Below are 144,179 nucleotides of genomic sequence, written 5' to 3'. Positions count from 1 at the left end.
CCAGATTCAGTTCCAGTTGTTTCTGTCTCATTATCAGTTGACATGGCATTTTAACTGTTGTAATTCATTTGCATTACATTGTGTCGTAACAGCACCATCTATTGATGAGTTTAGGTATTTCACCCAGCCTGTTTTTCTCTATGCATTATGGGAGTCCCAGTGCATTGTGGGTAGTTCCTGGTTCTTGCTAGTCTTGTGCTGGTACAGCAAGCAGCCATCATCTTATGTCTCAGCAACCATGCTCTCTCACTGGTTTTCCTGTCCCATCATCTGTTATTCAGCCTGTTTTTGAGCATAGTCGGTAAGAGCACTATCTATGTGTCATTTACTGCATTTTATTATGTTTTTTGTATTGATAGCTCATTACTATCATTGTATTATATCATATACTGAATGTATAACAGGTTAATCTGTGTTTTATGCCATATACCATGGTATTTATGTTCTAAAATACTACTGTTTTATTCTGTAGTTTCACCTTTTCTGTCAGTCTACGAGCAATAAAGAGAACCTTAAAGCGGAACAGTCTCTTTTCTCTCAGAGGACAAAAAGGTTTAGCTACATGTCAGATTACACACCGTGCTAACGTGTATGAGGACAGTATAAAAGCTATTCCTTTTTTCTCTGTAATATAATTGCAGTTGCCTGCCAGTGTGTGTCAGGCCCACAGAGTTTACACTGCCCACCACTCATATCTGGTTACACAGTACCTTGCAGATAAAAAAGCAATACAATTTTGTCTCTGTAATGTGATTGCAGTTGCCTGCCACTATGTGTCAGGCCCAAAGAGTGTATTGTGCCCACTGCCAGTGCTCACCACTCATATCTGGTGGCACAGTTCCTTGCAGATAAAAAAGCAATTCCTTTTTTCTCTGTAATATAATTGCAGTTGCCTGCCAGTGTGTGTCAGGCCCACAGAGTGTTTGCACGCATACTACCACTAATCTAAAAAAAAATGACAGGCAGGGGCTGTCGTGGTTGTGGTGCTGTGATTCCTTTGGCCCTAGAATAATGCCCAGTGTTTAGAGGCCACGTACCATGAACTTGAAAAGTTCTGAAGACATAGTTGACTGGCTAACACAGGACACGCAATCTTCTACAGCTTCCTCTCGGAACCTTGACGCACCATCCTCCTCCAGCTCAGCTTCGTGCACCTCTCAAGTTACCACTCGTCTGCCCGCCACCATCACCAACACTTGCACCACAGTCGCTTCACTTGATCTGTCAGAGGAGTTATTTGCACATCAGTTGGAAGAAATAAGTGATGCGCAACTATTATTGCCAGAGGATGTAGATAACAGGGATATGTCTCAGTAAGGCAGCATTACATACATGGACGTACGGTGTGATGATGATGATGTTGTACCCTCTGCTGCTTCCTTTGCTGAGTTGTCAGATCCAAGTGAAGCGGTTGATGATTACGATGTGTCCATGGATGTCACGTGGGTGCCCGCTCGAAGAGAAGAAGAAACGGGGGTGAAAGTTCAGATGGGGAGACAGAGAGGAGGAGGAGATGAGTTGGAAGCAGGGGGAGGTCGTCGCAAGGAGCTAGGGGCACAGTCAGACAGCATGTATAGGCACCCAAGTACAAGCAGCACACAAACTCAAAGCCAGTATCCTCCTCCTGGTCCAGCATCTTTAGCCACGTCAACCACCGCTGTCATCCTTGCCCCCCCTCAACCACCCAGCGCTCTGCCTCTAACCTTCAGCAGTTCTTGCTCATCTGCCCACAGTCAGGTGTCTGTCAAGGAAATGTTTGCGCGTAAGAAGCCAAATTCACAGAGTCATCCCCTTGCCCGGCGTCTGACAGCTGGCTTGTCGGAACTCTTAGCCTGCCAGCTTTTACCATACAAGCTGGTGGAGTCTGAGGCCTTCAAAAAATTTGTAGCTATTGGGCCACCGCAGTGGAAGGTACCCAGCCAAATTTATTTTTCACAAAAGGCAATCCCCAACCTGTACTCTATTGTGGAAAAGGAAGTCATGGCATGTCTGGCACACAGTGTTGGGGCAAGGGTCCATCTGACCACTGATACCTAGTCTGCAAAGCACGGTCAGGGCAGGTATATCACGTACACTGCGCATTGGGTAAACCTGCTGATGGCTGGCAAGCATGGAATGCGTGGCTCTGCAGAGGAGTTGGTGACATCGCCGCGACTTACAGGCAGGCCTGCTGCCACCTCCTCTACTCCTCCTACTCTATCCTTTTCGCTAACCTCCTTGGCTGAGTCCTCTTCTGCTGCCGCGTCTTGCTTCACATCAACTGCACCCCCCCAGCTCCCCACGGGCTATTCCACATCCCGACAGTGTCACGCCGTCTTGGGGTTGACTTGCTTGAAAGCAGAGAGTCACACTGGACCAGCACTCCTGTCCGCCCTCAACGCACAGGTGGATCAGTGGCTGACTCCGCACCAACTGGAGATTGGCAAAGTGGTGTGTGACAACGGAAGCAATTTGTTGGCGGCATTGAATTTGGGCAAGTTGACACATGTGCCGTGCATGGCACATGTGTTGAATCTGATCGTACAACGCTTTGTGCATAAGTATCCAGGCTTACAGGACGTCCTCAAGCAGGCCAGGAAGGTGTGTAGCCATTTCAGGCGTTCCTACATGGCCATGGCGCACTCAGATATTCAGCGGCGAAACAACATGCCAGTGAGGCGCTTGATTTGCGACAGCCCGACACGTTGGAATTCAACACTCCTAATGTTCGGCCGCCTGCTCCAACAAGAAAAAGTCGTCAACGAGTATTGACCGGGGTGCTAGGACAGCCTCTGCAGAGCTGGGTATTTTTTTGCCACGTTATTGGACGCTAATGCGCAATGCCTGTAGGCTCATGCATCCTTTTGAGGAGGTGACAAACCTAGTCAGTCGCACCAAAGGCACCATCAGCGACATCATCCCATTTGTTTTCTTCCTGGAGTGTGCCCTGCAAAGAGTGCTAGATCAGGCTGTAGATGAACGTGAAGAGGAAGAGTTGTGGTCACCATCACCACCAGAAACAGCCTTATCAGCATCGCTTGCTGGACCTTCGGCAATGCTGGAAGAGGAGTCTGAGGAAGAGGAGTCAGAGGAGGAATGTGGCTTTGAGGAGGAGGAAGACCAACTACAGCACGCATCCCAGGGTGCTCGTTGTCACCTATCTGGTACCCGTGGTGTTGTACGTGGCTGGGGGAAGAACAGACCTTCAATGAGATCAGTGAGGACAAGGAACGGGACATGAGTAGCTCGGCATCCAACCTTGTGCAAATGGGGTCTTTCATGCTGTCATGCCTGTTGAGGGACCCTCGTATAAAAAGGCTGAAGGAGAACGACACGCTACTTGACCCCCGGTATAAGCAGAAAGTGGCTGAAATGTTACCGAATTACCAGAAGTCGGAAAGGATGCAGCAGTTCCAAAACAAGTAAAAAGCATGCTTTACACAGTGTATAAGGGTGATGTCACAGCACAACGGGAATCTAACAGGGGAAGAGGTGAAAAGGACAAGACGCTATACAGACGTTTTGTTGATGGAGGACATGCGGAGCTTTTTAAGTCCTACGCATCACCACAGCTCTTCGTGGTCCACCCTCAGAGAACGACTCGACCGACAGGTAGCAGACTACCTCGCCTTAACTGCAGATATCAACACTCTGAGGAGCGATGAACCCCTTGACTAGTGGGTGTGCAGGCTTGACCTGTGGCCTGAGCTATCTGAATTTGCGATAGAACTTTTGGCCTGCCCCGCTTCAAGTGTCCTGTCAGATAGGACCTTCAGCGCAGCAGGAGGTATTGTCACTGAGAAGAGAAGTCGCCTATGTCAAAAATGTCTAGATTACCTCACCTTTAATAAGATGAATGAGGCATGGATCCCCAAGGGACTGACAGTGGGCGATACATTTGACTAAAAAAGGCCTGATGAAATGCCTTGGGCACAACATGCTGCTGTATTTAATCTCTGCATGCCAGATGACTTGCGTGACTTCTCTGCCACCAACTAGGGTTCAAGCTGCAATATTTTAGTGCACTTTCTGCATGGAAAACATTGATTTTTCCGGCCTCTGCTATAGCAGCGGCTGCAACAATACCTAATTTTTCAGGCATGTGTACATACCTAATTTTTCTGGCCTCTGGTGCTGCACTGTGGCTGCAAAAACAAAACAAAAAAAAAGCACATACATGTGTCAATTCCCCATCATGATCGTTAAACTTGTTGTGGTGAAGGGGCTTGCGTATCACAATGAAGCGATCACCTTTATGAGTGTGTTGGCAATCGCAATGTTGGCACACCCCAGATGATAAGGTCGTTGCTTCATTGTGAACAGACCAAAAGCGATCGGCTGCATAATTTTGCATAGATAAAACATTAATTTTCTTTGTGATCATCTAAGGTGATCATTAAAGCCTACTAGGCCAACAATGGTGCCACACTGCAGAATGTTTTCTGGGTCACTGAACTACCTCAGCACGACCATAGGCTTTGAAAAACCGCCATCGCCTGCAATCTCCCAAACGTGCGCACGAGCACAGTCATCACTACACCAAGATTGACGCATAGAGGAATAAAATTTATGTCATGAGTGTGTCAACTATTGACAACTCTTTGCGATTGTCTACAATCTATTCGATACACGTCCCCTGATATGGGACGTAACAGGGATTAAACTGATAGGAATAGTGCTACTTAACATACCACTCATAAAGGGTAGCACAGTACATTGCTCGGCACACGCGCAGTGCCCCAAATTGGAAGTAGCAGGACCAACCAAGCATCTTTTTCCATCTCCCGGTTCCTAAAATCTATTCCATACACGTTCCCTGACAGGGGACGTAACAGGGATTAAACTGATAGGAATAGTACTTCTTAACATACCACTCATATTGGGATTGCACAGCGCACGTGCAGTGCCCCAGATTGGAAGTAGGAGGACCAACCAAGCATCTTTTTCTATCTCCCGGTCAGCAGGTTTACCCTCTCTAATGGCCCCCTAAGACACCTCTGACAAGGGCGATGCACTTCCTATTTTATAGTTGGATTGCCTTGGCTACCGATAGTGTTCCCCACATCCAGATGTATGCATTGCGCTTCCTGCAGACGCACATAAGCGTCTCTGCTTCTATGGTTACCAGCCATGTGATCGCAAGTTTTGTGATCACATGACTTTCCTGCCTCTCAAGCGATGTAGGGAAACAGAGCGCATGCGCTAGCGCTCTGATGTCAGGGAAACTCTCTGCCGGCCCCCCTCCATCACGTGATCGCAGAGAGGCGGTCATGTGACCCTCACTTCCCGGCTTGAGACTAATTTCATTAGTTTTACATATTTCTTAACATCGTTTTAACTGGCATATTAGTAGATTTACTTTGTAACATAGAAGTACTTATTTTAGTGCTGGAAAATAGCTGTTTTAATACATACATACTATTTCCCTGGGGCTATCCCCTCCCACTTGTGGGCAGCCCCCACGTATTTCGTTTTTTGGCAGTTTTTTATACATATGTAAACATCTGGCTAATGCTAGTTTATACTATTACCTAATAACCTGATGAAGGGGACATTCTGAGCCCCGAAATGTTGTTGTTGTTGTTCTATGTATATATGGTATTTATGAAATAAAGAACATTCATCTACAAAGACCTGCTTTACCAGTGATTTTGCACCTGACCAGAACTTCCTTTCCTACAAGCTTCCTTTGGGGGATTGGGCATCCGATCCCAAAGAAATTCCTTCTCCGGCTGCATTACTGGATCTAAAGGGTCTACATCTTTATAAGTCTACAATAGCACAACCCTAAAAGATGAGCACTAGAGTTGAGCGAACACATGGATGTTCAGGTTCGAGAAGTTCGGCCGAACTTCCCGGAAATGTAGGACCCAATGGGGACCCAAACTTTTTGGCACTAAAAAGGCTGTAAAACAGCCAAGGAAAGGGCTAGAGGGCTGCAAAAGGCAGAAAAATACGTCATGTCACCCAACACTGGAACAGTCCATTGTCATATATTTAGGCCCCGGCACCCAGACAGAGGAAAGAGGTCACATAATAGAGATTCAGGCTTCATGTCAGCAGAGAATCAGGCTTCACGTCACCCAACACTGGAACAGTCCATTGTCATATATTCAGGCCCCGGCACCCAGACAGAGGAGAGAGGTCCCATAACAGAGATTTAGGCTTCATGTCAGCAGAGAATCAGTCTTCATGTCATAACAGAGAATCAGGCTTCATGTCACCCAACACTGGAACAGGCCAGTGTCATATATTTAGGCCCCGACACCCGGACTGAGGAGAGAGGTCCCATAACAGAGATTCAGGCTTCATGTCATAGCAGAGAATCATGCTTCACGTCACCCAAAACTGGAACAGTCCATTGTCATATATTTAGGACCCGGCACCCAGACAGAGGAGAGAGGTCCCATAACAGAGATTCAGGCTTCATGTCATAGCAGAGAATCATGCTTCACGTCACCCAAAACTGGAACAGTCCATTGTCATATATTTAGGACCCGGCACCCAGACAGAGGAGAGAGGTCCCATAACAGAGATTCAGGCTTCATGTCAGCAGAGAATCAGTCTTCATATCTTAGCAGGGAATCAGGCTTCCCGTCACACAACACTGGAACAGTCCATTGTCATATATTTAGGCCCCGGCACCCAGACAGAGGAGAGAGGTCCCTTAACAGAGATTCAGGCTTCATGTCAGCAGAGAATGAGTCTTCATGTCATAGCAGAGAATCAGGCTTCATGTCACCCAACACTGGAACAGTCCATTGTCATATATTTAGGCCCCACCACACAGACAGAGGAGAGAGGTCCCGTAACAGAGAATCTGGCTTCATGTCAGCAGAGAATCAGTCTTCATGTCATGGCAGAGAATCAGGCTTCACGTCACCCAAAACTAGAACAGTCCATTGTCATATAAATATATGACAATGGACTCTTCTAGTTTTGGGTGACGTGAAGCCTGATTCTCTGCCATGACATGAAGACTGATTCTCTGCTGACATGAAGCCAGATTCTCTGCCCCGGCACCCAGACAGAGGAGAGGTTCATTCAACTTTGCCTTGCAATATAATGGTAAAATGAAAATAAAAATAGGATTGAATGAGGAAGTGCCCTGGAGTGCAATAATATATGGTTAAGGGGAGGTAGTTAATGTCTAATCTGGACAAGGGACGGACAGGTCCTGTGGGATCCATGCCTGGTTAATTTTTATGAAACGTCAGCTTGTCCACATTGGCTGTAGACAGGCGTCTGCGTTTGAATGTAATGACGCCCCCTGCCGTGCTGAATACACGTTCAGACAAAACGCTGGCCGCCGGGCAGGCCAGCACCTCCAAGGCATAAAAGGCTAGCTCTGGCCACGTGGAAAATTTGGAGACCCAGAAGTTGAATGGGGCCGAACCATCAGTCAGTACGTGGAGGGGTGTGCACACGTACTGTTCCACCATGTTAGTGAAATGTTGCCTCCTGCTACCACGTTGCGTATCAGGTGGTGGTGCAGTTAGCTGTGGCGTGTTGACAAAACTTTTCCAAATCTCTGCCATGCTAACCCTGCACTCAGAGGAGCTGGCCGTGACACAGCTGCGTTGGCGACCTCTTGGTCCTTCTCTGCCCTCGCCTTGGGCTTCCACTTGTTCCCCTGTGACATTTGGGAATGCTCGTAGCACATATACCAATGTGCGCTTGTACTCGCGCATCTTCCTATCACGCTCCAGTGTAGGAAGTAAGGTGGGCACATTGTCTTTATACCGTGGATCCAGTGGGGGCAACTCTGCTGTCGTTGCGCAGGCACTGCAGCATGTAGTCGCTCATGTGTGCCAGGCTGTCCAGAGGTAAGGACAAGCTGTCCTCTGGGGGAGGCGTATCGTCATCGCCCTGCGTTTCCCCCCAGCCACGCACCAGTGATGGGCCCGAGCTGCGTTGGATGCCACCCCGCTGTGAACATGCTTCATCCTCATCCTCCTCCACCTCCTTCTCATCCTCGTCCTCCTCATCCTCCAGTAGTGGGCCCTGGCTGGCCACATTTGTACCTGGCCTCTGCTGTTGCAAAAAACCTCCCTCTGAGTCACTTCGAAGAGACTGGCCTGAAAGTGCTTAAAATGACCCCTCTTCCTCCTCCTCCTCCTTCTCCTGGGCCACCTCCTCTTCCATCATCGCCCTAAGTGTTTTCTCAAGGAGACATAGAAGTGGTATTGTAACGCTGATAACGGCGTCATCGCCACTGGCCATGTTGGTGGAGTACTCAAAACAGCGCAACAGGGCACACAGGTCTCGCATGGAGGCCTAGTCATTGGTGGTGAAGTGGTGCTGTTCCGCAGTGCGACTGACCCGTGCGTGCTGCAGCTGAAACTCCACTATGGCCTGCTGCTGCTCGCACAGTCTGTCCACCATGTGCAAGGTGGAGTTCCACCTGGTGGGCACGTCGCATATGAGGCGGTGAGCGGGAAGGCCGAAGTTACGCTGTAGTGCAGACAGACGAGCAGCGGCAGGATGTGAACGCCGGGAGCACGAACAGACGGCCCGCACTTTATGCAGCAGCTCTGACATGTCGGGGTAGTTGTGAATGAACTTCTGCACCACCAAATTCAGCACATGCGCCAGGCAAGGGATGTGCGTCAAACCGGCTAGTCCCAGAGCTGCAACGAGATTTCGCCCATTATCGCACACCACCAGGCCGGGCTTGAGGCTCACCGGCAGCAACCACTCGTCGGTTTGTTGTTCTATACCCTGTCACAACTCCTGTGCAGTGTGGAGCCTGTCCCCCAAACATATGAGTTTCAGAATGGCCTGCTGACGTTTACTCCGGGCTGTGCTGAAGTTGGTGGTAAAGGTGTGTGGCTGACTGGATGAGCAGGTGGAAGAAGAGGAGGAGGAAGCTGAGTAGGAGGAGGAGGCAACAGGAGGCAAAGAATGTTGCCCTGCGATCCGTGACGGCGGAAGGACGTGCGCCAAACAGCTCTCCGCCTGGGGCCCAGCCGCCACTACATTTACCCAGTGTGCAGTTAGGGAGATATAGCGTCCCTGGCCGTGCTTACTGGTCCACGTATCTGTGGTTAGGTGAACCTTGCCACAGATGGCGTTGCGCAGTGCACACTTGATTTTATCGGATACTTGGTTGTGCAGGGAAGGCACGGCTCTCTTGGAGAAGTAGTGGCGGCTGGGAACAACATACTGTGGGACAGCAAGCGACATGAGCTGTTTGAAGCTGTCTGTGTCCACCAGCCTGAATGACAGCATTTCATAGGCCAGTAGTTTAGAAATGCTGGCATTCAGAGCCAGGGATCGAGGGTGGCTAGGTGGGAATTTACGCTTTCTCTCAAATGTTTGTGAGATGGAGAGCTGAACGCTGCCGTGTGACATGGTTGAGATGCTTGGTGACGGAGGTGGTGGTGTTGGTGGTACATCCCCTGTTTGCTGGGCGGCAGATGCCAACGTTCCTCCAGAGGCGGAGGAAGAGGCCGAGGTGGCAGCAGCAGAAGAGGCCGAGGCGGCGGCAGCAGCAGAAGAGGTAGCAGGGGGAGTCTGAGTGAGTTCCTTGTTTTTAAGGTGTTTACTCCACTGCAGTTCATGCTTTGCATGCAGGTGCCTGGTCATGCAGGTTGTGCTAAGGTTCAGAACGTTAATGCCTCGCTTCAGGCTCGCTTTGAAAAAGTGCCATGCCATGGAACTCCTTGAAGCTGCCTTTGGGGTGCTCGGTCCCAGATGGCGGCGGTCAGTAGCAGGCGGAGTCTCTTGGCGGCGGGTGTTCTGCTTTTGCCCACTGCTCCCTCTTTTGCTACGCTGTTGTCTCGGTCTCACCACCGCCTCTTCTTCCGAACTGTGAAAGTCAGTGGCACGACCTTCATTCCATGTGGGGTCTAGGACCTCATCGTCCCCTGCATCGTCTTCATCCCTGACCTCCTGTTCAGTCTGCACACTGCAGAAAGTCGCAGCAGTTGGCACCTGTGTTTCGTCATCATCAGAGACGTGCTGAGGTGGTATTCCCATGTCCTCATCATCAGGAAACATAAGTGGTTGTGCGTCAGTGCAATCTATGTCTTCCACCGCTGGGGAAGGGCTAGGTGGATGCCCTTGGGAAACCCTGCCAGCAGAGTCTTCATACAGCATAAGAGACTGCTGCATAACTTGAGGCTTAGACAGTTTCCCTGATAGGCATGGGGGTGATGTGACAGACTGATGGGCTTGGTTTTCAGGCGCCATCTGTGCGCTTTCTGCAGAAGACTGGGTGGGAGATAATGTGAACGTGCTGGATCCACTGTCGGCCACCCAATTGACTAATGCCTGTACCTGCTCAGGCCTTACCATCCTTAGAACGGCATTGGGCCCCACCAAATATCGCTGTAAATTCTGCTGCTGGGACCTGAGGTAGTTGGTACACTAGGACGTGTGGCTGTGGCAGAACGGCCACGTCCTCTCCCAGCACCAGAGGGTCCACTAACACCATCACGACCATGTCCGCGTCCGTGTCCCTTACTAAATGTTTTCCTCATTGTTACCGTTCACCACACACAATAAGAAAAAAATTATTTGGCCCAATGTATTGAATTCAAATTCAGGCCTTTTTTTACAGACACCTAACACTATCTGGCTATCTATTTAGGTACCGTATTACACTAATACAGGCACAGCAGTAATGACAGATTTAGCTGAATATAAATTGTAGGCCTAGTATTTAGGCGCTGGATGACAGGTATACGTTTACGGACAGAATTAGACTTGGAAATGCACGGTAGCGTGTGAAGTTATTGAGAATGACCCTATCTGCACCTTCAATCTAATATACCCTTTTAAGGATAGATTTAAAGTAGGCCTGATACAGCAGAAACCACTGATTTAGGGAATTGCTAAGTTGGGAATTGTATTTCAACCCAGAACAAAAACTGTGCTTTGACGGACACTAAATTACTTGACCAGCTACAGCAATAACCACAGATTTACTTGAATATAAATTTGAGGCCTATTATTTAGGCGCTGGGTGACAGGTATAGGTTTACGGACAGAATTAGACTTGGAAATGCACGGTAGCGTGTGAAGTTATTGAGGATGACCCTATCCGCACCTTCAATCTAATATACCCTTTTATGGATAGATTTAAAGTAGGCCTGATACAGCAGAAACCACTGATTTAGGGAATTGCTAAGTTGGGAATTGTATTTCAACCCAGAACAAAAACTGTGCTTTGGCGGACACTAAATGAATTGACCAGCCTCAGCAATAACCACAGATTTAGCTGAATATAAATTTGAGGCCTATTATTTAGGCGCTGTGTGACAGGTATACGTTTAGGAACAGAATTAAACTTGGAAATGCACGATAGCGTGTGAGGTTATTGAGGATGACACTCTCCGCACCTTCAATCTAATATACAATTTTATGGATAGATTTAAAGTAGGCCTGATACAGCAGAAACCACTGATTTAGGGAATTGCTAAGTTGGAAATTTTATTTCAACCTAGAACAAAAATATATCCTTTGCCAGACAGCAGACAGTATTACAATTGGCTGGCCACAGATGAAACACCAGATTTAGGGTACTGCTATTTCTGGCAATTGTATTTCACCCCTCAATAAAATAGCAAGCACAGCCAAGCCCCTGATGTAGGATATAGCAAAAAAATAACCACACTATTGATGGTTAAATGGACTTGGTGGCAGCTTGTGCTGGCACACCACAAGACACAAAATGGCCGCCGATCAGCCCAGAAAAAAGTGACTGAAAAACGCTCTGGGCAGCCTAAAAACAGTGAGCAATTAAATAGCAGCAGTTCAATGATCCACAGCTGTAGATCGATCACTGAATTAAGTGTTTTTGACGAGTTAATCACTGCCTAATCTCGCCCTAACAGTCGCAGCTGCAACCTCTCCCTACACTGATCAGAGCAGAGTGACGTGCGGCGCTACGTGACTCCAGCTTAAATAGAGGCTGGGTCACATGCTGCACTGGCCAATCACAGCCATGCCAATAGTAGGCATGGCTGTGACGGCCTCTTGGGGCAAGTAGTATGAAGCTTGTTGATTGGCTGCTTTGCAGCCTTTCAAAAAGCGACAAGAAAGCGGCGAACACCGAACCTGAACCCGGACTTTTACAAAAATGTTTGGGTTCGGGTTCGTGTCACGGACACCCCAAAATTCGGTATGAACCCGAACTATACAGTTCGGGTTCTCTCATCCCTAGTGGCACCTTTATTCTTCAATCAATTTATTTTATGTTGAACGTACTATCCTATTGTGTGCCCCCCCATCCCTCTTGTTTTCTTTATTCCCCTCGTTACCGAGTGGAATTTAGATTCGCCCGTGGTTTTTAAGAATATAAAAATACCACATGATCTAACCTGTCAGATGAATTTTGTAAATAACAAAAAATAAAAACTGTGCCAAAACAGCTATTTCTTGTTACCTTGCCTCACAAAAAGTGTAATATAGAGCAACCAAAAATCACATGTACCCTAAACTAGTACCAACAAACCTGCCACTCTATTCAGTTTCTACTCTAGGGGTGCATGAGGAGGCCTTCAAATGGGACATGGTGTCAAAAAAACAGTCCAGCAAAATCTGCCTGCCAAAAACCATATGGCATTCCTTTCCTTCTGTGCCCTGCCGTGTACCCGTACAGCAGTTTACAACCACATATGGGGTGTTTCTGTAAACTATAGAATCAGGGCCATAAATATTGAGTTTTGCTTGGCTGTTAACCTTGCTTTGTAACTGGATTTTTTTTTAAATTAAAATGGAAAATCTGCCAAAAAAGTAAAATTTTGAAATTGTATCTCTATTTTCCATTCATTCTTGACGAACACCTAAAGGGTTAACAAAGTTTGTAAAATCAGTTTTGAAATACCTTGAGGGGCTTAGTTTCTAAAATGGAGTAACTTTTTTGGAGTTTCTACTCTAGGGGTGCATCAGGGGGGTTTCAAATGGGACATGGTATCAAACAACCAGTCCAGCAAAATCTGCCTTCCAAAAACCGTATGGCATACCTTTCCTTCTGCGCCCTGCCGTGTGCCTGTACAGCGGTTTACAACCAAATATGTGGTGTTTCTGTAAACTACAGAATCAGAGCCATAAATATTGAGTTTTGTTTGGCTGTTAACCCTTGCTTTGTAAAAATTTAAAGATTTGCTTCTAAACTTCTAAGCCTTATAACATACCCAAAAAATAAAATTTAATTCCCAAAAAGATCCAAACATGAAGTAGACATATGGGGAATGTATAACTATTTTTGTAGGTATCATTATGTAGAGAAATTGAATCTTGGAAATCTGCACATTTTTTTTAATTTTTGGACAAATTTGGATTTTTTTTTTTTATAAATAAAAATTTATTTTTTTTACTCCATTTTACCAGTGTCATAAAGTACAATACGTGATGAAAAAACTGTCTCAGAATGGCCTGGATAAGTCAAAGCGTTTTAACGTTATCACCACATAAAGTGACACTGGTCAGATTTGCAAACAATGGCCTGGTCCTTAAGGTGAAAATAAGCCCAGTATTAAGGTATTAAGTCATTTCCCTATCCAGATTTGTTTGCAGGGCACTTTCCATGCTCTTAACAACATTTTAATGCCATTTGCAGCCCTCTAGCTCTTTCCATGACTTTTTTAGAGCCATTTTATTGCTCCAAAGTTTGGGTCCCCATTGACTTCAACATCCAGGTGTCCGCTCAACTCTATCCACTGTGCTATGAGGCTTATAGCTTCAGTTTCAGCTGTGGATACCTGGTGTGTGGATCTCGGCTGAGTTCCTGGTGCTGCCATAGCCACTTGAAGTTAAGTGTTTTCTTTCCCTTTTGTATTTAGTTTGGGTTATTTTTTGTGTTGCATTTCCCTGTCATTTGTATTAACCCCCTTAGGGACGCATGACGTACTGGTACAGCATGTTTCCCGAGTCCTTAAGGACCCATGACGTACCGGTACGTCATGGGTTTAAAACGCGATTGCGGCACAGCGGGGGTTAATCGGTACAGGATGGGGTCATGTGACCCCCTCGTATCGGTGATCGCAGCAAACCTGCGGTTTGCTGCGTTTCCGGTCCATTTGGGTCTCCGATGAACCGGAAAAGGACTGTGATCGGTGGTGTGATTACACACCACCAATCACAGTCCAAGCATTTGGGAGAGGCGGTGCTGGCCGTGGTGCTGAATGCCGCTGTCCAGAGTTCTGATTGGTGCAGGGACAGAGGCGTGAGATTCAAACTTCCAACGCTCCTCTCTCCCCTCCTCTTCCTGTTCAGCACCTGCACTGTCCAGCACCATCCTCACCAGGCTCCTGCGATCCCCCCCATCGGCACCCATCACCCTCCTGCACCGCTATTGCAAAGTGTAATAGCAAGCGATCAAAATGTCATATGCACCCCAAATTAGTGCCAATAAAACCGCCCTATCATCCTGCAAAAAATTAGCCCCTACATTAGATAGTCGCCCACCCAAAAAAAATATGTAGCTCCCAGGCTAGAGAGATACTAAAATTATTTTTAGGGTTCCTAAAATGCTAATATAGTGTAAAATTGAAATAAATTTGAAAATGTAGACATATTAGGTATTGCCGCATCCGTAAGAATCTTCTATATAAAAATAACATTTGACCAAACCCCTCGGATGAACAGCATTAAAAGTATAAAATAAAAACTGTGCCAAAATACCAATTTTTGGGCAAAATTTCCATTTGAATCCTTTTTTCCGGTAATAAAGCAAGGGTTAACAGCCAAACAAAACAATTTTTATTGCCCTGATTCTGTAGTTTTCAGAAACACCCCATATGTGGTCATAAATGGCTATATAGCCACACCGCAGGGCATAGAACGAAGGGAACGCCATATGGTTTCTGGACGGCAGATTTTGATGGACTGGTTTATTTACACCATGTCCCATTAGAAGCCCCCTCCTGATGTAGCCTAGACTAGAAACTCCAAAAAAGTGACCCCATCTAAGAAACTACACCCCTCAAGGTATTCAAAAGTTACTTTACAAACTTTTTTAACCCTTTAGGTGTTCCACAAAACTAAATAGCGAATGTAGAAACAATTTAAATTTTTTGTTACCTTGCCTCAAAAAAGTGTAATATAGATCAACAAAAATCATATTTACCCTAAAATAGTCCCAAAACAACAATCACCTTATCCCGTAGTTTCCTAGATGGGGGGTCACTTTTATGGAGTTTCTACTCTAGGGGTGCATCAGGGGGCTTGAAATGGGACGTGGTATAAACAAAACCAGTTCTGCAAAATCTGCCTTCCAAAACCCATATGGTGTTCCCCTCTTTCTATGGCCTCCCGTTTGGCCAAACAGTAGTTTAGGACCACATATGGGGTGTTTTTGCAAACTACAGAATCAGGGCAACCCATATTGAGTTTTGTTTGGCAGTTAACCCTTACTTTATTACTGGATAATATGGGTTAGAATGGAAAATTTTCCCAAAAATTGAAATTCCAAAATTGTTTCTCCATCTGCCATTAACTCTTGTGGAACACCTAAAGGGTTAACAAAGTTTGTAAACCCAGTTTTTAATTACCTTGAGGGGTGTACTTTCTTAGATGGAGTCACTTTTTTGGAATTTCTATTCTAGGGGTGCAACGGGGGGCTTAAAATGGGACATGGTATAAACAAAACCAGTCCTGCAAAATCTGCCTTCCAAAACCCATATGGCGTTCCCCTCTTTCTATGTCCTCCCATTTGGCCAAACAGTAGTTTAGGACCACATATGGGGTGTTTTTGCAAACTACAGAATCAGGGCAACCCATATTGAGTTTAGTTTGGCAGTTAACCCTTACTTTATTACTGGAAAAAAATGGGTTAAAATAGAAAGTTTTCAAAAAAATTGAAATTCCAAAATTGTTTCTCTATCTGCCATTAAATCTTGTGGAACACCTAAAGGGTTAACAAAGTTTGTAAACACAGTTTTGAATACCTTGAGGGGTATACTTTCTTAGATCGAGTCACTTTTTTTGAATATATATTCTAGGGGTGCAACGGGGGGCTTGAAATGGGACATGGTATAAACAAAACCAGTCCTGCAAAATCTGCCTTGCAAAAACCATATGGCGTTCCCCTCCTTCTATGTCCTCCCGTTTGGCCAAACAGTCGTTTATGACCACATATGGGGTGTTTCTGCAAACTACAGAATCGGGGCAACCCATATGTTTGGTAGTTAACCCTTGCTTTGTTCCTGGACAAAATAGATAATATTGGAAAATTTTCCCAAAAATTGAAATTCTTATATTTTATGTCCATTTGTCATGAAGTCTTGTGGAAGACCTAAAGGGTTAACAAAGTTTGTAAAATCAGTTTTGAATACCTTGAGGGGTGTAGTTTCTAAAATGGGGTCATTTTTGGATGGTTTCTATTACATAAGCCTCACAAAGTGACTTCAGACCCATAAAAAGTGGGATTTGGAAAATTTCAGAAAAATTTCAAATTTGCTTCAAAATTTCTAAGCTATGTAACATCCCCCAAAAATTAGATATATTTCCCAAAATGATACAAACATGAAGTAGACATATGGGGAATGTAAAGTCATCACAATTTTTGGGGGTATTACTATGTATTACAGAAGTAGAGAAACTGAAACTTTGAAATTTGCTAATTTTTCCAAAGTTTTGTAAATTTGGTATTTATGACGTATCATGAAGTACAATATGTGACGAAAAAACTATCTCAGAACAGCCTGGGTAAGTAAAAGCGTTTTAAAGTATCAGCACTTAAAGTGACACTGGTCAGATTTGCAAAAAATGGCCAAGTCCTTAAGGTGAAATAGGACTGAGTCCTTAAGGGGTTAAGGCCTGAAGGAGACTCCTGTTCGTCCTTCCTTATGGAGGCACAGGTTGTCTCAGTCCTGACATTAGTATCAGGGTCCTATAGGGTGAGTTAGGACACTAGGTATTCCGGTGTATAAACTCACCTACCTCTGGGAACTTTTTATACTGGTAGTTAGTCAGGACTTTGATTAGGGTTTTACTAGGAGGTGTCCATCTCCTTTCCCTAGTTTGCAGGCCTAATTCTCTCACCCCTTTCCCTCATATGTTTGATATGGTGTTTCCCTCCCACACCCGAGACATTATAAACCGCCAAAAACGGAATTTTTTTTGCTCGTTCTGCACGACCGTCTTGCAGATCCAGAGACCACAGGCTGCTGGTCCTAGTGGTGGTTATCAGGCTTGTCTCGAAACTTAAGTTGCCCTCTCGGACAGATTCTCTGGGGGAAGTAATAATTTAATTTTGTTTAGGGAGGCATGCAAATTGTATTTTGGGCTACGTCCATACTCATCTGGGGATGAGATTCAGAGAGTTGGTGTGGTTATTTCGTTGCTTAAAGGGGACACTCAGTCATGTGATATTTCTATGCTGACCGGATTACAGTCTCTCCGTTCGGTGGATTAATTTTTCAAAGCTCTGGGTCTCATGTATGATGACCTGGATTAGACCTCCCTGGCTGAGACCAATCTACATGGCCTTCGTCAGGGAGAGCGTTCTGCTGAGATCTATTGCTCTGAGTTTAGGAGCTGGGCTACGGATAATGAGTGAAACGATCCGGCTTTCTGTAGTCAGTCAGGGATTATCAGAGAGGCTGAAAGACGCTTTGGCCTTTCATAAGAATCCTGATTCTCTGGAAGCCGCTATGTCTCTTGCAGTACGCATTTATAGACGCCTGAGAAAGAGATCTAGGGGCCCCCACTCTCAGGACATACTATCACATAACGTATAGTCTTCTTCTGACACTTTGGGTGAAGATACTCCTGGGTTTATGTCTGTGTGCAATTAGGGGGAGCTACTCCTGGATGTGCTTTTAAGTGTATTAGTCATAGGGAGGGAGTGTGTATTTTCTGCAGAAAAAAGGGACATTTTATCGATGTATGTCCGTGCATTCAGCGTCAAAAAGAAAACAAAAGGGGACGTCTAATTCCCATCTGACTCCTGGAGGGGTGAGAGGGGAGTCAGAGAAGGTGCATTTGTCTTTGACTGGTAGTACCCGATTTCTCCTCACTGCCAAGGTGGCGCTAGAGTCCAAGACTATGGGAATTGAGGTGTTTATCAACAGTGGGGCAGTGGTGAACCTGATTGATGCTCAGTTCATCAGTATGCACGGGTTGTCTCCAAGTGCATTACAGAAAAACATTTTCATTTTTGCTATTGATTCTGAACTTCTAACTCAGAAGTGTTTGTCTCAGTTGGTGCATGAAAGTCACCCACTCTTAACCCCTTGGGGACATAGCCTTATTTCACCTTAAGGACCAGGCCATTTTTTGCAAATCTGACCAGTGTCACTTTAAGTGCTGATAACTTTAAAACGCTTTGACTTATTTAGGCCATTCTGAGATTGTTTTTTCGTCACATATTGTACTTCATGACACTGGTAAAATGCATTAAAAAATACCTAATTTATCAAAAAATTTCAAAAATTAGCAAATCTCCAAGTTTCAATTTCTCTACTTCTGTAATACACAGTAATACCCCAAAAAATTGTGATGACTTTACATTCCCCATATGTCTACTTCATGTTGAAATTATTTTGGGAATGATATTTAATTTTTTGGGGATGTTACAAGGCCCAATTTTTAGGGACCACTACAGGTCTGAAGTCACTTTGCGAGGCTTACATAATAGAAACCACCCAAAAATGACCCTATCTAAGAAACTAAACCCCTCAAGGTATTCAAAACTGATTTTACATACGTCGTTAACTCTTTAGGTGTTGCACAAGAGTTATTGGCAAATGGGGATGAAATTTGAGAATTTCATTTTTTTGCCTAATTTACCATTTTAACCCATTTTTTCCACTAACAAAGCAAGGGTTAACAGCCAAACAAGACTGTATCTTTATTGCCCTGACTCTGCCGTTTACAGAAACATCCAATATGTGGCCGTAAACTACTGTACGGCCACACAGCGAGGCGTAGAGTGAAAGGTAAGCCGTTTGGTTTTTGGAGGGCTGATTTTTATGGACCGGTCCCTAAAAGTGACCCCATCTAAGAAACGACACCCCTCAAGGTATTCAAAACTGATTTTACATACGTCGTTAACCCTTTAGGTGTTGCACAAGAGTTATTGGCAAATGGGGATGAAATTAGGACCCCCCTAATGCACCACTGGAGTAGAAACTCCCTAAAAGTGACCCCATTTTGGAAACAACGGGATAAGGTGGCATTTTTTGGGGGACTATTTTTAGGGAACATATGATTTTTGGTTGCTCTATATCATATTTTTGTGATGCAAGGTTACCAAAAATTGAAATTCAGAAATTTCATCTCTATTTGCCATTAACTGTTGAGGAACACCTAAAGGGTTAATAAAGTTTGTATAATACATTTTGAATACCTTGAGGGGTGTAGCTTCTTAGATGGAGTCACTTTTAGGGAGTTTTTACTCTAGGGGGGCATCAGGGGGCTTCAAAAGGGACATGGTGTCAATAAAAAAGTCCATCAAAATCGGCCTTCCAGAAACCATGTCGGTCCTTTCCTTTTGCGGCCTCCCTTTTACTGATACAGCAGTTTACGACCACAAATGTGGCATTTCTGTAAACTGCAGTATCAGGGTAATACATATTAACTTTTGTTTGGTTGTTAACCCTTGTTTTGTTACCGTAAAATACGGATTGAAATGTAAAAGTGCCAAAAATAGCGGTTTTGGCGCAATTTTTTTTTTGTGACCGTGTTAATCTGGGGGGTTAGGTCATGGGATATTTTTATAGAGGAGATTCTTACGGACGCGGCAATACCTAATAAGTATTTTTTTTTTTTACAATTATTTCGGTTTTTGACTATATTATCCTTTTTGATCCCCAAATAATGTTTTGTCTAAGAGTTATTTATTTTTATCCGATTATCTTATGTGGGGGCTCAATTTTTGCGGGATGAGAGGACGGTTTTATTGGCCCTATTTTGGCAGCTATATGATTTTTTAATCGCTTGCAATTAAACTTTTTATTATGTAAGGTGACAAAAAAAAATCTTTTTTTGCACCTTTTTTTTTTCCTGGACCGTGTTAATCTGTGGGGTTAGGTCATGGGGTATTTTTATAGAGGAGATTATTACCGACGCGGCGATACCTAATATGTCTACTTTTAATAAATTATTTTAAAGTCTGAGAACCAGTTTTTTTCTCCGATGTCAGTGCTAAATTGGGATATGAATTTAGTACTCCATGGAAGTGTGATACTCCCTGAAGCAACCGTCAATACAGAGGCCCGGATGATTGGGGCATGTGTCGCACTGAGTAGTGGTGTCCTTCTGTATCCCCCTCTGCACTTTTTTGGGATTTGTCCCTTCTTTCCAGTATGGGGGACCACACCTGGAAAGTGTTGGCCAGGGACGATCCGGGCGCCTACAGTTCCCGAGGTACTCCGGCCTGCTCTTTCCCAGTCCAAAAAGATCAGGGCCTTGAAGACTGCCTCATAGAACTGGAGGAATGTCCCTGTGTTGCCAGCGCTCCGGGACAGCACAAAAGAGTTGTACATGGCAACCTGTACCAAGTAGACCGCAACTTTTTTGTACCATGGGTACCACGGGTTTTGCGCATAGCGTTATATGGCTTGAGGATTTGATCAGAGAGATCAACTCCTTCCATATACCGATTGTAGTCGACAATACAATTGGGCTTGAGGACCGTTGCCGCGGTACCTTGCACAGGGTGCTGCCGTTACCATGAATTGTGAACAGCATAAGGACATACCACTGGAAACCTGACCAGCAACAGGTTTCCAGTGGTAAGGGCACGGGTCTCACCCCTGGGGATAGGTACCTGGAGGGGGTGGGCAGGGAGGCCGCGTTGATTTTTCCACACGGTCCCACAAGCAGACGTGGATCTGGCGGCAAGAGACTGGAGCAAGGGGATACTGGTATAAAAGTTATTCACGTACAGCTGGTAACCCCTATCCAGCAGTGGGTGCATAAGGTCCCACACAAGTTTCCCAGTAACACCCAGAGTGGGGGGACATTCTGGGGGTTGAATCCGGGAATCTTGCCCCTCATATACACAAAATTTGTAAGTGTACCCTGAGGTACTCTCACAAATTATGTATAGCTTCACGCCATACCTCGCCCACTTGGAGGGCACATACTGGCGGAAAATGAGTCTCCCCTTGAACGCAATGAGAGACTCATCACCCGTGACCTCCCTTCCAGGTACATAGGCCTCCATGAATTTGGCTCCAAAGTGATCGATGACCGGCCGTATCTTATACAGACAGTCATGGGCAGGATCACCTTGAAAGGGGGGGGGACGACGACGACGACATGCTACATTATCGGAATAATGCAGACATTTCCGGATGGCCTCAAACCGGGAGCGTGTTATGGCCGTACTGTAAAGTGGGGTCTGGTATAGGACGTCTCCGCTCCAGTACAGCCTGACACTGGGTTTCTTGACCAGGCCCATATGCAGAACGAGGCCCCAAAATGTCCTCATTTCGGCTGCACTGACCGGCGTCCAGCCATCGGGACTGGCCAAAAAGGAGCCAGGGTGTTGAGCAACGAACTGTTGGGCGTACAGGTTCGTCATCTCCATCGGATTTACCAGTGGGTCACTGAAAAAATGACAACAAAAGTGACAAAAATGACAAAAAAAGCCCACTGTGGAAATCTGGATTCCTGATTGGCCTACAAAATCAGGAATCACGGGCTTGTATCGCTCTGGGCTAATCCAGACTAGTTCACCGGCAGGGTGCTCCGGTGGATTTAATTGGTGGGCCGGGAAACCAGTACAAGCCCCAGAGCTGCTCGTACTTGGCTGGGCCACCGGGTCCCTAACATGGCAGTCCCCTTGCTCCGCCTGGCGGTGTCTCCGCCGCCTTGGGGGCTCATCATCATCGCTAGATGATGAGGAGGACGCGGATGACAACAGGAATGTGGGGTCATCCTCGTCCTTACTGGGACTCTTGGAGTAAGAGGCAAGCTGGGCGTATGCCTCCTCGGCTGAGAACGTCCGGCGGGCCATAGGGGAGTGTGTGTCTGCGTGTGTCTGTGCATGTGTGTAAATCTTTTTTGGTGTGCGTGTGTGTGGAGGCACGGGTGTTCACGAACTCACTCTAAAACTAACTGAAAAAAAACACAGATCAACCGTCCGAAGTTGATCAGCGGTGGGGCGTGCGATGCGTTAACAGTGCTGGCCACAGTCAGCGTACACAAAAAAAATAAAAAATCCTGCACCCCAAAAAAGTGGGGGGGAGGCAAGCGGCAGCACCCCTGGTGGATCTAGGGTCACACAGCTGTGCTGTAGACCCCAGACACCCTAACTTAGGGTGATGCAATCAAAGTATACTAAACTAACTTTCACTTTATTTTCCCTGCCTAACCCAAACTTTCCCTATGCTTTCCCTATGTACCTGATGGGGGTGCTGGGGCACAGATCGGGTCCTGGGGGCACAGATGGGGTGATGCTGGCAGCTATGGACGAGACGTGCAGGCAGCTCCTCTCTCCTCCGGCTCCGGAACACAAAAGGAGGAGGAGAGGAGCGCTTGCATCATTTGAATTTCAGGCAGTCCCGCCCACAGACCAATCAGAGGCGATCCTGAGAGGTGATGTCACCATCACCTCTCAGGATCGCTGGATGGTGATTGGTGGGATGAAATCACACCACCATCACCATCCTGTTCCAGGTTATCGGGTCTTCAGAGTCCCGAATAACCCGGAAACGCAGAAAACCGCAGGTCTGAATTGACCTGCGGTTTTCTGCGATCGCATACATGGGGGGGTCACAGGACCCCCCGGCGCATTTGCCCCAGGTGCCTGCTCAATGATTTGAGCAGGCACGGGGCTCCGATCGCCGCCCGCCGCGCGGCGGTGATCGAAAATACACAGGGCGTACAGGTACACCCTGTGTCCTTAAGTACCAGGACATAAGGGTGTACCTGTATGCCCTATGTCCGGAAGAGGTTAATTGGATGTCATCAGGAATTCATCTTGTGTTTTGTGTTGGAGGGTCTCCCTGCTCTGTTGATTCTGGGTTTACCATGGTTAAGCAAGCACAATCCAACCATCAATTGGCAAGCTAGACAGATGCTGTATTGGGGTGATTATTGCATTGAAAATTGTCTGACTATATCTTTTTCTGCTTTAACCACTAAAACATTACCCTCTTTTATATCAGATTTTGCCAATGTATTTTCTGAAAGTGGATGCCAAGATTTACCTCCGCATCTGGAATATAATTGTCCTATCAACCTTATTCCCGGAGCTAAGTTGCCCAAACCTAGGTGTATAACCTTTCTGGACCTGAAAAAATGGCCATGAGAGAGTATATTTGGCTAAAGGACACATAAGACCTTCCGAATCTCCAGTGGCAGCAGGGTTTTTCTTTGTTAAAAAAAAAGTACGGAACTCTTAGGCCATGTCTGAATTTCCGTGAGCTCAATCGGATTAGTCCATGATCCTTACCCCCTTCCTTTGAATCCTGATTTGTTTAACCAGATTGTTGATGCCATGGCGTTCACCAAGTTGGACTTAAGGGGGGCATATAATCTGGTCAGGATCAAGGAAGGGGATGAATGGAAGGTGGCTTTTAATTCCCCAGAGGGTCACTTTGAGAGCCTGGTCATGCCTTTTGGGTTGACCAATGCTTCTGTGGTTTTCCTGCATTTTGTGAATGATAATTTTTATCACTTGGTGGGGAGGTTTGTTGTTGTGTATTTGGATTACATACTAATTTATTCTCCAGACATGGAGACTTATCAGGATCATGTTAGATAGGTGTTACAGATCCAAAGAGATAAATTGTGAGTAAAATTAGAGAAGTGTTTTTTTTGCTGTGCATGAGGTGCAATTCTTGGGCTACCTGCTGTCATCTTTAGGTTTTCGAATGGATCCTCAGAAAGTCCGTGCTGTATTAGACTGGGATCGACCCGAAAATCTGAAGACTCTTATGTGGTTTTTGGGGTTCACCAACTATTACTGAAAATCTATGCAGAACTATTCAACAATGGTGAAACCCTTAACTGACATGACTAAGAAAGGGACGAATGTTTCAGTGTGGTTTGATTCGGCGTGGCAAGCCTTTTCTGAGGTTAAGAAATGCTTTTCTTCTGCCCCTATATTGGTGCCGCCGGATGTATCACAACCTTTCATTGTGGAAGTTGATGTGTCCAAGGTGGGGGTAGGAGCAGACTTATCGCAGGGCCTGTCACCTGGTAAATGATACCCATGTACATTCTTCTCTAAAAAAAACTCTCTGCTGCAGAGAGAAATTACGATGTGGGTAACAGAGAGTTGCTGGCCATTAAATTGTTTTTTGAAGAGTGGCGTCATTGGTTGGAAGGAGCGATTTATCCGATCATGGTGTTCACAAATCACAAAAATCTGTCTTACCTGGAGTCGGCTAAATGCCTGAACCCGAGGCAGGCCAGATGGTCTTTGTTTTTCACCAGATTCAATTTCACGGTCACTTATCGTCCTGGGGTTAAGAATGTCAAGGCAGATGCCTTGTCGCGTAGTTTTCCTGGAGGTGGTGATTTTGAAAATCCGAGTCCGATACTGTCAGAGGAGGTGGTGATATCCACTCTATACCCTGACCTAGAGGTAAAAGTTTTAGAGGCTCATGGAGACGTATCGGAGTCTTGCCCCTCTGGGAAATTATGTGTTCCATCAAAATTAAAATAGAAAAAATGAGAAAAAAACTGCACTGCCATATTCCAAACTGGTCACTTTATTCTGTTCTACAAATAAAGTGACCAGTTTGGAATACGACAGTGCTGTTTTTTCTCATATTTGGATCCAGGAGTCTCTGCTCACTGGGACACGCCGACAGCTTTGTGCATACTGTGGTTCCCTGATAGAGCCGGTAAGGGGAAATTTCCACGAATTGTGTTTTGTTTTCATCAGAATTGCATCATAAGGTGTTTGAGGAACATAATTGTACGGTTCTTACGGGACACCCTAGGAGGAGATCCACTGCCGACCTCATCTCTCGTAGATTTTGTGTAAGTGTTTTGAGGACTATGTGTCGGCCTATAGTATCTGTGCACGCGTTAAGGTGACACAAACTCACCCTTCTGGATCTCTACTGCCATTGCCCATACCATCCAGACCATGGACTCACTTATCTAATGATTTTATGACTGATCTGCCTAATTTGTCTGGACAGACAGTTTTTTTGGTGGTAGTTGATTGTTTTAGTAAAATAGTGCACTTTATAGCATTGACTGGCCTACATAATGCCTAAATACTTGCACAAGTGTTTGTTGACAACATTGTGAAACTTCATGGCTTTCCCTCTGACATGGTCTCGGATCGTGGGACTCAGTTTGTGTTCAGATTCTGGAAGACGTTCTGTACTTCTGTGCTGCTTTTAATCCTCAGACAAATGGACAGACGGAGCGCAATAATCAGTCTGGAGACTTACTTAAGATGTTTTGTCTCTGAGAACCAGGAGGAATAGTCCTCGTTTTTGTCTTTGGCAGAGTTTGCCATAAACAATTGTAGACAGTAGTCCAAGGCTAAGTCGCCATTTTTTGGGGCATATGGGTTTCACCCGCAATTTGGCACATTCTCTGGTTCGGATACTTCCGGTATCCCTGAGGAAGAACGTTTTTCGTCATCATTGTCTTTTATATGGCGTAAAATTCAAAATAACTTGATGAATATGGGCAACAAGTATACACGTGTGGCTGACAGGAGACGTATAAATGGTCCGGACCTAAGTATGGGTGATTTTGTGTGACTGTCCACAAGAAATATTAAGTTGAAGGGTCCTTCTTGGAAGTAAGGTCCAAGGTTTATGGTCCATATAAGATCACTGCCATTATTAATCCTATAGCGTTTTGTATTGAACTTCCTCAGGCTCTAAAAATTCATAATGTATTTCATAAATCTTTGTTGAAGAGATATGTTGAACCTTTGGAGTCGTCCCCCGGGCTACCCACTCCTGTCATGGTGGACGGCAGTTAGGAATTCCAGAACGCCAAGATTATTGACTCTCAAGTTCTCCGTAGATCTCTTCAGTATCTTGTTCACTGGAAGGGTTATAGATCAGAGGAGAGGATGTGGGTACCGGCATCTGACATGAATGCCAGTCTTTTGGTGAAAGCCTTTCACAGAACTCATCTGGATAAGGTTGATCCTGGGTGCCCGGGAGGTACTGTCACGGACGTTCCCACGACAGGTGGCAGGAGATTGGTGAGACTGGCAACACATGGTTTGATCTGACATGTTTTCTGTTTGGATCAAATGACATCTGTGTTGTTTCTGGTGCTTGCGATACTTTCTTTCCCCAGGTGTGGCTATTATGGTCATTTAGCCTTCTCTATTTATTGTTGTTTCTCCCACTATGCTATGTGAGTTCCTGGTGCTGCCATAGCCACTTGAAGTTAAGTATTTTCTATCCCTTTTGTATTTTGTTTGGGTTAGTTTGTGTGTTGCATTTCCCTGTGTTTTGTATTAAGACCTGAGGGAGACTCCTGTTCATCCTTCCTTTTGGAGAAACAGGTTGTCTCAGTCCTGACATTAGTTCCAGGGTCCTATAGGGTTAGTTAAGACATTAAGTATTCCTATGTATGAACTCACCTACCTCTGGGGTCTTTTCACTGGTAGTTATTCAGGACTTTGATCAGGGTTTTACTAGGAGGTGTCCATCTCCTTTCCCTAGTTTGAAGGCCTTATTCTCTCACCCCTTTCCCTCCCACACCCAAACGTGACAGACTTGCATTTAAAACGCCTGTCTTAATAAATGTGTCCCTATTTTATTTTTTTAAAGGGCATCTCTCAGCACACTTGTAACTATGAAAATAGCTGACCTATGTGCTTGGCAGTTGAAGGTATCTATGTTGGTCCTTCAGGAGCAATGGGCTCAGCTCTCTCTCTCTCTGCAATGTAAATGCCCCCTAGAGGTTCATTTGCATGTATTAAAACTCATTTTTTTCATCAATGCAGGCACACATGAACATTCAACCAAAACAGATGCCAGATCAGACCCCAAAGCTACATCAGCATCAGATCCAACCTCCTAACCTCTATCAGCCTCATACCAGACCCCTCCAACCTCCATCAGCCTCAAATCAGTCCCCTAGCCTCCATCAGTCCCCTAAACCTCTAATTGCCTCAGATCAGCCCCCCAGCCCCCGTCAGCCTCAGACTGTACCCACAGCACCCATCCCCCATCAGACCTCAGATCAAAAAAATATATAAGCTTACCTTGCTTGCTCCGGATGGTGCTGCAGATGCAGAACTCACTGCTTGCCGCTCCGCTTCTTCTGGCCCATGCTTCACTGTGACCTAACATCGCACAGCGTCAGGTCACAGTGCATGCCTACATGTACTAGATCCTGACAATCTGCACGGTCAGGACAGTGTGCACAGTGGGACCCAGAAGACGACAAGGGAGGGTGAGTGCAGCCAGTGCAGAGCTGCTTTCACCTCCTCAGTGCCTCCCCCATGCTGATGACCACTTCCATACCAGATTGTGATGCTGACAAGGAGGCAACATCAGTGAAGGAGGGCGGTGGTGGCAACTAAGGGAAAGCAGAGACAACATACCTACCGAAAAAGAGCCAAGGCCACGTCTGTTTAGGATCTGGTGATGCAGCTGACACTGTGGGTGAGTTACGCCCAAAACATTCCAGAGGTAAGCCAAGCTCACATGGTGGAGAACGTGGTTGATTCTGCGATTCTTACTGTGCAGCAAGGTTCATGCCACAGTGGACACCTGAAGCAGCTGGAACCGTACATGTCTTTAACGGTCCATTGGGTCAATGTTTTTGTGGACAGGCAGCACTCTGGCAACAAGGCCAGGGCATTTTAACTACCACAATAGTGTCGGCCTGGCTCCAACACCAGGTACTTATTCACCCCCCCCTCCTACTCTATTGATAGCTCATGTACCCAACAGCAGCAGGGCACAGCGTTGCTCCCACTCCCCCCTCCTTCCTATCACGTGTTAACTCACGCTTTAACACACCGTGTTGAAGCTACACCAATCAGAAAACATCCTGCTGTCTGCTCCTACACTGCCTAGTCAGCGACATTCCAACTCACTGAAATTCAACATTGCACATGCTCGAGCATCTGTATGAGTAGTGTAAAGCTGGGAACAGTCTCACCCCCCTGATATTTATCTTAGAACAGACACCGACACTCATGCAGTAAGGGACGACAGTGGAAAAGGAACAGCTAATTCATCTTGCTGTCCTCCCTGTAGCCCACAAGGAAAGACTGCCGTGGAGGATGAGGAGCTGCCACTGCAAGAGGAGGAGTCAGAGGTGGAGAAAGAACTGTCTCCTCAGGCACGCTGGCCAGAATGGTGAGCTGTATGCTTACTTGCTTAGCAGCGACAGGTAGATCATTGACATCAAGCAGCTATTACTGGATAGCCATGCTTTTAGACCCTCACTTTAAAAGCAAAATCGGAGAAAGTTTTCCTCCCGCAGAAAGGGAGGACAAATTATGTTCCTACTACAAACCGGATTCCAAAAAAGTTGGGACACTATACAAATCGTGAATAAAAACTGAATGCAATGATGTGGAGATGGCAAATGTCAATATTTTATTTGTAATAGAACGTAGATGACAGATCAAATGTTTAATCCGAGTAAATGTATCATTTTAAAGGAAAAATACGTTGATTCAAAATTTCACGGTGTCAACAAATCCCCAAAAAGTTGGGACAAGTTTCAATAGGAGGCTGGCAAAAGTAAATTTGCACATAACGAAGAGCTGGAAGACCAATTAACACTAATTAGGTCAATTGGCAACATGATTGGGTATAAAAAGAGCTTCTCAGAGTGGCAGTGTCTCTCAGAAGCCAAGATGGGTAGAGGATCACCAATTCCCACAATGTTGCACAAAAAGATAGTGGAGCAATATCAGAAAGGTGTTACCCAGAGAAAAATTGCAAAGACTTTGCATCTATCATCATTAACTGTGCATAAAATCATCCGAAGATTCAGAGAATCTGGAACAATCTCTGTGCGTAAGGGTCAAGGCTGTAAAACCATACTGGATGCCCGTGATCTCCGGGCCCTTAAACGACACTGCACCACAAACAGGAATGCTACTGTAAAGGAAATCACAGAATGGGCTCAGGAATACTTCCAGAAACCATTGTCAGTGAACACAATCCACCGTGCCATCCGCCGTTGCCAGCTGAAACTCTACAGTGCAAAGAAGAAGCCATTTCTAAGCAAGATCCACAAGCTCAGGCGTTTTCACTGGGCCAGGGATCATTTAAAATGGAGTGTGGCAAAATGGAAGACTGTTCTGTGGTCAGACGAGTCACGATTCGAAGTTCTTTTTGGAAATCTGGGACGCCATGTCATCCGGACCAAAGAGGACAAGGACAACCCAAGTTGTTATCAACGCTCAGTTCAGAAGCCTGCATCTCTGATGGTATGGGGTTTCATGAGTGCGTGTGGCATGGGCAGCTTGCATGTCTGGAAAGGCACCATCAATGCAGAAAAATATCTTCAGGTTCTAGAACAACATATGCTCCCATCCAGACGTCATCTCTTTCAGGGAAGACCCTGCATTTTTCAACAAGATAATGCCAGACCACATTCTGCATCAATCACAACATCATGGCTGCACAGGAGAAGGATCCGGGTACTGAAATGGCCAGTCTGCAGTCCAGATCTTTCACCTATAGAGAACATTTGGCGCATCATAAAGAGGAAGGTGCAACAAAGAAGGCCCAAGACGATTGAACAGTTAGAGGCCTGTATTAGACAAGAATGGGAGAGCATTCCTATTTCTAAACTTGAGAAACTGGTCTCCTCGGTCCCCAGACGTCTGTTGACTGTTGTAAGAAGAAGGGGAGATGCCACACAGTGGTGAAAATGGCCTTGTCCCAACTTTTTGGGGATTTGTTGACACCATGAAATTCTGATTCAACATGTTTTTCCCTTAAAATGGTACATTTTCTCAGTTTAAACTTTTGTTCCGTGATTTATGTTCTATTCTGAATAAAATATTAGAAGTTGGCACCTCCACATCATTGCATTCAGTATTTATTCACGATTTGTATAGTGTCCCAACTTTTTTTGGAATCCGGTTTGTATATTATGTTATTACCAGCCCCAGCTTTCAGTGAGCAGACGCCTGCTGGCAGTGTGTCTGATAGAGAGGCCCTTCTCCGCTGCCCAAAAGCAGTAGAAGCCACAGCAGTAACCAGTTCAGTCTCCTCAACATAATAATGAGCAGGTTTTTCACATGGTGAGACAAATAAGGCCCCCCCCCCCCCCCCCAATGCCCAGGTTCAGGTCTACCTACACTCTGGCTTGTATCTAGAACATACCCTTTTCCCTGACCTCATAGATTTCTGGGCAGGCAGACTGGAACAGTGGCCTGAACTGGCATAGCATGCTCTCTTTCCTTTTTCCTGCTCAGCCTCCAGTGTCATCTTGGAGAGGGTTTGTAGTGCCATGAACAGCGTGGTGACACTCAAGTAGACCAAGTTGTGTTTCGCCAGTGTCCAAAACTTAACTTTCGTGAAAATGAATCAAGCCATGATGCCACTGCTGTGGCCTGCCTACCAACATATTCCATACGGTTGCTGCCGCCTCCATCATGTTGCTGCCTGCCAACTTATACCCTATGGCTGCTGCTGCCGTTACCACGCCAGCTGCTGCTCGTTGCTGCTAATCCCCTACTGCCACCAGAACTAACACAAAGCATCTGTCACTACTACCACTACAGGACTACTACTACTATTACTACAACTAGCCATAGGCAGCTGATCTACTGCATTGTATTTTTCATGCTATGCTGCTTCTGCTGCCGCTACTATTGTGGCCAAGTGCCTCTTATTTCCCTACCCTTTCCACATCCACATTGCACTGCTGCTGCTCCCAATTAACCGACCGCCTAACGCAGGGATGCGTCCTGCGGGCGGGCGGTCTGTTCCTCTTTGACGCGCCGGTGCATCATCTCGCGAGACGCGAGATTTCCTGTGAACGTGTGCTCACAGGAGCGGAAGGTAAATCAGTTGATCTACAGCCTGCCAGTGGCGATCATTCGCTGGCAGGCTGTAGATGCAATTTTTATTAACCCTTGAAAGGTATATCAGACGCTGTTTTGTTAACAGCGTCTGATATACCTGCTACCTGGTCCTCTGGTGGTCCTTTTGCTTGGATCGACCACCAGAGGACATAGGCAGCTCTGTAAGTAAGCACCAAGCACCACACTACACTACACCCCCCCTGTCACTTATTAACCCCTTATTAACCCCTGATCACCCCATATAGTCTCCCTGATCACCCCTCTGTCATTGATCACCCCCCTGTAAGGCTCCATTCAGACGTCCGTTGGTGTTTTGCGGATCCGTGGATACCTAAAACACGGACACCGCGGATCTGCAAAACACAGACATCGGCAATGTGCTGTCTGCATTTTGCGAATCCGCACATTGCCAGAACTATATAGAAAATGCCTTTTTTTGTCCACAATTGCGGACAAGAATAGGACATGTTCTATAGGCTCTACAAAAAACGCAGTGTTTGCCTGATTAGGCCTGATCTTGTGCGCACACTTGCGTTTAGTCCGCCCCACCGCCGTGACAGAATTTTTTTTTCTGCAAAAACACCGTAAAATCGCAGCCGCGCTATAAAGATCACTTTTGAGGGGCATGGCGAGTTCATAAAAGATTTTTTTTGCCACAAGTTAGCGGAAATTGATATTTTTTTTGTTTTTTTGTTTTTTCTTCCAAAGTCTTATATTCCACTAACTTGTGACAAAAAATAAAATCTCACATTACTCACCATGCCCCTCACGGAATCCAAATGCGTAACATTTTTTAGACATTTATATTCCAGACTTCTTCTCACGCTTTGGGTCCCTTAAATTGCCAGGGCAGTATAGATACCCCATAAGTGACCCTATTTTGGAAAGAAGACACCCCAAGGCATTTCATGAGGGGCCTGGCGAGTTCATGTTAAAATTGTATTTTTTGTCACAAGTTAGTGGAATATGAGACTTTGTAAGAGAAGAAAAAAATGAATCATTTTCCGCTAACTTGTGCCAAAAAAAAAATATATTCTATGAACTCGCCATGCCCTTCACGGATTACCTTGGGGTGTCTTCTTTCCAAAATGGGGTCACTTGTGGGGTATTTATACTGCTCTGGTATTTTAGGGGCCCTAAAGCGTGAGAAGTAGTTTGGAATCCAAATGCGTAAAAAATGCCCTGTGAAATCCTAAAAGTACTCATTGGAATTTGGGCCCCTTTGCGCACCTAGGCTGCAAAAAAGTGTCACACATGTGGTATCGCCATACTCAGGAGCAGTAGGGTGATGTGTTTTGGGGTGTATTTTTTACATATACCCATACTGTGTGTGAGAAATATCTCTGTAAATGACAACTTTAATTTTTTTTTATACAAAGTTGTCAATTTACAGAGATATTTTTCTCACCCAGCATGGTTATATGTAAAAATACACCCCAAAACACGTTGCCCTACTTCTCCTGAGTACGGCGATACCACATGTGTGACACTTTTTTGCAGCCTAGGTGCGCCAAGGGGCCGAAAGTCCAACAAGTACCTTTAAGCTTTACAGGGTTGCTTACAATTTAGCCCTGCCCAAAATGCCAGATCAGTAAACACACCCCACAAATGACCCCATTTCGGAAAGTAGACACCCCAAGGTATTCACTGAGGGGCATAGTGAGTCCGTGAAAGATTGAACCTTTTGTCACAAGTTAGCGGAAAGGGAGACTTTGTGAGAAAAAACAAAGAAAAAAACATTTCCGCTAACTTGTGCCAAAAAAAAAAAAAAAACTTCTATGAACTCACCATGCCCCTCACGGAATACCTTGGGGTGTTTTCTTTCCAAAATGGGGTCACATGTGGGGTATTTATACTGCCCTGGCATTGTAGGGGCCCTAAAGCGTGAGAAGTAGTCTGGAATCCAAATGCCTAAAAATGCCCCCCTAAAAGGTACTCATTGGAATTTGGGCCCCTTTGCGCATCTTGGCTGCAAAAAAAGTGGCACACATGTGGTATCGCCATACTCAGGAGAAGTAGGGCAATCTGTTTTGGGGTGTATTTTTACATATACCCATGCTGGGTGAGAGAAATATCTCTGTAAAATGATAGACCCCAGTATGGGTATATGTAAAAATACACCCCAAAACACCTTGCCCTACTTTTTCTGAGTACGGCGATACCACATGTGTGATGTGCAGCCTAGGTGTGCAAAGGGGCCCAAATTCGAATGAGTATCTTTACGATTTCACAGGGCATTTTTTACGCATTTGGATTCCAAACTACTTCTCACGCTTTAGGTCCCCTAAAATGCCAGGGCAGTATAAATACCCCACAAGTGACCCCATTTTGGAAAGAAGACACCCCAAGGTATTCCGTGAGGGGCATGGTGAGTTCATGTAAAATTGTATTTTTTGTCACAAGTTAGTAGAATATGAGACTTTGTAAGAAAAAAAAATAATAATAATCATTTTCTGCTAACTTGTGACAAAAAATAAAAACGTCCATGAACTCACTATGCCCATCAGCAAATGCCTTAGGGTGTTTACTTTCCAAAATGGGGTCATTTGTGGGGTGTTTCTACTGTCTGGGCATTGTAGAACCTCAGGAAACATGACAGGTGCTCAGAAAGTCAAAGTGCGTAAATTCACATTTTTGCACCATAGTTTGTAAACGCTATAACTTTTACCCAAACCAATAATTATACACTTATTGCATTTTTTTTTTATCAAAGACAGGTAGAACAATAAATTTAGAGAAAAATTTATATAGAAATGTAGTTTTAATTCAAAAATGTTACAACAGAAAGTGAAAAATTTCATTTCGGTCAATTTTGACTAATATAAAAAAAAGTAAAAATGTCAGCAGTAATTAAATACCACCAAATGAAATCTCTGTTAGTGAGAAGAAAAGGAGGTCAAATTCATTTGGGTGGTAAGTTGTATGACCGAGCAATAAACCATGAAATTTGTGTAGTGCAGAATTGTAAAAAGTCGTCTGGTCATTAAGGGGGTTTAAGCTAGGGGGGCTGAGCTGGTTAAAGGTAGAATTTTATAGGCTTGTTAATAGTGATGGACGAACATTGGCCTGGACGGTTCGCAAACACAATCAAATGTTCATGAATCGCAAGTTTGCGACGGGCCCCATTCACTTTAATGGCAGGCAAACCTGAAAAATCTTCAGGTCATATTTGCAGCCACCAAATACTTTTTAGAAGTGTGCAAATAGTCCCACAACATGGACAGTGACATACTAGAGGGGGATCGATGACAAAAATTCCAACAAAAAATATGTATCTAAGGCCGAATGCACACGGCCGTGTTTCACAGCCGCGTGCGGGCCGTGGAACCGCGGCCTGGATCCCTCCTGAGAGCAGGAGCGCACGGCGTCACTGGTTTCTATGACGCCGTGCGCTCCCTGCTGCCGGCACAGAACAGTAATACACTGGTATAGATCATACCAGTGTATTACTGTACTGTGCCGGCTGCAGTGAGCGCACGGCGTCATAGCAACCAGTGACGCCGTGCGCTCCTGCTCTCAGGAAGGGATCCAGGCCGCGGTTCCACGGCCCGCACACGGCTGTGAAACACGGCCGTGTGCATTCGACCTTAATCAGGAGACATTTTTATGCATCTTAAAGGGAAATTCTCTAAAATGTGCCCTGTTGGAGTACAGGCCTTAAAAATTAGGCATTTACCTGACATAAAAGAAATTGTGATTATGTGGCTTGAGGTACATTATGTGGTGACTGAATAACAATTTTACTGTAGGCTGTCACTTTTTTCTTTTTTTTTGGGGGGGGGGGGGAACTGGTATATCACACTAGTTTGCTGTACTATCCAAATGCACTATATAGAAAGTATATAATTGGTATATAACACCCCTGCTTTAATCAGTTTTTTGGGGGGGCAACTGGTATATCCCACCAGTAGAAATTAGTTGTTCCAATGTTGTTTGTCCCTATCTGTAGCTGAGGTAATGCAGCAAAACCGCAAACCAATGCTGCACTACCCAACTGCACTATATAGAAAGTATATAATTGGTATATAACACCCCTGCTTCAATCAGTTTTTTTTGGGGGGGGGGGCAACTGGTATACCACTTGAAAAATTGCAAAAAATCATATTTAGCATGGCTGGATCTGAACAAGGTTCCAAGTAGAGCTTCAACGTGCAACAAGAAGAAATGGGAGTGAGAAAAAACATTTTTTGACCATTCAATTTAATGAAAATAACAAATAAACTGAAACAGGCTATTTTTCAGCTGATCAAAAGTTTAGGACCACACCTCCCCAAAAAAACTAAACCCCCCTAAAACAGGTGGTTAGGACCGCCGCACGAATCTACTGTCTGGAACTGTTGTCCATTTTTGTAAACTTCCCTTGCCATCCATCCCCAAAGGTTCTCAATTGGATTTAGATCAGGGTAACATGCAGGATGAGCCAAAAGAGTGATATTATTCTCCTGGAAGAAGTCCCTTGTCCTGCGGGCATTGTGTATTGTAGCTTTGTCCTGTTAAAAAAAAAAAACAGTCGTTACCACACAGAAAAGGGCCCTCAGTCATGAGGAATGCTCTCTGCAGCATCTGGACATAGCCAGAAGCTGTTTGACACCCCTGCACTTCCTGAAGCTCTATTGTACCACTGAAGGAAAAAGCACCCCAGACTATTATGGCTCCCCCTCCACTCTGGTGCGTAAAAAACATCTCAGGTGGGATGGAAACCAGTTTACATTTTTTTCTCATCAGAGAATAAAACTTTCTTCCACCTTTGAATGTCCAATGTTTGGTGCTCTCTTGCAAAGTCCAAACAAGCAGTTCTGTGGCGTTCAAGGAGACGAGGTCTTTGAAGACGTTTTTTGTTTTTGAAGCCCTTCAGTCTCAGATGCCGTCTGATGGTTATGGGGCTGCAGTCAGCACCAGTAAGGGCCTTAATTTGGGTCGAGGATCGTTCAGTGTCTTGACGGACAGCTATTGGATCCTCCGGCTCAGTGCTGATGAATTTTTTTGGGTTCTTCCACTTGACTTTTTTCCATAACCCTCAGGATCATTTAAGAAATTCCAAATGACTGTCTTACTGCGTCCCACCTCAGCAGCGATGGCGCTCTGTTAGAGACCCTGCTTATGCAGTTCAACAACCCGACCACGTTCAAAAAGGGAGTTTTTTTTTGCCTTTGCCATCACAACGTGTCACTACTTGACAGAAAATTACAATGAATCCACATCTTTGCACAGATTTGGCCTTTTAAAGGCATGTGGTCCTAAAATTTTGATCAGCTGAAAAACAGCCTGTTTCAGTTTAATCGTTATTTTCTATTAATTGAATGCTCAAAAAATGTTTTGCCTCACTCTCATTTCTTCTTGTTACATGTTGAAGCTCTACTTGGAACCTTGTTAAGATCCAACAATGTAAAATATGATTTATTGACATTTTTCAAGTGGTCTCAAACTTTTGATCAGGACTGTACGTTCTATGTTAGTATATTACACCCCTCAGTAAGTCAGGCTTTAGGTGGCCTGCTCTCCCTATGCATGAGTCTCAGCTTTTCAGCCCAGCACAGGGCTCAGATCACAACACACAGGGTGCTCTCTGCTGCTGAGCCCAGCTGCCTTTTTAAGGATAGCCAGGTGCTGTCAAAACCTGGCCTGGAACGTAGAAAGTAGTCACCCACCCAGCACTTCGACTATTCCCAGTAGATCAGCTATTTACAGCTATACTAAATAGCAAAAGTGTCAATCAGCATTAGCTGCTGCTGACACATGAAAACACCGGCTCTTACTTCACCGAGGCCAGGAACCTCGGTGACACATACCTGTCATCATTGACGACCCCTTATACCTTCCTACATACCTCCCCCCTTTGTCCAACTCTGAGGGGATGAACACATACTAGAAAGTATACTCGGGACAGAGCATACGCACTTCCCTGTAACTGACCTGCCCTGTGTTCCACCAAAACCTCTGTAAAAGTTCTGTAAAGAGAAAAAACACCGGGTAGTCCTTGGCCTGGCTCATCCATTTTAGAGGGGAGTGGTCAGTCACCAGACGGAACTTTCTCCCCAACAAATAGTAGCAGAGAGACTCTAGTGCCCACTTAATAGCCAGGCACTCTCTCTCCACTATACTGTACCTGGTCTCAGCTGGGGTAAGCTTACGGCTAAGAAAGACAACGGGATGCTCTCCCCCGTTGGCTTCCTGAGACAGTCCCGCACCGAGGCCTACTTCGGAGGCATCGGTCTGTACTATAAACTCCCTTTTGAAGTTGGGCGTCACCAAAACCAGGGACCCACACAGGGCCGACTTCAAAGCAGAGAAAGCCTTTCCATCTGATCATCCCCAGTGAACCATCACTGACTTGCGTTCCTTCAAGAGCCCTGTCAAGGGTGCGGCCACTGTAGCAAAGTGGGGGCCAAACCTCATATAATATCCCACCATTCCCAAGAATGACTTTACTTGCCTAGTAGTGACAGGTCGGGGCCAATTCCATATCTCCTCTATTTTGTTCACTTGGGGTTTAATGACTTCACATCCAATGACATACCCTATGTATATCGTCTCCTCTAACACTATTGCAAATTTTCTTGGGTTAGCTGTTAGTCCAGTCTTTCAAAGGGAGTCCACTACAGCCTGTACCTTGGGTAGGTGACTTTCCCAGTTGGTACTGTGGATGATAATATTGTCCAGGTAAGCCAAAGCATACCGACGGTGTGGACACAGCACAATGTCCATGAGCCGATGAAAGGTGAAGGGGGCCCAGTGCAGACCAAAGGGTAACACCTTATATTGATACAACCTCTCTGGTGTGATAAAGGCAGTTTTATCTTTGGCAGCCTCCGTTAAGGGTACCTGCCAGTACCCTTTGGTGAGGTCCAAAACAGAAAAATACCAGGCTTGGCCTAACCTCTCAATAAGCTCATCCACCCGAGGAATGGGATACGCATCAAATTTGTAAATGTCATTTAGTTCGCAGAAATTGTTACAGAACCATAATGTGCCATCTGGCTTGGGAATTAAGACTATTGGACTGGCCCATTCAGTTTTGGACTCCTCAATGACGTCTAGTTGTAGCATTAGTTGCACTTCTTCCGAGATGGCTTGTCGCTGAGTATCGGGTACCCGGTATGGTTGGATGATAGAAGTGCGTCCAGAGAAGTCCAAGAACACGTCCATGTTCCTGCTGATGAACTCCCTGGCCTCCTGAGTCTGTTTAGAGGAAAGGCTATCAGCAATCTTCACTGTGGCAACTTCTTCCCTTGTATCAGAACGGGGGCTGGAACCTCTTCCCCTAGAAAACCCAGCCGCGGTCTGTCATCTGTACTGGTCTCCTTATCTTTCCAAGGTTTGAGTAAATTCACATGGTACACCTGCTCCGGCTTTCGCCGCCCTGGCTGGTGTACCTTGTAGTTTACTTCCCCAGCCTTTTCAAGTTCATAGGGTCCCTGCCACCTAGTCAGTAACTTACTGTCGACCGATGGTACCAGAATCAAAACCCAATCTCCTAGGTTAAAGATCCAGACCCAAGCCTGCCGATTATAGACCCTCCATATGTTCCCTAACAAGAGGCGACACTTTCTCCATCCGCTCTTGCATCTGGGTGACATAATCAATTACACTTTTATATGGTGTGAGTTGTTGTTCCCATGCCTCTTTGGCTATGTTCAACAGACCATGAGGATGTCAAACATATAGCAGTTCGAAGGGCGAGAACCCAGTAGAAGCCTGGGGCACCTCTCGAACTGCAAACATGAGATCGGGCAGAAGAAGGTCCCAATCCCTCTCATCCTTAGACACCACTCTTTTTAACATGTTTTTTAATGTTTGATTAAACCTTTCTACCAGGCCGTCCGTTTGCGGTTAATAAACGGACGTCCACAGCTGTTTTATGTGCAGTAATTTACAGAGTTCCCTCATGACCTTTGACATAAAAGGGGTCCCTTGGTCGGTCAGAACCTCTTTAGGTAGCCCCACTCAGGAAAACATCTCCATTAACTCCTTAGCTATGAGTTTGGCCGATTTATGTCACAGGAGCAACGCCTCCGGGTACCGAGTGGCATAGTCTCGGACGACCAAGATGTTTTGTGCCCTCTAGTGGATTTCGGTACTGGCCCCATGAGATCCATGGCAATTCGATGTAACAGAACCTTGATAATCGGGAGATGTACCAGGGGACTATGGAAATGTGGCTGGCGCTAGTTATCTGGCAGGTTGGGCAAGTCTTACAAAATTCTTCTAGCTTTCTAAACATACTAGGCCAGTAAAACCACTGTAGTATCCAGTCCTGCTTTTTCTGCCATCCCAGGTGTCCCCCAAGAACATGTTGGTGGGCTAGCTCCAACACGAGCTTGCGATACACCTTAGGCACCACCAGCTGTTCAACATGCTCACCCCATAGTTGGTTTACCCGATACAGCATCTTCTGATGAACCACAAAACGGGGAAACATCAACTCGACCCCCGGTTGTTGAGGTTCACCATCAACTATAACAACATTTTCCCAGGCCCGAGATAATGTTGTGCTGTACTGAAAATTTCCCCGGAGACGTTGAGGTCTGTCAACTCACGAACAGGCGGAAAATCCTCCATGTCTCTCACCATTACACTCAACGTAGTTGTCTCCCCCTCTTCCACCAAAGTGGCAGCCACCCCTACCTCTGACCCTGCGGTCTCAGGTTCCCAGGGTTCTGGCCTCCCCCATGAGCAAGGCCACTCTACTGGGTTTATGTCACTCTCAAGGGTATTGGTAACTTTCGTATCCGACCATAGTGCCGGGAAACCAGGGAAGTCTCCCAATTATAAGTTCATAATGTAAATTGGTGACGACAGCCACCTCGTTGGTCCACCTGTCGGCCACCGTGGACAGAGACACCAGAGCAGTGGGATAGTCCTTTAAGTCTCCATGGATGCACATGACCCCAACTTCTCGTCCAGTATACTCGGCAGGCTGCACCAGGGAAGCTCTTACCAGGGACACCAGACTCTCTGAGTCCAGCAGAGCTACCGCCAGAGTGTCTCCCACTTCCACCTGGCACAGGTGGCTATTGTCTGTAATCTATGGGGTAACTGTTGCACACAGCTTCCTGGCATACAAGGAGTGGCGGTAGCCATAGTTAGTATCCATGGGTTCCCCCCTGATGGGGACAGTCGGCCCTTATGTGGCCAGGCTCCTGACACCGCCAGCAGACTATCAGAGCTAGGTCTGAAGGGGGTATATCCCGGGAGGGTTTTGCTGGCACCAGTTGCCCGGTCTTGGGTGGAGATTTCCGGGGTTTGAATGCCCCCCTCCCAAAAGAACCCCCCTGTAGAGTCCTGGTAGCCTCATAGCATTCCACCTGGTTGACCATCTCAAGGGCATTACCAGGAGACACCTGGCCTATCCAGTTCTGGAGAGGATATGGCAAAGCCCTCCAGAATACCTCAGCCAACAGACGCTCCAGCATAGCAGTGGAACTCAGCACGTCAGGTTGCAGCCATTTTTGCAACCAGTGTAGCAGATCATAATACTGAGGTCTCGCGGGTTCAGCTGGGTTAAACTCCCACAAAAGCACCGCTGGGCCTGGACCAACACATTCACCCCCAGTCTTGCCAGAACCTTTATTGTCGTTTAATTGGCCGCTTGATCATCTGGTAAAGCCGAAAAGCACCTGCTGGTGTCCAGAGGCCAGGAACGGAGCAATGACCTCAGCCCACTGATATTGGGGTAGTTTCTCCCTCACGGCCACATTTTTGAACACCGCCAGATAGGTCTAGACGTCGTCCGAGGGGTTCATCTTAGGGATCGCCGCACAGACTGCTTTTTGGGCATAGTGGATGCTCTGGGATGCTCCTGCCACTTGTAAAGCCATCACATGTTGCAATATCAGCTGGTTGGTTTCCTGCTGATTCTTATTAGCCTCCCGCTGTTGCAAGTTAGCCTCCACGAGTAGAGTTGAGCGAACACCTGGATGTTCGGGTTCAAGAAGTTCGGCCGAACTTCCCGGAAATGTTCGAGTTCGAGATCCGAACCCGACCCGAACTTCGTCCCGAACCCGAACCCCATTGAAGTCAATGGGGACCTGAACTTTTCGGCACTAAAAAGGCTGTAAAACAGCCCAGGAAAGGGCTAGAGGGCTGCAAAAGGCAGTAACATGTAGGCAAATCCCCTGCAAACAAATGTGGATAGGGAAATGAATAAAAATAAAAATAAAATAAATAAAAATTAACAAATATCAATTGGAGAGAGGTCCCATAGCAGAGAATCTGGCTTCACGTCACCCACCACTGTAACAGTCCATTGTCATATATTCGGGCCCCGGTACCCAGGCAGAGGAGAGAGGTCCCGTAAAAGAGATTCAGACTTCATGCCAGCAGAGAATCAGTCTTCATGTCATAGCAGAGATTCATGCTTCACGTCACCCAACACTGGAACAGTCCATTGTCAGATATTTAGGCCCAGGCACCCAGGGAGAGGAGAGAGGTCCCGTAACAGAGAATCTGGCTTCATGTCAGCAGAGAATCAGTCTTCATGTCATAGCAGAGAATCATGCTTTACGCCACCCAACACTGGAACAGTCCATTGTCAGATATTTAGACCCAGGCAGAGGAGAGAGGTCCCGTAACAGAGAATCTGGCTTCATGTCAGCAAAGAATCAGTCTTCATGTCATAGCAGAGAATCATGCTTCACGTCACCCAACACTGGAACCGTCCATTGTCAGATATTTAGACCCAGGCAGAGGAGAGAGGTCCCGTAACAGAGAATCTGGCTTCATGTCAGCAGAGAATCAGTCTTCATGTCATAGCAGAGAATCATGCTTTACGTCACCCAACACTGGAACAGTCCATTGTCAGATATTTAGGCCCAGGCACCCAGGCAGAGGAGAGAGGTCCCGTAACAGAGAATCTGGCTTCATGTCAGCAGAGAATAAGTCTTCATGTCATAGCAGAGAATCATGCTTCATGTCACCCAACACTGGAACAGTCCATTGTCATATATTTAGGCCCAGGCAGAGGAGAGAGGTCCCGTAACAGAGAATCTGGCTTCATGTCAGCAGAGAATCAGTCTTCATGTCATAGCAGAGAATCATGCTTTACGTCACCCAACGCTGGAACAGTCCATTGTCAGATATTTAGGCCCAGGCAGAGGAGAGAGGTCCCGTAACAGAGAATCTGGCTTCATGTCAGCAGAGAATCAGTCTTCATGTCATAGCAGAGAATCATGCTTCACGTCACCCAACACTGGAACAGTCCATTGTCAGATATTTAGGCCCAGGCACCCAGGCAGAGGAGAGAGGTCCCGTAACAGAGAATCTGGCTTCATGTCAGCAGAGAATCAGTCTTCATCTCATAGCAGAGAATCATGCTTCACATCACCCAAAATTGGAACAGTCCATTGTCATATATTTTGGCCCCGGCACCCAGACAGAGGAGAGGTTCATTCAACTTTGGGTTGCCCCGCAATATAATGGTAAAATGAAAATAAAAATAGGATTGAATGAGGAAGTGCCCTGGAGTACAATAATATATGGTTAAGGGGAGGTAGTTAATGTCTAATCTGCACAAGGGATGGACAGGACCTGTGGGATCCATGCCTGGTTCATTTTTATGAACGTCAGCTTGTCCACATTGGCTGTAGACAGGCGGCTGCGTTTGTCTGTAATGACGCCCCCTGCCATGCTGAATACACGTTCAGACAAAACGCTGGCCGCCGGGCAGGCCAGCACCTCCAGGGCATTAAAAGGCTAGCTCTGGCCACATGGACAATTTAGAGACCCAGAAGTTGAATGGGGCCGAACCATCAGTCAGTACGTGGAGGGGTGTGCACACGTACTGTTCCACCATGTTAGTGAAATGTTGCCTCCTGCTACCACGTTGCGTATCAGGTGGTGGTGCAGTTAGCTGTGGCGTGTTGACAAAACTTTTCCACATCTCTGCCATGCTAACCCTGCCCTCAGAGGAGCTGGCTGTGACACAGCTGCCTTGGTGACCTCTTGCTCCTCCTCTGCCTTGGCCTTGGGCTTCCACTTGTTCCCCTCTGACATTTGGGAATGCTCTCAGTAGCGCGTTTACCAATGTGCACTTGTACTTGCGCATCTTCCTATCACGCTCCAGTGCAGGAAGTAAGGTGGGCACATTGTCTTTGTACCGTGGATCCAGCAGGGTGGCAACCCAGTAGTCCGCACATGTTAAAATGTGGGCAACTCTGCTGTCGTTGCGCAGGCACTGCAGCATGTAGTCGCTCATGTGTGCCAGGCTGCCCAGAGGTAAGGACAAGCTGTCCTCTGTGGGAGGCATATCGTCATCGTCCTGCGTTTCCCCCCAGCCACGCACCAGTGATGGGCTCGAGCTGCATTGGGTGCCACCCCGCTATGACCATGCTTCATCCTCATCCTCCTCCACCTCCTCCTCATCCTCGTCCTCCTCATCCTCCAGTAGTGGGCCCTGGCTGGCCACATTTGTACCTGGCCTCTGCTGTTGCAAAAAACCTCCCTCTGAGTCACTTCTAAGAGACTGGCCTGAAAGTGCTAAAAATGACCCCTCTCCCTCCTCCTCCTCCTCCTGGGCCACCTCCTCTTCCATCATCGCCCTAAGTGTTTTCTCAAGGAGACATAGAAGTGGTATTGTAACGCTGATAACGGCGTCATCGCCACTGGCCATGTTGGTGGAGTACTCGAAACAGCACAACAGGGCACACAGGTCTCGCATGGAGGCCCAGTCATTGGTGGTGAAGTGGTGCTGTTCCGCAGTGCGACTGACCTGTGCGTGCTGCAGCTGAAACTCCACTATGGCCGCTGCTGCTAGTACAGTCTGTCCAGCATGTGCAAGGTGGAGTTCCACCTGGTGGGCACGTCGCATATGAGGCTGTGAGCGGGAAGGCCGAAGTTACGCTGTAGCGCAGACAGGCGAGCAGCGGCAGGATGTGAACGCCGGAAGCACGAACAGACGGCCCGCACTTTATGCAGCAGCTCTGACATGTTGGGGTAGTTGTGAATGAACTTCTGCACCACCAAATTCAGCACATGCGCCAGGCAAGGGATGTGCATCAAACCGGCTATTCCCAGATCTGCAACGAGATTTCGCCCATTATCGCACACCACCAGGCCGGGCTTGAGGCTCACCGGCAGCAACCACTTGTCGATCTGTTGTTCTATACCCCGCCACAACTCCTGTGCGGTGTGGGGCCTGTCCCCCAAACATATGAGTTTCAGAATGGCCTGCTGACGTTTACCCCAGACTGGGCTGAAGTTGGTGGTGAAGGTGTGTGGCTGACTGGATGAGCAGATGGAAGAGGAGGAGGAGGAAGCTGAGTAGGAGGAGGTGGCAACAGGAGACAAAGAATGTTGCCCTGCGATCCTTGGCGGCGGAAGGACGTGCGCCAAACAGCTCTCCGCCTGGGGCCCAGCCGCCACTACATTTACCCAGTGTGCAGTTAGGGAGATATAGCGTCCCTGGCCGTGCTTACTGGTCCACGTATCTGTGGTTAGGTGAACCTTGCCACAGATGGCGTTGCGCAGTGCACACTTGATTTTATCAGATACTTGATTGTGCAGGGAAGGCACGGCTCTCTTGGAGAAGTAGTGCCGGCTGGGAACAACATACTGTGGGACAGCAAGCGACATGAGCTGTTTGAAGCTGTCTGTGTCCACCAGCCTGAATGACAGCATTTCATAGGCCAGTAGTTTAGAAATGCTGGCATTCAGGGCCTGGGATCGAGGGTGGCTAGGTGGGAATTTACACTTTCTCTCAAATGTTTGTGAGATGGAGAGCTGAACGCTGGCGTGTGACATGGTTGAGATGCTTGGTGACGCAGGTGGTGGTGTTGGTGGTATATCCCATGTTTGCTGGGCGGCAGGTGCCAACGTTCCTCCAGAGGCGGAGGAAGAGGCCGAGGCGGTGGCAGCAGCAGAAGAGTCCGAGGCAGCAGCAGCAGAAGAGGTAGCAGGGGGAGCTTGATTGACTTCCTTGTTTTTAAGGTTTTTACTCCACTGCAGTTCATGCTTTGCATGCAGGTGCCTGGTCATGCAGGTAGTGCTAAAGTTCAGACCGTTAATGCCTCGCTTCAGGCTCTGATGGCACAGCGTGCAAACCACTAGGGTCTTGTCGTCAGAACATTGTTTGAAGAAGTGCCATGCCAGGGAACTCCTTGAAGCTGCCTTTGGGGTGCTTGGTCCCAGATGGCGGCGGTCAGTAGCAGGCGGAGTCTCTTGGCGGCGGGTGTTCTGCTTTTGCCCACTGCTCCCACTTTTGCTATGCTGTTGGCTCTGTCTCACCACTGCCTCTTCCTCGGAACTGTGAAAGTCAGTGGCACGACCTTCATTCCATGTGGGTTCTAGGACCTCATCGTCCCCTGCATCGTCTTCCACCCAGTCTTGATCCCTGACCTCCTGTTCAGTCTGCACACTACAGAAAGACGCAGCAGTTGGCACCTGTGTTTCGTCATCATCAGAGACCTGCTGAGGTGGTATCCCCATGTCCTCATCATCAGGAAACATAAGTGGTTGTGCGTCAGTGCATTCTATGTCTTCCACAGCTGGGGAAGGGCTAGGTGGATGCCCTTGGGAAACCCTGCCAGCGGAGTCTTCAAACAGCATAAGAGACTGCTGCATAACTTGAGGCTCAGACAGTTTCCCTGGTATGCATGGGGGTGATGTGACAGACTGATGGGCTTCGTTTTCAGGCACCATCTGTGCGTTTTCTGCAGAAGACTGGGTGGGAGATAATGTGATCGTGCTGGATCCACTGTCGGCCACCCAATTGACTAATGCCTGTACCTGCTCAGTGCGTTCTCTGCTGCTGAGCCCAGCTGCCTTTTTAAGGATAGCCAGGTGCTGTCAAAACTTGGCCTGGAACATGGGGAGTAGTCACCCACCCAGCATTTTGACTACTCCCAATAAGAGCCATCCCGGATCACCTATTTACAGCCATACTAAATAGCAAAAGTGTCAATCGGCATTAGCTGCCACTGACACATGAAAATACCGGCTCTTACTTCACCGAGGCCAGGAACCTTGGTGACACATACCTACCATCAATGATGACCCCTTGTACCTTACTACAATATTTATGTTTTTGTTGCATCTGTACAAATGGTAAATCTAACAATTTGTGCAGGTGTAATGTGACTTTAGTCACACCCACTCAAATGTATTATATTGGCATATTATGATAAAATGGATTTTAATTTGCTAGGCAGTAAATACAATTATCTATGCCCTCCAAAATCTTATTTGCTTGACTTTATTATACCTTTAATCAAACAGTTGACAATATCAGTATAACAAGTTATCATGAGTTTCCAAGAAGCCAAGATAACCACTTCTAAACTGGATTGTTTCAGATCATTTCCCCTTCACCAAGGTGATGGAAGAATTCCCATCAGATTAGCATCCATTAATGTGAAGGTTGCAATTCCAAGAGGTGTATATATAAACGCTGCATGGATCTCTCACAGTCTATCTAAAGCCCAATTTATGCTTATACACCTTAGTTACACTTGGCAAATATGAAGTTACTCCTTCTCTTGGGGCTGGTAATTCTGGCAGAATGTGGCATGGTCAAGTATGTAAACTGTTTTCTTTTGTCATATTTTCTTTTGTCAGTGTAAATCTTCTTGTCTTTTAAACAATGTATATATTCTAGCATATGTAACACTCACAACATAAATTATTTCTTATAGAGTCCCTCTCAGAAAGGCAGAGTCTTTCCGCAGCCGTCTAAACAGATTGGGGTTACTGGGTGACTACCTACGTAATAACCCTTATAATCCAGCAACTAAGTATTTTCCAAGTTTAGCTCAGACATCTGCTGAACCTCTTCAGAACTACATGGATGTGAGTAGTAATTTAAACTTCTAGACAAAGCAATATTACAACTGTTCAAACAGCAAATTGTATATTGTGTGAATGTAAAATTACTTTTGAAAGGTATTTTATAAGGGTATTTTAATGTAAAAATAAAATTAAAGCAAATTAACCCATAACAATTTATCCTGAGCTTTGCTCATGCTTTGGGAAAAGGACCTAACAGTCCAGCCTGAGCAGAGCTTGGCCACCAGGGCAAAGAAGGAAGGGCTACTTTAAGCCTTTATACCTTGGACCCTCTAAAAAATTAAACGGGCCTTATTATAAAGCTGTCAATCCAATCTTTCAAACAAGATAAGAATCACAGTATTACCATATCTCCTCCACATCAGAAAATATAGGCTTTTGAACAGCAGCTGAGAGTAAAAGAAGGTTTCACTTTCACTCGCAACCCAATTTCAAAAGAGTATATCTACCGATGGAAAGAATATAATTCTGTGATGTCTTCTACAAAGCCCAAGCTATGAAGGCTTGAAGCATCAGCCCCCCCCCCCTTCCATCTCTCAGCAAGTTTTGATCTCAGCCTGCCTGGAGCATATGAGAGAAAACGTCCTCTTTCATGATAATGATTATCACTAGAGAGGATCTAATATATTAGCCCTTGCACGGTTATATGATAAGGAAAATAAAAAATGTTTTGGGTCTTGAAATGCAGTGCCACAAAAACAGATTTTTTTGGTAAAAACAAGTGTTTCTATTATGCAAGTAATATAACATAAAAAACTATATAAATATGGAATCATCATAATCATACTGACCCTGGGTGCGTGATCCAAATGCTGCTCTAAAGTAAAATATGCAGCATCAGGAATTTCAAAAGTGTGAAGAAAGAGAAAAAAAATTGTCACACAAAGCGGTACTCAGCTCCATTTAGCCCATTTGCCTATTATACTTTATAACACTGATTGCTTCTGACCAGTTACATAGCTGCACATATATCTTAGGTACTGTAAGCAATATAATATATCTTAGGTACTGGCTGCCTGGTAAGCAATGATGTACAGATCCAGTGCAGAGAGCTACAAGTGAAACTTGAAAAATTTTAATATCCAGCAAAAGTCTATTTATTTCAGTAATGCAATTTAAAAGGAATTGCATTAATGCAGCTTAAACTTTGAATTTTGTGAAAAGGTTCAATATTCTAAGCTCAGAGTGTCACACTCCAGTCAGCTAATTAATCGGTACCCCCTGAGCAAAGGGTACCTGAGATTGTGACTTTGGGGTTTCATAAGCTGTAAGCCATAATCATCCAAATTATAACAAATAAAGGCTTGAAATATCTCGCTTTCCATGTAATGAGTCTATCTCATATGTTATTTTCACCTTTTAAGTTGCATTACTGAAATAAATAAACTTTGCACAATATTCAAATTTTTCGATTTTCACCTGTAGATGCGACAGGCTGCACTAGTCACTTGGTGTGTAAAAGGCTCACTTTGTGCTGTAGCTAGCAGAGAGGAAAAAGAGCATTTCTCTGTGTATCAGCTGTTTGCTTCAACAGTGTGCTTTGAAGCAATCACACCGGCCTCTGCTATACTTATTTATTTTTGCTAGCTGCCAAGTGGAGCTGTAAAGACATCATAGAAGCTACTGAGCATGAGCCAGAGCTATCCTATTGAACTCTACAGAGATTCAGAGGGGTGGCTGTGAGCTACTGCACATGATCAAACTAGGATTTCTCCCAAGAACCTGAGCAGACTTATCAAAATACACTCAGAGGCCACTGCACAAGCATAACCGCCATTTCAGGATAGTATATAGTAGGTGGCAGTGTACCATGAAAACCAATAATGAAAAACATAACTAACATAGGATGAGAATAAAGAAAAGAAAATTAATAATATAATAATAATAAAAATAAAGATTTCAATAAATTTACATAAGGCACTATGTGAGATATGATTATTAAGATGGGAATACCCCTTTAAGGCTAAAATTTGTTGTGTTACTAAGGGGGTAACATGCACTTCAGCTACCTAAGTTGTACAACAGCTATATTTACTTCAGACATCAATTCAAAATCTACAATACAAATTTGACATTTCTGGGAGGGTGATTATTTGTGCAAAATTAAAATTCATAATTGTTCAGTACTGATAATAAATAATAGGCCCATTCTTCTATGATGAAAAAATCATTTTAGACCAAATGCCAGAGCTCTATTTTTCAAATCTTACTCACTTTAAGCTATAATAACTTTTAAATGCTTTTATTTTTATAAGTGATTTTGAGACTACTTTTGAGACACACCGTGTTTTATATGAGTAATAAATTTTGGTTGATATATTCTTTTATTTAAAAAAGAAAATCTGAAATTTGAACTGTGCTTTTAAAGATAGATTCAGTAGCTTTGAGGGGCAATAGTGGTTTTGGCTCCACAGATATTATATAGAATTTATCAACATTGAACTTTGTAAATGGAATTTATTTTTTTTTTTTCTAATGGTATGCTGCTTTAGCCCCAAATGTTTTATTCCCATGAAAGGTAAAAGGCAAAAAACAAAGCCATTTGTTATGCAATTTCTCACAAAGATGGAAAAAACAATATGTGATTAAAACCTGGATGTTGCCAGAATAATAATCTAAGAGCCATAACTTTTTTTTGTTAACCAAGCTGTAGCTCGTTTTTTGCAGGACAAGTTATAGTTTTTATTAGTGCCATTTTGGGTCTATATGTCTTTTTGATCACTTTTAATTTTATTTTTTGGGAGGAGGCATTATTTTTTTTAACGGAGTTCACTGTGCAGTATAAGTAATATGATCATTTTATAAATCAGGTAATTATGTACAAGGCAATACAAATTACATGTAGTTTATAATTTTTTTTTATTTTTATTTAACAGATATGGGGAAAGGGTGTTTACTCTTTCATTTTTATTTATTTCTTTTAATGTTTATTTATGTTTAAAAAAAATAGTTACTACTTGAAGACTTTAGCTTGCACTGTTCTGATCACTTGTATAGTACACTGCAATAGTTATAGAATAGTTGGATTCCACAGCTAGCAGTCTCGAACGCCATTGTTTGGCCTTCTGTTGACATAGCAACCACTGGCGCCCCACAATCATATTGTGAGTTGCCAATGGATAGATGGAGAAACTGTCCACCATTTAGATGCCATGGTTCCTATTGACAGCTACTATACATTGTAGGGGTTAAATTGTAAGGATTGGAGCTAGCCCGATCACAACAGTTGTAGCAAGATGTCAGCTGTATGTTACAGCTGACCCCCACTAGAGATGCACTATCCACTTAGCATAACTATACGTGGGATTGTCCTAAATCATTTGCAATCTGGAGGTCCTTTCCATCTTTTAGACACTTATAACTTATATTTCAGATAGATCATCAATATCAGGTCGGGATACAGTTTTTTCGTCACACCACATTGTGTGCTTTTTTTTCAGATGAAAATTTTTTCAATACAGGAAAAAAGCCAAAGCCTGAGCATGCTGCAATTTGAAACTCCAAGGGGCAAATGAACACCAGGCAACTATCCTAAAACAGACAATAAAAGCTCATGGAACGCTCAGCTCTGTACAGAGAAAAGGTTCCATATTTTTAATAAAGACCAATTGAAAAAATGATTTTTACTTCATAATGAGTAGAATGCAATAATAAGAAAAAAATCCCCCAAAAGTGTATATAGCCTTTAAAAATGGATGGTGCTTAGTGAAAATTGCTCTCCACATTGGCACAACATATTTATAATAATTTATTTTAGAAAACTGCTGAAAATTATAACTACAATATACTCCTGCTCCTAGCTGCCATAGGTTTCTGTCAGAAACCATCGCAGATGTGACAAATGTATTAAAGGGCATCTGTTAGCAGATTTGTACCTATGCAAGTGGTTCACCTGTTGTATGTGTGCTTGGCAGCTGAAGGCATATGTGTTGATCCTACATTTATATGTGCCCAAATTCCTGGGAAAAATGATGTTTTAATATATGCAAATGAGCCCCTAGAGCAATGGGCCGTTGCCATTATACCTCCTAGAGGTTCTGCTCTCTCTGCAACTGCTGCACCCTTTTTACTCTGACTGACATGGCCAGACAGTGAAAAATGTTATCATGCCTAGCACTCTCAATCAAAATTCAGAGGGTGCATCAATTGCAGAGGGATGAGAGGGTCTATGTGTAACAGCAGCAGGCTCAACTCCTACAGTCTCATTTGCATATATTAAAACTTCATTTTTCTCAGCAATGAGGGCACATATGAACATGGGACCAACACAGATGCCATCAGCTGTCAAGCGCACATGCAGGTCAGACACTTTCATAGGTACAAATCGGTTGACAGATGTCATTTAAGAGGCTGCCTCTTAAAAAAAAAAAAAAAGAAAGTAAGTAGATAAGGTTTCCCAGGGATCAAGAATCCAGTCCAGATGGTGATAGTGAAAAGATACTTTTATTGCAGAAGTACAACAGTGTTATGTACCTGATGAAGGGGAACTTATCCCCGAAACGCGTTGTACTTCTGCAAAAAAAAGTATCTTTTCACTATCGCCATCTTGACTGGATTCTTGCGCCCTGGGAATCCTTATCTACTTACTTTTGTATCTTACCACTTCTTGGAGACCTCAGGTATCTCCAACAAGAAGTCATCCCTTCGCGGCTGCAGATCCACCATCAAATCGTGACTTGACAAGCTTTCACTAGAGTTGTGCCTACAGGTAGCACAACTATCAAAGGTGAGCCTTGCACTGGAACCATTTATTTTACCTGTCTACAAACGGTATTACCCTATGGTGAACCCTGTTTTATCTTTAACAGCATAAAGTAAATCCTGTGGATTTAATCGATAAAAAAAATGACATCTTACTTTAGCAGTTTTTTTTTATTTATTTTTTACCAAGACTGGCGTGTGATATGCTTCTCCTTAGGCCTCATGCACACAACAGTATTTTTTCACTGTCCGCAAAACGGGGTTCCGTTGGTCCATGATCCGTGACTGTTCTTTCGTCCATGGGTCTTCCTTGATTTTTGGAGGATCCACGGACATGAAAAAAAAGTCGTTTTGGTGTCCGCCTGGCTGTGCGGAGCCAAACGGATCCGTCCTGAATTACAATGCAAGTCAATGGGGACAGATCCGTTTGATGTTGACACAATATGGTGCAATTGCAAACGGATCCGTCCCCATTGACTTTCAATGTAAAGTCTGGAGTCCCTTTTATACCATCGGATCAGAGTTTTCTCCAATCCGATGGTATATTTTAACTTGAAGCGTCCCCATCACCATGGGAACGCCTCTATGTTAGAATATACTGTCGGATATGAGTTACATTGTGAAAACTCATATCCAACAGTATATACATTCTGGTGATGGGGACGCTTCTAATTAGAATATACTACAAACTGTGTACATGACTGCCCCCTGCTGCCTGGCAGCACCCAATCTCTTACAGGGGGCCGTGATCAGCACAATTAACCCCCCAGGTGCCGCACCTGAAGGGGTTAATTGTGCGTATCATAGCCCCCTGTAAGAGATCAGGGATGCCAGGCAGCAGGGGGCAGACCCCCCTCCCTCTATTGTAAAAAGAACATTGGTGGCCAGTGTGCGGCCTCCCCCGGCCCCCCTCCCTCTATTGTAATAAGAACATTGGTGGCCAGTGTGCGGCCCCCCCGACCCCCCTCACTCCCTCTATTGTAATAAGAACATTGGTGGCACAGTGTGCGCCCTCCCCCGGCCCCCCCCTCCCTCCCTCTATTGCATTAATAACATTGGTGGCCAGTGTGCGGCCTTCCCTCTCCTCTCCCCCCCGATCATTGATGGCAGCGGAGTTCTGATCGGAGTCCCAGTTTAATCGCTGGGGCTCCGATCGGTAACCATGGCAACCAGGACACTACTGCAGTCCTGGTTGCCATGGTTACTTAGCAATAGTCAAAGCATCATACTTACCTGCTGGCTGCTGTGATGCCTGTGTCCGGCCGGGAGCTCCTCCTTCTGGTAAGTGACAGGTCTGTGTGCCACCAACGTATTAATACAATAGAGGGAGGAAGGGGGGGCCGGGGGAGGCCGCACACTGTGCCACCAATGTTATTATTACAATAGAGGGAGGGGGGGCGCACACAGTGCCACCAATGTTATTATTACAATAGAGGGAGGGAGGGGGGGGGCCGCACTGGCCACCAATGAAATTTAAACTGGGGAGGGAGGGGGATCTGCCCCCTGCTGCCTGGCAGCCCCGGATCTCTTACAGGGGGCTATGATACGCACAATTAACCCCTTCAGGTGCAGCACCTGAGGGGTTAATTGTACGGATCACAGCCCCCTGTAAGAGATCGGCTGCTGCCAGGCAGCAGGGGGCAGTCATGTACACAGTTCGTTGTATATTCTAACTAGAAGCGTCCCCATCACTATGGGAACGCCTCTGTGTTAGAATATACTGTCGGATCTGAGTTTTCACGAAGCTCTGAAAAAGCTTTTATGCAGACGGATCTTCGGATCCGTCTGTATGATAGTAACCTACGGCCACGGATCACGGACACGGATGCCAATCTTGTGTGCATCCGTGTTCTTTCACGGACCCATTGACTTGAATGGGTCCGTGAACCGTTGTCCGTCAAAAAAATAAGACAGGTCATATTTTTTTGACGGACAGGATACACGGATCACGGAGGCGGATGACAAACGGTGCATTTTCCGAGTTTTCAACGGACCCATTGAAAGTCGATGGGTCCGCAGAAAATCACGGAAAACGGAACAACGGCCACGGGTGCACACAACGGTTGTGTGCATGAGGCCTTAGTATGTGAGCCCCCAAGGGTGGTTTTGCACGCAGTGGCCCAGATTTACTAATCTTAAAGGAGGAGTAAGTTTAGACATTCTGTCTAGACATGTACTAGATTTATCACAGTGACTTAGGCTGGGTGAGAAATATTGTGCATGGATACAGACTTTTCTTTGACTCTATACCAATTATTGGTTGGCTTACTTTGAGACAGAGTTTTATGACAGGATTATGGTGCAATTTTGGGGCATTGTATGCCGCCCCCTATCCTGTAAGCCCTTGCCAAGCATGAGATGAAAATAGTGTAGAAACCATAGATGTGTCAATTTACACCACTTTTTTGACAGATTTTTTTCCCATATACAGATTAGTAAATCTGGGCTAAGTGACATAAACAAAAACTGCAGTAACATAAAAAAAATTGTATGGGTGAAATCACAGTTAAAGGAATTTTCTCCCCTGAATACCATTTTAGCTTTTTTTTTTCCATATACACTAACAAGACAAGTAGTACTTTTTAATTATATTATTTAATATTGCATAAAGTGTCATGAGAAGCTGGAAAAGATATGCCCCTTGTTTACAAAGTCTTTTGTGCTGTCCACACAGAGGTCCTGTCGATAAAATGGCTGCTGATGGACAAATCACCTCCATGGGATGCCTCCTCCATTCAGACACACTGTACCTGCAGTAAATCTCCCAACATAACAAGTGCAAATGGTGCAGTTTGTTTGAATGGAGAAGTCATTACAATGAGATGATTTGCCTGGTCACGCGACCCTCCTTCAGCAGCCATTTAATACTATTTGAGCAAAAGAACCTGACAATGCATAGACTGGGGGCATGATTAAAATCGGAATAAAGCATGCTAATCTTGCTTTAACTGCCATTTACCACTAATTTGATAACCAGAATCTCTTAATTTAATCATTATTTTAATAAACACTTCTCATATCTTGTTTTCTCTAGATTGAGTATTTTGGAACTATTTCTATTGGAACCCCACCCCAGTCTTTCACGGTCATATTTGATACAGGATCCTCTAACTTGTGGGTGCCTTCAGTTTATTGCTCTAGTCCAGCTTGCAGTGAGTGATTAAAGTATCTATACATTTCTAATTCATATCTGGCTCTACATTATGCTACATGCACACGACCGTATGTGTTTTGTGGTCCGCAAATTGCGGATCCACAAAAATAAGGATGACGTTTCGTATGGCATCTGTTTTTTTGCGGATCCATTTTTTTTGCGGATCCATTGTAATAATGCCTATCCTTGTCCACAAACAAGAAAAAAATAGGACATGCACTACGGAACGGACATACTGATGCGGACAGCGTTTTTTGTGGACCCATTGAAATGAATGGGTCCGCATCCTATCCGCAAAAAAAAATGATCGGACATGGAAACAAAATACGTGTGCATGAGGCCTTACAGTGGGTTCTCTCTGACCAGAGTCCATTCTTAAAATGTATGATCTCTCTCTTTTAAACTTATATTATGTTTTTAGCTCAAGGTTGTGCACTCAGGAGAACCCCTTTCCATATTATTTCTAATATGCTTGTATAAATGCTGTTTCAGAGTAGACAAAGTAAAATAATGATATGGTAAATGAAAATGCCTAGTTCTTAGTTTATTCATATATTTCTAGCCAAAATAACTCAACACAACACATGTCAGAAGAGCTGAAATGCCTTATTTAAAGTGTCCTGACATTCTAACATAATCAAATAGCCTTGCTGATCTAGCTTAAAAAGAAATTTGAAAGGTGAGCCACTCTATTAACTCAGAATAATCCAGTAGGTTAATTGAAAGGGAGTTTTTTACAGGAGTGTAACTAGAATTTTATTGGCTCCATGGCAGATTTTGGCCCCGGGCGGTAATATGGTGATGGATCATGTGACGGACCATGTGATGAATGCAGTCACGTCACCAGAGATTCTTTTCCTCACAGATCATCAAAGAAGAAGACAGAACCCAGCCTAATAGTGCCCAGACTTCACACACAATAATTGTGTCCTTTGCATGCTCCCTGCACTGAAATGTTTTTCTTATGTGTACCACAATGTCCCTGTTTTTGCCCCCACAACACCTCTTTGTACCAATAAAAAAGGCAAATTCACTTCAATGTCTGTTCGCACAACAAGCAACCAGATCTTCTTGCTGCTTGCTGTCCTGGCGCAGGCAACACAATGCCTTCACAGCATTGTGCCTCCTACTCCAGGACACTAACATCATCGGAGTGCATGTTACCTCCCTAAAGCAGCGCCAACATAGTTTTGATCTGGAGGTGTAGATTCAGTTGAAAATGGCACTGGACACAGGTGGGTTCATATTCCCTGTGACTTTGATCATTACACAACTGATTTTCTAAAACATAAAGGACATATGAAGAACATAACTATGTTTCCCCCACATGTACTGCAGATTAAAGAAAAAAGAATGAAATACACCTCTTAGCAAGGGGACAATCATATTATACTAAGAACATAACTAGTGGTCACTTTTCTGTCATAAACTATTACTGTGTGAATAACTATCCAGACAATGTAGTTACAGATGAAAGCTCCTCAGTGAATCTTTGGACTTTGGATATATTATAGGAAATGTGTTTTGCTCAAACTACACTGATGTACCAGATATATGCCTACATTAACTATAAATGTTTGTAACCAATTGATGCCATTTCTCTCAAGATTTTCGATAGCAAATTCAAAGAAAAAAAAAATACAACGATGCAACTAACCAATAAATGGCTTCATCTGCACTATTGTATAGGCTTTGTTAATAAGCCTATATTATTATGCCTAAACCTAGAATCTAGAAATCAATTTCTCTATATTATCCTGGATTACCCCTGCCTCACCTCACCCAATGGGTACAGCCATTGAAGCAATCATCATGTCCCTGCTGTCTGTTCTCCAGCAATTTGTACCCATCAGCATCTTCCTGCTTTCTTCTGGTGGATAGGTCTGCCAGAGGCTTTTACTCCTCTCTAGCCTTTATTCTGCTGCATCTTTTCCTTTTAATAGTCTCTATAGTCATCATATATCAATCTGCTCTATAAATTGCTGCCTGTAGCTTACATTGCATTTTCATGGTGGCAGGTACCCTTTAAGACAATTTTTCCCTGTGGGAAGGTGCCTGAGTAATAGGTTATAGTTAGCTTGTTTCCTACAAAGGTACATCTTTATCTTGTCTGTCCATGTACCAAATTCGGCCTGTTTCTCTAGTTGACTGATCGCTGCATGAGCTGACCTCTGCCTATTCCTCCTTCAGACCGTGTGCTGCCCTCCCGGACCATTGTACAGTTTACTGGATTTCAGTATGATGCCTGCCCTGACAACAGCTTGTTTCCTGACTATGGTTTTGCCTGATCCCTCAGTGCTCTGCACTGGTGCCTCTTGACCACTGTGTGTCAGCAGTTACTAAACTGAGACTATTCCAAGAGTTAGCGGCCTGTTGGTTTACCTGTAGTGGAGTCCAGGTCCCTGTATGGGGTCAAAGGGTGAAGACAATGGGGCTTCCAGGATAAAGCCCCAACCTATATCAGTTTAGTGGCATAGCAGATTCACATTCGCCTTTGCAATATTCTACTTAAAACTAAACATTATGATTATGGCAATAAAAAATAAAAAAAATCCCCAAGACATAATGTCCCAACACATGCTATAACCCCTATTGCAAACATTTTGACATTTTGGCAATTGGAATCATTTGGTATCTTTCATGCAAAAATACATCTAAAAACATTTTTTTTTTTTTCATAGCCAACCACCATATGTTCAACCCACAGAAATCATCCACATTCCAAGCTACCAACACTCCTTTATCCATCCAGTATGGAACTGGAAGTATGACTGGCTTCCTTGGATATGACACTGTACAGGTGAGGCTTTATTAAATTTGAAATAGATAAAGGTCAATACAGCATATCATAAGGGAATAGTTTGGTAGACATGTTTGGCATAAAAAATATCAGTCTATACACATCCCAGAAATTTAAAAATTTGCATCCCCCAGATGCACTGACCTAGTATTGAGCAATATATAGAGGGTAATTGCCCTCATCAGGCTCAATACATATCAGGTCTATAGCACCTCCTCTCCCTTGCATTAGCAAATTCCCATAGACTACTCACCCTTAAGAGCGGCATATATATTGAGTATAGGTGCAGTTATTAATTGGACATATTCACTACATGCTTATTATATGTAATATTATTAGAATTATGTATATATTGAGATTATTTTGAATAAAGATTACAATTTTTTTTATTTATGGGATGTGTTTTTCTTTTCTTTTCAGTGTGGTATATATCTATTTTTTTTAGTTTCCCAGTGACATTTATTGTTACATTTTTCTGACCTATTGGTGATTAATAAAAAATATCAGGGAAAAAAATATTTCCCACACAATTTCTCAACTGTATAAAATGACATATGTTTGTATATTATTAATATGCAAATTTTGAACTGCATCTTCGGTTCCCGACATAAAAACACTATATTTAGGGCGAGCTCAGTGCAAATAGATTTTTACAACTGGTAAACTTATAAATTCCTAGGCACCGAGCTCCTCCTAGTGATCAGGGATCGGATTAAAGGGGTTGTTCGGGATTTGGGACCTTTGTCCTATAGTACTGCAGTGTCACACACATCAACAACACCCATGTCCTACCTGATGAACTTACTTCTAATGCCCCCTTTTGCTCCAATAAATTCCCTTGCAGAGGAGGAAAGCTTCCTCTTCCGCTGCTGAGGGAGCTCAGTGACGTCACTGCCAGCCCAGCAAATTATGCAAAAGTATTGCAGGGGCGGTAACTAGCCTGTCTGAGATCCCACTAAGCTCCGCCCCCTCCAGTCCAGTGACATCACCGGGTGCCGACAAGGGACCAATCAGAGTGGTCCGTTGCCCACACTCACTCCAATTGGTTGGTCTTTACAGACCAACCAATTGGAGCGCGGTACTGTGAAAATGCTGTTTTCAGGCTGCAATCTCCACTCAGAGTGTAGATTGCTGCCTGAAAGTGAGTAAGTGCCCCCTCATATGTGCCCAAGTGCCGGTCATCAAATAAATCCACCCTCATGTATGGGCCCCCATTGTCCTCGATCCCCCCCATGTTCCTCCGCTACTGCTCCTGCTGCCCTGGAGCCGCTGACATTTGCAGAGAGAGTGTTAACTGTAATTTACAGCTAACACTCATATCCAACACCCCAAATCGGTGCTGGCACTGATCTGTGGTCTTTAACCCCGTAGATTCCGCGGTCGGCACCCGAACCCCAACCTTTCTGTAAAAGTTTGGGTTCGGCGTTCGGGTATACCATCAGATCAGAGTTTTCTCCAATCCGATGGTATATTTTAACTTGAAGCTTCCCCATCAGATTTGAGTTAGATCGTGAAAACTCAGATCCAACAGTATATTCTAACACAGAGGCGTTCCCATAGTGATGGGGACGCTTCAAGTTAGAATATACTGAGAACTGTGGACATAACGGCCCCCTGCTGCCTGGCAGTACCTGATCTCTTAACAGGGGGCTGTGCGGCACCTGAGGGGTTAATTGTGCGGATCACAGCCCCCTGTAAGAGATCAGGTACTGCCAGGCAGCAGGGGGCCAGACCCCCCTCCCTCCCCAGTTTTAAATTCATTGGTGGCCAGTGCGGCCCCCCCGGCCCCCCCTTCCTCCCCAGTATAAAATTCATTGGTGGCCAGTGCAGCCTCCCCTCCCCCCCTAATAAAAATCACAAACCCCTCCCCCATCATTGATGGCAGCGGAGAGTTCCGATCGGAGTCCCAGTTTATTCACTGGGACTCCGATCAGTTACCATGGTAGCCAGGATGCTACTGTAGTCCTGGCTGCCATGGTTACTTAGCAATTTTAGAAGCATTATACTTACCTGCGCTGTCTGTGGCCGGCCGGTCGCTCCTCTTACTGGTAAGTGACAGGTCTGTGCTATAAGCAATGCGCCGCACAGACCTTTCACTTACCAGTAAGAGTAGCGACTGGCCGGCCACAGACAGCGCAGGTAAGTATAATGCTTCTAAAATTGCTAAGTAACCATGGCAGCCAGGACTACAGTAGCGTCCTGGCTACCATGGTAACCGATCGGAGCCCCAGCGATTAAACTAGGACTCCGATCGAAACTGCCGCTCCACTGCCACCAATGATGGAGGGGGGAGGGGGGTTCTTAACCTGTGGCCACTGCCACCAATGATTTTAATTAGGGGTGGGGGGTTGAGGGGGGCCACAATAATCACCAATGATTTTAATATGGGGGGCCACACTGGCCACCAATGATTTTAATACTGGGGAGGGAGAGGGGCCGCACTAACCACCAATGATTTTAATTGGGGGGGTGTGGGGGAGGGTGGGCTGCGCTGGCCACCAATGAATTTAATACTGGGGAGGGAGGGGGGGGGCGCACTGGCCACCAATGATTTTAATTAGGGGGGGGGGCGGGCGGGAAACAGCACTGGCCACCAATGAATTAAATACTGGGGAGGGAGGGGGGCCGCACTGGCCATCAATGAATTTAACCACTTCAGCCCCGCTAGCTGAAACCCCTTTCATGACCAGAGCACTTTTTACACTTCGGCACTACACTCCTTTCACCGTTTATCGCTCGGTCATGCAACTTACCACCCAAATGAATTTTACCTCCTTTTCTTCTCACTAATGGAGCTTTCATTTGGTGGTATTTCATTGCTGCTGACATTTTTACTTTTTTGTTATTAATCGAAATGTAACAATTTGTTTGCAAAAAAATGACATTTTTCACTTTCAGCTGTAAAATGTTGCAAAAAAAACAACATCCATATATAAATTTTTTGCTAAATTTATAGTTCTACATGTCTTTGATAAAAAAAAAAATGTTTGGGCAAAAAAAAAAAATGGTTTGGGTAAAAGTTATAGCGTTTACAAACTATGGTACAAAAATGTAAATTTCCGCTTTTTGAAGCAGCTCTGACTTTCTGAGCACCTGTCATGATTCCTGAGGTTCTACAATGCCCAGACAGTAGAAAACCCCCACAAATGACCGCATTTCGGAAAGTAGACACCCTAAGGTATTTGCTGATGGGCATAGTGAGTTCATAGAACTTTTTATTTTTTGTCACAACTTAGCGGAAAATGATGATGATTTTTTATTTTTATTTTTTTCTTACAAAGTCTCATATTCCACTAACTTGCGACAAAAAATAAAAAATTCTAGGAACTCGCCATGCCCCTCACGGAATACCTTGGGGTGTCTTCTTTCCAAAATGGGGTCACTTGTGGGGTAGTTATACTGCCCTGGCAATTTAGGGGCCCAAATGTGTGAGAAGAACTTTGCAATCGAAATGTGTAAAAAATGACCGGTGAAATCCGAAAGGTGCACTTTGGAATATGTGCCCCTTTGCCCACCTTGGCTGCAAAAAAGTGTCACACATCTGGTATCGCCGTACTCAGGAGAAGTTGGGGAATGTGTTTTGGGGTGTCATTTTACATATACCCTGGGTGAGAGAAATATCTTGGCAAAAGACAACTTTTCCAATTTTTTTATACAAAGTTGGCATTTGACCAAGATATTTTTCTCACCCAGCATGGGTATATGTAAAATGACACCCCAAAACACATTGCCCAACTTCTCCTGAGTACGGCGATACCACATGTGTGACACTTTTTTGCAGCCAAGGTGGGCAAAGGGGCACATATTCCAAAGTGCACCTTTCGGATTTCGCAGGCCATTTTTCACACATTTTGATTGCAAGGTACTTCTTACACATTTGGGCCCCTAAATTGCCAGGGCAGTATAACTACGCCACAAGTGACCCCATTTTGGAAAGAAGACACCCCAAGGTATTCCGTGAGGGGCACGGCGAGTTCCTAGAATTTTTTTTTTTTTGTCGCAAGTTAGTGGAATATGAGACTTTGTAAGGAAAAAAGAAAAAAAAAGAAAAATCATCATTTTCCGCTAACTTGTGACAAAAAATAAAAAATTCTAAGAACTCGCCGTGCCCCTCACGGAATACCTTGGGGTGTCTTCTTTCCAAAATGGGGTCACTTGTGGCGTAGTTATACTGCCCTGGCAATTTAGGGGCCCAAATGTGTAAGAAGTACCTTGCAATCAAAATGTGTAAAAAATGGCCTGCGAAATCCGAAAGGTGCTCTTTGGAATATGTGCCCCTTTGCCCACCTTGGCTGCAAAAAAGTGTCACACATGTGGTATCGCCGTACTCAGAAGAAGTTGGGGAATGTGTTTTGGGGTGTCATTTTACATATACCCATGCTGGGTGAGAAAAATATCTTGGCAAAAGACAACTTTTCCCATTTTTTTTATACAAAGTTGGCATTTGACCAAGATATTTTTCTCACCCAGCATGGGTATATGTAAAATGACACCCCAAAACACATTGCCCAACTTCTCCTGAGTACGGCGATACCACATGTGTGACACTTTTTTGCAGCCTAGATGCGCAAAAGGGCCCAAATTCCTTTTAGGAGGGCATTTTTAGACATTTGGATCCCAGACTTCTTCTCACACTTTCGGGCCCCTAAAAAGCCAGGGCAGTATAAATACCCCACATGTGACCCCACTTTGGAAAGAAGACACCCCAAGGTATTCAATGAGGGGCCTGGCGAGTTCCTAGAATTTTTTATTTTTTTGCATAAGTTAGTTAATTTCTTTATTTTTTGTTTTTTTTCTCACAAAGTCTCACTTTCCGCTAACTTAGGACAAAAATTTCAATCTTTCATGGACTCAATATGCCCCTCACGGAATACCTTGGGGTGTCTTCTTTCCGAAATGGGGTCACATGTGGGGTATTTATACTGCCCTGGCTTTTTAGGGGCCCTAAAGCGTGAGAAGAAGTCTGGAATATAAATGTCTAAAAATGTTTACGCATTTGGATTCCGTGAGAGGTATGGCGAATTCATGTGAGATTTTATTTTTTTGACACAAGTTAGTGGAATATGAGACTTAGTAAGAAAAAACAAAAACAAAAACAAACAAAAAATTTCCGCTAACTTGTGCCAAAAAAAATGTCAGAATGGAGCCTTACAGGGGGGTGATCAATGACAGGGGGGTGATCAATGACAGGGGGGTGATCACCCATATAGACTCCCTGATCACCCCCCTGTCATTGATCACCCCCCTGGTAAGGCTCCATTCAGACGTCCGTATAATTTTTACGGATCCATGGATCGGATCCGCAAAACACATGCGGACGTCTGAATGGAGCCTTACAGGGGGGTTATCAATGACAGGGGGTGATCAGGGTGATCACCCCCCTGTCACTGATCATCCCCCCTGTAAGGCTCCATTCAGACGTCCGCATGATTTTTACGGATACATGGATACATGGATCGGATCCGCAAAACACATGCGGACGTCTGAATGGAGCCTTACAGGGGGGTTATCAATGACAGGGGGTGATCAGGGTGATCACCCCCCTGTCACTGATCACCCCCCCTGTAAGGCTCCATTCAGACGTCCGCATGATTTTTACGGATCCATGCATACATGGATCGGATCCGCAAAACACATGCGGACGTCTGAATGAAGCCTTACAGGGGGGTTATCAATGACAGGGGGTGATCAGGGTGTTCATCCCCCTGTCTCTGATCATCCCCCCTGTAAGGCTCCATTCAGACGTCCGCATGATTTTTACGGATCCATGGATACATGGATCAGATCCACAAAACACATGCGGACGTCTGAATGGAGCCTTACAGGGGGGTGATCAATGACAGGGGGGTGATCAGGGAGTGTATATGGGTGATCACCTGCCTGTCATTGATCACCCCCTGTAAGGCTCCATTCAGACGTCCGCATGTGTTTTGCGGATCCGATCCATGTATCCATGGATCCGTAAAAATCATGCGGACGTCTGAATGGAGCCTTACAGGGTGGTGATCAATGACAGGGGGGTGATCAATGACAGGGGGTGATCAGGGAGTGTATATGGCTGATCACCCGCCTGTCATTGATCACCCCCCTGTAAGGCTCCATTCAGACGTCCGCATGATTTTTACGGATCCATGGATACATGGATCGGATCCACAAAACACATGCGGACGTCTGAATGGAGCCTTACAGGGGGGTGATCAATGACAGGGGGGTGATCAGGGAGTGTATATGGGTGATCACCCGCCTGTCATTGATCACCCCCTGTAAGGCTCCATTCAGACGTCCGCATGTGTTTTGCGGATCCTGTCCATGTATCCATGGATCCGTAAAAATCATGCGGACGTCTGAATGGAGCCTTACAGGGGGGTGATCAATGACAGGGGGGTGATTAATGACAGGGGGTGATCAGGGAGTGTATATGGGTGATCACCCGCCTGTCATTGATCACCCCCCTGTAAGGCTCCATTCAGACGTCCGCATGTGTTTTGCGGATCCGATCCATGTATCCGTGGATCCGTAAAAATCATGCGGACGTCTGAACGGAGCCTGACAGGGGGGTGATCAATACAGGGGGGTGATCAATGACAGGGGGGTGATCAGGGAGTTTATATGGGGTGATCATGGGTGATCAGGGGTTCATAAAGGGTTAATAAGTGACGGGGGGGGTGTAGTGTAGTGTAGTGTTTGGTGCGACTTTACTGACCTACCTGTGTCCTCTGGTGGTCGATCCTAACAAAAGGGACCACCAGAGGACCAGGTAGGAGGTATATTAGATGCTGTTATCAAAACAGCGTCTAATATACCTGTTAGGGGTTAAAAAATTTGGATCTCCAGCCTGCCAGCGAGCGATCGCCGCTGGCAGGCTGGAGATCCACTCGCTTACCTTCCGTTCCTGCGAGCGCGCGCGCCTGTGTGCGTGCGTTCACAGGAAATCCCGGCCCTCGCGAGATGACGCGTATATGCGTCGTTGAGCGCAGGGCTGCCGCCTCCGGACCGCACATCTGCGTTAGGCGGTCCGGAGGCGGTTAATACTGGAGAGGGAGGGGGGGCCGCACTGGCCACCAATGAATTTAATACTGGGGAGGGAGGGAGGGCCGCACTGGCCACCAATGAATTTAATACTGGGGAGGGAGGGAGGGGGGGGGCCCGCACTGGCCACCAATGATTTTAATACTGGGGAGTGAGGGTTGGGCCGCACTAGCCACCAATGAATTTAATACCAGGGAGGGAGGGGGGGCCGCACTGGCCACCAATGATTTTAATACTGGGGAAGGGAGGGGGGGTGCCGCACTGGCCACCAATGATTTTTATTAGGAAGGGGAGACAGGAGGCCACACTGGCCACCAATTAATTTAATACTGCGGACGGAGGGCCGCACTAAGAAAAAAAAAAATTGTGTATGTCCGACTTTTTTCTCATTTGCGGACAAGGATAGGCATTTATTAAAAGGGATCTATGAAAAAAACTGATCCTACGGGAAAAAAAACTGGCATAATTTTTTTTTTTGCTGATCCCCAATTTGCGGACAGCAACAAACAAGGCCTAAGGCTACTTTCACACTAGCGATTTGGTTTCTGTTTGTGAGATCTGTTCTGGGGATCACACAATAGGTCCAAAACGGATCAGTTTTGCCCTAATGCATTCTAAATAGATAAGGATTTGCTCAGAATGCATCAGTTTGACTAAGATCAGAGACACTTCTGCTCTGCAGGCTGCTTGCAGCGTTTTGGTGTCCGTCTGACGAAACTGAGCCAAACGGATCCGTCCTGGAACACAATGTAAGTCAATGGGGACGGATCCGTTTTCACTGACACAATATGGCACAATAAAAAAAGGATCAGTCCTCCATTGACTTTCAATGGTGTTCGAGAGGGATCCGTATTGGCTAAGGTAAAGATAATACATATGGATCCATTCTGAGCAGATGCAGACGGTTGCATTATAGATGCGGATCCGTCCATGATGGAGCCACACAAAACGCAAGTGTGAAAGTAGCCTTATCTGTGTAGCAGCAGAGCAAAATTGGTGACATTGTAAAACAACTTTATCATTGTTTGGATAGATTACTATAAATTGGTTATTGCAATGATGAATGAAATTAAACATAAAAGGAATGCAGTATAAAAGATGTACCATTCTGGAAAGCTGTGCTCTCTGTATGTGAATTCACTGTCTGCCTCTCTGCTCTGCAAGCATTGAGCACATGACATTTGCAAAGAGGAGTTTATGGGGGAGGAATATGTAAGAGGGGAGCAGATCTATGGAGGAGTGAATAATGTGCAGGAGGCTGAATACGTATGAGGGGGGCGGATGCAGGGAGGTGATCTTACACTATAGAAACCGCCTGCTGCTGAGCTGCACTGGGACACACAATGCTTTGCAGCAGGAAGTGATGGCATACATAAACAGATATGTAAACAGTCTGTTGGGGACTGTAGGAGCAATGCAGCAGTGTCAAAGCTACCTAAAAACATCTTGGGAACATAAACTTGGCTACTAATGGTGAGTAAGCTACTTTAAAAAAAATGAGTTGGATCCCGGACAACCCCTTTAAGTGCATGATAGCCCGAGGCTGTCTACCCAACTCGGCCCCCCCTTCCCCTCCATTTTAGTTTAAGTTTATTTTTCTGTATGAAAAGGCTGCTGTGCTTCGTAAGCGCCACAGTCTCTTCCTTGGCCATATTACATTGTTCACATGGTCTAGGTGCATCTCTGCCCTATCTGAGTGATTGGGGCTGAGCTGCAATACCAAGCATAGTGCTATCAAATGGACAGCGCTGTGCTTGGTAAGGAGCAAAGATGCTGTGGTGCTCACTGGAACATCGCGCTCTCCGCAAACAGCTGATTGGAGGGGGTGCCAGGATTCATTAAGTAATTTGCCCCCACACTGCCATCCATTAAGTAATTTGCCCCCACACTGCCCAAAATTAAGTAATTTGCCCCCACACTGCCCCCAATTAAGTAATGTGCCCCCACACTGCCCCCATTAAGTAATTTGCCACTACACAGCCCCTACAGTCCCTGTAGTAATATGTCCTCCTCTGCCGCCCCACACAAAAAAAAAAAAGCCTAATACTTACCTGTATCCGGAATGGTGAGGCAGGCGCGCGTACGTCAAAGTCCTGCGCGCGCCCCTATATCACGCAAGCTGCGCAATGACGTCACCACGCATGCTGTGCCGGGCTTCTACTAACACATAGGCCTCAGGCCTACTAGGCTTGAAGCCTATGGTGGTGATTGGTCGGCAGGGCAGGGAACTATGTGGGCCCGTGCCCCGTCGTAGTTTGTGGGCGTTTGCGTCGGCGTTGGGCCCACCAGTGATGCGGGGCCCGTGGGCTGCTGACCTGTGGTTTTTTAATACACTAAGGGAAGCCACATGCATGGATATGTATGGGGGAGGTGGATTTACAAATGTATTTATACCAGTTGTGTTGTGTAAATACATTGATAAATATGGTGTTCAGAATGAGCTCCTTATTTGTTTTTTTTATAGAGTCAGATAAAGTGGGTGATGTGAACCACAACTTTTTATGAGCTTTTTTTTTTGTATTTTTTTTTTATTACTTTAGTAACATAGTAACATAGTTCATAGTTCAGCTGGCTATCCTGCAAGTTGATGCAGAGGAAAACCCCTGTGAGGTAGAAACCAATTTTCCTCACTCTTCCCGAATCCAATCAGGATAATTCCCTGGATCAATGACCCCCCTCTAGTAACTATAACCTGCAATATTATTACACTCCAAAAATACATCCAGGCCCCTCTTGAACTCTTTTATTGAATTCTCCATCACCACCTCCTCAGACAGAGAGTTCCATAGTCTCACTGCTCTTACAGTAAAGAATCATCTTCTATGTTTGTGTAGAAACCTCCTTTTCTCCAGACGCAGAGGATGTCCCCTAGTCACAGTTACAGTCCTGGGGATAAATATATAATAGGAGAGATCTCTGCACTGACCCCTGATATATTTATACATAGTTGACTTTTTTCTAAAATGATTAACTCACATTTTTATAATCTTTCTGGGTACTGCAGTCCATCCACTCCAGTTATTACTTTAGTTGCCCTTCTGTGAACCCTCTCCAGCTCTGCTATGTCTGCTTTGTTCACAGGAGCCCAGAACTGTACACAGTACTCCATGTGTGGTCTGAATAGTGATTTGTAAAGTATATTTGTCAGTGTTTAAACTCATCTGCCACTACTCGGCCCAGGCCTCAAATCTATCTAGATCCATCTGTAGCAGTATACTGTCCTCTTCCGTGTTAATTACTTTTCAAAGTTTGGTGTCGTTAAAAAACGCAGCTCCAGCACTTCAATGTAGTTGTGTCACTTGTTTCTTTATTTCTGGTAACAAAATTGTGGACAAATCCTTACATCCCAACACCAGTTTACGTGTTTCAGACACTTACTCCTTAGTCATAACAGGACTAAGTGTCTGAAAACTCAATATTTATTACCCTGATTCTGCGGTTTACAGAAACACCCCACACATGGTGGTAAACTGATGTAAGGGCACACAGCAGGGGGCAGAAGAAAAGGAGCGCCGTATGGTCCCATTTGAAACCCCCCTTTTTTACAGTAGAAACGCCCAAAAAGTTACCCCATTTTGGAAACTAGGGGATAAGGTGCCAGTTTTATTGGTAATATTTTGGCGTACATATGATTTTTAATTGCTCTAGATTATGTTTTTTGTGAGGCAAGCAGTTTTGGCACTGTTTTTATGTTTTACAACATTCATCTGACAGGGTAGATGATTGGCTATTTTTATAGAGCAGGTTGTTATGGACGCAATGATATCAAATATGTTTACTTTCTTTGTTTTTAAAAGTTTTACATAATAAAGCATTTTTGAAAAAATAATTATGTTTTTGTGTCTCCATTTTCAGAACGCCATATTTTTTTAATTTTTCTGCTGATCGTCTTGTGCAGAGGTGAATTTTTAGCAAAAAGAGTTGATGTTTTTATTGGTACCATTTTTGGGTACATATGATTATGTGATCATTCATTATTACACATTATGGGGCAAGGTGACCAAAAAGCGTTAAGTCTTGTGACACTTGTGATCGCTTTATTTTTGGCACTGTTTTTATTTTGATTATTTTACGGTGTTCATCTGAGAGGTTAGGTCATGTGATGTTTTTAGAGAGCTGGTTGTTACGGACGCTGTGATACCTAATATGCATACTTTTTAAATGTATTCCACTTTAACACAATAATAACATTTTTGAACCATGTTCTGAGATCTATATATATATATATATATATATATATATATATATATTTTTTTTTTTAAGATTTTCTTTTGTAGGGGCTAATTTTTTGCAGGATGAGGTGACGGTTTTATTGGTACCATTTTGTGGAACATACGCCTTTTTGATCACTTGGAGTTGCACTTTTTGTGATGTAAGGTGACAAAAATGGCATTTTTTTACTTCTTTTTTTTTAAGGTGTTTATCGGACGGGGTGGATCATGTGATATATTTATAGAGCCAGTCGTTACGGATGTGGCAATACTAAATATGTATAATATATTTTTTTCTATTTTTAACTTTTTTATTGCAACCGATTACTTAATTGAGGATTTTTTTTAATTTTTTTTACATTTGAAACCTTTATTTTTTTTAACACTTGTTTTTAATTATTATTTTATATTTTGTGTCCCCTGAGAACTTTCCCTGTCTTCTCTCTGGGTTGCCTTGCTATCACGGACAGCGGGCCCCCCGTTTGGCAGCTGCACGATTAGCGTGCAGCTGCCATCTCTGAATGAACGTTCCAGAAGTCCATTCAGAGATAAACATCCACCCATAGGACGTTTATATCCTATGGGTGGATGTGAAGTGGTTAAATATATATATATAAAAAAAGGTCTGGCTAGGCTATGACATTACTTAATATTCTCTTGTCTAATTTAATCTTTTTAAGACTCCATTATATCTCTTCCTAGATCGGACAAGGCACTTTTATATACTGCATTTTCCTCTGAATACAACCATCAAAAGAATATTTAATAACTTTGCTTTCTCTTTATCACTGCAACTCTTCCTTCATCACTCTGACATCCCCTTAGATTTATACTTTTTACCATTTATATAATTGAAGAATATTTTAGGATTAGTCTTACTCTCTTTGGCAATGATTCTCCCTGTCTCTAGTTTGGCTGCCTTTATTCATCTTTTACATATTCAATTTTTTTCTTTGTAGTTTTTCAATGCTTCCTCGCTAACCTTCTGTTTTAGTGATTTAAACGCTTTCTTTTTGTCATTTAGAGCTTTCTTTACAATTCTATTTATCCACATTTTCTTGTTCCTTACCCTTTTATGCCCATAAGGAGTTTAGGATGCTTTTTAAAATATCTCATTTTGTGGCTGCATTTTTATTTTTGAGGACTTTGTCCCAGTTAGTTAGGCCAATGGCCTCTCTTAGTTGGCTAAATTTTGTTTTTTTTTCAGGTTTATGGTCACTATCAGAGATGAGCAAATCGAAGCTGATGAAGTGAAATTCGATCCGAATTTCAGGAAAAATTTGATTTGCACCGAAGCCAAATTTCCTCACGCTTCGTGGTAACAAATCACATTTTTAAAATTGCTGCTGCACATATGAGGACATGGAGCAAGGAACTCTGGGAAGGCACGATCACCCATAATTCCATGCATGCAGCCAATCAGCCTTGTGTTGTCACAGCCCTATAAATAGCCTCAGCCATCTTGGATTTACCAGTGTACTTAGTGCAGGGAGAGACATCAGCAGGCGCTAGGGACAGTGTTAGAAAGATCTTCATTGTGCTAAAAAAACAATTTACAAGTACAGGAAAAGATTATTCAAGGTGTAGGGAAAGAATAGGGAGGAATCATTCCACAGCATTTATGTTGAACAGGGTTCAGTAGGGGAGGTTACAGCCTGGGTTATAGGAACAGTCCTTTTTCACCTTGCTGCACTGACTGGGGATCCAAATTGCCATTATACAGTTCAATAATTCCAGCAAACCGTTCTTATTAGGGTGCAAGTGCTGTTTGATACAGGCATTAACAGGGTTTATTACAAGTAAATATATATTGCCCTTGTGCAGTGCAGTTATATGTTCTAAAGCATTTTTGGGCTTGTATTAGTGGGAAAAAGAAAAATATATATTTGCTGTTTAGCATGATAATGCAAATGGATCCATTTTGACTTACACTAAAAGTCAATGGGAGGCGGATCCGTTTTCAATTGCACCATATTGAGTCAGTGAAAACAGATCCGTCCCTATTGACTTACATTGTAAGTCAGGACGGATCCGTTTGGCTCTGCATCATCAGGCGGACATCAAAACGCTGCAAGCAGCATTTTGGTGTCCGCCTCCAGAGCGGAATGGAGGCTGAACGGCGGCAAACTGATGCATTCTGAACGGATCCTTATCCATTCAGAATGCATTGGGGGCTAAACTGATCCATTTTGGGACGCTTGTAAGAGCCCTGAAACGGATCTCACAAGCTGACCCAGAAACGCCAGTGTGAAAGTAGCCTAATAATGGCAAAATAAAATCATATTTGCTGTTCAGATGTCCGGTTAGCCCTTTTTGTCATGTAATAGTGGCAAAATTAAAATATATTCGCCGTTCAGTGGTGCAGTTATGTTCTAAAGCCCTTTTTGTCGTGTAATAGTGGAAAAAGAAAAAATATGTTTGCCGTTCAACGGTGCAGTTATATGTTCTAAAGCCCTTTTTGGCGTGTATTAGTGCGGAAAAAGAAAAAGGGCTTATTGGCCGTTGTGTGGTGAAGTAAGAAAATTACCCTTTTTGGTGTGTAATAGTGGGGAAAAAAATATTTGCCGTTTAGCGGTGAAGTTCTATTGTTCTACAGCCATTTACAGGGTGTATTAATAGGATGGATACTTACGTCCTATTAGCCGTTCTGCGGTGAATAGTGATTGTTAGATTTATTTTTTGGGGATGTATTAATAGGAAAAAAGAATATGTCTTATTAGCCGGTCTGCAGTGAACCAACATTGTTATACTGCCATTACTTACATTGTCATACAGATATTGTTGCGCTGTATTAATAGCAAAAATAAGTATGTGTTATTAGCCATTCTGCAGTGAATTTACATTGTCATTCAGTGGTGAAATTTGTTTGTGAAATTTCCTTTTGATGTACGGACCGAAAAACGTCGATTAGCCATTCTTTGGGGAATTTTTTTTAAACAGCTTTTTGGGCGAAAATTGATGGGTGATTGTAGACTTCCTTTTGCTGTACGGACCGAATTACATCGATTAGCCCTTAGTTGGGAATTTTTTTTGTGAAACAGCTTTTTTGGGGGAAAATTGATGGGTGATTGTAGACTTCCTTTTGCTGTACAGAACGAATTACGTCGATAGGCTGTTTCACAAAAAAAATTCCCCAACAAAGGCTTATTTTGGGAAAATTGATGGGTGATTGTAGACTTCCTTTTGCTGTACGGACTGAATTACGTGAATTAGGCATTCATTGTTAAAATAAAAAAATTGGGGGTTATTGTTCTGACGGATTAGAGGAAGGGCAAAATAATCAGTGACATCAACGCAAACTTACTGCTGACACCCTCTCCACTCTGTCGGGGGTCTCAATTTGTCTAAGCGTTTAATAGGACATGTTCTGTAGACATCTATGTTTTTTAACGCGTTTCGGCACAAATGAATTCGGGTCGAATCAAATCTTTTTGGAAAATTTGGTGAACTGGTCGAATTTAATTTTTGAGAAATACGCTCATCTCTAACTATGACCACAATAACCCTGGTTCATCCCACTCTGTTTGGTTATACATACAGCTGAACTTCTATCTCCTCTGGATGTTAGGGGGTCTATAGATTACACCAAGTATTATTTTATTAGTGTTTATTTACCTTTGCACAGTAATTCCACCCATAAGTTTTCAATACCCTCAACATCCTCACTCACAATTGCTCCTTTCTTACTCCCTTTCATATCACGCTTTCATATACTGGCACAAGTCACCGCCTTTTCTATTGGCCATGTCTTTTAGTGGCGTCTCTAGCTTTCAAATTTTGGGGGGGGGGGGGCACACTGGGGGCCAGGACAAATGAAGGGGGGCATCTATAACAACGATACATTTACACAAATACGCTTAGAAATGCTGTGATACTTTACCCAATACCTAAAACCGCAACAGGGAAGAAAAGTCCGGTTGTCCGTGGTTAAAAAATAAATAAATCACAAAATCACTCAGATTTCAACATGTCCTAGCTGCCTGTGGATGACACTTTTATAGGGAGGGGGGTCTGTGGATGACACTGCTATGGGGGGATCTGTGGATGCCACATACCGTATATATCCACAGATCCACCCCATGACAGTGTCATCCCCATGCAGGCCGGGCGGCCGTAACTCACCAAGGTCACGTCCCTGCTCCGCCTACGTTATGAATGAAGCAGGCAGAGCAGGCACGTTACCTCAGTGAGTTACGGCCCTCCGGCCTGCCTGCTAGCTGCTAGTGCTTACTACAGGAGCGTGACATGTGTACCGGTAAGTACGGTACACATGGGGAGCAGGGGGAGCGCATCATTATTCAATTTAGATATGATGATTTACACTACGTATAATGCAGTACATACTGAGCGGCGGGGCCATAGTACAGTGCCTCCACTGACCTGCCGCTCTCCCCGCCTACTACAGCCCCTCCCTAGGAATCTGTCGATGGGATAATGATAGGGGGGTCTGTGGATGGCATTATGATGGGGGGATCTGTGGATGGGACTGTTATGGGGGGATCTGTGGATGACCCATATAGCAGTGTCATCCACAGATCCACCACCCCATAACAGTGCCATCCACAGATCCCACCCCACCATCATGCCATCCACAGCTCCCCCCATAACAATGCCATCCACATATCCCCCACATAACAGTGCCATCCACAAATCCCCCACCCCATAACAGTGCATCATCCACAGATCCCCCATAATAGTGTCATGCACAGACTGCCATTAGTTCAAACCCACCAAAACCTAGGTGCGTCTTATGGGCCGGTGCATCTTATAGTATAACCTGTAATATTATTACACTTCAGAAATGCATTCAGGCCCCTCTTGTACTCTTTTAGTGAGTTCACAATCACCACCTCCTAAGGCAGAGAGTTCCATAGTCTCACTGCTCTTACAGTAAAGAATCTCCTTCTATGTTTGTGTAAATACCTTCCTTCTTCTAGTCGTAGTGGATGTCCCCCTGACACGGTCATAGTGCTTTGCATAAATAGATCATGGGAGAGATCTCTGTACTGATCCCTGATATATTTCTACATGGTCATTAGACCTCTCGTCAGTCCTATTTTTCTAAGTTAATTAATCCCAATTTTGATGATCTTTCTCTAGTCGACTCATTCCATTTATTACTTTAATTTCCCTACTCTGAACCCTCTTTTAGCTCTGCTTTTGTCTTTTTTGTGCACAGGATCCAAGAACTGTACACAATACTATATGTACGGTCTGACTATTGGTTTGTAAAGTGGCAGAACTATGTTTGCATCACATGCATCTATGTCCCTTTTGATGCATCATGCAACCAATTATCTTATTGCCCTTGAGAGGCTAATTTACATTGTCTACTACAGTTAAATTTATTCTCAACTAAAATTCTTAAGTCCTTTTCCATGTTAGTGTTACCCAGTGGTTTACCACATTTAGTTCCCAGAATGTGAATACTTGAGATTGTTTGGGTACTTTGGTTTTTATTATTGGTTTGTAAAAGGTTGATGTTACCATCAGCTCTTTTTTCATGGGTGTTCACTTATTCTTAGTCACCTTCCTACTTGTCTTACTAACCTCAGCACACAAAAAATACCCACTGTCACTACCCCCATACTGGTATGGCCCCCAGATGCTAGTTTAAAAGCTTCTCCAGCTGTCTAACCATTCTTTCCCCCCTCAGCACAGCTACACCCTTCCATTAAGATGCAGCCCATCCCTCCTGTAGAGCCTGTAACCAACAGTGAAGTTAGTCCATTTCTCCATGAACCTAAACCTTTCCTTCCTGCACCAGCCTCTGAGCTGGTTATTTAACTTTCTAAGCTCCTGCTGTCTATCTGGTGAAGCTTGTGGCACTGGTAGTATTTCTGAAAAAGCTATTTGGAGGTCTTGGACTTGAGCTTCTCACCTAGTTCCCTATAATCATGTTTAAAGACCTTTCATCTCCCCCTAACCTGTTCCATTGGTATCAAGGTGTACCATGACCTCCGCGTCTTCTCCAGCCCCACCTAGCAGTCTCAACATTAACTGAACTACTCCGTATGTACTTACCTTTTCAACGAGTTTCTAATTGTTTCTGTCGCGGAGATTAGTAGCATTGAACTGGACTATGAGACTATAGACTTATTCTTTGTGGTATACAGCAGCCAGATTTGCGTTTTAAAAAATGGACAGCATTTTTATGCTTTTTACACACCTACAGCAGTAATCCCCCAAGTTGCTAGGAGCAATGCCTTGCTGCCTTGATGCTAGTCCTATGTTTACATTCTTAATATCAGCCAAACAGTTATACTTACTAGGGTGTGCCATCTCAGGACTAGTCTGCATGACACTTTTCCCCCTACCCCTTTTTTTCACTGCTACTGGCCTCAGTCCTGATTTTACCTTCCTTCACCCACCTCCATTTCACTGGCCCTAGCCAGTATCTGTATAGTGAGGTCTAAAATTCTCTAGGCTTTCAATGGTTCTGGGTGTTGAAAGCTATGCATCTAGAACAAAAACCTGGGCTTCAAATTTGCAACATACAGTACCTGCATCTAGTTCAAATGTATTCACCCACAACGGCTGTTCAAGGCATGCACCCACTGCATAGGACATACACTTTGTAGCATTAAAACATGCTTGAATCAAGTGCAAATGTACTCACCGTTAACGTCTGTTCAAGGTATCCATACTGTAACGGCCACCCAGATTGTGAGCAGGGTGTATGCCGTCGGAGTCATCCTTTTCCCGGCAACAGGCTGTGCTACACAGTATTCCCGATATCCCATCCACTGTATCCTTCTAGAGAGAGAGACGTAGAGCTCTTAAAAGAGCTAGTGATTAAGCTGGAAGCAGGTACCCTTTAATAACGAGACAAGGCTACATATTGGTGGTTAAGCAGGACTGATTTAATGACCACACAAGCATTTCCTTTTATACACATTTTCCAACAAGGTTACCACCCACGTGGACCTTGTTGGGATCTGTGGACATAAACATAGCAGCCAATCATTTACAGTTTAAACACACCCATTCATTACTGTACATTCCTCCCTTCTGCTTGGGAGATAATTGAGTTATTTGTAGTATCAGCCCTATTATTTCCAAGCAAACAATATACTTTTTAACACATTTCTGTAACTCCAAAACTATACATTTAACAAACACAATGGGCATTGCATGTGACGCAATCAACAAACACAATGGGCGTAGCCTGTGACACAATCAACAAACATAATGGGCATCGCCTGTGACACAATCAACAAACACAATGTGCATTGCCTGTGATGCAATTAAAAAACACAATGGGCATTGCCTGTGACACAGTCAATAAAAGCAATTAATTCAGGGGGTTTATACCAGGTTACCATCTGTCATCCAGGCAATAACAGGGGTTCTGTTACACATGCATATTGCACAAGACATAAACTTAGTAACATTTTGTTTACATCCTATATGTATCTCTTCGTGTTTTCTATGCAATCAAATCCAAGATGCACTTCTCCCTTCTCTACCATAGCTTTAGAACTACTCCTAACACCAATCAACTAGTTTATAGGACCCTCCTACCTAGCTAGTTATGGATCCCATGTTTTAATGGGGTTGAAGAGTAAGAGAAAAAACACATAATAAATATGAATCTAAATTGAAACCCCTTGCTGCTATAATTGGTGACCTTGCTAGAAACAAGCAAACAATGCACAATATCCCTGTGTTTGAATTCTAGCCTAGTGTTGAAGAGAACCTGTCACTTTGAACGTGGTGTCTGAGCTGCAGACAGGAGGAGCTGAGCAGAAGGATATATAGTTTTATGTGAAAAGATTCAGTATAACTTTTTTAACATTTGTATTCCTGCTTATTCTGGGCTTTAAAGTCAAGGATGCTGTCCAATCAGTGATTGACAGCTATCTCTGACTTCAAAGACCAGAATGAACAGGAATATGAATGTAGAAATTACAAGATATACAGAATTTTTTCCCATAAAAATATATATCAATCTATTCAGCTTTTTCTGCCCTATACCAGGCTGTCTGTAGCTTGGAGGGATAAGTACTGAGCAGACCTCTTTCTGGTCCGCACACTAAAAGATTTTTCACCAAAGCTCAGAGATCCCCTTTAAATGCAGACAAAAGAGTTCCTCTCCCAATATATTGTTGATGTGTAGTTTTTTTTTTGCCAGTTGTGTGCATTTTTGCATACTGTATATAGTATAGCATGAGGAAGATTTGATATTTTGTTGAATGTACTTTGGTGGTTTTGATTTATTAGTGATGGTTACCAGTACTTACCATTTTAAACCAGAGAGAGAGAGAACTCATGTAGAAGAACAATATTATAATTTAACTTTTAATTACATCATTTAAAATGTCCAGACAACATATAAGGCTATTTAAAATACATACAAAAGTTCCACAAAAGTGAGCTACCAATAACAGCAACACTGCTCTATGGGGAATCCAAGGTGCACATAAATAAAAGCGATCTTACTAGATCATAGATCAAGAAAGTCATGGAACAGATCCAGGGAATAGGGTCCAGTAATGTGGTGTAACCGTGAAACCCTGAACCCTGAAAATTCCTTGCAGCCTTACACTGGTTCTCCATGTGAGTATGTTGCAAACCTTAACAAGGGCAATCTCACTGGAATTGTCTATGAACTGGTAAGATATAGTGTTGATAGAGCATGCTCGGCCGAACACCAATTCGGTTCGAGTCTCCTACCCGCACGTTTGTTGGCTGCTACGCAGCTAATAAACATGCAGGTAAGTACTGCCCTTCACTTTAATGCCGTAGCTATGTTGGTTACTGGCATTACAGTGATTGGCTGGCCGGAACGCGTCACTGGGTGTATATGGCACCTGATGACACATGTTCGGCTCAGTGTTATTCAGGGAGAGCTGTGCTAAGGAAGGAAAAGATAGTGTAGGGAATGCAATATATATATTTTTTCAGTAGAAAAACTAGTCAGAGACTCAAAAGTCCTTTTAAGGACTATTGTTGTGTGTGGCAGCAGCAATGTATATTTTTAGAACAACCTGCGCTAAATTGCTAAAACTTTACAGACCCAAAAGTCCTTTTAAGGACTATTGTGTGTGGCAGAAATATCTACTTTTAGCGCATCCTGCGCTGAATAGCGTTCAATAGTTAGGCAGTTGCAGACAGCAACATTATCTGTGTTACATCTCCTGTGTAACGTGTGCGCATCCCAAAAATATCACCAACATCCAGTGTACTTTTTCAGTAGACGGTGTCTGCTGCAGACAGTGACATTACCTGGGGTACATCTCCTGTGTAACGTTTCCACATCCCAAATACCTGTGACATTCCCTGTAATTTTATATTAGCCGCTGCTGACATCAGCAACATTTTCTGCGGGATTTTTCCTGTGTAACGTTTCCACATCCAAAATACCTGTGATTTTCACTGTCATTTTATATTATCCATTGCTTACAGCAGCAACATTATCTGTGGTATTTTTCCTGTGAAATGTGTGCGCATCCCAAAAATATCAGTGACATCCAGTGTACTTTTTGCGTAGAGGGTGTCCGCTGCGGACAGTGACATTAGCTGCGCTACATCTCCCGTGTAACCTGTGCACATCCCAAAAATATCACTGACATCCAGTGTACTTTTTCCGTAGACTGTGTCCGCTGAGGACGGTGACATTACCTGGGGTACATCTCCTGTGTAACGTTTCACATCCCAAATACCTGTGACATTCCCTGTAATTTTATATTAGCCACTGGTGACATCAGCAACATTATCTGCGGCATTTCTCCTGTGTAACGTTTCCGCATGCAAATTACCTGTGACATTCCCTCTAATTTTATATTAGCCAGTGCTGACATCAGCGACATTATCTGCGGTATTTTTCCTGTGTAATGTGTGAGCATCCCAAAAATATCAGTGACATCCAGTGTACTTTTTCCATAGACAGTGTCCGCTGCGGACAGTGACATTAGCTGTGCTACATCTCCTGTGTAACATGTGCACATCCTAAAAATATCAGTGACATCCAATGTACTTTTTCCGTAGATGGTGTCCGCTGCAGACAGTGACATTACCTGGGCTACATCTCCTGCGTAACATTTCACATCCCAAATACCTGTGACATTCCCTGTAATTTTATATTTGCCGCTGGTGACATCAGCAACATTTTCTGCTGTATTTTTTCTGTGTACCGTTTCCACATCCAAAATATCTGTGACCTTCCCTGTTATTTTATATTAGCCGCTGCTGACATCTGCAACATTTTCTGTGGTATTTCTCCTGTGTAACGTTTCCACATCCAAAATACCTGTGACATTCCCTGTAATTTTATATTAGCCTCTGGTGACATCAGCGACATTATCTGCGGTATTTCTCCTGTGTACCGTTTCCACATCCAAAATATCTGTGACCTTCCCTGTTATTTTATATTAGCCGCTGCTGACCATTTTTCACGATGGGCCAAGCAAGCCTTACACTAGCATGTGTCCTATAACATCAAACGTGCCCTGACCAACGCAGTTACTGGGAAGGTCCACTTAACCACTGACACATTGACAAGTGCTTGCGGCCAGGGACCCTACATTTCCCTGTCGGCACACTGGGTGAACGTGGCGGCCGGGAGCGAGTCATACCTTAGGATGGTACAGGTGCTACCGACGCCAAGGATTTCGGTCCCTAATTCCATCAGGGTGTAACGGATCTCCAGGCACCCCGACTGGGTACCTCCATTGATGGATGCTCCTAGTGCTTCCCGAGGGCTCCAAGCACTCAACTGGTCACCATAACCACCACAGATCCCACAAACCACTGCAGCTTGGTTGGGGTCTCACCCACCTTCACCCACGCTGGACCCAAGATGGGCTTTAGCTTCCAGTGGGTGAACCTCTCCTAAATCCAGTGAGCAGGAACCATGAACAAGCTCTTATAAGAGCTTATCCTCAGTGGAGTATTGTGATATAGCAATCCCCAAGAGTGTAGTTATCCCATCCCCAAAACGTGAGCCAAAACTTCATGAAGGGGTAAAGCAGGTCTCTTTATTGAACACACAAGCATTGACTTTTATATAGACATTTTCCAACAAGGGTACCACCCCCGTGGACCTGGTTGAGAACTGAGGACATAACATAGCAGCCAATCCTTTACAGTTTTACAGTTTAAACACAAAATCTATACATTCAACAAACACAATGGCATTGCCTGTGACTCAATTGACAAACACAATGGCATTGTCTGTGACGCACTCAATAACAGAATAGGCATTGTCTTTGACGCAATCAACAAAATGCAATTACCAAAACACAATGAGCTCTGCCTATGATACAATTACCAAGCATAATGGGCTAACTTAATCACTCACAGGCAGAAAACACTCATTTTTCCCCAAGACACAGAAAACACCTCAAAACCCCACATATCCCCATAATTTATAAATCCACGGATAGCTCTTATCTGGGTGAACAACATATCCAAAAATCACCCAGATCCGAACAGGGGTTCCCAAAATCCATGGAAGTCACATTTGGCAGACCGCAAGCATGGCTTTCCTGCCCAAAACAGTTCCACAGATTTAGGCTGTGCGGCCGGTCTGTCTTCTCCTTCAAAGTTAGTAAGTGGGCCATAATACTGAGGAAAAAGGCTGGAAAACAGGCCCCTCCAAAACCCAGTGGCGAGGTTAGTTTCTCCACACAGGGTTTCCGCCACTACCTACGTTAGTGGCTCCAACCCCCACTTCTCATCCTCCTCTGCCTCCTCCTCCACTTCCACCTCAGAATTATCCTGAAGTCATCTCTAGAACATCTCATCTCTCATTCCTGTGGTGGAAAGGACGAGCAAAATGGTGCAATACCAAAATGTCCTTCTGGAAAAATTGTTTCAAAAATTTCCAGCTGACAACGCTGGCTGCAGAGTACATAGATCCTTGGTCAACCAAGTAGGGGAGACGAGGGGGACACACAGCAGTTCCAACAGAGGCAAGGCAACACTCTCCAAGGGACAGTTTCATGAAACGAAATATTCCAGTAGGCAACTATAAATTCCTGTTTCTGGTCTTATAAGTGTAAGGCCGATTCATTGGCCTGTATTTGTGGGAGGGGCATGGCTGCCTACTTCAACAGCCAGCATCCCTCTCACTCTGTACATCGTTACAGCGTTTGATGAGCCACACCTGGCTTCCCAATGAGAGGAGTGCAGCATACCTGGATATGCTGACGTCGGCGAGGGTGAGAAGCTGCTTCTCTGCAGCGCGCAGTGTTAGGGTCCGGCCAGCGGGGGCTCGCCCCCCTAGGTGAGTGGGGACTTCCCCGCACTGGAGCATAATGCCAGGGAGTTGCGCGGCTCCCCACGCGGTATGGGTGTCCAGCCGGCGGTGAGTCGGCCCCTGGCTGAAGGGGTGTTCCCCTGCACTGGTGCACTCTGCCAGGGAGCTGTGCGGCACACTAGTCAAGCCAGCGGGGGGCGGAGCCCATGGTGAAGGAAGGCTCCCCCTGCCCCGATGCACTATGCCAGGGAGCTGTGCTTCTCCCCACGCGGCACGGGTGTCCAGCTGGCGGTGGGTCGGCCCCTGGCTAAAGGGGGGCTCCCCCGCACTGGTACACTCTGCCAGGGAGCAGCGTGAGCTCCCCACGTGGTAATTGGGTATAGGTGCATTAGACAGTGTATCCCCGCTCCTCGTTTTCAATAAAGCCTGGCACGGGCCGCCGTGCCGTTAGTTAGGCAGGTTTCAGGGGTGGGAGAACTAGGCTTGGTCAGGGTGAGCAGGTGGTTATAGGTGGTGGCTGCCTTCCTTCTGCCGGCCGTACATAAGGTTTCCCAGGGGGTTAGATGCAGGGTGTTAATAAGTCCATACAAGTGATTTACTTTAATTTTCAAAGGGTTAATAAAAAAATTAAAAAAATAAAAGTGGTAATGCTGCCCACACTGGTGCACTCTGCCAGGGAGCAGCGCAAGGTCCCTACGCGGCAATTGTGTAATAGTACAGGGGACAGTGTGTCCTCGCTCCTCGTCTTCAATAAAGTCTGGCACAGGCCGCCGTGCCGTTAGTTAGGCAGGGATCGGGGGTGGGAGAACTAGGCTCGTCAGGGGGAACGGCTCATAGGCGGTGGCTGGCTTCCTTCTGCCGCCCGTACATAAGGTTTCCCAGGGGGTTATTTAGGTACAGGGTGTTAATGAGTCCATGCAGGTGATTACCAGGGATCTTAGGCGGGTGTGTTGGGTCTGGTTTGGTAGGGCCCGGATATAATAAAAGGGGCGGGAATTCATAGTTGGTGAAGCAAGGTCTCCGGGGAAGAGCGGGTTACAGAGTGCCGCACGGTCTACAGGCCTGGTCCGCTGTGAGCAATCCTAGTCGAGGCTGCAGGTCAGGGGCCCAGGTTCGCTTGTGTCAGTGTTAAGCCAGTAAGGGGGCTTAGTAGGTGCAGCTTGCCGCGGTATTTTACCCTCCCTAGGTTACCAGGTTAAGTATTTTTTTTATTTGCAAAGAGTTAATTTGTAATAAAAAAATAAAAATAAAATGCTGCTCTTGTTCCATCATTCACGTTTTACACATTTGCATGGTTTCCTCACGGCGTGTGCACAATCCAGTGTTAATGCCTTAATTGTTTTGCTTCTAGGTCCAAACCTTGTCTCAAGTTACATCCTGAATTTTGGCTTATCGGCAAGGTAGTAAGGGTACACGTCGGGGAGGGGGAAGGAAGCTTGGTTTGTGTCTCATGCACTGTCTCACGTCCAGGTCGTGCTGTATTACTACCGTTCTGCGGTTGTCAGTCCGTAGGTATTCTGAGCTGGTAAATGCATGGTCTCACCGTCTGTGTGAAACTTTCTGGGTGTCGGTTCTTGAGACCGAGTTGGATAAGGGTTTTGATCGGTCCTTTTGAAGTGCCCCCCTTTCAGCGGTGGAGAGTTAGTCCCGATGGGGTGGTCACGGCTAAGTTTACCTAGAAGGAGAGACTTTTATCATCGACCTGTCAGCCCCACATGGTTCCCACGTCCCTAGTCCTAACTCCCTCATTCCTTCAGAGGAAGTGGGCATGAGGTATTCTTCTATTGATAAGTGGAAGGTCCGATACTACTTTTCCACCAAACTCGCTTTCGGTTCTAGGAGCAGCCCGTGGCTCGTTGATCAGGTGGCTCATGGCCTCCATTGGGCTTTAGAATATAAGGTACGCTGTGAATTTGTTATTCATTATTTAGATGACTTCCTGCTGATCTAGAGGCCAGGATCAGCCCCCTTAGGGCTGGGGAGATGTTTTTCCCAGTTAGGTGTCCTGGTCTCCCCCAAGAAAGTTGAGGTCCTGTCCAGAGTCATCACCTTACTGGGCATTTAGCTAGATTTGCAGTACATGTTAGCCAGGTTGCCGTCAGACAAACTTGTTAGGATCAGGGAAGTCAGTCACAGGTTTTCTGTCACAACCGTGGTCACTAAGGCTGTTTTACAGTCATTACTGGGTATGTTGAAATCCGCCATACGTATCATGCCGCTAGGTAGGTCATTCATCTCCCGCTTGCTGGCACTCCTGGCCACAGCTCCAAAACAGGACAGCCCAGTGCGTCTGGATAGTCAGGCCTTAGCTGACCTACACCTGTGGTACCACTTTCTTTGCAAGTGGAACGAGATGTCCTTGTTTATCCCTGAGTTGTCTAGCCAATCTCCTGTAGTCTTTTTGGACGCGGCTGCTAGCTCAGGCTTTGCTGCTATTTTGGCACCCACTGGGTCGCAGGCGAGTGGCCTGCTGAGGTGAGACAAATCCCAGGTTTCCTGCAAACCTCAGCACTTTTCGAGCTGTACCCAATTGTGGTGGCCGCCCGTGTTTGGGGCAGCCGCTGGGTAAATCGCACTGTTTTGTTTGTAACCGACAACGCTGCGGTGGTAGATATCTTAACTAATGGGTTGTCTTATGTCATATGTCTCTTGAGACGTCTAGTTCAACTCTCCTTGCGACATCATTTTTGTGTTAGTAGTACGCATGTGCCAGGTTCTCAAAATGTGCCAGCTGACGCTTTATCGAGGGCTAATTTCTCCCTTTTTTCGCAGGTCATGCCAGAGGCAGATGTTGTGGGCGCTACCGCCCCCTTTCACGAGTCACTAATACTGGTTTAACTGGTCACCTACAGACGGCCTACTCCTTACTAGCCAAGCCCCTTTCGCCGTATACGGCTAGGGCGTATCGCACTGGGTGGAGGGCATTTTGCAGGTTTTAGGGAATATGCCCTCAAAGGGAGTCCAGTTTTGTGGAATACATCCTGGCTTTCATTGGCTACTGCCACTCGGAGCTTAAGCATACTTGTTGGGGGTGCAGCATTTCTTCTCTGTCAGTCATCCTGAACGGGCATCGGTGTTCTCTGTGCATGCTGTCAAAGCTACGTTGAAGGGTTTGAGCAGATGTGGACCACGAGGCCAAGTACGCAGACAAGCTGTTACTAGACTGCTTTTCGTTACCTATCTGACATCCTGGATAGGAACTTTTGGGGTTTTGCCCAGCCTGGTGCTTAAATCCTCTGTTTATTTAGCCTTCTATGGCTCCTTGAGGCCTGGGGAGTTTACTTGTTCCCCCTAATAGTAGCAAGTTCCTCACAGTCAGCCAGTTAGTCCAGGGTCCCGAGGGTTACGTGCTGCTGCTGAGGACATCCAAGACCTCGCAGATGGGTCCCCCAGTCCCAGTGTCCTATTTCCCTACATCTCATCGATGGTGTCCTGTCAGAGTTCTTAGTCAGTTGCAGACAGTCTTAGCTGGGTTCAGGCCAGATAGTCCACTATTGCCTTTCGGGGTGGTACCACTCGCTACTCATTAGTTGCCAGTTTGGGCGGCGACCCAGCTACGATCTCAGGACATCCATTCCGTATTGGTGCAGCATCCACGGCCTCCAAGAATCAGGTACCGGCGCATGGCATCCAGAAGTTAGGTAGTTGGCGCTCCTCGTGTTTTAGCCGCTATATACCATACCCCAAAACTAAGATGTCAATGGCTTTCCAAAGTCTGGTTTTGTGATTTATGCTGTAATAATTACTCCTGCTACTCAGTATGTCTTTTGCCCTCTTTCAGGTGTCCCTACTACGGCGGCATAACTCTAACCGCTTAGGGGCAGGGTAGTCTCAGGTGGGACGGGGTGCATTCTCTTGGTTGCCACGACCACAAGTGTAAGGCCGATTCATTGGCCTGTATTTGTGGGAGGGGCATGGCTGCCTACTTCAACAGCCAGCATCCCTCTCACTCTGTACGTCCCCACCCACCCACCCTTACTATCCACTACTCTTAAAGGGGATGCCCTCTTTCAGGTGTCCCTACTACGGCGCGGTTGCAGCATAACTCTAACCGCTTAGGGGCAGGGTAGTCTCAGGTGGGACGGGGTGCATGCTCTTGGTTGCCACGACCACAATTAAAATATAACCTTTATAGTCACCAGACTATTGGAATATTTAATTTGACCTCCTGGGTTAGTGGGTCATCTGAAATGTTGTAAGTTTCGTGAAACTACACCAGCCTAGTGTCACAAGAAGGGAAAAGTTTTGGAAAATGGTGAAGCAGTGCATAGCAGACTGTGTCAGCGTCCTCAATGATCCCTCTGTGCCTTACAACTACTGGGTGTCCAAGCTGGACATGTGGCATGAACTTGCGCTCTATGCGTCCAAGCTGGACATGTGGCATGAACTGGCGCTCTATGCCCTGGAGGTGCTGGCCTGCCCTGCCACCAGAGTTTTGTCAGAGCGGGTATTTAGTGCTGCTGGGGGCATAATAACTGATAAACGCATCCGCAACTGAAAATGACTCTTATAAAAATGAACATGACCTGGATTGCCCCTGACTTCTCGACTCCACCATAGGAAAGCGGCTGAACATAATGGCACTTTAAATGTGTTTTTTATAATGTACTGAATACACTGTATTCCCATGCACCCCTTCCACCACAAAAAAAAGCTTATATGGTTCAATCTTCCTTTTCTCGTCCTCCCCCTCCTCTTCCATCATATCAACATACTTATTAGTCTGCACTCGCTCCTAATGTTGTAGAAGGTCAGCTCACCTCCAGGCACTCGCATATAATGAGTCAGCTCACCAGCAGGCCCTCACCTAAAATCTCTTAGAGGGTCAGCTCACCTGCAGGCCCTTGCATGTAATGTTTTAGAGGGTCAGCTCACCAACAGGTCCTCACCTACAATCCTTTAGAGGGTCAGCTCACCTGCAGGGCCTCGCAAGTAATGTTTTAGAGGGTCAGCTTGCCAGAAGGCCCTCACCTACAATCTTTTAGAGAGTCAGCTCACCTACAGGCCCTCACATATAATGTTTGAGAGGGTCATCTCACCAGCAGACCCTCAACCATAATGTTTTACAGGGTCAGCTCACCAGCAGGCCCTCGCCCATAATTTTTTCAATGGTCTGCTCAGCAGCAATCACTCGCCCCTAATGTTTTAGAGAGTCGTTCTGCAGCAGACCCTCACCCCTAATTTTGTAGATGGTCAGCTCAGTAGCAGACCCTCACCCTTAATGTTTTAGATGGTCAGATCAGCAGCAGGCCCTTGCCCCTAATGTTTTAGAGGGTCACCAGCAGGCCCTTGCTCCTATTGTTTTTGAGGGTCACCAATCATAATTTTTCAAGGGTGTGTATAATGCCCTCTTTTATGTGTAATAAAAGGTGTACTGGAGTACCGTTTCCTTGTAATTTTTGGCAGCCCTTTTCACTTAGTGCATAGGCTTTATGAGTGTAGGAGTCCGACTACCTAAACAATTGCACCACAATGTGAATGATGCCCTCCTTTATGTGATATACAGGTTGCACTTTATATACAAGTAAATATACAGGAAAGAATGTTTCCTAACAATTTTTCCTCTAAAATTGATTTTATCTTCGATTTTGTGTGTATTATTGTCAGTCTGTAAAAGTGGTGTACTACTCGGACAACATCGTTCCCAGCAGCGACCTGGGAGTCCAAGATGCATCCAGACATCCTCCCCTATGCTGTTCCCAAACCACTTCAGTGGTGTTTCCATCAATTTCTGACTTTTTCCTATGAACCAGACACCCTCTACTCTTCAGAGCAGGGGGTGCCTGGTTTAATGCTCGTGCTCTCCAATTGACTTCCATTGCGCTCCTGAGGTGTTTGAACTGAGCACCCGAACACTTTGGTGCTCGATCAACACTAGTAAGATAGTTTATTTTTATTTTTATGTACACTTGTAATAGAAAAGCACCTTGGATTCTCTGTAGAGCAGTGTTGCCATTATTGGTAGCTCATCTGAGTGGCACTATTGTATGTGTTATTAAGGCTACTTTCACATTAGCTTTCGGGGCTCTGCTTGTGAGTTCCGTTTAAAGGCTCTCACAAGCGGCCCCGAACGCATCCGTCCAGCCCTAATGCATTCTGAGTGGATACGGATCCGCTCAGAATGCATCAGTCTGGCAGCGTTTGGCCTCCTCTCCGCTCAGCAGGCGGACACCTAAACGCTGCTTGCAGCGTTCGGGTGTCCGCCTGGCCGTGCGGAGGCAAACGGATCCGTCCCCATTTACAATGGGGACGGATCCGTTTGTATTTGACACAATATGGCTCAATTTTCAAACGGATCTGCCCCCCATTGACTTTCAATGTAAAGTCTGGACGGATCCATCTGAAGTAGAGTTGAGCGGACACCTGGATGTTCGGGTTCGAGAAGTTCGGCCGAACTTCCCGGAAATGTTCGGGTTCGGGATCCGAACCCGATCCGAACTTCGTCCCGAACCCCATTGAAGTCAATGGGGACCCGAACTTTTCGGCACTAAAAAGGCTGTAAAACAGCCCAGGAAAGGGCTAGAGGGCTGCAAAAGGCAGCAACATGTAGGTAAATCCCCTGCAAACAAATGTGGATAGGGAAATTAATTAAAATAAAAATTAAATAAATAAAAATTAACCAAAATCAATTGGAGAGAGGTCCCATAGCAGAGAATCTGTCTTCACGTCACCCACCACTGGAACAGTCCATTCTCAGATATTTAGGCCCAGCACCCAGGCAGAGGAGAGAGGTCCCGTAACAGACAATCTGGCTTCATGTCAGCAGAGAATCAGTCTTCATATCATAGCAGAGAATCAGGCTTCACGTCAGCCACCGGTGCAACAGTCCATTGGCATATATTTAGGCCCAGCACCCAGGCAGAGGAGAGAGGTCCCGTAACAGAGAATCTGTCTTCATGTCAGCAGAGAATTAGTCTGCATGTCATAGCAGAGAATCAGGCTTCACGTCAGCCACCACTGCAACAGTCCATTGTCAGATATTTAGGCCCAGCACCCAGGCAGAGGAGAGAGGTCCCGTAACAGAGGATCTGGCTTCATGTCAGCAGAAAATAAGTCTGCATGTCATAGCAGAAAATCAGGCTTCACGTCAGCCACCACTGCAACAGTCCATTGTCAGATATTTAGGCCCAGCACCCAGGCAGAGGAGAGAGGTCCCGTAACAGAGAATCTGTTTTCATGTCAGCAGAGAATTAGTCTGCATGTCATAGCAGAGAATCAGGCTTCACGTCACCCAACATTGGAACAGTCCATTGGCATATATTTAGGCCCCGGCACCCAGACAGAGGAGAGGTTCATTCAACTTTGGGTAGCCTCGCAATATAATGGTAAAATGAAAATAAAAATAGGATTGAATGAGGAAGTGCGCTGGAGTACAATAATATATGGTTAAGGGGAGGTAGTTAATGTCTAATCTGGACAAGGGACGGACAGGTCCTGTGGGATCCATGCCTGGTTCATTTTTATGAACGTCAGCTTGTCCACATTGGCTGTAGACAGGCGGCTGCGTTTGTCTGTAATGACGCCCCCTGCCGTGCTGAATACACGTTCAGACAAAACGCTGGCCGCCGGGCAGGCCAGCACCTCCAAGGCATAAAAGGCTAGCTCTGGCCACGTGGACAATTTAGAGACCCAGAAGTTGAATGGGGCCGAACCATCAGTCAGTACGTGGAGGGGTGTGCACAAGTACTGTTCCACCATGTTAGTGAAATGTTGCCTCCTGCTAACACGTTGCGTATCAGGTGGTGGTGCAGTTAGCTGTGGCGTGTTGACAAAAGTTTTCCACATCTCTGCCATGCTAACCCTGCCCTCAGAGGAGCTGGCCATGACACAGCTGCCTTGGCGACCTCTTGCTCCTCCTCTGCCTTGGCTTTGGACTTCCACTCGTTCCCCTGTGACATTTGGGAATGCTCTCAGTAGCGCGTCTACCAACATGCGCTTGTACTCGCGCATCTTCCTATCACTCTCCAGTGCAGGAAGTAAGGTGGGCACATTGTCTTTGTACCGTGGATCCAGCAGGGTGGCAACCCAGTAGTCCGCACACGTTAAAATGTGGGCAACTCTGCTGTCGTTGCGCAAGCACTGCAGCATGTAGTCGCTCATGTGTGCCAGGCTGCCCAGGGGTAAGGACAAGCTGTCCTCTGTGGGAGGCGTATCGTCATCGTCCTGCCTTTCCCCCCAGTCACGCACCAGTGATGGGCCCGAGCTGCGTTGGGTGCCACCCCGCTGTGACCATGCTTCATCCTCATCCTCCACCTCCTCCTCATCCTCCTCCTCCTCATCCTCCTCCAGTAGTGGGCCCTGGCTGGCCACATTTGTACCTGGCCTCTGCTGTTGCAAAAAAACTCCCTCTGAGTCACTTCGAAGAGACTGGCCTGAAAGTGCTAAAAATGACCCCTCTTCCTCCTCCTCCTCCTCCTCCTCCTGGGCCACCTCCTCTTCCATCATCGCCCTAAGTGTTTTCTCAAGGAGACATAGAAGTGGTATTGTAACGCTGATAACGGCATCATCGCCACTGGCCATGTTGGTGGAGTACTCGAAACAGCGCAACAGGGCACACAGGTCTCGCATGGAGGCCCAGTCATTGGTGGTGAAGTAGTGCTGTTCCGCAGTGCGACTGACCCGTGCGTGCTGCAGCTGAAACTCCACTATGGCCTGCTGCTGCTCGCACAGTCTGTCCAGCATGTGCAAGGTGGAGTTCGCATATGCAGCATATGAGGCGGTGAGCGGGAAGGCCGAAGTTACGCTGTAGCGCAGAGAGGCGAGCAGCGGCAGGATGTGAACGCCGGAAGCGCGAACAGACAGCCCGCACTTTATGCAGCAGCTCTGACATGTCGGGGTAGTTGTGAATGAACTTCTGCACCACCAAATTCAGCACATGCGCCAGGCAAGGGATGTGCGTCAAACTGGCTAGTCCCAGAGCTGCAACGAGATTTCGCCCATTATCGCACACCACCAGGCCGGGCTTGGGGCTCACCGGCAGCAACCACTCGTCGGTCTGTTGTTCTATACCCCGCCACAACTCCTGTGCGGTGTGGGGCCTGTCCCCCAAACATATGAGTTTCAGAATGGCCTGCTGACGTTTACCCCGGGCTGTGCTGAAGTTGGTGGTGAAGGTGTGTGGCTGACTGCATGAGCAGGTGGAAGAAGAGGAGGAGGAAGCCGAGAAGGACGAGGTGGCAACAGGAGGCAAAGAATGTTGCCCTGCGATCCTTGGCGGCGGAAGGACGTGCGCCAAACAGCTCTCCGCCTGGGGCCCAGCTGCCACTACATTTACCCAGTGTGCAGTTAGGGAGATATAGCGTCCCTGGCCGTGCTTACTGGTCCACGTATCTGTGGTTAGGTGGACCTTGCTACAGATGGCGTTGCGCAGTGCGCACTTGATTTTATCGAATACTTGATTGTGCAGGGAAGGCACGGCTCTCTTGGAGAAGTAGTGGCGGCTGGGAACAACATACTGTGGGACAGCAAGCGACATGAGCTGTTTGAAGCTGTCTGTGTCCACCAGCCTAAATGACAGCATTTCATAGGCCAGTAGTTTAGAAATGCTGGCATTCAGGGCCAGGGATCGAGGGTGGCTAGGTGGGAATTTACGCTTTCTCTCAAATGTTTGTGAGATGGAGAGCTGAACGCTGCCGTGTGACATGGTTGAGACGCTTGGTGACGGAGGTGGTGGTGGTGTTAGTGGTACATCCCCTGTTTGCTGGGCGGCAGGTGCCAACGTTCCTCCAGAGGCGGAGGAAGAGGCCGAGGCGGCAGCAGCAGAAGAGGCCGAGGCGGCAGCAGCAGAAGAGGTAGCAGGGGGAGCCTGAGTGACTTCCTTGGTTTTAAGGTGTTTACTCCACTGCAGTTCATGCTTTGCATGCAGGTGCCTGGTCATGCAGGTTGTGCTCAGGTTCAGAACGTTAATGCCTCGCTTCAGGCTCTGATGGCACAGCGTGCAAACCACTCGGGTCTTGTCGTCAGCACATTGTTTGAAGAAGTGCCATGCCAGGGAACTCCTTGAAGCTGCCTTTGGGGTGCTCGGTCCCAGATGGCGGCGGTCAGTAGCAGGCGGAGTCTCTTGGCGGCGGGTGTTCTGCTTTTGCCCATTGCTCCCTCTTTTGCTACGCTGTTGACTCGGTCTCACCACTGCCTCTTCCTCCGAACTGTTAAAGTCAGTGGCACGACCTTCATTCCATGTGGGGTCTAGGACCTCATCGTCCCCTGCATCGTCTTCCACCCAGTCTTGATCCCTGACCTCCTGTTCAGTCTGCACACTGCAGAAAGACGCAGCAGTTGGCACCTGTGTTTCGTCATCATCAGAGACATGCTGAGGTGGTATTCCCATGTCCTCATCATCAGGAAACATAAGTGGTTGTGCGTCAGTGCAGTCTATGTCTTCCACCGCTGGGGAAGGGCTAGGTGGATGCCCTTGGGAAACCCTGCCAGCAGAGTCTTCAAACAGCATAAGAGACTGCTGCATAACTTGAGGCTCAGACAGTTTCCCTGATATGCATGGGGGTGATGTAACAGACTGATGGGATTGGTTTTCAGGCGCCATCTGTGCGCTTTCTGCAGAAGACTGGGTAGGAGATAATGTGAACATGCTGGATCCACTGTCGGCCACCCAATTGACTAATGCCTGTACCTGCTCAGGCCTTACCATCCTTAGAACGGCATTGGGCCCCACCATATATTGCTGTAAATTCTGGCGGCTACTGGGACCTGAGGTAGTTGGTACACTAGGACGTGTGGATGTGGCAGAACGGCCACGTCCTCTCCCAGCACCAGAGGGTCCACTAACACCACCACGACCATGTCCACGTCCGCGTCCCTTAATAGATGTTTTCCTCATTGTTATCGTACACCACAACAACAAAAATATTATTTGGCCCAATGTATTGTATTCAAATTCAGCTGAATATAAATTTGAGGCCTAGTATTTAGGCGCTGGGTGACCGGTATAGATTTACTGACAGAATTGGACTTGGAAATGCACAGTAGCGTGTGTGTGAAGTTATTCTGAATGACCCTATGTGCACCTTGAATATTATATACCCTTTTAGGGATAGATTTCAAATAGCTCTGATACAGCAGAAACCACTAAATTATGAAATTGCTAAATTGGGAATTGTATTTCAACCCAGAACAAAAAATGTGCTTTGACGGACACTAAATAACTTGCCCTGCCACAACAGTACAGCGGTAACGACAGATTTAGCGGGATATAAATTTGAGGCCTAGTATTTAGGCGCTGGTTGACCGGTATGGATTTACTGACAGAATTAGAATTAATTACACCATTATAGAAATTACACCCCTAAAATTATTGAAAACTGATGTTACAAACTTTGTTAACCCTTAAGGCATAATTTTGTAAATGTCATTTAATTTTTTTACGATATTAGAAGGCTTTAAATTTTAGAAGCAATTTTCCAATAACATTTCCAAAACAATTTTTTAACACCAATTCAGTTATAAAGTGATTTTGAGGGGCTTACGTAATGGAAACCGCCCATTAATTACACCATTATAGAAATTACACCCCTAAAATTATTGAAAACTGATGTTACAAACTTTGTTAAACCTTAAGGTGTTCCAAAAAAGTTAAAGGAAAATAAAGGTGTCAAAATGTTTATGTTAACTTTGTTATGTTAACAGAAAAATAAACCTTAATATACATCAATCTGATTCTTCAGTTTAGGGGCACATGGCAGTAGTCAGAAGGAAATAAGCGCCATATGGTTTTTGGAGGCAGATTTTGCTAGAATGGTTTTTGAGCAGCATTTTGTATTTGAATATATATATATATATATTTGTGGTCAGGGCGATGGGCCCTGAATGTAGAACTGGAGCTTACCGATGGCTGGTTAATGCCAGGAGCGAGAGTAGGCCTAAAAGCGAGCCTACCCTAAAAGAGCTAAAGAGAAAAGGGGAGGGTGGGAGGGGTACCTGGCTGCACGTCCCGACTGTTGGTCTTGATGGGGTTATAAGGCCAAGGGGCGTGGCCTCAGCCCCTCCCACAAATACAGGCTGCCCGGCAGCCTTAACTACTTGTGGTCAGGGCGACGGCCCCTGAACGTAGAACTGGAGCATACCGATGGCTGGTTAATGCCGGGAGCCAGGAGCGAGGGGTGGCCAAAAGTGGAGATACAATCATACTGCCAAAACACTTTATTGTACTGTTACAGGGCAAGTGAACAGAAAGCATTAGGAATTTCTGATTGAGGATTTGGAACATATCTGGAGAAACAAGACGACCTCCAACGCCCCATGCTCCTGATGAAATGCGGAGGTATTTGGTGCCTAGAAGCTGCTGAGGCCGCCCCAATGCGAAAGGAGTGGCCCGAGATTGTCTTTGGATCCTGACCTAACCCTGCAACCAAGGAGCGGACATGTGACATGAACTGAGATGCGGATAAGGGACCCCCCTTAAATGGAAGTAGAGGACTAACCGAGGCCGCCGCCTTCAGCCCTAAGGAAAATTGCTGCAGTGTCTTGACCGGGCACCAATCATTGTGTGATGGGTAAAACCTCACCAGAGTTGGAGGCCCTGTTTGTGCGGTCTTGGTAGATAGTATGCTTAGTATAAAATGGTCGTGATGCCAGGTCAAGTGCTGTTTTTGGAGATGACGGCCGCTCCGGACGGCAGTGGTGAATTCCCCCGGCCGGAGGAACCCGTAAAATCCTAGGTATAGGGCGGCTTTGATGATGGTGCTGACCAAAGGCCCAAAAGGATCACCATCCAGAGCCAAAGACAACTGCCTGAACAAGGAGCCGGACAGGGGTTGCCTGACCACTGGCCTACTTGTACCGACTTTTTCAATGCCCCTGAGAGTGGCTTTGATGGCTTGTGATGTGAAAAAAGAGACTCGGGTGGGGTTGTTTAACGTGAACTGATGTTGAACTCCCGCCAAGTAAAGGCAGATGGTGTTGGAAGCGAGGCCGAGGTTGGAATGACAGTGAGCGATAAAAGCCATCATGAATGAAATGTCGTCGATGTTGCCCTGTGGGTGATCATTGGCAAAATCCCTATAAAGATTCCAGCCCGTGCGATAATTCCTGATGGTGTTTCCAGAAAGGCTTTGGTGCAACAGGTCTTTTGCTGTCCTGATCAAAGATGTTAATCCCACACCAGGTCGCTGTATGCTGGAATCCCTGCCCAGTTGCGTCTGCGTGTGGCATGTTCTGGAAAAAAACATTAAAGTTAAACCGGGACAGAGCATCAGCAGCCGTATTCCTGGAACCCTGAATGTGGGAGCACTCAAAGCAGAAATTATGCACCTTAGACAGCCAAACCAACCTACGCATGAGGGCCATGATTTTAGGGGATTTTGCTCTGACACTGCGGATGATATCAACCAGGTCCTGACTATCAGTAACAAACAACACCCTAGAATCCAACCACTCGTGGACCCACAAATGAGCCGCCACCACCAATGGATACAACTCCAAAAGGGGAGAAGAACGAAGGGCCTCCTTGTCTACCGTGATATGAGACGGCCAGGAGCTGGCAAGCCAGTGATTTTCAAATATGGCTGCAAAACCCTTGGATGCGGCCGCATCTGAATAAATCGTGGGGGAGGAAGGGTCCCAGGGGGAATGAACAATCTCACCCCATTCCATGAGGACATTAACCACTTCAGCCCCCTAGCTTAAACACCCTTAATGACCAGACCACTTTTTACAATTCTGCACCATATTACTTTTACCGTTTATTGCTCGGTCATACAACTTACCACCCAAATGAATTTTACCTCCTTTTCTTCTCACTAATAGAGCTTTCATTTGGTGGTATTTCATTGCTGCTGACATTTTTACTTTTTTTGTTATTAATCGAAATTTAATGATTTTTTTGCAAAAAAAATTAAATTTTCACTTTCAGTTGTAAAATTCTTTAAAAAAAGACATCTATATATAAATTTTTAGCTAAATTTATTGTTCTACATGTCTTTGATATAAAAAAAATGTTTGGGTAAAAAAAAATGGTTTGGGTAAAAGTTATAGCGTTTACAAACTATGGTACAAAAATGGGAATTTCCGCTTTTTGAAGCAGCTCTGACTTTCTGAGCACCTGTCATGTTTCCTGAGATTCTACAATGCCCAGACAGTAGAAAACCCCCACAAATGACCCCATTTCGGAAAGTAGACACCCTAAGGTATTCGCTGATGGGCATAGTGAGTTCATAGAACTTTTTATTTTTTGTCACAAGTTAGCGGAAAATGATGATTTTTTTTTTTCCTTACAAAGTCTCATATTCCACTAACTTGTGACAAAAAATAAAAACTTCCATGAACTCACTATACCCATCATGAAATACCTTGGGGTGTTTTTTTTTCCAAAATGGGGTCACTTGTGGGGTAGTTATACTGCCCTGGCATTTTAGGGGCCCAAATGCGTGCAAAGTAGTTTGAAATCAAAATCTGTAAAAAATGGCCGGTGAAATCTGAAAGGTGCTCTTTGGAATGTGGGCCACTTTGCCCACCTAGGCTGCAAAAAAGTGTCACACATGTGGTATCGCCGTACTCAGGAGAAGTTGGGGAATGTGTTTTGGGGTGTCATTTTACATATACCCATGCTAGGTGAGATAAATATCTTGGTCAAATGCCAACTTTGTATAAAAAAATGGGAAGAGTTGTCGTTTGTCGAGATATTTCTCTCACCCAGAATGGGTATATGTAAAATGACATGCCAAAACATATTCCCCAACTTCTGCTGAGTACGGCGATACCACATGTGTGACACTTTTTTGCAGCCTAGATGCGCAAAGGGGCCCAAATTTCTTTTAGGAGGGCATTTTATAGACATTTGGATCCTAGACTTCTTCTCATGCTTTAGGGCCCCTAAAAAGCCAGGGCAGTATAAATACCCCACATGTGACCCCATTTTGGAAAGAAGACACCTCAAGGTATTCAATTAGGGGCATGGCGAGTTTATAGAAAAAAAAAATTGCCACAAGTTAGCGGAATTTTTTTTTTATTTTTTTCTCACAAAGTCTCCCTTTCCGCTAACTTGGGACAAAAATTTCAATCTTTCATGGACTCAATATGCCCCTAACGGAATACCTTGGGGTGTCTTATTTCCGAAATGGGGTCACATGTGGAGTATTTATACTGCCCTGGCATTTTAGGGGCCCTAAAGCGTGAGAAGAAGTCTGAAATATAAATGTCTAAAATATTTTACGCATTTGGATTCCGTGAGGGGTATGGTGAGTTCATGTGAGATTTTATTTTTTTACACAAGTTAGTGGAATATGAGACTTTGTAAGAAAAAACTAATAAAAATTTAAAATCAATTTCCGCTAACTTGTGCCAAAAAAATGTCTGAATGGAGCCTGACGGGGGGGTGGGGGGGTGATCAGCGAGTCTATATGGGGTGATCACCACACTGTCATTGATCACCCCCCTATAAGGCTCCATTCAGACGTCCGTATGTGTTTTGCGGATCTGATCCATGGATGCGTGGATCCGTAAAACACATACGGAAGTCTGAATGGAGCCTGACAGGGGGGTGATCAATGACAGGGGGATGATCAGGGAGTGTCTATGGGGTGATCACCCCCCTGTCAGGCTCCATTCAGACGTCCGTATGGGTTTTGCGGATCCATGGATCGGATCCGCAAAACCCATACGGACGTCTGAATGGAGCCTTACAGGGGGGTGATCAATGACAGGGGGGTGATCAGGGAGTCTATATGGGGTGATCACCCCCCTGTCATTGATCACCCCCCCTGTAAGGCTCCATTCAGACGTCCGTATGTGTTTTGTAGATCCGATCCATGGATGCGTGGATCCGTAAAACACATACGGACATCTGAATGGAGCCTTACAGGGGGGTGATCAATGACAGGGGGGTGATCAATAACAGGGGGGTGATCAGGGGTCCATAAGGGGTTAATAAGTGACAGGGGGGGTGTAGTGTAGTGGTGTTTGGTGCTACTTTACAGAGCTGCCTGAATCCTCTGGTGGTCGATCCAAGCAAAAGAGACCACCAGAGGACCAGGTAGCAGGTATATTAGACACTGTTATCAAAACAGCGTCTAATATACCTGTTAGGGGTTAAAAAAACGTATCTCCAGCCTGCCAGCGAAAGATACAGTCTCTTACCTTCCGTTCCTATGAATGCGCGTGCCTGTGTGCGCGCGTTCACAGGAAATCTTGCTTCTCGTGAGATGACGCACGATTGCGTCCAGGAGGAATGAATCGACCGCCTCCAGGACGCATCCGTGCGTTAGGCGGTCCCGGAGCGGTTAATGTATTCCACATGGACAGGTCCACCATGGCCTGTTGGTCCAAACGAATAACACTGTCCTGTTTCGGGGCAGACGGAAGGAGCAGCAAGAGGCGGGAGACGAAGGTACGTCCCTGGGGCATGACCCTCATGGCAAAGTTCAGCCTGCCTAGTAATGATTGGAGGTTTGTCTTGGTCAGGAAACAGGACTTGGAAGCCTCCTGGATGGCAAACCGGATCTGCTGCAACTTCTCCTCGGGGAGCCTTGCTTCCAGCCTGAGTCCAGAATGACCCCCAGGAAGGTGATCGTCTTGGAAGGGCCTACCGTTTTCCCTGAGGCGACAGGAACTTGAAGATCAGAAAACAATTCCAACAAGGAGGACAAGCTAGAGGGCTGCCGGGAAGGGTGTTCCACCAGAAGGAAGTCGTCTAGGTAATGGATGCTCTTTGAGCCAAACGTCAGGCGATTGGCAAAGTAGTACCTGCCTGCCCACCTGATGCCATAGTATTGCCAAAGTTGAGGGTGGATCGGAAGAAGTTTAAAAGCGTCCGCAATATCTGTTTTGGACAACCAAGCCCCCCTACCTGCCTCGAGTATAAACTGTATGGCCTCATACTAAATTCTTCAGATGGTATGAGGGAGTTGATACTGGGTATGTGGGAAGAATGAGGAGCCGAGAGGTCATAGATAAGCCTTTTTTTATTTGAATCCTTCTTGGCCACCACTCCAATGGAGTTGACCCTCCATACATCGAAGGGAATGGAATCAAACGGGCCGATGAGGAACCCTTTGTCAAGATCCAAGATAATCGCAGCTTGCACCGCCTCAGGATCCTGTCTGGCAGAGAGGAGGTTCTCACATTCCCAGTTGGACTGCGGGAGGGCCACCAACCCCGTGTGGAACCCCTGTGACAGACCCGTAAGCAGATGTGCGACAAACTGATGATCAAGATGACCCTTCAGGAGCGCCTAGAGGAGGTCAACGTTAATGTCAGTCAGTCACGCCTGCTTAGAGGACTTTTTCGGGCATGTGGACCTGGGGTGAGCACGGAAGCAGACCGTGCAAACATGGAGGGCTCTGCACCCACTGAACATGCAGTGACTGAAGTTAAAGTTATTGCATATCTGACTTTTGCCCAGATACACAATAGGTCTACCAAACTTGTCCATGAGGGCTGGGCCCCTGGGGACCCCTGACGTTCCCGGAAGGGCTCTATCTGGTTGGGAGACCGCTTTGTTGGGGCACCATTCTGTAGCATGAAAGATGTATTGGCAAGACCCACAAATGGGGGCTCAGAGACCTGCAAAATGTCTGCAGAAGAGCTCCATGTCGAGCATAGCCCAATTGGTCATGAACTGAAACTGTGCTAGGGAGGCTGCTGCTTCGGCAGCGAAGGAACAATGATAATCGTAAAAAGCCGAGCCCCATACTTGTGGCCTAAATCGGTGACCTGATAGAGATAGGCGTCCAGTTCTTCCCTCCTATTTGGCTGTGCCGAGCAGATGACGTCCCTAAACAGACTGAAGGCGAGCACAAACTCGGGTATGGAAAGCTTGCGATTCAGACGGGCATCTTTGGACTTCAGCACTTCTGACACCTCCCCGCAATCAATCGGGAATTGAATCCCCCTAACGTTGCTGCCGTATAAACAAAAAATAATAAATGAACACCTTATTACAGACCTGGAGGTACCAGCCCGGACAACCCGCCACCATGGGCAGATGAAAATATGGAGCCTGACCGTTTCAGGCGGACAAGCAACGAGGACTGACGAATAGGACAACCAGGACGATCCTGGAAGGATGACAAGCCACCACGAGCAGCAGCCATGACATTACATGCCGCTTCAAGCAGACGTGCGACAAGATTGACGAGTACGACAACCTGGACGTTCCATGCAGGACAACATGTAACCAGTGCGGCAGACGTGACATTGCCTGAAACCTCAGGCGGACGTGCACCAAGATTGGCGAGTATGACAACCTGGACGTTCCATGCAGGACAACATGTAACCAGTGCGGCAGACGTGACATTGCCTGAAACCTCAGGCGGACGTGCACCAAGATTGGCGAGTATGACAACCCGGACGTTCCAGACAGGACAACATGCCACCGGGGCGGCAGACGTAACATTGCCTGAACGCTTCAAGCAGACATGCAACAAGATTGACGAGTATGAAAACCTGGACGTTCCAGGCAGGACAACATGCCACCGGGGCGGCAGACGTAACATTGCCTGAACGCTTCAAGCAGACGTGCAACAAGATTAACGAGTAGGACAACATGCCACCGGGGCAGCAGATGTAGCATTGCCTGAACGCTTCAAGCAGATGTACCCCGAGGATTAACGAACACAACGCCCTGGATGTTCCAGGTAGGACAACATGCCACCGTGGCTGGGAGACGTGACACTGCGCCTGACTGCTTCAGGCCCACAAGTAACAAAAAACATGGACGCACATAGCCTGAGGGGACCAGGCTAGACCACAAGCCACCGCGGCGGCGGATGTGACATAGCGAGTGACCGCTTAGACTGACGTGCAACAAGGCCTGACGAACATAACCTCAGTGGTGCCACAGTGCTAGACGCCTAACTTCCCCTGGTGCCATGCAAGGATTCGGCCCCCAAGCCGATGTGAACATGGACAGCCGCCACCATTTGCATAACATGCCATGTGGACCATGCTACCTGGCAGCACCAGATGCCTGTGAGCCCGGCAAGGCATTAAAACACCACTGTGAAAATAACATGTAACATAACGTATAAAATGTCCAGACGTACCACCTACTGTTTAGTAAAGGATGTCCTTGAAAAGGCGTGAAGCGTCAGCTATGTGACCCGAACGCAGCCACTGAAATATGACGTTGTATTAAAATTCAGTACATATGTATAGGTGGGATAAATACTGATTTGAACATATCAGGCATATAGAAGCTTTTGGCGTCTCATTACACAAATACCGCCCAGATTGGACCGACGTTATGACCCCCAAACAGGAGTGCCGTAAAGGAATGACCCGGAGGACCACAATCAGCAAAAATTTAATTTAAATATATATATTTTTTTTCAACCACAGGCACCCACCTGGGTTTGCCCGCCTCCCGCAGGACAGGACAGGTTTCCCTGCAGGAGCCACTGTACGGCAATCTGAACATGGGCAAATGAGGACCCGGACCGGGGACCCCACCAACATCAAACCTCTTGCACAATATCCACCTATGAACCGTAGCCTCAGGCTACTTAAGACCAGTATACAAGTGACCCCGCAGACTAAGTTCACAGAACCAATATACACGCCACAAAGTCTCTATGTACCATACCATAATGCAGTGGTTTTCTTTTTTGTGAACTACACAAGCCTAGAGTAATGTAACCCCCCTCCCCACCGGACAGGCCGACGTTTTAGCTGTGCCAGGCACTCATGCAGGAGCGACGTGGAGAGGGGGCGGAGCCACTGTGTGTGCCTAGCAACCGGCAACACGGCTGCCGAACGATGTACACTGCGCACGTGATTGCCGCAGGCGGGCCTGAGCCGTCCGGCCCGCCCCAGGATCCCGACATGCTGTGTACCCGTCCCCCGCTCTCCCTGCCTCCGACATGGTGAGCGTTTAAGATGTGCAGGGAGAGCCAGCGCCACCGCCGATGGCGCAGAATCCGGCACGGGAATGCTCCTCTTACCTGCGGCCGCCTCGGTGTCCAGGCCAGGACAGCCCCTGAATCTACTTACCCCACCAGGAAAACAAAGGTACGGGACCAGGCATGCGTACGTGACCCGGAAGTACCTGGCTGCACGTCCTGACTGTTGGTCTTGATGGGGTTATAAGGCCAAGGGGCGTGGCCTCAGCCCCTCCCACAAATACAGGCTGCCCGGCAGCCTTAACTACATAAATATATATATATATATATGTACACACATACACATTTGTCTATGGGGGACATTCTGTGTCTGTAGGAGGATTTCTGCTATTAGAGTCATACAGCAAACCTCCTCCCCCATGCATATATATTTATATATATATGCATTCACTAGTACAATAATTGTACTTTTATATTTGGGAGGGGGGCCCAGTTCTGAGACTCGCTATGGGGCCCCTCGATTTCTATGTACGCTTACAGAAGCGGCGATGCCTAATATGTCTATTATTTTTATTTTTGTTAAGTTTTACACAGTAAATGCATTTTTGAATAGCATGAACTGCATAACGAAACGGACGGGCCCGTTTTGCAGCCCATAGACTTCTATTAGGATGGAATGAACCTGTTCCATTAGCTGGTGCTTATATATAAATGATAGGAAACCTTTTCTTTTAGTAACAGTCATATTTTTGTGATTCTTTTTTTTTAAAATGGGTTATGCCGACATTAAATGTTTTTTTTTAATATAATCCAGAATGAAAAAAAAATTATGCTTTCATTTTCTGTATTACAAAAATGCTCCAGTCGTGAGATACTCTCGTTACTTCACTATAATAGAGCCTCTGCTGTTTAATGTGCACATCCACCATATTATTAGTTCCATTCTTCAACTGCCACCAGTCCTATCTACTGTTAGAAGCTGTAACAGTTACAGAGCTAGAACTGCAGCAAAAAGGACACACCCAATTAGCTGTGATATGAAAAGAGCTGCCCCTGAGAAACACCCAGTCTGAATCTAGCCGCCAGCCTGAATCTAGCAGAGCAATTGCAGCCAATGAATGGGGAGATCTTAGGTATGAATGGCAGAGTTCTCTGAGGCGCAGGACTGGTTCTAGCTTTGTTAGAAAGAAATAATCATATACTATATTATTTCTGATTTTCTTTTTTGCACATCAGTCATGGCATCACTCATTTTATGAATAAAAATTAGGTGAGGTTTTGTTTGTCGGAGAATACTTTTGCAAATAGTGGTAAATTTACCTTCTCCATCTTTTCACGCTGAAACCTTTTTTTTTCTTAATTTTGGATTAAAGATATGGTCTTCCCGTTACGGTTTTATCCTCCTATTTTTTAGGTGGGAAACATACAAGTCACAAATCAGATATTCGGTTTGAGTGAAACTGAACCTGGCTCCTTCCTGTACTATTCTCCATTTGATGGAATCTTGGGACTCGCATTTCCAAGTCTGGCATCTTCTCAAGCTACTCCAGTTTTTGACAATATGTGGAACCAGGGTCTAATTCCCCAAGACCTCTTCTCTGTCTATCTAAGCTCGTAAGTTCAAGAGTAAATTTTTTCTTACATGTCATTTTGGCCTTCTCTGTAGTTTATGTAACATGTTCTCTCAATCCCCAACAGCCAGAGCAGGGCTACTCTCATTCCTCCAGTATTTATAGCAGTGCCTTGCACCTGTTACAACACCCTGTACCATTTCTCCAGTGGTCACAACCTGGCTTTCTTCCATTAATCACCAAAACTCCCCTTTTTAGCAGTGTCAATAGGACATCCCATATATTTTCACAATGAATACTACTATCATTACTTGTCAGCCTTTGTTTGATCTCCATGCCTGCCTCTACTAGTACCATAAGTCACAGCCATCCATTAGGCACTTGCTTACAGTGGCAGAATAATTTACAGTGGCAGAATACAATTTTATTTTATTAGCAGCACTTGCTGTACTTAAAGGCGTTGTCCAGTCGTTAATTTTGATGACCTATCGCCAAGATAGGTCTTCAATATTAACGGTTGGACAACTACTTTAACATACAGACCGTGGTTCATGTTATTTATGCAAAATAGAAAAAGGTTCATAAAAGAGCATTATTTATGTAACATTTCTGCATTTTTCAGACATAAAATGATATAAATATATTTGTATCACAACAGCAATGACTATATTTGCTGTATTTTTCTGTTTTAGTCAAGGACAGAGTGGCAGCTTTGTGCTGTTTGGTGGAGTTGATACCTCATATTATAGTGGCAGTTTAACTTGGGTACCTCTGACTGCTGAAACATACTGGCAAATAACAGTTGACAGGTGAGTGCAGAATTGTCCACCGTGCATAATGATCTCTGCAAATGTATGACACTTAAAGTACAGGTACTACAGTTTACTATTTAATAAACACACCTTTTGTATTTTGTGAATAGCATTTCAATCAACGGACAAGTCATTGCTTGTAGTGGCTCTTGCCAAGCCATTGTTGATACTGGTACATCTCTTCTTGCTGGTCCATCCAGTCCCATTTCCAACATTCAGTACTACATTGGCGCAAATCAGGATTCAAATGGACAGGTGTGTAATTCTCACATAATGTCAGACAAGTAACTCAGAGAAGAATATAACTCATGGACTTGTATTCCTTTGTTATTTTTAGTATGTGATCAACTGCAACAACATTAGCAGCATGCCAACTATTGTTTTTACCATCAATGGTGTACAATTTCCACTACCAGCCAGTGCCTATGTGCGTCAGGTACGTTAAACAAATTGCCTTTCTAATACAATGTATTAAATACATCATGTAAAAGACATTATGAACTGTTGTTGCTGCATTATTTTGGAAAGAAACTGCTTGCTCTGACATGCCTTATTATTTCACAGGATGAGCAAGGTTGCACCAGTGGATTCCAGGCCATGAATCTTCCAACCAACTCAGGGGATTTGTGGATCCTGGGAGATGTATTTATCCGTGAATATTATGTAGTGTTTGATAGGGCCAATAATTATGTAGCAATGGCTCCAATTGCATAAGTAATATCTCCCCATGTAGTCTCCTGGGCTAACATACAGCAACTGTTGCTTAAATAGTCTTGCGGCTATGAAAGTTTCATTTTCACTCCACTAATGTTCAAAATTATGTAATACCATATATTTAGCGAAATAACCTACTAATAAAAATGCTTGTTCATAATAACAATGTATGCTTTTCAGCTCTTTTTGTTAACAAATTACTTAATATACATGTAAAACATGAGAGTAGAATGGCTACTTGGAATTAACATCTAGTTATTTAGGCTTCTTTTACACTGGCGTTAGTAATTGTCCGGCAGGCTGTTCCAGCAACCACGTGCTGCGGTTCTTGTCTGGCCTCCTCTTGGCATGCTTGCCATGCTGCGGCCGTGTAAGAGGCGGACCTGAGGGAGTCCGTTAGGATACAGTGAACCACACAAGAATGAATGCACAGACAGTGAACTGCGTGAACCAAAATAATTTCACTGACTTTAGTATAGAAAACTATATACAATATAATGTACACCGTGATCCAGCTGGACCACACGGAGTGAGGTATGTTCTGGTGTACTGAAGTGGTGATACAAACTCTCTGGGTTAATAGCAACCCAAGATTGTCCACAGTGGGACCCCAGCCGGGAATTCCCTAATTTAGGTATTGTACCTTTAAATATTCATACATTGCCTAAATGCCACTAAATATGGCAGGATCTCCTACCTAACCAAACACAGCGAACCAAAGCCACTAGGAATCAACACTAAATTTGGGGTCTGTGTACCTGGGATCTCGGCTGAGGGACACTGTGGCTCACAAAGGCCAAATACTGAAAAATCCCACACTATCCCTCCCCCAAATGCCGATAATGCCCACTTCTCCACCTCAGCTAGACTCCCTTGAACTTCCACGTGGCTATTTGTAACTCCAGAACCGGGATATGGATCCACTTGCTGTCGCAATAAAGCTTTACTTGCTGCAGCGGTGTCAAAACTTGTCCTCACCCTGATTGCAGGGAGGGACCTGAGCTCAGGATTTAAGTCCCATTAAAAGTGCGCACTAACCGAGTGTAAAATGCTTCAGGCTGATATCTCCAGTGCAGGCTTGAATGGCAGTTTGGTTTTCTTGATGATGATTCACCGCTGGCCTCAGGGCAGGCAGGCCCCTGGTCTCCTCAGCTCCTGAATATAAATGAAGACTACAGATCCTTTTTAACAGGCAGCAGATATTTGCCACAGATCCTCTTTAGCAGGCAGCAGATATTTACCAATCGTCCTTTGCTTGCTGTGGATAAAGCATTCAATATCTGGCTGATCACAGGACACCTCAGGTAAACAATTTAGCTGACACGTCTGAATCCGTTGCCGCCTCTCTGTCCTTCTGCCACTTCCTTTCTCCAGCCCCTGTAGCTTTTCCCAGGAAGTTAGGACATGGCAACAAAATAACAAAATGCACAAAATAAATAAGAAACTATTTTTTACAGTCTATTCAATATGAAAGCCAATCAGGTGCAGCTATTACTTTTCTTTTTATATATTAATTGTCAACATCTCGCTCCTATTAGTTCTAAGGGGGCTGTCCGACTAAGGGCCTCTAGTGGCCAGTCACACAAACTGCATGTTATATCACTATAGCCTATTCAATGTAGTCACAGGTGTATCCAATTGGAGTATCATATGTTTCATCTTGGGGGCCCCAGACTGTGACCCCTTCACATCCGCAACTCCCACCCGGATTTCTGGCAGTACACTCGTGCGAACTTTGGAGTATGGATCCAGTAGGCCGGACAATTCTAACGCCAGTGTGAAAGAAGCCTTACACATTTACCCACACCAAATTAATTACAACTTTGACTTATATGGCATCAAAAGTCATAAATAAAGATAAGCGACGTTCGATTCGGCTGATTAAGCGAATTTCACCCAAAAATTTGCTTTGTGGCGAATTACTTCGTCATGAATCGCGTTTTTTGGAAGTAGTGGTCGCAATGACAGGGAGCTGCGATAGCACCGCCTCTGTCATTGTACCCCTCAGATGCCGCGTTCATACATGATTGTGGCATTTGAGTTAAAAATTTGCAATAAAAAAAAATTAAAATCAAACTTACTGCCTCCATTTTCTATCTTGCTTGAAGATCTTGGCTGAAAATCCTGTGCGGTGCAAGATTACGTCATCACGCCGGCAGGTGTGGTTATGTATGACGTCATCACGCCGGTCGGAGTGATGGTGCAATCTTGCACCGCACGGGATTTCGGACGAGATGTTCAAGCAAGATGGAGGCTGGCAGCCCGTGGCGAGCAAATGGAGGAGATAAGTTTTAATTTTTTTAGTTTTTTATACTATGTCATGTTAAATCGATTCGCTGACACGAAGCGCAAGGAAATTCGGCTTCTAGGCGAATCAAATTTATCCTGGAATTCAGATCAAATTCCACTTTGCGGGATTCAATTCGCTCATCTCTAGTCATAAACATAACAAAAGAGGTAACAATTGTAAAATGGCCACAAATATTTATTACACCACATAATTAACTGTTATGTGTTTAGTGGTCTTTTAAATACGTTTTTCAAATGCAATTATGAAATTGCTTTGAATAGACTAACATATGACATTATCAGGACATAATATACATGTGGAGAAATTTATCAGTTTTTATTTTTAGAAGCAAAAAGAGTTAAGATGTGGTGTATGTCTTTTATTCTTTCTCTCCTTTTATGATCCACATCTGAACCAAACTGGTATATGTACTAGTAACCTAACAAGATGAATGTATCAGGAGGAGCTATTAAATAAAGCAAATTACAATTACAGTTATATAAATATACATTATATTACAACATTAACCTGTGAATGAGTGCCATACATATACAGCACAGTGGACATGAACAGCACTACCAATAACACAGTGAGTGGAGTAAGATGTCTGTTCTGCCCAGCAGGCAACCATCTTAGCTAAAAGCCACAAGAGGTTTTACCATGCCACTGCAAACCTTATCTCTGTGATTGGCTGGTCAGTGCAGAACAGCCAACCACAGTCCCCAAACAGCAAAAGTCAGTGAAAGGGCTGCAAGTGGACTCTAAGTGCTAAACCAGTCACCCCCGAGGTCAGGCAGGACACACTAGTATTTGGTGTCCTCTGACAGCGCTGCAATTGGCTGGTACAACGCTCCAGTCAATGGCAGCACTACAGCACCAAACGGAAGTGGAAGAATCCATCTGCAGGCAGCCATTCTAGCGCATGAATGCATGTAGGGAGGTTCTGTGCCCCTCTGTGCTGTACATTGGCTTGCTGAGACTTGTAGTGCACCATTATTGTGAATTCTGTTCTTCTCCTGTGAAAAGAAGCAAAAAAAGCAATTTCTGGAACCAATCAAATTTTTATGTTTATTTGCAGCAGTTCCAGATCCCTAATCAACCCCCTTAAGTCACAATCCCTGTCACTATTCCTCCCCCACCTCCCCTTCCCTCCTGTCCAGTTTCGGTGGATGGCAATCTATCCATGTGCCATTTGTCACTTTTTTTGGTCTTTCTTTCCCCAGCCCTGCATCACTTTTTCTGTGTGCGAGCTGTGACCACTAAGCACTGATCAATGCGTACTTGACAGCACCTTTGCTCAGTTTTTGGTGCAGGAGGTTTTTTTTTCTAATCTGTGCACATTTTTGGGGCACTTTTTTGTGTGGCAAAAAAAAAAAAAATGTGGTTTATATATTGTAGCAAACTTTTATACTACAGTTTCTGCATACAACATTTGCTTGCATGTGTCCTGCACTGGCTGAGCACCAATCAATACTCTACTTTTACTTACTAAATTTAAGTTAACGTTTCTATTAGAGGCAAATATGAGATGACGCCATATTCAGGACAAAATGAGTAACACACATTGGGGTGCATTTTCTCCCGTTAACCCTTGTGAAAATGAAAAATCTGGGCAAAGGTGTAGCTAGGCTTTCCTGCACCCGGGGCAAGGATTCAGATTTAAACCCCCCAGCGAGTCAAATTTACATAAAAAGGGGGTAGGGCAGTGCGCTGTGGCAATGTTTTAAACTATCAGCCACTCCTCTAACTCTGTCCAATGCATAACTATACCAGCCCAGTCCCACCTAATAATAAAATCTATCATAAGGTACACAGAAGGAAGAGATGGTGACTGTACCTGGAAAATACCTATGAGGGGGCCCTGCTCTGGTCCTGTAAGACCACACCATTCCAATGTTTAACAGGGTAATCTATGGCATTTCCCCATAGTGCTACCACACAGTACTAATACCCACATTGCGCCCCCTCACAGTAATTATGCCCACATTGTGCCTCCTTTATAGCATAAATGCCCACACTGTGCCCCCCTTTTAGTAGGTAAGCCCACATTGTCGCTCCTTCCCAATAGTTATACCCTCCTTGTGGCCCCTCACTGTAGTTATGCCCACTTTTGTGGCCTTCACAGTAGTTATGCCCTCTTTCTGCCCCGTCAGAGTAGTTATGCTCACCTTTGTGCCCCTTCATAGTAGTTGTGCCCATCTTGTGACCCCTTCACAGTAGTTGTGCCCATCTTTGTGCTCCTTCACAGTAGTTATGCCCAACTTTGTTCTCCTCACAGTAGTTATGCCCACCTTTGTGGCCCCCACAGTAGTTATGCCCACCTTTGTGGCCCCTCACAGTAGTTATGCCCAGTATGTACCCCCTCACTGTAGTTATGCCCACTATTGTGCCCCTCACAGTAATTATGCCCACTTTTGTGTCCCCTCACAGAGCTATGTCCTCCTTTGGGGCACCCAGTGCCCTCTCCAGCTACATGGAAACAAAACAAAAACATAAATCTGAAATATTTACCTGCTTCCCTGACGACGTGCTCCCACACACACATGGGGCTGCTGGCTGTGCAAAAGGCTGATTCTCGGGCTTTCAGTGCTCCTCCCACACAGCCAGCAGTGCGATGTGCAGCCTGAGGGGGGAGCATCGGCAGAACAGTGAAGCAGGAAGCGGATGGCTCCCTACTTCACAATACAAACTAACTACCCAGCAGTGAAAACAACTGCCGGATGGGTCCCCCCCCACCACAGCCTCTGCGCCTGGGGCATGTGTCCCGTTTGCCCGCCCCCCAGCTACAGTCCTGAATCTGGGCATAGCCTCAGCAATTGTCAGCCAATACTGTGTAAATAACAAAATTAGGCCTTGCATGCAGGTGCTCCTATACTTCTGTGCCCTGTCCTATATCCAGACAACAGTTTAGGTCCACATGCAGGGTGTTGCTACAATCAAGACACACAGTATAATAATTAGAGAGCTGAGTTTTCACAATGGTAACTACATGTCATATCTGTGGCAAAACTTCAATTTTATTTTCCAGTAAACAGTCATTTCTGGGGGGAAAAAAATCTGGTGTAGTTTTTAGGGATGAGCGAACCCGAACGGTATAGTTTTTGTTCGTACCGAATTTTGGCGTGTCCATGACACGGACCCGAACCCGAACATTTTAGTAAAAGTCCGGGTTCGGTGTTCGTTGCTTTCTTGGCGCTTTTTGAAAGGCTGCAAAGCAGCCAATCAACAAGCGTCATACTACTTGCCCCAAGAGGCCGTCACAGCCATGCCTACTATTGGCATGGCTGTGATTGGCCAGTGCAGCATGTGACCCAGCCTCTATTTAAGCTGGAGTCACGTAGCGCCGCACGTCACTCTGCTCTGATCAGTGTAGGGAGAGGTTGCAGCTGCGACGTTAGGGCGAGATTAGGCAGTGATTAACTCCTCCAAAAGACTTCATTCAGTGATCAATCTACAGCTTTGGATCATTGAACTGCTGCTATTCAATTGCTCACTGTTTTTAGGCTGCCCAGAGGGGTTTTTCATTCACTTTTTTCTGGGGTGATCGGCGGCCACCAAGTACATTTACCCATCAATAGTGTGGTTATTTTTTGGCTATATCCTACATCAGGGTCAAGCTGTCACCAAGTGCATTTAACCCTCAATAGTGTGGTTATTTTTTGGCTATATCCTACATATGGGGCAAGCTGTCACCAAGTGCATTTAACCATCAATAGTGTGGTTATTTTTTGGCTATATCCTACATATGGGTCAAGCTGTCACCAAGTGCATTTAACCATCAATAGTGTGGTTATTTTTTGGCTATATCCTACATCAGGGTCAAGCTGTCACCAAGTGCATTTAACCCTCAATAGTGTGGTTATTTTTTGGCTATATCCTACATAAGGTTCAAGCTGTCACCAAGTGCATTTAACCATCAATAGTGTGGTTATTTTTTGGCTATATTCTACATCAGGGGCAAGCTATCACCAAGTGCATTTAACCATCAATAGTGTGGTTATTTTTTGGCTATATCCCACATCAGGGACAATATGTCACCAAGTGCATTTAACCATCAATAGTGTGGTTATCTTTTGGCTATATCCTACATCAGGGTCAAGCTGTCACCAAGTGCATTTAACCATCAATAGTGTGGTTATTTTTTGGCTATATCCTATATCAGGTTCAAGCTGTCACCAAGTTCATTTAACTCAATAGTGTGGATGTTTTTTGGCTATATCCTATATCAGGGTCAAGCTGTCACCAAGTGCATTTAACCATCAATAGTTTGGTTATTTTTTGGCTATATCCCACATCAGGGGCAAGCTGTCACCAAGTGCAATTAAACCATCAATAGTGTGGTTATTTTTTCGCTATATCCTACATCAGGGGCTTGGCTGTGCTTGCTATTTTCTTGAGGGGTGAAATACAATTGCCAAAATAGCAGTACCCTAAATCTGGTGTTTCAGCTGTGGCCAGCCAATTGTAATACTGTCTACTGTCTGGCAAAGGATATATTTTTGTTCAGGGTTGAAATACAATTCCCAATTTTGCAATTCTCTAAATTAGTGGTTTCTGCTGTATCAGGCCTACTTTAAATATATCCCTAAACGGGTATATTAGTTTCAAGGTGCAGATAGGGTCATTCTCAATAACTTCACACACACGCTACTGTGCAATTCCAAGTCTAATTCTGTGTGTAAACGTATACCTGTCACCCAGCGCCTAAATACTAGGCCTGAGGCCTCAAATTTATATTCATCTAAATCTGTCATTATTGCTGTGGCTGGTCAAGTTATTTAGTGTCCGTCAAAGCACAGTTTTTGTTCTGGGTTGAAATACAATTCCCAATTTTGCAATTCTCTAAATTAGTGGTTTCTGCTGTATCAGGCCTACTTTAAATCTATCCCTAAAAGGGTATATAAGATTCAAGGTGCAGATAGGGTCATTCTCAATAACTTCACACACACGCTACTGTGCAATTCCAAGTCTAATTCTGTCCGTAAACGTATACCTGTCATTCAGCGCCTAAATACTAGGCCTCAAATATATATTTAGCTAAATCTGTCGTTACTGCTGTGCCTTTATTAGTGTAATACGGTACCTAAATAGATAGCCAGTTAGTGTTAGGTGTCTGTAAAAAAAGGCCTGAATTTGAATTCAATACATTGGGCCAAATAATGTTTTTGTTATTGTGGTGAACGGTAACAATGAGGAAAACATCTAGTAAGGGACGCGGACGCGGTCGTGGTGGTGTTAGTGGACCCTCTGGTGCTGGGAGAGGACGAGGCCGTTCTGCCACAGCCACACGTCCTAGTGTACCAACTACCTCAGGTCCCAGTAGCCGCCAGAATTTACAGCGATATTTGGTGGGGCCCAATGCTGTTCTAAGGATGGTAAGGCCTGAGCAGGTACAGGCATTAGTCAATTGGGTGTCCGACAGTGGATCCAGCACGTTCACATTATCTCCCACCCAGTCTTCTGTAGAAAGTGCGCAGATGGCGCCTGAAAACCAAGTCTGTCACATAACCCCCATGCATACCAGGGAAACTGTCTGAGCCTCAAGTTATGCAGCAGTCTCTTATGCTGTTTGAAGACTCCGCCGGCAGGGTTTCCCAAGGGCATCCACCTAGCCCTTCCCCAGCGGTGGAAGACATAGAATGCACTGACGCACAACCACTTATGTTTCCTGATGATGAGGACATGGGAATACCACCTCAGCATGTCTCTGATGATGACGAAACACAGGTGCCAACTGCTGCGTCTTTCTGCAGTGTGCAGACTGAACAGGAGGTCAGGGATCAAGACTGGGTGGAAGACGATGCAGGGGATGATGAGGTCCTAGACCCCACATGGAATGAAGGTCGTGCCACTGACTTTCACAGTTTGGAGGAAGAGGCAGTGGTGAGACCGAGCCAACAGCGTAGCAAAAGAGGGAGCAGTAGGCAAAAGCAGAACACCCGCCGCCAAGAGACTTCGCCTGCTACTGACCGCCGCCATCTGGGACCGAGCACCCCAAAGGCAGCTTCAAGGAGTTCCCTGGCATGGCACTTCTTCAAACAATGTGCTGACGACAAGACCCGAGTGGTTTGCACGCTGTGCCATCAGAGCCTGAAGCGAGGCATTAACGTTCTGAACCTGAGCACAACCTGCATGACCAGGCACCTGCATGCAAAGCATGAACTGCAGTGGAGTAAACACCTTAAAACCAAGGAAGTCACTCAGGCTCCCCCTGCTACCTCTTCTGCTGCTGCCACCTCGGCCTCCTCTGCTGCTGCCGCCAGGCCTCTTCCTCCGCCTCTGGAGGAACATTGGCACCTGCCGCCCAGCAAACATGGGATGTACCACCAACACCACCACCTGTGTCACCAAGCATCTCAACCATGTCACACGCCAGCGTTCAGCTCTCCATCTCACAAACATTTGAGAGAAAGCGTAAATTCCCACCTAGCCACCCTCGATCCCTGGCCCTGAATGCCAGCATTTCTAAACTACTGGCCTATGAAATGCTGTCATTTAGGCTGGTGGACACAGACAGCTTCAAACAGCTCATGTCGCTTGCTGTCCCACAGTATGTTGTTCCTAGCCGGCACTACTTCTCCAAGAGAGCCGTGCCTTCCCTGCACAACCAAGTATCCGATAAAATCAAGTGTGCACTGCGCAACGCCATCTGTGGCAAGGTCCACCTAACCACAGATACGTGGACCAGTAAGCACGGCCAGGGACGCTATATCTCCCTAACTGCACACTGGGCCCCAGGCGGAGAGCTGTTTGGCACACGTCCTTCCGCGCCAAGGATCGCAGGGCAACATTCTTTGCCTCCTGTTGCCACCTCCTCCTACCCAGCTTCCTCCTCCTCTTCTTCCACCCGCTCATCCAGTCAGCCACACACCTTCACCACCAACTTCAGCACAGCCTGGGGTAAACGTCAGCAGGCCATTCTGAAACTCATATGTTTGGGGGACAGGCCCTACACCGCACAGGATTTGTGGCGGGGTATAGAACAACAGACCGACGAGTGGTTGCTGCCGGTGAACCTCAAGCCCGGCCTGGTGGTGTGCGAAAATGGGCGAAATCTTGTTGCAGCTCTGGGAATAGCCGGTTTGACGCACATCCCTTGCCTGGCGCATGTGCTGAATTTTGTGGTGCATAAGTTAATTCACAACTACCCCGACATGTCAGAGCTGCTGCATAAAGTGCGGGCCGTCTGTTCGCGTTTCCGGTGTTCACATCCTGCCGCTGCTCGGCTGTCTGCGCTGCAGTGTAAATTCGGCCTTTCCGCTCACAGCCTCATATGCGACGTGCCCACCAGGTGGAACTCCACCTTGCACATGCTGGACAGACTGTGCGAGCAGCAGCAGGCCATAGTGGAGTTTCAGCTGCAGCACGCACGGATCAGTCGCACTGCGGAACAGGACCACTTCACCACCAATGACTGGGCCTCCATGCGAGACCTGTGTGCCCTGTTGCGCTGTTTCGAGTACTCCACCAACATGGCCAGTGGCGATGACACTGTTATCAGCATTACAATACCACTTCTATGTCTCCTTGAGAAAACACTTAGGGCGATGATGGAAGAGGAGGTGGCCGAGGAGGAGGAGGAGGAGGAAGAGGGGTCATTTTTAGCACTTTCAGGCCAGTCTCTTAGAAGTGACTCAGAGGGAGGTTTTTTGCAACAGCAGAGGCCAGGTACAAATGTGGCCAGCCAGGGCCCACTACTGGAGGATGAGGAGGACGAGGATGAGGAGGAGGTGGAGGAGGATGAGGATGGAGCAGGGTCACAGCGGGGTGGCACCCAACGCATCTCGGGCTCATCACTGGTGCGTGGCTGGATGGAAACGCAGGACGATGACGATATGCCTCCCACAGAGGACAGCTTGTCCTTACCTCTGAGCAGCCTGGCACACATGAGCGACTACATGCTGCAGTGCCTGCGCAACGACAGTAGAGTTGCCCACATTTTAACGTGTGCGGACTACTGGGTTGCCACCCTGCTGGATCCACGCTACAAAGACAATGTGCCCACCTTACTTCCTGCACTGGAGTGTGATAGGAAGATGCGTGAGTACAAGCGCACGTTGGTAGACGCGCTACTGAGAGCATTCCCAAATGTCACAGGGAAACAAGTGGAAGCCCAAGGCCAAGGCAGAGGAGGAGCAAGAGGTCGCCAAGGCAGCTGTGTCACAACCAGCTCCTCTGAGGGCAGGGTTAGCATGGCAGAGATGTGGAAAAGTTTTGTCAACACGCCACAGCTAACTGCACCACCACCTGATACGCAACGTGTTAGCAGGAGGCAACATTTCACTAACATGGTGGAACAGTACTTGTGCACACCCCTCCACGTACTGACTGATGGTTCGGCCCCATTCAACTTCTGGGTCTCTAAATTGTCCACGTGGCCAGAGCTAGCCTTTTATGCCTTGGAGGTGCTGGCCTGCCCGGCGGCCAGCGTTTTGTCTGAATGTGTATTCAGCACGGCAGGGGGCGTCATTACAGACAAACGCAGCAACCTGTCTACAGCCAATGTGGACAAGATGACGTTCATAAAAATGAACCAGGCATGGATCCCACAGGTCCTGTCCATCCCTTGTGCAGATTAGACATTAACTACCTCCCCTTAACCATATATTATTGTACTCCAGGGCACTTCCTCATTCAATCCTATTTTTATTTTCATTTTACCATTATATTGCGGGGCAACCCAAAGTTGAATGAACCTCTCCTCTGTCTGGGTGCCGGGGCCTAAATATATGACAATGGACTGTTCCAATGTTGGGTGACGTGAAGCATGACTCTCTGCTATGACATGAAGACTGATTCTCTGCTGACATGAAGCCAGATTCTCTGTTACGGGACCTCTCTCCTCTGCCTGGGTGCCTGGGCCTAAATATCTGACAATGGACTGTTCCAGTGTTGGGTGACGTGAAGCATGATTCTCTGCTATGACATGAAGACTGATTCTCTGCTGACATGAAGCCAGATTCTCTGTTACGGGACCTCTCTCCTCTGCCTGGGTGCCGGGGCCTAAATATCTGACAATGGACTGTTGCAGTGGTGGGTGACATGAAGCCAGATTCTCTGCTATGGGACCTCTCTCCAATTGATATTGGTTAATTTTTATTTTTTTATTCATTTCCCTATCCACATATGTTTGCAGGGGATTTACCTACATGTTGCTGCCTTTTGCAGCCCTCTAGCCCTTTCCTAGGCTGTTTTACAGCCTTTTTAGTGCCGAAAAGTTCGGGTCCCCATTGACTTCAATGGGGTTTGGGACGAAGTTCGGGTCGGGTTCGGATTCCGAACCCGAACATTTCTGGGAAGTTTGGCCGAACTTCTCGAACCCGAACATCCAGGTGTTCACTCAACTCTAGTCGTTTTTGTGGCATGTTGCCGTAAGATTATTCCAGTGAAATCAGCCCTCCAAAAGCTATATGGTGCTCCTTCCCATACAGCAGTATACAAGCACATATGGGGTGTTGCTGCATTCAAGAGAAAATGGGTAACAAATTATATGGTGCATTTTCTCCTGTATCCCCTTGCGAAAATGAACATTTTGGGCCTAAAGTGATATTTTCTTGTAAAAGATGTAATTTTTCATTTTCACAGCCTAGTGTTTCTAAATTCTATGAAACGCTTGTTGGGCTGAAATACTCACTACATCCCTTGAAATATTTCTTGGGGGGTATAGTTTCAAAATGGTCACTTTTGGGGGTTTCCACTGTAGGTGAACCTCAGGGGGTCTTCGAATGCGACATGGAGCTGGAAATTATCCCAGTGAAATTCGCACTCCCAAAAGCATATGGTGCTCTTTGCCTTGTGAGCTCTCTGGTGTGCTCATACAGCAGTTTACAGCTATATATGGTTGTTGCTGTAGATGTCACTGTTATTGGGGCCCTGTGATAACTAAGGGGGCAGAATACTGTGGAGGTCACTGTTTAGGGGACAGAGAGCTGTGGAGGTCATTGTTATCAGGCACTGTGGATAACAGTTATGGAGCCACTGTGTATGCCACTGTTATGGGGGCACTGTGAATGTCAGTGTTATTGGAGCACTGTGGATGTCATTGTTATGGTGAACTGTGGATGTCACTATTATGTTTCAAAGAGCATTTATTGTTATTTGAGTATAAGTAAGCAAAAACTTACAGTGATAATTGACAGAACATGTTACATAGAACAATTACATCTCTTAGAGGTATACGTATTATTGATCACAATTTTCGATACACCAAAATAACAGTGATCTACTTCCAAACAAGAGGAATAAATACAGTAATCCATCAGAGCTGTGTTAAATCATAATGTTAAAGCAGGACTTATAAAGAAATACTACAGAGTAAATCTGAGCAATGGAAGGAAGACAGCCAAGGTTCCCACATCCTTTCAAAGGTAGAGAATGTGTCAGTGCGAATACTGTAGCTGACATCTTTTCACATAGGAGAATTCTATTAATTTTATCCAGTACTGCTTGGAAGCTGAGCGAGTTAGAGCACCATTTAAAAGCAATGTGGATTCTAGACGCTAGTAGTATGAATTGGGATAGTTTGAATCTGGCATAGGTCAACCAGTAGGGTTTATCGCCTAGAAGGCATAAAGGTAGTGTCAATGGATAGTTACAGTCTAGTACTGATGATAGCAAGTTTGTTGTTTGAGCCCCAAAGCTTTTAACAATAGGGCATGACCACCAAATATGTAGTATTGACCCCTCTTCATTACAGCCCCTAAAGCACCTAGCGGAAACCTCTGGGTAAATACGGTGTAGTCGGGCAGGGACCATATACGTTCTGTGGAGAATCTTAATAGAGGTCTCTGCTAATGTAACTTGCCATGATCCCTTTGTAAGGGTCTGGGAATGTTGATACCATCTGGAGGATGAGTATTCCTGCTGTAAGTCCTCCTCCCATGCTCTCATATAGGGTAACTTATCTCCTTCAGGAATAGCGTTGAGTGTCCCATATATCCTTGACAACAATCCTTGTCTATATAATGACAGGAGGTGAGTATTTTTCTTTAAAATCTGCAATAGAGATCAATTTACCTCTAATTAAGAATCTGTGTAGCATACAGAGGTGGTTAGTTAGCCACCAAGCAAGATTGGAATGCTGGAGGCCTGGGAGAATGTAGAATTTCCTAAAAGGTACATTAAAGGAGAAGGTTTGGATTGTAGTGCAAATTAGAATCTGACCGATCTCCAGAGTATCAGTGAGTAGTATGACAGGAGGGAATTAGTGGTGTATAGTGGAAGGAATAGGATCAGCATTCCAAATCAGGGTTTTCCAAGTATAGGGGGGTAATATTGGAGTGCTCTATCGCAATCCATAGAGGGTGTGTTTGTGAGTCCAGGTGAGTTAGGAACATTTGGGCCAATCTAGCTGCTTTATAATATTTCACAAAATCTGGGACTGATAGTCCTGCTTGTGACTTGAGTCTGCACATAGTTACTTTAGAAATATGTTGACGCTTCCTTGCCCTAAGCACATTTCTCTGAATGGATCTCAGATCCTTTATGGGAACTGGTACCGGTAGTGCCCTAAACAAATAAAGAAGTCTCGGGAGGATTACCATTCTGATATTTATCCTACCCACCCATGAGGTCTGCAAGGATTGCCAGGAGGTCAAATCTTGACGTATCTTTCGGTATATTGGCAAGTAGTTCGTTTTATAAACCGCATCAAGTACATTTGGTAGAAGTACCCCCAGGTAAGAGATGTGTTGAGGTCTATATTGGAAAGGGAATTTTTGTAATAATAATGATCTGTTTGCAGTGGGGATGTTACATAGAAGCAATTCAGACTTGGGATGATTTATTGAGAGGCCCGAGGTTTTGGTAAAGGAATCTAGTAGTTTTAGAAGGGAAGGGAAGTAGATGACCGGATTGGTAATTGATAATAGTAAGTAATCTGCAAAGAGACTCAATTTAAACTCGATATCAACCCTTTGATGTCAATGTGGGATCTTATGTGGATTGCTAGTGGCTCAATGGCTAATGCAAATAATGCTGGGGGAAGTGGGCATCCCTGCCTTGTTCTTCTTCCAACTGGTATAGGAGAGGCCAGTGTGGTAGGAAGTTTAAGACAGGCTTCTGGTTTGGAATAGAGTGCTTGACTAGCCATCAGAAAGGGTCCCCTAATTCCCATAGTTGAAAGGACTTTGTAGAGGTAAGGTCATGTGATCGTGTCAAAAGCCTTCTCAATATCCAGGGCCAGTAGTGCTAATGGATTTTTAGTTTTATTAGAGACTTGTATGATGTTTAAGATTTTTCTAATATTGTCATGTGCCTCTCTTCCCGGTATAAATCCTACCTGATCTTTGTGGATAAGACCGAGGAGTGATTTGTTGAGTCGCCTTGCTAAAATAGAGGTAAAAAGTTTGTTTTCTATATTTAGTAATGATATTGGCCTATAGTTAGATGGGAGCAAAGGATCTTTGTTAGGCTTGGGTATAACCGTAATTGTGGCTTTAAGGAATTCCTCTGGGGGCGCAGATCCTTGCATCAATTTATTGCAGTAATTTGTAATATGGAGGATAAGCAAAGGGGCAAATTTTTTATAGTAAAGAACGGAGTAACCAATCTGTGCCTGGCGCTTTGCCTAATTTTAGGGAATTAATGGTGTGTTCCACTTCCTCCACTGACACTGGTTTACTTAATTCTGACTGAGATTCGGAGGTCAATACTGGTAGACATATTGACTAGAGTTGAGCGGACATCTGGATGTTCGGGTTTGGCAGGTTCGGCCGAACTTAAAAAAAAAGTTCAGGTTTGGGACCCGAACTTGACCCCGAACCCCATTGAAGTCAATGGGGACCCAAACTTTTGGTCACAAAAATGGCTCTAAAATAGCCCTGGAAAGAGCTAGAGGGCTGCAAAAGGCATCAAAATGTGCTTAAGAGCATGTCAAATGCTCTGCAAACAAATGTGTATAGGGAAATGAATTAAAATAACATAAAAGACCTTAAAAAAAATTAGGCATGATCTAGGAGGAAGAGGTTGAGGAGGCTGTGAATGGGTGGATGTGGCAATGTAAGCTCACGTGGGGGTCTTGGTGGAAGCGGCGGCAAAAGAGGAATAGGTAGCCAGCACAATGTTTTTTAGCATTTTTACATAAGGGTATCCCCCAAAAAATATTGGGACATAAAAAACAAAAATAAAAAAAAGGAGTAAGTGCATTTGAGTACAAGGATGGATGGTTGAGGCTGTTAGAACTGTCTATTCTGCAGAAGGTACAGACAAGTCTTGTGGGACCCACGCCTGGTTCATTTCTATGAATGTGAGCTTGTCCACGTTGGCTGTGGACAGATGGCTGCGTCTGTTTGTAATGATGCCTCCTGCCGTGCTAAATACACGTTCAGAGAGTACACTGGCTGCAGGGCAGGCCAGGCCAGCACCTCCAAGGCATACAGGGCAAGCTCTGGCCATGTGGACAATTTGGAGACCCAGAAGTTAAATGGGGCAGAACCATCAGTCAGTACGTCGTGGCCACAGATACTGTTCCATCATGTTGGTCAAATGCTGCCTCCTGCTAACAAGCTCCATATCAGCAGTTGGAGCCGGTTATTGCGGCGAGGTGACAAAGCTTTTCCACATGTTGGCCATGCTAACCCTGCCTTCTGAGGTGCTGGCGCTGACACAGCTGCCAGCACCTCCTTATCCTCCCCTGCCTTCGCCTTGTGCTTCCACTTGTCCTCGGCGTCAGTCGGGAATGCTCTCAGGAGCGCCTCTACCACTGTGCGCCCGTAGTCATGCATCTTCCGATCATGCTCCAGTGAGGGAATTAAGGACGGCACATTGTCTTTGTAACGGGGATCCAGCAGGGTGGCCACCCAGTAGTTAGTACACGTTAAAATGTGGGCAACTCTGCAGTCATTGCGCAGGCACTGTAGCATATAGTCGCTCGTGTGCCAGGCTGCCAAGAGGTAAGGACAAGCTGTCCTCTGTGGGAGGCGTATCTTCTGTGTCCTCCGTATCCCCCCAGGCACGCACCAGTGATGGGCATGAGCTGCATTAGGTGCCACCCTGCTGTGAACATGCTTCATCCTCCTCCTCCTCGTCCTCCAGTAGTGGGTCCTGGCTGGCCAAATTTGTACCTGGTCTCTGCTTTTGCAAAAAAACTCCCTCTGAGGCACTTCTAAAAGACTGGCCTGAAAGTCTTAGAAATGACCCTTCTTCCTCCTCCTGGCCCACATCCTCTTCCATCATCACCCTAAGTGTTTTCTCAAGGAGACATAGAAGTGGTATTGTAACGCTGATAACGGCATCATCGCCACTGGCCATGTTGGTGGAGTACTCGAAACAGGGCACAGGTCTCGCATGGAGGCCCAGTCATTGGTGGTGAAGTGGTGCTATTCAGCAGTGTCACTCACACGTGCGTGCTGCAGCTGAAACTCCACTATGGCCTGCTAATGCTCGCACAGTCTCTCCAGCATGTGCAAGGTGGAGTTCCACCTGGTGGGCACATTGCATATGAGGCAGTGAGCAGGAAGGCTGAAGTTACGCTGTAGAGCTGACAGGCAAGCGGTGGCAGGATGAGAAATCCAGAAGCGTGCACAGACGGCCCGCACTTTATGCAGCAGCTCAGACATCTCGGGGTAGTTGTGAATGAATTTCTGCACCACCAAATTCAGCACATGCGCCAGGCAAGGGATGTGTGTCAAACCGGCTAGTCCCAGAGCTGCAACGAGATTTCGCCCATTATCCTCTGAGTATTAAGGAAAAGTCTTGTTAGATTAACTGAGGTAGACTTATCCGGCATGAATCCTGCCTGATCGCTATGGATAATAGTTGTAATGACCGATTTTAGTCGATTCGCTAAAACCTTTGCCAAAATCTTAATATCAGAGGTCAACAGAGAAATCGGTCTGTACGAGTCGGGGAATTTGGGATCCCTATTGGGCTTGGGCAAGACCACTACAATAGCCTCCCTCATAGAGGCGGGAAGGCTCCCTGTTAACAGGGCATCATTAAAAACTGACAGTAGGTGAGGCAACAGGACACCGCTATATTTTTTTTAAAAACTCAGCTGGCAGCCCATCTATCCCGGGGGCTTTTTCATTTGGGAACGATTGTATCGCCACCTCCAGCTCAGCAAGAGTCAAAGGGCCATCTAAATATGCTGCACTCTCTGCCGACAGTTGCGGAATCGCAATCCCTTCTAGATATGTGGCTATGTTTGCAGAGTCCACCTCTAATTTTGTCTTATAAAGGGGTTCATAATAAGCATGAAATACTGCCAAAATATCCTCGTCCGTTGTGACAATAGAACCATCAGCCCTCTGAATAGACAAAATTTTAAATGGACCATCCTGGGCTCTAATAACCCTTGCCAGTAACTTCCCAGAACTTTCTCCTGCCTCAAAATACTTTTGTTTAAGAAAAAACCTGCGGTGATCAGCCGCTCATAAAAGATGTTGCCTCAACCCCTCCTGTGCTGCCATCAGGGATTCCTAATTAGTCATATGAGGGTGACACACATACATCTCCTCCGCCTCCACTACCAGAGCCTGAAACTTTTTCTGAGCGTCCCTAGTTTTAGATTTAGGGCGACTAATCTTTTGAATGTACAGACCCCTGACAAATGCTTTGCATGTGTCCCATACCACCCCCAAGGGCGCCGAACCCATGTTCTGGGTAAAAAATTATCTAATTTCTTCCCCAATTCCACCCTCCCCATCTACTAGCTGTAACCTGAACGGATTAAGCTTCCAAACACCAACCCCAGGGGGGCGTCTGGTGCCCAGTTGCAGTTCTACATAAATCTGGAAGTGGTCGGAAAGAGTTTTAGGTAAGTATTTAATGTCAGTTACCAGCGACAGTACCTCAGGAGAGCCTATGGCTAAGTCAATTCTAGACAGTAAATGATGAGAGCTAGAATAGCAGGAGAACTGCCGGGTGGTAGGATTTCTTACCCGCCACACATCATGTAGATCCATCTCCCTCAGGACTTTGGCGAAATTAGAATCTCTACCCCCATCTGACATCCCACCTCTATCCAGAGCCACAGAGGGACAGGTGTTAAAATCTCCTATTAAAAGTATTGGACAGTGGGGTAATTCCTCAACATATCTCATAAACATATTTATTTTATCACCTCACTATTATACAGCGGTGGAATGTACACTGCAGCCAGAATAAAGGACCAATGTTAAAAAGTACAATGGAGACATGCAAATTGCCCACTAGCATCTGTACGGGACGAGTGACATATAAACGGCAGTGACCTATGCACCAAAACACTCACCCCCTGGAATGAGAAGAAAGAATGAGCGATGTAGTAGTCTGAGGCAAATAAGTCTCTGACAGACAGATGATAGCGGGATGTAAGTGCTGCAGCGCAGAAAAAATGCTGTACGTTTTGTCGGCTCTCCCAAACCCCTAACATTCCAGCCAACAATTTTTATATTATGTGTCATTGGGACATACAGTACATGTTAGAGCAAAACATACCTCTCCAGTAACATACGCTACCTGCATACTCCCCACACCCTGCATAGGATTCCCCAACCCGTTCCACTGCCCGAACCCCCCTTCCCCAACCCTCAAAAGTACCCCAACAGCATAATAGCTTCCCGTTAGGATGAAATCCCTACATGGAAAAAGTTTCCCTACAGTCGGCCATATAAATGGCTGAATGGCTGCCAAAGGAAAACCTGTATAACAGTACACACATGAATCGGGTCGTATTTCCTGACCCTCCTATATACAATATATCTGCAGCGCAGCACATAGTGGTAAATTACAGTAACGTAATTTACCAACCCCAGGTGACCCCTACAGTAATGTACTGAGGAAACTCAGGCGGGCAAACTGGCAAAGCATATTTAACCTAAACACATGTTCATAGGCACATTAACCCCTTCCCGACTGCAATCCGTCTATATACGTGCTATTTGCACATGCCCCGTCAGGCAGCTCTTTAATCCAAGCTCTGTAAAGAGCTTGGATTAAAGCTTCTGCCCCTGTCCTGCTGCTGTCACGGACAGCATACAGTTCAGTAATGCCGGCAAGGAACCAATCAAAAAGGCCCCTTGCCGGCAATCGATCCGATTGGTTAGTCTATGGAGACTAACCAATTGGATCGCGGCTGTGAAAAAATGCCTGTTCCAGGCTCTGATCTGCGCTCTCATAATTGAGCCCCCCCTTGTCCCCGCTTTCCCCTGATGCAGTTCTCCCTGCCCCCATCCATATTCATGAAGTCTGCCCCGATGCGGTCTGCCCCCTCCCCGCCCCATACATTCATCCTGCCTCCATTTGCTCCTGCCCCTAAATTCTGGCCGTACCTTCCCCCACCCCCTTTCCAGCACGGCCCCCTGCCCTCTGCCCCCAATGCGTTGTGGTCCCCCTGCTGTGTTTGATGGCGGAGTGTCAGCTCTTTGCTGACACTCTGCTGTAACCCCTTAGATGCCGCGGCAGCGGCATCCATGGGGTTAATAGAGGGAGGGGGCTCCCTCTCTCAACCATCAGGACTGCTGCTCTGCGATGGCAGCGACCGATGGTTGCCATGGTAACAGGACGCTTTGCAAAAGCGTTCACTGTTGCCACCTACAGGACATCTGCAAGAGCATTGCAAAGTATAGTACAGCTGTCAGCCCCACTGGATCTTCAAGATCCAAGAGAACTTGATTAAAAAAATAAGTGAAAATAATAAAAGCAAAAATAAATAAATAAATAAAAATAAATAGCCTTTTCCTATAAAAAAATGGGGGAAAAAACTACACATATTAGGTATCACCGCGTCAGTAACGACCGTCTCTATAAATATATCACATGATACACCCCGTCCGATAAACACCATAAAAATAAATAAATAAAAACTGTGTAAAAAAAAAACAAGCGATCAAAAATGTGTATATCAAACAAAATGGTACCAACAAAACCGTCACCTCATCCCGCAAAAAATGAGACCCTACATTAGAAAATCGCTCAAAAAATAAAAAAAAACTTTAGTTCTTAGAACATTGAGACACTAAAACATAATTTTTTAATTTCAAATATGCTATTATTCTGTTAAAGTGAACACCGTAAAAAAAAAAAAAGAAAACTGTGCCCAAAAAACTATTTTTGTTACCTTACATCACAAAAAGTGCAACAGCAAGCGGTCAAAATGGCTTATGACCCCCCAAAATAGTACAAATCAAACCGTCACCTCATCCCACAAAAAATGATACCCTATTTAAGACAATCGCCCAAAAAGTAAAAAAGCTATGGCTCTCAGACACTAAATGGAGACACTAAAACATTATTTTTTTTGGTTTCAGAAATGCTATTATTGTGTAAAACTTTAATAAATATGAAAAAGTATACCTATTAGGTATTGCCACGTCGGTAACAATCTGCTCTATAAAACTGTCACATGACCTAACCCCTCAGATGAACTCTGTAAAAATAAATACTGTTCAAAATTTTTGGGTCACCTTGCCCCATAAAGTGTAATAATGAATGATCAAAAAATCCTATGTACCCAAAAATGGTACCAAGAAAAACCTTAACTCTTTCTGCAAAAAACGAGCCCCTGCACAAGACGATCGGCAGAAAAATAAAAACATAGCATTCAGAAAATAGACACGCAAAAACATTATTTATTTTTCAAAAAAGCTTTATTATGTAAAACTGAAACAAACAAACAAAGTAGACATATTTGATATAATTGCGTCCATAACAACCTGCTCTATAAAAATAGCACATGATCCACCCTGTCAGACGAATCTTGTGAAACAAATAAATAAACTGTGCCAAAACAGCCATTTTTTTGTTACCTTGCTTCACAAAAAACTTAATATAGAGCAATTAAAAATCATATGTACCCCAAAATAGTACCAATAAAACTGCCACCTTATCCCCTAGTTTCCAAAATAGGGTCACTTTTTGGGAGTTTCTACTGTATGGGTGCATCAGGGGGGCTTTAAATGGCACATGGCATCTAAAACCAGTCCAGCAAAATCTGCCTTCCAAAAACCATACAGCATTCCTTTCCTTCTGCGCCCTGCCGTGCACCCTTATATCAGTTTATGACCACATGTGGGATGTTTCTGTAAACCGCAGAATCAGGGTAATAAATATAGAGTTTTGTTTGGCTGTTAACCCTCAATGTGTTAAAGAAAAAAATGTAATAAATTGGAAAATCTGAAAAAAAAGTGAAATTTAGAAATTTAATCTCCATTTTACTTACATTCTTGCGGAACCCTTAAAGGGTTAACAAAGTTTGTAAAATCTGATTTTGAGTAACTTGAGGGGTGTATTTTCTACAATGGGGTCATTTATGGGGAGTTTCCACTTTGTAAGCCCCACAAAGTGACTTCAGACCTGAACTTAAAAAGTGGGTTTTGGAAATTTTCTTAAAAAATTTAAGAATTGCTTCTAAACTTCTAAGCCTTCTAACGTCCTAAAATAATTAAATGACATTTCCAAAATGATGCCAACATAAACTAGACATATGTGGAATGTTAAGTAATAAATATTTTATTAGGTATGACTCTGTTTTAGACGCAGAGAAATAGAAATTTAGAAAATTGCAAATTTTCCTAAATTTTTGTTAAATTTGGGATTTTTTCATAAATAAAGGTGAAAGATATTGATTCAAAATTACGACTATCATGAAGTAGAATATGTCACGAGAAAACAATCTCAGAATGGCATGGATAAATAAGTGTTCCAAAGCTATTACCACATAAAGTGACGCATGTCAGATTTGTAAATTTTGACCTGGACACTGGGGCATCAATGATCCTTGGTCATGAAAGGGTTAATAAAAAAAAAGGTACATTAAATACACAGAAAGTTCGTATAAGTAAAGAAATGACATCGCAAGCATATCCCAGGGCACTATCAGTATATCTCACGTGTGCCAGAATTTCCAAAAGCGAGGCTCTCAGTCCACCGGCTTCCAATTCTTGAGTGAGGATTCATTGGCGTCGATCCACTGCACCACTTCTAGAGGAGTATCAAAGAAGCAGACTTCTCCATGCGCCACCACACAAAGCTTGGCTGGATATAACATTGAGTACGGAACTTGTTAATTCCGGAGGCGTCGCTTGACTTCCAGGAACTTGATTCTCTTCCGCTGGACCTCAGCAGAGAAATCCAGATATATCGCCTCTTTGCTGCCATTAATTAATAGCTGTCCCTGAAGTGAAGTAGCTTCATTAACACTGGACGAGGTAGGGCCCCTGGTGGTGGCGCACGGAACAGTACTCTGTGCAGCCTTTCAATAGCAAACACCTTGGAAAGCAAGTCCTTTCCAAACTTTAGGGTAAGCCAGTCCTCAAAAAAGGCCACCAGATCTGCACCCTCTGCTTTTTCAGGGACCCCCACTAGACGGAGCCATCGGATCTGCACCCTCTGCTTTTTCAGGGACCCCCACTAGACGGAGGTTGTTCCTCCTTGATCAATTCTACAAATCGTCAGTTTTGGACATCAGCAGCTGTCTGGTGCTGCAAAGTTAGCAGCAGAGGAAGGATGCCACAGGATAATAGCTGGTGGGTCAGGAACTCCCCGCTAACGCGTCTGCTCACATGTCCGACCAAGCCACGCCCCCAAAGCGGGGTGTTTTTAACCAATATACTTTCATAATAGTGTATTTAGGTACTGCAAAATGTTTGGGCTGTTTTGCTGCATTCTCTCTGCTACACACAGTGACAAACAATACTGTAAAAATATTATTATAACTAGTGTGATATACCAATGGCTACCCAAATCGACAGATTGAAGCGGGGTGTTATATACCAATATACTTTCATAATAGTGCATTTGGGTACTGCAGAATTTTGGGGCTGTTTTACTGTGTTCCCTTTGCTACACACAGTGACAAACGGTACTGTAAAAAATAAATATTATAACTGGTGTAATATACCAGTGGCACCCCAAAACAACAGATTGAAGCAGGGTGTTATATACTAATATACTTTCATAATAGTGTATTTGGGTACTGCAGAATTTTTTGGCTGTTTTGCTGCGTTCCCTGTGCTACACACAGTGACAAACGGTACTGTAAAAAAAGTTATTATAACTGATTTGATATACCAGTGGCCCCCCAAAACGACAGATTGAAGCGAGGTGTTATATACCAATATACTTTAATAATAGTGTTTTTGGGTACTGCAGAATCTTTCGGCTGTTTTGCTGCAATGCCTCTACTACACACAGTGACAAGCGGTACTGGAAAAAAATAAGTACTATAACTTGTGTGATATATCAGTGGACCCCCAAAATGACAGATTGAAGCGGAGTGTTATATAACAATATACTTTCACAATAGTGTATTTGTGTACTGCAGAATATTTTGGCTGTTTTGCTGCAATCCCTCTGCTACACACAGTGACAAACGGTACTGGAAAAATGTATTATAACTGGTGTGATATACCAGTGGCCACCCAAAATGACAGATTGAAGAGGGGTGCTATATACCAATATACTTTCCTAATTATGTAATTGGGTACTGCAGAATCTTTTGGCTGTTTTGCTTCGTTCCCTCTGCTACACACAATAGTAACATAGTACATAAGGCCGAAAAAATAAATTTGTCCATCCAGTTCCGCCTGTCATCCTGCAAGTTGATCCAGAGGAAGGCAAAAAAAAAAAAAAAACTGAGGGAGAAGCCAATTTTCCTCACTTTAGGGGGAAAAAAAATTCCTTCCCGACTCCAATCAGGCAATCAGAATAACTCCCTGGATCAACGTTCTCTCTCTAATAGCTATAGCCTGTAATATTATTACTCTCCAGAAATACATCCAGGCCCCTCTTGAATTCCTTTATTGTACTCACCATCACCACCTCCTCAGGCAGAGAGTTCCATAGTCTCACTGCTCTTACCGTAAAGAATCCTCTTCTATGTTTGTGTACAAACCTTCTTTCTTCCAAACGCAGAGGATGTCCCCTCGTCACAGTCACAGTCCTGGGGATAAATAGATCATGGGATAGATTGCAGTACTGACCCCTGATATATTTATACACATTAATTAGATCTCCCCTCAGTCGTCTTTTTTCTAAAGTGAATAACCCTAATTTTGATAATCTTTCAGGGTACTGTAGTAGCCCCATTCCAGTTATTACTTTAGTTGCCCTCCTCTGGACCCTCTCCAGCTCTGCTATGTTTGCTTTGTTCACTGGAGCCCAGAACTATACACTGTACTCCATGTGTGGTCTGACTAATGATTTGTAAAGTGATAGGACTATGTTCTCATCACGGGCATCTATGCCCCTTTTGATGCAACCCATTATCTTATTGGCCTTGGCAGCAGCAGCTTGACACTGTTTTTTGCAGCTTAGTTTGCTGTTTATTAAAATTCCTAGATCCTTTTCCATGTCAGTGTTACCGAGTGTTCTACCATTTAATAAGTACGGGTGACTTACATTATTCCTTCCCATGTGCATAACTTTACATTTGTCAGTGTTAAACCTCATCCGCCACTTATCTGCCCAAGACTGCAATCTATCCAGATCGCTCTGTAGTAGTATACTGTCCTCATCAGTGTTAATTACTTTACACAGTTTAGTGTCATCTGCAAAAATTGTTATTTTACTATGAAAGCCTTCTACAAGATCATTAATAAATATATTGAAGAAAATAGGGCCCAATACTGACCCCTGAGGTACCCCACTAGTGACAGTGACCCAATCTGAGTATGTACCATTAATAACCACCCTCTGTTTTCTATCATTGAGCCAGTTACTTACCCACTTACAGACGTTTTCTCCCAGTCCGAGCATTCTCATTTTATATACTAACCTTTTATGTGGTACAGTGTCAAATGCTTTGGAGAAGTCCAGATACACGACATCCATTGATTCGCCGCTGTCAAGTCTAGAACTTACCTCCTCATAGAAACTGATTAAATTAGTTTGACATGACCGATCCCTCACGAAGCCATGCTGATATGGCGTTATTTGCTTATTTTCGTTAAGATGCTCTAACATAGCATCTCTCAGAAAACCTTCAAACAGTTTACCCACAACAGATGTTAAACTTACCGGCCTATAGTTACCAGGCTCTGTTTTTGAACCCTTTTTGAATATTGGCACCACATTTGCCATGCGCAAATCCTGTGGGACATTCCCTGTCAATATAGAGTCTGCAAATATCAGAAATAAGGGTCTGGCTATGAAATTACTTAATTCCTTTAGGATACGGGGGTGTATGCCATCCGGTCCTGGCGATTTGTCTATTTTAATCTTTTTTAGTCGCTGTTGTACTTCTTCCTGGATCAGACAGGTCACTTCTAATGGGAAATTTATTTCAACATTCAGCATGTCATCTGACAGTTTCTCTCTCTACTATACACAGTGACCAACGGTACTCGAAAAAAAGATATTATAACTTGTGTGATATACAAATCGCCACCCAAAACGACAGATGGAAGCTGGGTGTTATATACCAATATACTTTCATAATAGTGTATTTGGGTACTGCAGAATATTTTGGCTGTTTTGCTGCTTTCCCTCTGCTACACAGTGACAAGCAATTATAATTACAGGTGTGATATACCAGTGGCTCCCCAAAACGACAGATTGAAGCGGGGTGTTATATACCAATATACTTTCATAATAGTGTATTTAGGTACTGCAGAATTTTTGTGCTGTTTTGCTGTGTTCCCTCTGCTACACAACGTCACTGGAAAAAACTGTGCTATAACTCCTTTGATTTACCAGTGGACCCACAAAAGGACAGATTGAAGCGGGGTGTTATATATCTATATACTTTCATAATAGTGTATTTGTGTACTGCAGAATATTTTGGCTGTTTTGCTGCAATCCCTCTGCTACATACAGTGACAAACGGCACTGGAAGAAAAGTATTATAAATGGTGTGATATACCAGTGGCCATCCAAAATGACAGATTGAAGAGGGGTGCTATATACCAATATATTTTCATAATAGTGTATTTGGGTACTGCAGACTTTTTCGGCTGTTTTGCTGCGTTCCCTCTGCTACACACTGTGCTAAACGGTACTGTAAAAAAAATATTATAACTAAAGTGATATACAATTCACCCCCCAAAACGACAGATTCAAGCAGGCGGTTAAATACTAGTATTAAGGCTGGTTACAGCCTGCATTTGTGGGAGGGGCTGCTGACTATATGTTCCCCATGCGTCCTCACCTGGAGGACGTCTGCTTCATGCAGCTTCCTCGATCCGTCCCGTCACTTCCGGTCGCAGCGCGTCTCTTCCGGGGCTCCTCCGAGCGGCGGTCACGTCCTCCTTGCGCTCTGGACCCAAGCGCTTCGTCTCCCCCACGCGTCGGCGGGATGGGTAGGGTCCGGCCTGCGGGCTACCCCCTCCTCGGGGTCTCTCCCATCCTCTGGCTTGGGCGCCGTCCCAGGCCGGCGTGCGCTCCGGCGGGGGGCGCGCGCCGGAGCTTCTCGGCCGGGCCTGGGCTTCCGGTCACGTGATCAGCGTGCGTTCCAGCTTGGAGCGCACGCCGGAATCCGGCCGGGCCCGGGCCCGCGGCGTGAACTGGGCCTAACCTACCCTCTTTCCTCACCTCCGTCCTCTGTTTTCATCTTTTCTTACATATTGTTGCTGGTACAGGGAGACATTATTTGCCTTATTAATAGAAAATGCTTGATTTGCCTGATATGCATTTTTAAAAAAACATGCAAGATATTCCTATTGACTTATTTTTTGGGGGATATCCTCTGTTTGGTGTGTGCATTCTCTTCATAGTGGATTTGGATCTTTCTGCCTTGACAACTTAGCCCATGTGTTTTATGCTGTTCTACTTGTATAGCCACATGGGTATGACTGCACGGTGGGGTCGTGTGGTGCTTTCGATGCGGCTGCGCTGTGTTTGGGCATCATGCAGTCGTGCGGGACATAGCGGGTTCTCGGGCTAATGGGGCCTCACTGTCCAGCGGACCTGTATTGTTAGTGGCCGCGTGGCACCGTCAGTACTGCGCGGCTTGTTGATGGTGCGGAACAGTGTGGTCTCATTGGTTTTATTGGGGCCTGCTGCGGCCCGTGTGGCAGTTTGCTCGGCCACGGCGTGGCGGAGTCGCGGGCGCCGGGTGACCGTGCGTGTGATCATACTCTTAGGGGTGTTTAGTATTTTTCACTTAAATAGTAATTTGGAAACACTGTTCGATCACATGTGATGTTACTTCTAGCAGCCGATTGCCGGTCCTTTACAGACAATGCTGGCGGAGCCTGCAATGCCACGTATCCTCTCCTGTGATCACAGCTAGGGCAGCGTGCGAGTCCTGTGCGTATCTAGTGCCGTGTCTGCCGCCCTCCTGGGCGCATGCATCGGGCACCATTGTAGTGCCGTCCTTGCATGCTCAGGTTTGGCACGGCTGTCCCGTGCGGCCCTCCTGGGCGCTTGCGTGTGGCACCGCCGTGTTACACCTAGGTGCTGATTATTGCTTGTTGTCTATCCCTGGGTCTGTTTTCCTTGCTTCTTATCTCGCTCGCACACATCATCCGTAGTCTTCCTGGTTCGCCCTGGCTCGTTTCGCCCCTGTCATCCTGGTTCGCCCGGGCTCGTTCCTGTCTCTGTCATCCTGGATCATCCAGGCTCGTTCCTGTCTCGGTCATCCTGGATCACCCAGGCCCACACTGCCTCTGCCATCCTCCTTTGCTCCCCATCCGGTTCTCCGGTCCCGCATCCTCTTTCTCTTCCCTGCTCTCCAAAGCGATGTCTAAGAATAATGATAATATCAAAGCCAACTGGTACAAGTTCTTCTTTAGTACAACGGACTTGGGGGTATCCACAAATGTGATCAGGTACAATTGCATGTATTGTTTCTATTTTTTCATTTTTTTTTTTTTGCAGTACATCCTAGCCGAGAAGCCGTGGTTAGCAGGCACGGGGCTGGCCGGCCTGTTTCTCCATTTCGATAAAAAAAAAAAAAAAAAAAGAGAAAAGAAGCTTCAGGAACACAGCGGAGAGACCAGACGCCGGTGTGATCATTAAGGTGCTGCCTTGCGGACGCTGCTGCAGGGCTCTGGAACTGCGATTCTGGTTCCCATCGTCCAGGCTACCGCTGGCCCAGGTTAAGTAAGTTCGAACCTCCAGTGGACCCCCATTCCCACAACTGCCCCTTAGTCGCGGCACAATCGCTCTCTGCCTCCTCGACTGGAACCAGAAACTGCACCTTCCACCGCTGCTACCAGATGTAACACAGGTTATCCCCTCCGGGGTAGCTAACTCCATGGACGTCATTTTAGTCGTGGGGTTTCTGTTACTGTGCCATTTTTCCGGTTTCCTAATGTACCATTTTTGGGCAATCTTTTCTATAACAAACAGGGCTGCGGTGCTGTCGTTTATTCAGCCCTCCCGATCTGAAGTAGCGGCTCATCAGCTTCCCGAATTCTTCAGGTATCAGGTATACGCCTTTTGTCTGTCTTCCCTGTCGTCCTGGATCACCCAGGCTCTCTCTGCTCCTGTCGTCCTGGATCGCCCAGGCTCGCTCTGCTCCTGTCGTCCTGGATCACCCAGGCTCGCTCTGCTCCTATCGTCCTGGATCGCCCAGGCTCGCTCTGCTCCTGTCGTCCTGGATCGCCCAGGCTCGCTCTGCTCCTGTTGTCCCGGATCGCCCAGGCTCGCTCTGCTCCTGTTGTCCCGGATCGCCCAGGCTCGCTCTGCTCCTGTCGTCCTGGATCGCCCAGGCTCGCTCTGCTCCTGTCGTCCTGGATCGCCCAGGCTCGCTCTGCTCCTGTCGTCCTGGATCGCCCAGGCTCGCTCTGCTCCGGTCGTCCTGGATCGCCCAGGCTCGCTCTGCTCCTGTCGTCCTGGGTCGCCCAGGCCCTCTTTGCTCCTGTCGTCCTGGATCGCCCAGGCTCGCTCTGCTCCTGTCGTCCTGGATCGCCCAGGCTCGCTCTGCTCCTGTCGTCCTGGATCGCCCAGGCTCGCTCTGCTCCTGTCGTCCTGGATCGCCCAGGCTCGCTCTGCTCCGGTCGTCCTGGATCGCCCAGGCTCGCTCTGCTCCTGTCGTCCTGGATCGCCCAGGCTCGCTCTGCTCCTGTCGTCCTGGATCGCCCAGGCTCGCTCTGCTCCTGTCGTCCTGGGTCGCCCAGGCTCGCTCTGCTCCTGTCGTCCTGGATCGCCCAGGCTCGCTCTGCTCCTGTCGTCCTGGATCGCCCAGGCTCGCTCTGCTCCTGTCGTCCTGGATCGCCCAGGCTCGCTCCGCTCCTGTCATCCTGGATCGCCCAGGCTCGCTCCGCTCCTGTCATCCTGGATCGCCCAGGCTCGCTCCGCTCCTGTCATCCTGGATCGCCCAGGCTCGCTCTGCTCCTGTCGTCCTGGATCGCCCAGGCTCGCTCTGCTCCTGTCGTCCTGGATCGCCCAGGCGCGCTCTGCTCCTGTCGTCCTGGGCCGCCCAGGTTCGCTCTGCTCCGGTCTCCCTGGATCGCCCAGGCTCGCTCTGCTCCCCCAGGCTCGCCCTACCTCGGTCATGCTGGATCGCCCAGGCTCGCTCTGTCTCTGTCATTCTGGATCACCCAGGCCCGCTCTACCTCGGTCTTCCTGGGTCGCCCAGGCCCACGTTGCCTCTCTCATCCTGGGTCGCCCAGGCCCATGTTGCCTCTCACATCCTGGATCGCCCAGCTTACTCTTCTGCCGTCACCTGGACCGTCACGTCACTAACTACCCACTGCCTTCCCGGTTCACTCAGGTCATTTAACAACCCAGCTCCGGCCTGAATCACTCGTGCCCTTGTTACCTCCCGTGGCGGTCGGTTCAATTAACTATTTCCCTCCTACAGCGGGGGTAGTCTTCTTGCCCACTTATCCAGGCCTACCCCGCACTGGCTCCAGGCACAGTTCAGCCAGATAGTTCTTGGAGGGTGATAGGCATCCCTCCTGACTCCACGCCAATGTACACCTCAGCCCCTACCACAAGTATTAAGGCTGGTTACAGCCTGCATTTGTGGGAGGGGCTGCTGACTATATGTTCCCCACGCGTCCTCACCTGGAGGACGTCTGCTTCATGCCCCACCCTCCCGACCCTTCTTTCTTTCATTCCACTCTCTTGGGTGGCCCACTTATCCAGGCCTACCCCGCACTGGCTCCAGGCACAGTTCAGCCAGATAGTTCTTGGAGGGTGATAGGCATCCCTCCTGACTCCACGCCAATGTACACCTCAGCCCCTACCACAAATATACTTTGATAATAGTGTATTTGGGTACTGCCAAATTTTTTGTATGTTTTTCTGTGTTCCCTCTGCTGCACACAGTGAGAAACGGTACTGGAAAAAAAGTATTATTAATTGTGTGATATAACAGTCGCTCCCCCCCCCCCCCAAAAAAAAAAAATGACAGATTAAAGTGGAGTGTTATAAACCAATATACTTTCATAATAGTGTATTTGGGTACTGCATCCGCTACACACAGTGACATACGGTAATGGAAAAAATGTATTATAACTCGTGTGAATTACCAGTGGACCCCCAAAAGGATAGGTTGAAGCGGAGTGTTATATAACAATATACTTTTATAATAGTGTATTTGTATACTGCAGAATATTTTGGCTGTTTTGCTGCATTCCCTCTGCTACACACAGTGACAATCAGTACTGGAAAAAAAAGTATTATAACTGGTGTGATATACCAGTGCCCCCCCAAAACAACAGATTGAAGCAGGGTGTTATATACCAATATACTTTCATAATAGTGTATTTGGGTACTGCATAATATTTTTGCTGTTTTGCTGCTTTCAATCCGCTACACACAGTAACAAGCGGTACTGGAATAAACGTATTATAACTCGTGTGATATACCAGTCGCCCCCCAAAACGACAGATTGAAGCAGGGTGTTATATACCAATATACTTTTATACTAGAGTATTTGGGTACTGCAGAATTTTTGGGCTGTTTTGCTGCGTTCCGTCTGCTACACACAGTGACAAACGGTACTGTAAAAAAATTATAACTGGTGAGATATACCAGTGCCCCCCCCCCCCCCCCCCCAAAACGACAGATAGAAGCAGGGTGTTATATACTAATATACTTTCATAATAGTGTGTTTGGGTACTGCAGAATTTTTTGCCTGTTTTTCTGCGTTCCCTCTGCTGCACACAGCGAGAAACGATACTGGAAAAAAAGTATTATAACTCGTGTGATATACTAGTCGCCCCCTAAAAACAACAGATTAAAGTGGGGTGTTCTAATCCAATATACTTTCATAATAGTGTGTTTGTGTACTGAATAATTTTTTGGCTATTTTTCTGAGTTCCCTCTGCTACACATTGACAAACGGTACTGGAAAAAAACTTATTAAAACTGGTGTGTTATACCAGTGGCCCCCCAAAACAACATATTGAAGTGGGGTGTTATATACCAATATTCTTTCATAATAGTGGATTTGGGTACTGCAGAATTGTTTGGCTGTTTTGCTGCGTTCCATCCGCTACACACATTGACATACGGTACTGGAAAAATGTATTATAACTCGTGTGATTTACCAGTGGACCCCTAAAACGACAGATTGAAGCTGACAGTTATATACCAATATACTTTCATAATAGAGTATTTAGGTAATGAAGAATTTTTGGGCTCTTTTGCTGCGTTTCCTCTGCTACACAACGTGACAAGCGGTACTGGAAAAAAAGTACTATAAATCGTTTGATTTAACAGTGGACCCAGTGGATTAAAGCGGGGTGTTATATATAGAGTTGAGCGAACACCTGGATGTTCGGGTTCGAGAAGTTCGGCCAAACTTCCCGAAAATGTTCGGGATCGGGATCCGAACCCGATCCGAACTTCGTCCCGAACCCCATTGAAGTCAATGGGGACCCGAATTTTCGGCACTAAAACGGCTGTAAAACAGCCCAGGAAAGGGCTAGAGGGCTGCAACATGTAGGTGAATCCCCTGCAAACAAATGTGGATAGGGAAATGAATTAAAATAAAAATTAAATAAATAAAAATTAATTGGAGAGAGGTCCCATAGCAGAGAATCTGGCTTCCCGTCACCCACCACTGGAACAGTCCATTCTCATATATTTAGGCTCTGGCACCCAGGCAGAGAGAGGTCCCATAACAGAGAATCTGGCTTCATGTCAGCAGAGAATCAGTCTTCATGTCATAGCAGAGAATCATGCTTCACGTCACCCAACACTGGAACAGTCCATTGTCAGATATTTAGGCCCCGGCACCCAGGCAGAGAGAGGTCCCATAACAGAGAATCTGGCTTCATGTCAGCAGAGAATCAGTCTTCATGTCATAGAAGAGAATCATGCTTCACGTCACCCAACACTGGAACAGTCCATTGTCAGATATTTAGGCCCCGGCATCCAGGCAGAGGAGAGAGGTCCCGTAACAGAGAATCTGGCTTCATGTCAGCAGAGAATCAGTCTTCATGTCATAGCAGAGAATCATGCTTTACGTCACCCAACACTGGAACAGTCCATTGTCAGATATTTAAGCCCCGGCATCCAGGCAGAGGAGAGAAGTCCCGTAACAGAGAATCTGGCTTCATATCAGCAGAGAATCAGTCTTCATGTCATAGCAGAGAATCATGCTCCATGTCACCCAACATTGGAACAGTCCATTGTCATATATTTAGGCCCCGGCACCCAGACAGAGAAGAGGTTCATTCAACTTTGGGTTGCCCCGCAATATAATGGTAAAAAGACATTGTCTTTGTACTGTGGATCCAGCAGGGTGGCAACCCAGTAGTCCGCACATGTTAAAATGTGGGCAACTCTGCTGTCGTTGCGCAGGCACTGCAGCATGTAGTCGCTCATGTGTGCCAGGCTGCCCAGAGGTAAGGACAAGCTGTCCTCTGTGGGAGGTGTATCGTCATTGTCCTGCGTTTCCCCCCAGCCACGCACCAGTGATGGGCCCGAGCTGCATTGGGTGCCACCCCGCTGTGACCATGCTTCATCCTCATCCTCCTCCACCTCCTCCTCATCCTCGTCCTCCTCGTCCTCCAGTAGTGGGCCCTGGCTGGCCACATTTGTACCTGGCCTCTGCTGTTGCAAAAAACCTCCCTCTGAGTCACTTCTAAGAGACTGGCTTGAAAGTGCTAAAAATGACCCCTCTTCCTCCTCCTACTCCTCCTCCTCCTGGGTCACCTCCTCTTCCATCATCGCCCTAAGTGTTTTCTCAAGGAGACATAGAAGTGGTATTGTAACGCTGATAACGGCGTCATCGCCACTGGCCATGTTGGTGGAGTACTCGAAACAGTGCAACAGGGCACACAGGTCTCGCATGGAGGCCCAGTCATTGGCGGTGAAGTGGTGAGTGGTGCTGTTCCGCAGTGCGACTGACCCATGCGTGCTGCAGCTGAAACTCCACTATGGCCTGCTGCTGCTCGCACAGTCTGTCCAGCATGTGCAAGGTGGAGTTCCACCTGGTGGGCACGTTGCATATGAGGCGGTGAGCGGGAAGGCTGAAGTTACGCTGTAGCGCAGACAGGCGAGCAGCGGCAGGATGTGAATGCCGGAAGCGCGAACAGACGGCCCGCACTTTATGCAGCAGCTCTGACATGTCGGGGTAGTTGTGAATGAACTTCTGCACCACCAAATTCAGCACATGCGCCAGGCAAGGGATGTGCGTCAAACCGGCTAGTCCCAGGGCTGCAACGAGATTTCGCCCATTATCGTACACCACCAGGCCGGGCTTGAGGCTCACCGGCAGCAACCACTCGTCGGTCTGTTGTTCTATACCCCGCCACAACTCCTGTGCGGTGTGGGGCCTGTCCCCCAAACATATGAGATTCAGCATGGCCTGCTGAAGTTTACCCCGGGCTGTGCTGAAGTTGGTGGTGAAGGTGTGTGGCTGACTGGATGAGCAGGTGGAAGAAGAGGAGGAGGAGGAAGCCGAGTAGGAGGAGGAGGAGGCAACAGGAGGCAAAGAATGTTGCCCTGCGATCCGTGGCGGCGGAAGAACGTGCGCCAAACAGCTCTCCACCTGGGGCCCAGCTGCCACTACATTTACCCAGTGCGCAGTTAGGGAGATATAGCGTCCCTGGCCGTGCTTACTGGTCCACCTATCTGTGGTTAGTTGGACCTTGCCACAGATGGCGTTGCGCAGCGCACACTTGATTTTATCGGATACTTGGTTGTGCAGGAAAGGCACGGCTCTCTTGGAGAAGTAGTGCCGGCTGGGAACAACATACTGTGGGACAGCAAGCGACATGAGCTGTTTGAAGCTGTCTGTGTCCACCAGTAGTTTAGAAATGCTGGCATTCAGGGCCAGGGATCGAGGGTGGCTAGGTGGGAATTTACGCTTTCTCTCAAATGTTTGTGAGATGAACGCTGGCGTGTGACATGGTTGAGATGCTTGGTGACGGAGGTGGTGGTGGTGTTGGTGGTACATCCTCTGTTTGCTGGGCGGCAGGTGCCAACGTTCCTCCAGAGGTGGAGGAAGAGGCCGAGGTGGCTGCAGCAGGAGAAGAGGTAGCAGGGGGAGCCTGAGTGACTTCCTTGTTTTTAAGGTGTTTACTCCACTGCAGTTCATGCTTTGCATGCAGGTGCCTGGTCATGCAGGTTGTGCTAAGGTTCAGAACGTTAATGCCTCGCTTCAGGCTCTGATGGCACAGCGTGCAAACCACTCGGGTCTTGTCGTCAGCACATTGTTTGAAGAAGTGCCATGCCATGGAACTCCTTGAAGCTGCCTTTGGGGTGCTCGGTCCCAGATGGCGGCGGTCAGTAGCAGGCGGAGTCTCTTGGCGGCGGGTGTTCTGCTTTTGCCCACTGCTCCCTCTTTTGCTACGCTGTTGGCTCGGTCTCACCACTGCCTCTTCCTCTGAACTGTAAAAGTCAGTGGCACGACCTTCATTCCATGTGGGGTCTAGGACCTCATCGTCCCCTGCATCGTCTTCCACCCAGTCTTGATCCCTGACCTCCTGTTCAGTCTGCACACTGCAGAAAGACGCAGCAGTTGGCACCTGTGTTTCGTCATCATCAGAGACATGCTGAGGTGGTATTCCCATGTCCTCATCATCAGGAAACATAAGTGATTGTGCGTCAGTGCATTCTATGTCTTCCACTGCTGGGGAAGGGCTAGGTGGATGCCCTTGGGAATCCCTGCTAGCGGAGTCTTTAAACAGCATAAGAGACTGCTGCATAACTTGAGGCTCAGACAGTTTCCCTGGTATGCATAGGGGTGATGTGACAGACTGATGGGCTTGGTTTTCAGGCGCCATCTGTGCGCTTTCTGCAGAAGACTGGGTGGGAGATAATGTGAACGTGCTGGATCCACTGTCGGCCACCCAATTGACTAATGCCTGTACCTGCTCAGGCCTTACCATCCTTAGAACGGCATTGGGCCCCACCAAATATCGCTGTAAATTCTGGCGGCTACTGGGACCTGACGTAGTTGGCACACTAGGACATGTGGCTGTGGCAGAACGGCCACGTCCTCTCCCAGCACCAGAGGGTCCACTAACACCACCACGACCATGTCCGCGTCCCTTACTAGATGTTTTCCTCATTGTTACCGTTCACCACAATAACAAAAATATTATTTGGCCTTATCTGGCTATCTATTTAGGTACCGTATTACACTAATAAAGGCACAGCAGTAACGACAGATTTAGCTGAATATAAATTTGAGGCCTAGTATTTAGGCGCTGGATGACAGGTATACGTTTACAGACAGAATTAGACTTGGAATTGCACAGTAGCGTGTGTGTGAAGTTATTGAGAATGACCCTATCTGCACCTTGAAACTAATATACCCTTTTAGGGATATATTTAAAGTAGGCCTGATACAGCAGAAACCACTAATTTAGAGAATTGCTAAATTGGGAATTGTATTTCAACCCAGAACAAAAACTGTGCTTTGACGGACACTAAATAATTTGCCCAGCCACAGCAATAATGACAGATTTGGATGAATATAAATTTGAGCCCTAGTATTTAGGCGCTGGGTGACAGGTATACGTTTACACACAGAATTTGACTTGGAATTGCACAGAGCGTATGTGTGAAGTTATTGAGAATGACCCTATCTGCACCTTGAAACTAATATACCCTTTTAGGGATAGATTTAAAGTAGGACTGATACAGCAGAAACGACTAATTTAGAGAATTGCTAAATTGGGAATTGTATTTCAACCCAGAACAAAAACTGTGCTTTGACAGACACTAAATAACTTGACCAGCCACAGCAATAATGACCGATTTAGATTAATATAAATTTGAGGCCTAGTATTTAGGCGCTGGGTGACAGGTATACGTTTACACACAGAATTAGACTTGGAATTGCACAGTAGCGTGTGTGTGAAGTTATTGAGAATGACCCTATCTGCACCTTGAATCTAATATACCCTTTTAATTAATAGATTTAAAGTTGCCCTGATACAGCAGAAACCACTAATTTAGGAAAATGCTAAGTTGGGAATTGTATTTCAACCCTGAACAAAAATATATCCTTTGCCAGACAGCAGACAGTATTAAAATTGGCTGGCCACAGCTGAAACACCAGATTTAGGGTACTGCTATTTTGGCAATTGTATTTCACCCCTCAATAAAATAGCAAGCACAGCCAAGCCCCTGATGTAGGATATAGCCAAAAAACATCCACACTATTGATGGTTAAATGCACTTGGTGACAGCTTGACCCTGATGTAGGATATAGCCAAAAAATAACCACACTATTGATGGTTAAATGCACTTGGTGACAGCTTGCCCCATATGTAGGATATAGCCAAAAAATAACCACACTATTGATGGTTAAATGCACTTGGTGACAGCTTGACCCTGATGTTTGATATAGCCAAAAAATAACCACACTATTGATGGTTAAATGTACTTGGTGGCAGCTTGTGCTGGCGCACCACAAGACACAAAATTGCCACTGATCACCCCAGAAAAAAGTGACTGAAAAACGCTCTGGGCAGCCTAAAAACAGTGAGCAATTGAATAGCAGCAGTTTAATGATCCACAGCTGTAGATCGATCACTGAATTAAGTCTTTTGGAGGAGTTAATCACTGCCTAATCTCGCCCTAATGTCGCAGCTGCAACCTCTCCCTACACTGATCAGAGCAGAGTGACGTGCGGCGCTACGTGACTCCAGCTTAAATAGAGGCTGGGTGACATGCTGCACTGGCCAATCACAGCCATGCCAATAGTAGGCATGGCTGTGACGGCCTCTTGGGGCAAGTAGTATGACGCTTGTTGATTGGCTGCTTTGCAGCCTTTCAAAAAGCGCCAAGAAAGCGACGAACACCGAACCCGGACCTTTACGAAAATGTTCGGGTTCGGGTCCGTGTCACGGACACCCCAAAATTCGGTACGAACCCGAACTATACAGTTCGGGTTCGCTCATCCCTAGTTATATACCAATATACTTTCATAATAGTGTATTTGGGTACCGCAGAATTTTTTTGCTGTTTTGCTGCGTTCCAGTTGCTACAAATTGAGAAACAGTACTGTAAAAAAAGATTATTATAAATCGTGTGATATACCAGTGGACCCCCAAAACAACATATTGAAGCGGAATGTTTTATACCAATATACTTTCTTAATAGTGCATTTGTGTACTGTAGAATTTTTGGGCTGTTTTGCTGCGTTACTTCTGATACACAGTGAAAAACGGTACTGTAAAATTTTTTTTATAACTGATGTGATATACCAGTGGCATCCCCAAAACAGATTGAAGCCGGGTGTTATATACCAATATACTTTTATAATAGTGTATTTGGGTACTGCAGAATTTTGTGGCTGTTTTGCTGCATTCCCTCTGCTACACACAGTGACAAACGTTACTGGAAAAAAATTATTAAAACTTGTGTGATTTACCAGTGGACCCCTAAAATGACAGATTGAAGCAGGGTGTTATATGCCAATATACTTTCATAATAGTGTATTTGGGTACTGGAGAATATTTTGGCTGTTTTGCTGCATTTCCTCTGCTACACACATTGACAAACGGTAATAGAAAAAAGTATATTAACTGGTGTGATATACCAGTGGCCACCCAAAACGACAGATTGAAGCGTGGTGTTATATACCAATATACTTGTTTAATAGCGTATTTGGGTACTGCACAATTTTCTGGCTGTTTTGCTGCGTTCCCTTTGCTGCACATAGTGAGAAAAGGTACTGGAAAAAAAGTATTATAACTCGTGTTATATACCAGTTGCCCCCCAAAAAGACAGATTGAAGTGCGGTGTTATATACCAATATTCTTTCATGATAGTGGATTTGGGTACTACAAAATTGTTTGGCTGTTTTGCTGTATTCCCTCTGCTGCACACAGTGACAAACGGTACTGGAAAAAAAGTACTATAACTCATGTGATATACCAGTGGACCCCCAAAACGACAGATTGAAGCGGTGTGTTATATACCAATATACTTTCATAATAGTGTATTTGGGTACTGCAGAATTTTTGGGCTGTTTTGCTGCGTTTCCTCTGCTACACACTGTAACAAACGGTACTGTAAAAAAATTATTATAACTAGTGTGATATACCAGTCAACCCCAAAACGACAGATTGAAGCGGGGTATTATATACTAATATACTTTGATAATAGTGTATTTTGGTCATGCAGAATTTTTGGACTGAGCTTCCTCTGCTGCACACAGTGAGAAACGGCAGATTGAAATCTACTGTGTAATCTACAAATGTAATCTACTGTGACACCAGATATGAGTGGTGGCACTGTGCACTGGCAGTAGTTGGCACAGTACACGCTGTAGCTCTGACACACATGCTTGCAGGCAGCTGAAATTATATTACAGTCAAAGTTTTTTTTTCTTTTTTTAAATGTAATCTACTGTGACACCAGATATGAGTGGTGGCACTGTGCACTATGAAACAGGTACGAGAGAAAAAGATGTAGAGGGTTAATCACAAGACTTACTTGGAACCAAATCCAAGAAGTCTATATCATTATTCGCAGGGCGCCAGAGGAGAAGGAAATAAAAAGTAGGTAAAGAGGAGAGTCAAGTATGGTGATTGATGGGCTGCCAGATGTGGTCAGTAGTTTGAACTAGTTCAACACGTACATAAAATGAAGAGAAAAAAGAGGGAGGGACCACAGTGTGAGGTGCCAGTCGAGACGAAAGAAGGTAACAGTAAAGGTATAAGGAAGATACTTATAGTTGTCCCCTAACGGATCAATAGTATTGACACCAGATATACCTAGTATTAAGACCAATTGTTAGTCATTGGATGGTGGTAAGTGAATTCAGGAGAGTGTAAACAGGAATAAACAATACCTGAACATTCAGATCCTGAAATAGGTATGATGCAATAAAATCAAGTAGCAGTGAGGTCCATTCTGATGACACCAGATTTGGTCCCATATAGAATCAATATAAATCAATAAAATCGATATAAAATCAATAGGTGTTAGTAATCTCCACTCACTTCACTGGGAGAAAATTTTGAGGGATAAAGCTCAAGACATCCAACAAAAAGTCCTCCCAATCCTGGATCGCTTCAAGAATCTTAGAATGAGGATCTAGATGTAGGACATATATCGTCTTATGTATATGAACACTTCAAAGAATTTTTTTTTTTTAAACTAGATGGTGTCGAAAGAATATAAAAGGAGTATACATAGGGGGCTCCATTTAAGGGGTAGTTGGTTTTTCAAATTAATTATAAGTTCTAAAAAGATTCAGTGGTCAGTAATTGGTATACTCAAGGGTTTCATTGAAACCAAAAGGGGACAGAGTGTTCAGACGATAGATTTAGTGGTCAGTGGTCAGTAATTGGTATACTCAAGGGTTTTATTCAAACCAAAGGGGGACATAGTGTTCAGACGATAGATCCAATACATTTCTTTACGTGACAGGCACTGATAGGACTGGGGGACCCATTCAAGGGGTGTGACTTTTAGGAGTTCCGTGTCACTGTTGTGGAACTCATGGTAGTGTTTGGAAACACTATGTGTAAGGATTTGTCTTTTTACATTCGAGCGATGCTCGTTCTTCTGTTCCCTCAAGGTCTGTGTTGTTCTTCCTACATAAAAGAGCTTGCATGGGCATTCTAATAAGTAGATGACAAATCTTATCCCACAGTTCATATTATGTCTTAGAGTGTAGTTCTCATCAGAACCAGGGATTCTTATTTCTTTTGTCCCATGGGCTATCATCTGACAACATTTGCATCTCTTAGTACCACATTTCAAAACCCCTTTGGCGATGTCCCCATGGTTATTTTTTATTTTTTTTACTAGGTCAGGGCAAGAAGGGGCCAGAATGTTTTTCAGGGTAGGGGCCCGTCTGAACGTAAGAGTTGGGACAGCGGATAAAATATCTTTCAGGATGGGATCTTTTTGAAGGATATTCCAATGTTTGGTTATAATTTTTCTGATTTGCGTATGTTTATTGTTGTATTGGGTAATGAGATTAAACTGCAGTGTTTTGTTGGGAACTGGTTTGTTTTTT

The 144,179-nt window shown here is 45.5% G+C and overlaps 1 protein-coding gene across 2 annotated transcripts; it reads left to right on the top strand.

The window, feature by feature from the left end:
* Positions 1-27,454: 27,454 nt before the first annotated feature.
* LOC122941247 (pepsin A-like) lies at positions 27,455-103,768 on the top strand. Of its 2 annotated transcripts, none has more exons than XM_044298329.1 (9): positions 27,455-27,512; positions 46,507-46,660; positions 54,393-54,510; positions 57,194-57,312; positions 101,956-102,155; positions 102,805-102,921; positions 103,035-103,179; positions 103,262-103,360; positions 103,489-103,768. In XM_044298329.1, exons 2-9 carry the CDS (start codon positions 46,655-46,657, stop codon positions 103,636-103,638), a joined length of 954 nt encoding a protein of 317 aa, XP_044154264.1. In that variant the 5' UTR covers positions 27,455-27,512; positions 46,507-46,654; the 3' UTR covers positions 103,639-103,768. The 2 variants fall into 2 exon arrangements, with proteins under 2 accessions (XP_044154264.1, XP_044154263.1); XM_044298328.1 differs by lacking the exon at positions 27,455-27,512 and adding an exon at positions 46,298-46,388.
* Positions 103,769-144,179: the final 40,411 nt, after the last annotated feature.

Source organism: Bufo gargarizans, chromosome 6 (genome assembly GCF_014858855.1).
Source record: "Bufo gargarizans isolate SCDJY-AF-19 chromosome 6, ASM1485885v1, whole genome shotgun sequence".
NCBI lineage: Eukaryota > Metazoa > Chordata > Amphibia > Anura > Bufonidae > Bufo > Bufo gargarizans.
Note: the sequence above shows the minus strand (reverse complement) of the source record. Positions and strands in the feature narration are given on the sequence as shown.

Coding starts and splice junctions, on each gene's coding strand:
- LOC122941247 (XM_044298328.1), top strand. CDS start 46,333: ATGAAGTTACTCCTTCTCTTGGGGCTGGTAATTCTGGCAGAATGTGGC. Junction 102,156..102,804: donor TTCTCTGTCTATCTAAGCTC/GTAAGTTCAAGA, acceptor TTTCTGTTTTAG/TCAAGGACAGAGTGGCAGCT. Junction 103,180..103,261: donor ATCAGGATTCAAATGGACAG/GTGTGTAATTCT, acceptor TGTTATTTTTAG/TATGTGATCAACTGCAACAA.